The 144,179-nt window shown below is 41.7% G+C and overlaps 2 protein-coding genes across 4 annotated transcripts in view; both read right to left on the minus strand.

Moving 5' to 3' along the window:
* Positions 1–9,399: 9,399 nt before the first annotated feature.
* Positions 9,400–103,595, minus strand: LOC106566316 (uncharacterized). The gene is made up of 5 exons (XM_045692828.2): positions 102,630–103,595; positions 99,698–100,814; positions 85,344–85,370; positions 39,593–39,817; positions 9,400–12,104 (listed from the first exon to the last, which is right to left on the minus strand). The coding sequence occupies exons 2-5, from the start codon at positions 100,417–100,419 to the stop codon at positions 12,029–12,031; spliced, it is 1,050 nt and encodes a 349-aa protein (XP_045548784.1). The 5' UTR covers positions 100,420–100,814; positions 102,630–103,595; the 3' UTR covers positions 9,400–12,028.
* A 37,955-nt stretch (positions 103,596–141,550) lies between these two features.
* Positions 141,551–144,179, minus strand: part of LOC106566317 (membrane-associated guanylate kinase, WW and PDZ domain-containing protein 3) — a 242,739-nt gene continuing 240,110 nt past the window's right edge. For all 3 annotated transcript variants that reach the window (XM_082959784.1, XM_082959782.1, XM_082959783.1), the window contains exon 17: positions 141,551–144,179. This exon is cut by the window's right edge and continues 1,750 nt beyond it. The gene's annotated coding sequence lies outside the window, so the exon portion shown is untranslated.

Raw genomic sequence — 144,179 nt, forward strand, 5'->3', positions numbered from 1 at the left:
GGCCTGACAGGATCAGGTTGACGTTGAACACCTGGCCTGACAGGTACAGGTTGATGTTGAACACCTGGCCTGACAGGAACAGGTTGATGTTGAACACCTGGCCTGACGGGTACAGGTTGATGTTGAACACCTGGCCTGACAGGATCAGGTTGACGTTGAACACCTGGCCTGACAGGATCAGGTTGACGTTGAACACCTGGCCTGACAGGATCAGGTTGACGTTGAACACCTGGCCTGACAGGAACAGGTTGATGTTGAACACCTGGCCTGACAGGTACAGGTTGACGTTGAACACCAAACTGCCTGGCCCTCTGACAGAGCAGGGAAGTGAGGGTGCAGAGCTGCTAACGTTCTGATTCTCTCTCAGCTTCGACACAAAACATCCTACAGACGTTTGAAAAGACACTCTGGTACCTCCTGCTCCTAGCACAGTCTACCATCCAAAATGTGTGTAAAGAAACAAGACAGTTGTTGAAAAGATAGAAACGGAAATGAGTTCTAATTATTGTATGACGAAAGAACATGTTGCATCTCAAATGGCACCATGTATTTTGACCAGAACCCTACATTTAATTTTTTTTTTAATTTAACTAGGTAAGTAAGTTAAGAACAATGACAGCCTAGGAACAGTGGGTTAACTACCTTCTTCAGGGGTAGAACAACAGATTTTTACCTTGTCAGCTCAGGGGATTTGATCTAGCAACCTTCCAGTTACTAGTCCAACACTCTAACCACTAGGCTACGCTGCCACCAATGGCCATTTGGGACGCAATCTTGATAAGATTGAATCTCTTATAACAAGCGAATGAATTAAACAAGCGTGTTAAAAACATGCAGCAGACTGAGAGTATTGTATAGGCGTCGTTAACCACACCAGTGTGGGTCGTCAGCCTCTGAATGTCTTTCTTTAATGCAGCATGTTGACAGGACCTAGTTTTAATCCTATGACAGCACAGCCCCACTACAGCGCTTGATAGACAACGTCTCTCTCTCACGTCAACACAGCTTCACAATCATCAACCATTAGCAATAATTATCCACATTTTTCTTAAATTATGAAGAAGAAAAAAGAAAAGTATATATAATATATATATATATATATATATATATATATATATATATTTTATTTTTTATTTTTTTTAAATAATATTTGGCCTTACTGCTATTCTGAAGTCTCTGTCCTATATAAATTATGAGAAATATAAGAAAGATCAGGAAACTATTTAACATTTTTTATTTTGTTTACATGTATATGACCCCTTAATTTTTACACTAATCTATCTCTATATAAACTTCTATTATTTAGTCGATATGGTACTGGGGACCTTCAGACGAGTCTTGTGAGGCTTGTGTGTGTCCTAGAGCAAAATAACCAACACGTTCGGACGCTACAGACAGAAGATGTAAGATCAGCTGCACCGACTTCAGACGAGTCCCAAGACTCTTTTTGGGGGGGGGGGGGGGGGGGGCGTATAGCAAAACGGAGAACGCCATCGTGTTTGTGAGAATCTGATCATAATAGTTTGTAGGCCAAACCATTTGGCATTTTCGTGAGAAGACCGATTTTTCGGGACGTCTCATGGTCTGACAAACACCTCTGTCGCTCTGCCACCTTTCACCGCAGATGCAGAAGAAGTGTGACATTGGCGGATATTCGTCTAAATCCACCGCATCTGCGCTGATTTAAAAAATACTATATGCCCTTCACATCACATTCATCCCCTTGGTAACAGAGGAATGATGCAATGGTTACCATAACATACTTAAAGCAGGCAAGACTATATTTACGTTGTTCTCTAATTCTCGCAACAACAACAAAAATCAGTTGGACTACATATTTAATAATTGGCTGGTTCTCGTATCGATCGGGTTCCCGCCTATAAATATCTGGGCATTTGGATTGACAGACTCAATGTTTAAAAACATACAGATGAGCTAGTTAAAGAGCTCAGATTTAAAGTGGACTTCTTTAAAAAAATAAATCTTGCCTCAGGAAGCAGATTGTACAGTCAACTTTCCTGCCAGTTCTTGGCTATGGTGACACCATTTACCAGAATGCTTTAAACCTTTGGATGTTGTCTACCAATAGCGCCCTTCGCTTTATTACAGGTGACAGTTTTAATACTCACCACTGCATCCTGTATCAAAAGGTTGGCTGGTCCTCATTAAAGCCCAGGTGATCACTTCATTACTCCCCTTTGTTTACAAAGCTTTACTATACAAGCTTCTGACGTAACCTAAATTTGCTGATAAAATATATATTTTTAAACGTGATAGCAAACCCATTCGCAAGGTTTGCTTAACTTTTGAGGTTGTCTGGGGTCTCCATCGAACTAGGTAAATCCTTTTTTAGTTTTAAAGCACCTCGTTGCTGGAACCAACTACACAATAGTGCCTTGCGAAAGTATTCGGCCCCCTTGAACTTTTCGACCTTTTGCCACATTTCAGGCTTCAAACATAAAGATATAAAACTGTATTTTTTTGTGAAGAATCAACAACAAGTGGGACACAATTATGAAGTGGAACGAAATTTATTGGATATTTCAAACTTTTTTAACAAATAAAAAACTGAAAAATTGGCCGTGCAAAATTATTCAGCCCCCTTAAGTTAATACTTTGTAGCGCCACCGTTTGCTGCGATTACAGCTGTAAGTCGCTTGGGGTATATCTCTATCAGTTTTGCACATCGAGAGACTGACATTTTTGCCCATTCCTCCTTGCAAAACAGCTCGAGCTCAGTGAGGTTGGATGGAGAGCGTTAGTGAACAGCAGTTTTCAGTTCTTTCCACAGATTCTCGATTGGATTCAGGTCTGGACTTTGACTTGGCCATTCTAACACCTGGATATGTTTATTTGTGAACCATTCCATTGTAGATTTTGATTTATGTTTTTGATCATTGTCTTGTTGGAAGACAAATCTCCGTCCCAGTCTCAGGTCTTTTGCAGACTCCATCAGGTTTTCTTCCAGAATGGTCCTGGATTTGGCTCCATCCATCTTCCCATCAATTTTAACCATCTTCCCTGCCCCTGCTGAAGAAAAGCAGGCCCAAACCATGATGCTGCCACCACCATGTTTGACAGTGGGGATGGTGTGTTCAGGGTGATGGGCTGTGTTGCTTTTACGCCAAACATAACGTTTTGCATTGTTGCCAAAAAGTTCGATTTGGGTTTCATCTGACCAGAGCACCTTCTTCCACATGATTGGTGTGTCTCCCAGGTGGCTAGTGGCAAACTTTAAACGACACTTTTTATGGATATCTTTAAGAAATGGCTTTCTTCTTGCCACTCTTCCATAAAGGCCAGATTTGTGCAGTATACGACTGATTGTTGTCCTATGGACAGAGTCTCCCACCTCAGCTGTAGATCTCTGCAGTTCATCCAGAGTGATCATGGGCCTCTTGGCTGCATCTCTGATCAGTCTTCTCCTTGTATGAGCTGAAAGTTTAGAGGGACGGCCGGGTCTTCGTAGATTTGCAGTGGACTGATACTCCTTCCATTTCAATATTATCGCTTGCACAGTGCTCCTCGGGATGTTTAAAGCTTGGGAAATCTTTTTGTATCCAAATCCGGCTTTAAACTTCTCCACAACAGTATCTCGGACCTGCCTGGTGTGTTCCTTGTTCTTCATGATGCTCTCTGTGCTTTAAACGGACCTCTGAGACTATCACAGAGCAGGTGCATTTATACGGAGATTTGATTACACACAGGTGAATTCTATTTATCATCATTAGTCATTTAGGTCAACATTGGATCATTCAGAGATCCTCACTGAACTTCTGGAGAGAGTTTGCTGCACTGAAAGTAAAGGGGCTGAATAATTTTGCACGGACAATTTTTCAGTTTTTTATTTGTTAAAAAAGTTTGAAATATCCAATAAATTTCATTCCACTTCATTATTGTGTCCCACTTGTTGTTGATTCTTCACAAAAAAATACAGTTTTATATCTTTATGTTTGAAGCCTGAAATGTGGCAAAAGGTCGAAAAGTTCAAGGGGGCCGAATACTTTCGCAAGGAACTGTACATTACACTTGGATATTCTGGGACCTTCTTATTGAGGAATTTAATTGTATTTTCTTGAGAATTTGTGTTGTGCTGTATTTGAGTGGTTTTATATTGAATAATGTTTTTTTTTCATATCTTTGAAATTGTATATGCAGGACTTGTGAAAGAGACCATGTTGACTACCTACTTTTAAATAAAGGTACAATACAAGTCAAAAGAGTACACAGCACTCATCTTCCTCTGTAGCAGGAGCTCCAGTCCTCAGACCCTGATTGGTGACACGCTCCAGCCCCAGTTAACACACCTGACTGCAATAATCAACTAATCATGGGATTCAGTTTGGAATGCAATTAGTTTAATTCAGGTGTTCCGGGGAAAAAATGTGACACCAATGAGGCCTCTGAGGACGGGAGTGGTCCATACCTAATCTACATTCTCCTACAAGATCAGGTATAGGGGACCAGACAGACCAGGTATAGGGGACCAGTCAGACCAGGTATAGGGGACCAGCCAGACCAGGTATAGGGGACCAGCCAGACCAGGTATAGGGGACTAGTCAGACCAGGTATAGGGGACCAGCCAGACCAGGTATAGGGGACCAGATAGACCAGGTATAGGGGACCAGACAGACCAGGTATAGGGGACCAGTCAGACCAGGTATAGGGGACCAGACAGACCAGGTATAGGGGACCAGGTATAGGGGACCAGACAGACCAGGTATAGGGAACCAGTCAGACCTGGTATAGGGGACCAGTCAGACCAGGTATAGGGGACCAGACAGACCAGGTTTAGGAGACCAGGTATAGGGGACCAGACAGACCAGGTATAGGGGACCAGGTATAGGGGACCAGACAGACCAGGTATAGGGGACCAGCCAGACCAGGTATAGGGGACCAGCCAGACCAGGTATAGGGGACCAGTCAGACCAGGTATAGGGGACCAGGTATAGGGGACCAGTCAGACCAGGTATAGGGAACCAGTCAGACCAGGTATAGGGGACCAGACAGACCAGGTATAGGGGACCAGTCAGACCAGTTAAAGGGGACCAGACAGACCAGGTATAGGAGACCAGTCAGACCAGGTATAGGGGACCAGGCAGACCAGGTATAGGGGACCAGTCAGACCAGGTATAGGGGACCAGGTATAGGGGACCAGTCAGACCAGGTATAGGGAACCAGACAGACCAGGTAAAGGGGACCAGTCAGACCAGGTATAGGGGACCAGACAGACCAGGTATAGGGAACCAGACAGACCAGGTATAGGGGACCAGGTATAGGGGACCAGACAGACCAGGTATAGGGGACCAGACAGACCAGGTATAGGGAACCAGGCAGACCAGGTATAGGGGACCAGACAGACCAGGTATAGGGGACCAGGCAGACCAGGTATAGGGGACCAGATAGACCAGGTATAGGGGACCAGACAGACCAGGTATAGGGGACCAGACAGACCAGGTATAGGGGACCAGTCAGACCAGGTATAGAGGACCAGGCAGACCAGGTATAGGGGACCAGCCAGACCAGGTATAGGGGACCAGACAGACCAGGTTTAGGGGACCAGCCAGTTGCCAAGCTGCATGTGACTGTGACTACGCAAGATCTCCGTTCATAGCACTTGCAAGAGGTCCACATCCAGGGACTGATCATGACATGATGAGCAAACAAGACAACAAATTGACTATAGACTAACTACTAAAACATTTTACCAAGGAACTGAAGAACTGAACAGGAAGCTATAGATCCCCAAGTGTGCGTCCCAATTAACACCCTACCCCTTATAAACTGTTAGAAGTAAAAGGTGCATGGAAGAACCTTTTGGTTTGCCACACTGGTAGAATCTTTCCCATTGTAAAAAAAGGTTCCTTAAGGAATCCCTCTTAAAAGAGTTTTTGAGGAACCCCTTTTTGTGATGGGAGGGGTTCAATTTTGAATTTTCTGAGAATATCTTGTCAGTTTTATCAGATCGGAGGCTTGGCTTATTGTAGGCGTGGCTTTCAGATAATTAATTTTGGTCACCCCTTAGCGTAAATGTCATTCCTGTTCATCATGTTAAGTTTGTAAACTGCCTATTTGTTAAATCCCTTGAATAATTATGCTGATTACATACAGTAATAATAAATAAAACTACAACTTTGGGATTTGCATAGACTCTTGAGGAACTCATACACCTCTGTTAGCCTCATTAAAGCTAAAAATAAAAAACAATCTCCAGGGGTTCCTTGAGGATCTCTAGGGGTTCCTTGAGGATCTCCAAGGGTTCCTTGAGGATCTCCAGGAGTTCCTTAATGATCTCCAGGGGTTCCTTGAGGATCTCCAGGGGTTCCTTAATGATCTCCAGGGGTTCCTTGAGGATCTCCAGGGGTTCCTTGAGGATCGATCTCCAGGGGTTCCTTAATTGTCTCCAGGGGTTCCTTGAGGATCTCCAGGGGTTCCTTGAGGATCGATCTCCAGGGGTTCCTTGAGGATCGATCTCCAGGGGTTCCTTGAGGATCGATCTCCAGGGGTTCCTTGAGGATCTCCAGGGGTTCCTTAATGATCTCCAGGGGTTCCTTGAGGATCTCCAGGGGTTCCTTGAGGATCTCCAGGGGTTCCTTAATGATCTCCAGGGGTTTCTTGAGGATCTCCAGGGGTTCCTTAATGATCTCCAGGGGTTCGTTAATGATCTCCAGGGGTTCCTAAATGATCTCCAGGGGTTCCTTGAGGATCTCCAGGGGTTCCTTAATGATCTCCAGGGGTTCCTTGAGGATCTCCAGGGCCCCTTAATGATCTCCAGGGGTTCCTTGAGGATCTCCAGGGGTTCCTTGAGGATCTTCAGGGGTTCCTTAATGATCTCCAGGGGTCCCTTGAGGATCTCCAGGGGTTCCTTAATGATCTCCAGGGGTTCCTTGAGGATCTCCAGGGGTTTCTTGAGGATCTCCAGGGGTTCCTTGAGGATCTCCAGGGGTTCCTCGAGGATCTCCAGGGGTTTCTTGAGGATCTGCAGGGGTTCCTTGAGGATCTCCAGGGGTTCCTTAATGATCTCCAGGGGTTCCCTGAGGATCTCCAGGGGTTCCTTAATGATCTCTGGGGGTTCCTTGAGGATCTCCAGGGGTTCCTTAATGATCTCCAGGGGTTCCTTGAGGATCTCCAGGGCCCCTTAATGATCTCCAGGGGTTCCTTGAGGATCTCCAGGGGTTCCTTGGGGATCTCCAGGGGTTCCTTAATGATCTCCAGTGGTTCCTTGAGGATCTCCAAGGGTTCCTTAATGATCTCCAGGGGTTCCTTGAGGATCTCCAGGGCCCCTTAATGATCTCCAGGGGTTCCTTGAGGAGCTCCAGGGGTTCCTTAATGATTTCCAGGGGTTTCTTGAGGATCTCCAGGGGTTCCTTGAGGATCTCCAGGGGTTCCTTAATGATCTCTAGGGGTTCCTTGAGGATCTCCAGGGGTTCCTTAATGATCTCCGGGGGTTCCTTGAGGATTTCCAGGGGTTCCTTAATGATCTCCAGGGGTTCCTTGAGGATCTCCAGGGCCCCTTAATGATCTCCAGGGGTTCCTTGAGGATCTCCAGGGGTTCCTTGAGGAGCTCCAGGGGTTCCTTAATGATCTCCAGGGGTTTCTTGAGGATCTCCAGGGGTTCCTTGAGGATCTCCAGGGGTTCCTCGAGAATCTCCAGGGGTTTCTTGAGGATCTGCAGGGGTTCCTTGAGGATCTCCAGGGGTTCCTTAATGATCTCCAGGGGTTCCTTGAGGATCTGCAGGGGTTTCTTGAGGATCTCCAGGGGTTTCTTGAGGATCTGCAGGGGTTTCTCGAGGATCTCCAGGGGTTCCTTGAGGATCTCCAGGGGTTCCTTGAGGATCTCCAGGGGTTCCTCGAGGATCTCCAGGGGTTTCTTGAGGATCTGCAGGGGTTCCTCGAGGATCTCCAGGGGTTCCTCGAGGATCTCCAGGGGTTTCTTGAGGATCTGCAGGGGTTCCTTGAGGATCTCCAGGGGTTCCTTGAGGATCTCCAGAGGATTGCATGCGAAAATAAGCTGTTTACCACTATAAATTGTTATCTGGGACACTGCCACTGGCAGGCCGCACCCTCCACTGACAGGCCGCACCCTCCACAGGTTCCTCCGTAAAAAGGGTTCTACATGGAACCCAAGATAGTTCTACCTGGAACTAAAAATGGTTCTACATGGAACCCAAGAGAGTTCTACCTGGAACCAAAAAAGGGTTCTACATGGAACACAAGCGAGTTCTACCTGGAACCAGGGTTCTCCTACGGGGACGAACAGAGAACTCTTTTAGGCTCTAGATAGCACCTTTTTTCTAACAGTCTAGGCTACTTGTTCAAGAGCTAGATAGGAAGAGATAGGACAGAGGAGTGGACAGAGGAGTGGACAGAGGAGAATTGCGCATGAAGGGAACAGTGAAGAAGACAGAGATATGTTAAAGTTAGAAGTTAATTCATATATGAATGAACCATTCGTATAGCCTACATATTAAGGTATATATTACAGGCCTACTTAAGTGAATCTCGGCCTAGATCCCCTGTGCTATAGGCATCATTAAAAAACAGAGACCGTAAAAGACAGAGACCCTAAAAAACAGAGCCCCTAAAAAACAGAGACCCTAAAAGACAGAGAACCTTAAAGACAGAGACCCTAAAAGACAGAGACCCTAAAAAACAGAGACCCTAAAAAACAGAGACCCTTAAAGACAGAGACCCTTAAAGACAGAGACCCTAAAAAACAGAGACCATTAAAGACAGAGACCCTAAAAGACAGAGACCATTAAAAGACAGAGACCCTTAAAGACAGAGACCCTTAAAGACAGAGACCCTTAAAGACAGAGACCCTTAAAGACAGAGACCAGAGACCCTAAAAGACAGAGACCCTAAAAGACAGAGACCATTAAAAGACAGAGACCCTTATCAATAGATGGTTGAACATATTACAATAAAGCCCTCAAATTTAAATGTTGGCCTAGTGTCAACATAACCACCATCACTTAACTAAAATTGATCAACAGGGGGTGGCAGGTTAGCCTAGTGGTTAGAGCGTTGGGCCAGTAACCGAAAGGTTGCTAGATCGAATCCCTGAGCTGACAAGGTACAAATCTGTTGTTCTACCCCTGAACAAGGCAGTTAACCCACTGTTCCCCAGTAGGCTGTCATTGTAAAACAAGAATTTGTTCTTTAACTGACTTGCTTAGTTAAATAAAAACAGCTGTTCATTAGGCTATGGACAGCACCTGGCCGTGCTGCTGCTCCAGTTTCAACTGTTCTGCCTGCGGCTATGGAACCCTGACCTGTTCACCGGACGTGCTTGTTGCACCCTCGACAACTACTATGATTATTATTATTTGACCATGCTGGTCATTTATGAACATTTTAACATCTTGACCATGTTCTGTTATAATATCCACCCTGCACAGCCAGAAGAGGACTGGCCACCCCTCATAGCCTGGTTCCTCTCTAGGTTTCTTCCTAGGTTTTTGGCCTTTCTAGGGAGTTTTTCCTAGGGAGTTTTTCCTAGCCACCGTGCTTCTTTCACATGCATTGCTTGCTGTTTGGGGTTTTAGGCTGGGTTTCTGTACAGCACTTTGAGATATCAGCTGATGTACGAAGGGCTATATAAATAAATTTGATTTGTTTATCTGTATCTATTTTCTAATCGTTGTCAATGTCATCTTTATATAGCCTATATATATCACAGCTGTCTCTATATCTCCCCATTAAAACTTTCCTCATCAATTTACATGACATGGCTACGTTTTCATTTAGCATTATCTTATAACATAGACTCGTTTTTTTTTATTTCTCACAGAAAGGATTTGAAGCTAAAGCAAAGTTTTTAGTTTTTTTTAAATCCTTTTTTTTTTGAGATAGGAGAAAATGTGATTTGCTTATGTGTCCTGAGTGAAATACGCTGCAGGCAGCTTTGATTGATGGATCCTATTTAGGTGGGTGGGTGTGCTAATTAACCGTTTCGGTGTGCTAATTAACCATTTCCATACAGAAAGTTACAGTCTGGACTTCATCTCTTTAATCAGATATAAAGAAAACCCGTAGGCAGAAATTGAGGGTCAGCATATGTACGAGGAATCGCTTACAGGTGCCAGTTCTTCGTTTCCGCTCATTAAATGATGGTATGAATGAAGTTTAACCAAACTCCTTTCATGATTGATCCTATAAGGATGAAAAGTCTATCCTCGTATTTTCAGTAGCATATTATTTTTTTTACAATACTATATGATTTTTCTCTCATTAATTCATCCTCTCTAGCCACTTCGAACAACGTATTGCCACTGAGAATGACCGCAGCAGTGTGGGTGACGACGTTATGAGAATTTGGCAGAAAAGTGGAGGGGAAAAACACACATTAGTCTTGATGTCAATGGTTTAGTGTGTGAAAAAAGGTTTGGGGCAGACCTAATATATAACTGGGTTTGGGGAAGACCTAATATATAACTGGGTTTGGGGCAGACCTAATATATAACTGGGTTTGGGGCAGACCTAATATATAACTGGGTTTGGGGAAGACCTAATATATAACTGGGTTTGGGGCAGACCTAATATATAACTGGGTTTGGGGCAGACCTAATATATAACTGGGTTTGGGGGCAGACCTAATATATAACTGGGTTTGGGGCAGACCTAATATATAACTGGGTTTGGGGCAGACCTAATATATAACTGGGTTTGGGGCAGACCTAATATATAACTGGGTTTGGGGGCAGACCTAATATATAACTGGGTTTGGGGCAGACCTAATATATAACTGGGTTTGGGGCAGACCTAATATATAACTGGGTTTGGGGCAGACCTAATATATAACTGGGTTTGGGGCAAACCTAATATATAACTGGGTTTGGGGCAGACCTAATATATAACTGGGTTTGGGGCAGACCTAATATATAACTGGGTTTGGGGCAGACCTAATATATAAGTGGGTTTGGGGCAAACCTAATATATAACTGGGTTTGGGGCAGACCTAATATATAACTGGGTTTGGGGCAGACCTAATATATAACTGGGTTTGGGGCAGACCTAATATATAACTGGGTTTGGGGCAGACCTAATATATAACTGGGTTTGGGGCAAACCTAATATATAACTAATATATAAATATTTTAATGTGTCTATGCTGCAAACTAGTAGAGAACCATTGTATTTCCGTATTCTTAAAACATTTTTTTTTTAAATTGATAAAGGAACTCAAACTAAAATATGTTTTATTAACTTAAAAAAAATAAAAAAATATCTGTTTTCAGATATTTTGCTCATAAAGCAGAACTCTTCTGTTCCCAAAACATTCCAATATTTAAAGGTTTGAGGAGTTGGAAACTAAGAGCTTTTCTTATTAGGAAGATTTGCGGTAGTCCTTTTCTTCTCGCTATGGTTAAAATAGAGTTGTAAAATGTAATGGGGGCAAGCACCATGTGCTCTCTCACCGAACAAGAGAAGGAAAGAGGAAGGTTCACAAGCAGATAAAAGACAAGAAGGAGTGAGATTTAAAGGAGTAAAGAGAAACAGCATACAGACACTAGAGGACAGTATAAAGGACGTAGAGAGAGAAAAAAATCGGAAAGGTTAATTTTCGGGGGTTTTTTCCCTTCCTTCATCATCTCTTCATCATTAGTTGACCTGGCTGGTGGCTGTACGTGAATCCTCTTCGGACACTGTCCAGGCTAAAAGTTCAAAGGTCAGAGTCTGAGAATTCAACCAATCAGGACAGCCTTTTGTCATTCAGTTCAAAAGAGCAGGGCGAGCAGGGAGGGACAAGGTTGCGAGGGTGACATGCTAGTTAGTGCAAAGGACAGGGTAGGTAGTACAGTCAGATAGGTAGGGATATTGTCCAGACCAGGCCCCAAGTCCCAGACTACAGTTCAGTTTAGCTGAGATTAGCCAGGTTTGAGCATTGTAAGAGATTATTATTATTATTTTTTAAACCCCAACGAACGAGTTGTGTTCAGTTGTTTCCTTCAGCATCTTCCTCTGTCTCTGTGAGGTTATTTGGAGGTCAAGGGTTAATAATGGGGGGGGGGGGGTCATCTGCTTGTTACCTAGAGGACGGACTACTGCACTCGGAGGCGGGGCAACAGAACTGATGGGCGATGTCATCATCTTCATCATCTCTGGAGAGAGAGAGACAGGTCATGGTAACATGTAGAGAGAGAGACAGGTTATGGTAACATGTGTAGAGAGAGAGACAGGCCATGGTAACATGTGTAGACAGAGAGACAGGTCATGGTAACATGTGTAGAGAGAGAGACAGGTCATGGTAACATGTGTAGAGAGAGAGACAGGCCATGGTAACATGTGAAGAGAGAGAGACAGGCCATGGTAACATGTGAAGAGAGAGACAGGCCATGGTAACATGTGAAGAGAGAGAGACAGACCATGGTAACATGTGAAGAGAGAGAGACAGGCCATAGTAGCATGTGAAGAGAGAGAGACAGGCCATGGTAACACGTGTAAAGAGAGAGACAGGTCATGGTAACATGTGAAGAGAGAGAGACAGGCCATGGTAACATGTGAAGAGAGAGAGACAGGCCATGGTAACACGTGTAGAGAGAGAGACAGGTCATGGTAACATGTGAAGCGAGAGAGACAAGCCATGGTAACATGTGAAGAGAGAGAGACAGGCCATGGTAACATGTGAAGAGAGAGAGACAGGCCATGGTAACATGTGAAGAGAGAGACAGGCCATGGTAACATGTGATGAGAGAGACACAGACCATGGTAACATGTGAAGAGAGAGAGACAGGCCATAGTAGCATGTGAAGAGAGAGAGACAGGCCATGGTAACACGTGTAAAGAGAGAGACAGGTCATAGTAACATGTGAAGAGAGAGAGACAGGCCATGGTAACATGTGAAGAGAGAGAGACAGGCCATGGTAACACGTGTAGAGAGAGAGACAGGTCATGGTAACATGTGAAGCGAGAGAGACAAGCCATGGTAACATGTGAAGAGAGAGAGACAGGCCATGGTAACATGTGAAGAGAGAGAGACAGGCCATGGTAACATGTGAAGAGAGAGAGACAGGCCATGGTAACACGTGTAGAGAGAGAGACAGGTCATGGTAACATGTGAAGCGAGAGAGACAAGCCATGGTAACATGTGAAGAGAGAGTGACAGGCCATGGTAACATGTGAAGAGAGAGAGACAGGCCATGGTAACATGTGAAGAGAGAGACAGGCCATGGTAACATGTGATGAGAGAGACACAGACCATGGTAACATGTGAAGAGAGAGAGACAGGCCATAGTAGCATGTGAAGAGAGAGAGACAGGCCATGGTAACACGTGTAAAGAGAGAGACAGGTCATAGTAACATGTGAAGAGAGAGAGACAGGCCATGGTAACATGTGAAGAGAGAGAGACAGGCCATGGTAACACGTGTAGAGAGAGAGACAGGTCATGGTAACATGTGAAGCGAGAGAGACAAGCCATGGTAACATGTGAAGAGAGAGAGACAGGCCATGGTAACATGTGTAGAGAGAGAGAGAGGCCATGGTAACATGTGAAGAGAGAGAGACAGGCCATGGTAACATGTGAAGAGAGAGAGACAGGCCATGGAAACATGTGTAGAGAGAGAGACAGGCCATGGTATCATGTGTAGAGAGAGAGAGAGACAGGCCATGGTAGCATGTAAAGAGAGAGAGACAGGCCATGGTAACACGTGTAGAGAGAGAGACAGGTCATGGTAACATGTGAAGCGAGAGAGACAAGCCATGGTAACATGTGAAGAGAGAGAGACAGGCCATGGTAACATGTGAAGAGAGAGAGACAGGCCATGGTAACATGTGAAGAGAGAGAGACAGGCCATGGTAACATGTGAAGAGAGAGAGACAGGCCATGGTAACATGTGAAGAGAGAGACAGGCCATGGTAACATGTGAAGAGAGAGAGACAGACCATGGTAACATGTGAAGAGAGAGAGACAGGCCATAGTAGCATGTGAAGAGAGAGAGACAGGCCATGGTAACATGTGAAGAGAGAGAGACAGGCCATGGTAACACGTGTAGAGAGAGAGACAGGTCATGGTAACATGTGAAGCGAGAGAGACAAGCCATGGTAACATGTGAAGAGAGAGAGACAGGCCATGGTAACATGTGTAGAGAGAGAGAGAGGCCATGGTAACATGTGAAAAGAGAGAGACAGGCCATGGTAACATGTGAAGAGAGAGAGACAGGCCATGGTAACATGTGAAGAGAGAGACAGGCCATGGTAACATGTGAAGAGAGAGAGACAGGCCATGGAAACATGTGAAGAGAGAGAGACAGGCCATGGAAACATGTGTAGAGAGAGAGACAGGCCATGGTAGCATGTGTAGAGAGAGAGAGAGACAGGCCATGGTAGCATGTAAAGAGAGAGAGACAGGCCATTGTAACACGTGTAGAGAGAGAGACAGGTCATGGTAACATGTGAAGCGAGAGAGACAAGCCATGGTAACATGTGAAGAGAGAGAGACAGGCCATGGTAACATGTGTAGAGAGAGACAGGTCATGGTAACATGTGAAGAGAGAGAGACAGGCCATGGTAACATGTGAAGAGAGAGAGACAGGTCATGGTAACATGTGTAGAGAGAGAGACAGGCCATGGTAACATGTGAAGAGAGAGAGACAGGCCATGGTAACATGTGAAGAGAGAGAGACAGGCCATGGTAACATGTGAAGAGAGAGAGACAGGCCATGGTAACATGTGAAGAGAGAGAGAGACAGGCCATAGTAGCATGTGAAGAGAGAGAGACAGGCCATGGTAACACGTGTAGAGAGAGAGACAGGTCATGGTAACATGTGAAGAGAGAGAGACAGGCCATGGTAACATGTGAAGAGAGAGAGACAGGCCATGGTAACATGTGTAGAGAGAGAGAGACAGGCCATGGTAACATGTGTAGAGAGAGAGAGACAGGCCATGGTAGCATGTGAAGAGAGAGAGACAGGCCATGGTAACATGTGTAGAGAGAGAGAGACAGGTCATGGTAACATGTGAAGAGAGAGAGACAGGCCATGGTAACATGTGTAGACAGAGAGACAGGCCATGGTAACATGTGTAGAGAGAGAGACAGGCCATGGTAACATGTGAAGAGAGAGAGACAGGCCATGGTAACATGTGAAGAGAGAGAGAGAGAGGCCATGGTAACATGTGAAGAGAGAGAGACAGGTCATGGTAACATGTAAAGAGAGAGAGACAGGCCATGGTAACACGTAAAGAGAGAGAGACAGGCCATGGTAACACGTGTAGAGAGAGAGACAGGCCATGGTAACATGTGAAGAGAGAGAGACAGTCCATGGTAACATGTGTATAGAGAGAGACAGGCCATGGTAACATGTGTAGAGAGAGACAGGCCATGGTAACATGTGTAGAGAGAGAGACAGGCCATGGTAAAATGTGAAGAGAGACAGACAGGCCATGGTAACATGTGTAGAGAGAGACAGGCCATGGTAACATGTGTAGAGAGAGAGAGACAGGCCATGGTAACATGTGTAGAGAGAGACAGGCCATGGTAACGTGTGTAGAGAGAGAGAGACAGGCCATGGTAACATGTGTAGAGAGAGACAGGCCATGGTAACATGTGTAGAGAGAGAGACAGGACATGGTAAAATGTGAAGAGAGACAGACAGGCCATGGTAACATGTGTAGAGAGAGACAGGCCATGGTAACATGTGTAGAGAGAGAGACAGGCCATGGTAACATGTGTAGAGATAGAGACAGGCCATGGTAACATGTTTAGATAGAGACAGGCCATGGTAACGTGTGTAGAGAGAGAGAGAGACAGGCCATGGTAACACGTGTAGAGAGAGAGAGACAGGCCATGGTTACATGTGTAGAGAGAGAGACAGGTCATGGTAACATGTGTAGAGAGAGAGAGACAGGCCATGGTAACGTGTGTAGAGAGAGAGACAGACAGGCAGATGTTGAGACAGAAGCAAAGGGAACACAGACAAGCAGAGTGAGAGAAGGAAAGAGAAGAAATAAAATAACATCAAGTGTTATAACAGTAGTTGACCACTAGATGTCAGGCTTGCAGCATGGAGAACAGTCTACTACTACAGCTACAGTAATGTATAATACTACAGCTACAGTAACATGTATACTACTACAGCTACAGTAACATGTATAATACTACAGTAACATGTCTACTACTACAGCTACAGTAACATGTATAATACTACAGCTACAGTAACATGTATAATACTACAGCTACAGTAACATGTATACTACTACAGCTACAGTAACATGTATACTACTACAGCTACAGTAACATGTATAATACTACAGCTACAGTAACATGTATAATACTACAGTAACATGTCTACTACTACAGCTACAGCAACATGTCTACTACTACAGCTACAGTAACATGTCTACTACTACAGCTACAGTAACATGTATAATACTACAGCTACAGTAACATGTATAATACTACAGTAACATGTCTACTACTACAGCTACAGTAACATGTCTACTACTAAAGTTACAGTAACATGTATACTACTACAGTAACATGTCTGCTACTACAGCTACAGTAACATGTATACTACTACAGCTACAGTAACATGTATAATACTACAGCTACAGTAACATGTATAATACTACAGTAACATGTATAATACTACAGCTACAGTAACATGTATAATACTACAGCTACAGTAACATGTATAATACTACAGTAACATGTCTACTACTACAGCTACAGTAACATGTATAATACTACAGTAACATGTATAATACTACAGCTACAGTAACATGTATAATACTACAGTAACATGTCTACTACTACAGCTACAGTAACATGTATAATACGACAGCTACAGTAACATGTATAATACTACAGCTACAGTAACATGTATACTACTACAGCTACAGTAACATGTATAATACTAGAGCTACAGTAACATGTATAATACTACAGCTACAGTAATATGTATAATACTACAGTAACATGTATAATACTACAGCTACAGTAACATGTATAATACTACAGTAACATGTATAATACTACAGTAACATGTCTACTACTACAGCTACATGTATAATACTACAGTAACGTATAATACTACAGCTACAGTAACATGTATAATACTACAGTAACATGTCTACTACTACAGCTACAGTAACATGTCTACTACTACAGCTACAGTAACATGTATAATACTACAGCTACAGTAACATGTATAATACTACAGCTACAGTAACATGTATAATACTACAGCTACAGTAACATGTCTACTACTACAGCTACAGTAACATGTATAATACTACAGCTACAGTAACATGTATAATACTACAGTAACATGTCTACTACTACAGCTACCTACAGTAACATGTATACTACTACAGCTACAGTAACATGTATAATACTAGAGCTACAGTAACATGTATAATACTACAGCTACAGTAATATGTATAATACTACAGTAACATGTATAATACTACAGCTACAGTAACATGTATAATACTACAGTAACATGTATAATACTACAGTAACATGTCTACTACTACAGCTACATGTATAATACTACAGTAACGTATAATACTACAGCTACAGTAACATGTATAATACTACAGTAACATGTCTACTACTACAGCTACAGTAACATGTCTACTACTACAGCTACAGTAACATGTATAATACTACAGCTACAGTAACATGTATAATACTACAGCTACAGTAACATGTATAATACTACAGCTACAGTAACATGTCTACTACTACAGCTACAGTAACATGTATAATACTACAGCTACAGTAACATGTATAATACTACAGTAACATGTCTACTACTACAGCTACAGTAACATGTATAATACTACAGCTACAGTAACATGTATACTACTACAGCTACAGTAACATGTCTACTACTAAAGTTACAGTAACATGTATACTACTACAGTAACATGTCTGCTACTACAGCTACAGTAACTTGTATACTACTACAGCTACAGTAACATGTATAATACTACAGCTACAGTAACATGTATAATACTACAGTAACATGTATAATACTACAGCTACAGTAACATGTATAATACTACAGCTACAGTAACATGTATAATACTACAGTAACATGTCTACTACTACAGCTACAGTAACATGTATAATACTACAGTAACATGTATAATACTACAGCTACAGTAACATGTATAATACTACAGTAACATGTCTACTACTACAGCTACAGTAACATGTATAATACGACAGCTACAGTAACATGTATAATACTACAGCTACAGTAACATGTATACTACTACAGCTACAGTAACATGTATAATACTAGAGCTACAGTAACATGTATAATACTACAGCTACAGTAATATGTATAATACTACAGTAACATGTATAATACTACAGCTACAGTAACATGTATAATACTACAGTAACATGTATAATACTACAGTAACATGTCTACTACTACAGCTACATGTATAATACTACAGTAACGTATAATACTACAGCTACAGTAACATGTATAATACTACAGTAACATGTCTACTACTACAGCTACAGTAACATGTCTACTACTACAACTACAGTAACATGTATAATACTACAGCTACAGTAACATGTATAATACTACAGCTACAGTAACATGTATAATACTACAGCTACAGTAACATGTCTACTACTACAGCTACAGTAACATGTATAATACTACAGCTACAGTAACATGTATAATACTACAGTAACATGTCTACTACTACAGCTACAGTAACATGTATAATACTACAGCTACAGTAACATGTATACTACTACAGCTACAGTAACATGTATAATACTACAGCTACAGTAATATGTATAATACTACAGCTACAGTAACATGTCTACTACTACAGCTACAGTAACATGTATAATACTACAGCTACATGTATAATACTACAGCTACAGTAACATGTATAATACTACAGTAACATGTATAATACTACAGTAACATGTATAATACTACAGCTACAGTAACATGTATAATACTACAGCTACAGTAACATGTATAATACTACAGTAACATGTCTACTACTACAGCTACAGTAACATGTATAATACTACAGTAACATGTCTACTACTAAAGCTACAGTAACATGTCTACTACTAAAGTTACAGTAACATGTATAATACTACAGTAACATGTATAATACTACAGCTACAGTAACATGTATAATACTACAGCTACAGTAACATGTCTACTACTACAGCTACAGTAACATGTCTACTACTACAGCTACAGTAACATGTATAATACTACAGCTACAGTAACATATCTACTACTACAGCTACAGTAACATGTATAATACTACAGTACCATGTATAATACTACAGCTACAGTAACATGTATAATACTACAGTAACATGTATACTACTACAGCTACAGTAACATGTCTACTACTACAGCTACAGTAACATGTATAATACTACAGTAACATGTCTACTACTACAGCTACAGTAACATGTCTACTACTACAGCTACAGTAACATGTATAATACTACAGCTACAGTAACATGTATACTACTACAGCTACAGTAACATGTCTACTACTACAGCTACAGTAACATGTATAATACTACAGTAACATGTCTACTACTACAGCTACAGTAACATGTCTCCTACTACAGCTACAGTAACATGTATAATACTACAACTACAGTAACATGTATAATACTACAACTACAGTAACATGTCTACTACTACAGCTACAGTAACATGTATAATACTACAGTAACATGTATAATACTACAGCTACAGTAACATGTATAATACTACAGCTACAGTAACATGTATAATACTACAGTAACATGTATAATACTACAGTAACATGTATAATACTACAGCTACAGTAACATGTCTACTACTACAGCTACAGTAACATGTATAATACTACAGCTACAGTAACATGTATAATACTACAGTAACATGTCTACTACTAAAGTTACAGTAACATGTATACTACTACAGTAACATGTCTGCTACTACAGCTACAGTAACATGTATACTACTACAGCTACAGTAACATGTATAATACTACAGCTACAGTAACATGTATAATACTACAGTAACATGTATAATACTACAGCTACAGTAACATGTATAATACTACAGCTACAGTAACATGTATAATACTACAGTAACATGTCTACTACTACAGCTACAGTAACATGTATAATACTACAGTAACATGTATAATACTACAGCTACAGTAACATGTATAATACTACAGTAACATGTCTACTACTACAGCTACAGTAACATGTATAATACGACAGCTACAGTAACATGTATAATACTACAGCTACAGTAACATGTATACTACTACAGCTACAGTAACATGTATAATACTACAGCTACAGTAACATGTATAATACTACAGCTACAGTAATATGTATAATACTACAGTAACATGTATAATACTACAGCTACAGTAACATGTATAATACTACAGTAACATGTATAATACTACAGTAACATGTCTACTACTACAGCTACATGTATAATACTACAGTAACGTATAATACTACAGCTACAGTAACATGTATAATACTACAGTAACATGTCTACTACTACAGCTACAGTAACATGTCTACTACTACAGCTACAGTAACATGTATAATACTACAGCTACAGTAACATGTATAATACTACAGCTACAGTAACATGTATAATACTACAGCTACAGTAACATGTCTACTACTACAGCTACAGTAACATGTATAATACTACAGCTACAGTAACATGTATAATACTACAGTAACATGTCTACTACTACAGCTACAGTAACATGTCTACTACTACAGCTACAGTAACATGTATAATACTACAGCTACAGTAACATGTATACTACTACAGCTACAGTAACATGTATAATTCTACAGCTACAGTAATATGTATAATACTACAGCTACAGTAACATGTCTACTACTACAGCTACAGTAACATGTATAATACTACAGCTACATGTATAATACTACAGCTACAGTAACATGTATAATACTACAGTAACATGTATAATACTACAGCTACAGTAACATGTATAATACTACAGCTACAGTAACATGTATAATACTACAGTAACATGTCTACTACTACAGCTACAGTAACATGTATAATACTACAGTAACATGTCTACTACTAAAGCTACAGTAACATGTCTACTACTAAAGTTACAGTAACATGTATAATACTACAGTAACATGTATAATACTACAGCTACAGTAACATGTATAATACTACAGCTACAGTAACATGTATAATACTACAGTAACATGTCTACTACTACAGCTACAGTAACATGTCTACTACTACAGCTACAGTAACATGTATAATACTACAGCTACAGTAACATATCTACTACTACAGCTACAGTAACATGTATAATACTACAGTAACATGTATAATACTACAGCTACAGTAACATGTATAATACTACAGTAACATGTATACTACTACAGCTACAGCAACATGTCTACTACTACAGCTACAGTAACATGTATAATACTACAGTAACATGTCTACTACTACAGCTACAGTAACATGTCTACGACTACAGCTACAGTAACATGTATAATACTACAGCTACAGTAACATGTATACTACTACAGCTACAGTAACATGTCTACTACTACAGCTACAGTAACATGTATAATACTACAGTAACATGTCTACTACTACAGCTACAGTAACATGTCTACTACTACAGCTACAGTAACATGTATAATACTACAGCTACAGTAACATATCTACTACTACAGCTACAGTAACATGTATAATACTACAGTAACATGTATAATACTACAGCTACAGTAACATGTATAATACTACAGTAACATGTATACTACTACAGCTACAGCAACATGTCTACTACTACAGCTACAGTAACATGTATAATACTACAGTAACATGTATAATACTACAGCTACAGTAACATGTATAATACTACAGCTACAGTAACATGTATAATACTACAGTAACATGTCTACTACTACAGCTACAGTAACATGTATAATACTACAGCTACATGTATAATACTACAGCTACAGTAACATGTATAATACTACAGCTACAGTAACATGTATAATACTACAGTAACATGTATAATACTACAGTAACATGTATAATACTACAGCTACAGTAACATGTATAATACTACAGCTACAGTAACATGTATAATACTACAGTAACATGTCTACTACTACAGCTACAGTAACATGTATAATACTACAGTAACATGTCTACTACTACAGCTACAGTAACATGTCTACTACTACAGCTACAGTAACATGTATAATACTACAGCTACAGTAACATATCTACTACTACAGCTACAGTAACATGTATAATACTACAGTAACATGTCTACTACTAAAGTTACAGTAACATGTATACTACTACAGTAACATGTCTGCTACTACAGCTACAGTAACATGTATACTACTACAGCTACAGTAACATGTATAATACTACAGCTACAGTAACATGTATAATACTACAGTAACATGTATAATACTACAGCTACAGTAACATGTATAATACTACAGCTACAGTAACATGTATAATACTACAGTAACATGTCTACTACTACAGCTACAGTAACATGTATAATACTACAGTAACATGTATAATACTACAGCTACAGTAACATGTATAATACTACAGTAACATGTCTACTACTACAGCTACAGTAACATGTATAATACGACAGCTACAGTAACATGTATAATACTACAGCTACAGTAACATGTATACTACTACAGCTACAGTAACATGTATAATACTACAGCTACAGTAACATGTATAATACTACAGCTACAGTAATATGTATAATACTACAGTAACATGTATAATACTACAGCTACAGTAACATGTATAATACTACAGTAACATGTATAATACTACAGTAACATGTCTACTACTACAGCTACATGTATAATACTACAGTAACGTATAATACTACAGCTACAGTAACATGTATAATACTACAGTAACATGTCTACTACTACAGCTACAGTAACATGTCTACTACTACAGCTACAGTAACATGTATAATACTACAGCTACAGTAACATGTATAATACTACAGCTACAGTAACATGTATAATACTACAGCTACAGTAACATATCTACTACTACAGCTACAGTAACATGTATAATACTACAGCTACAGTAACATGTATAATACTACAGTAACATGTCTACTACTACAGCTACAGTAACATGTCTACTACTACAGCTACAGTAACATGTATAATACTACAGCTACAGTAACATGTATACTACTACAGCTACAGTAACATGTATAATACTACAGCTACAGTAATATGTATAATACTACAGCTACAGTAACATGTCTACTACTACAGCTACAGTAACATGTATAATACTACAGCTACATGTATAATACTACAGCTACAGTAACATGTATAATACTACAGTAACATGTATAATACTACAGCTACAGTAACATGTATAATACTACAGCTACAGTAACATGTATAATACTACAGTAACATGTCTACTACTACAGCTACAGTAACATGTATAATACTACAGTAACATGTCTACTACTAAAGCTACAGTAACATGTCTACTACTAAAGTTACAGTAACATGTATAATACTACAGTAACATGTATAATACTACAGCTACAGTAACATGTATAATACTACAGCTACAGTAACATGTATAATACTACAGTAACATGTCTACTACTACAGCTACAGTAACATGTCTACTACTACAGCTACAGTAACATGTATAATACTACAGCTACAGTAACATATCTACTACTACAGCTACAGTAACATGTATAATACTACAGTAACATGTATAATACTACAGCTACAGTAACATGTATAATACTACAGTAACATGTATACTACTACAGCTACAGCAACATGTCTACTACTACAGCTACAGTAACATGTATAATACTACAGTAACATGTCTACTACTACAGCTACAGTAACATGTCTACTACTACAGCTACAGTAACATGTATAATACTACAGCTACAGTAACATGTATACTACTACAGCTACAGTAACATGTATAATACTACAGTAACATGTCTACTACTACAGCTACAGTAACATATCTACTACTACAGCTACAGTAACATGTATAATACTACAGTAACATGTATAATACTACAGCTACAGTAACATGTATAATACTACAGTAACATGTATACTACTACAGCTACAGCAACATGTCTACTACTACAGCTACAGTAACATGTATAATACTACAGTAACATGTATAATACTACAGCTACAGTAACATGTATAATACTACAGCTACAGTAACATGTATAATACTACAGTAACATGTCTACTACTACAGCTACAGTAACATGTATAATACTACAGCTACATGTATAATACTACAGCTACAGTAACATGTATAATACTACAGCTACAGTAACATGTATAATACTACAGTAACATGTATAATACTACAGTAACATGTATAATACTACAGCTACAGTAACATGTATAATACTACAGCTACAGTAACATGTATAATACTACAGTAACATGTCTACTACTACAGCTACAGTAACATGTATAATACTACAGTAACATGTCTACTACTACAGCTACAGTAACATGTCTACTACTACAGCTACAGTAACATGTATAATACTACAGCTACAGTAACATATCTACTACTACAGCTACAGTAACATGTATAATACTACAGTAACATGTCTACTACTAAAGTTACAGTAACATGTATACTACTACAGTAACATGTCTGCTACTACAGCTACAGTAACATGTATACTACTACAGCTACAGTAACATGTATAATACTACAGCTACAGTAACATGTATAATACTACAGTAACATGTATAATACTACAGCTACAGTAACATGTATAATACTACAGCTACAGTAACATGTATAATACTACAGTAACATGTCTACTACTACAGCTACAGTAACATGTATAATACTACAGTAACATGTATAATACTACAGCTACAGTAACATGTATAATACTACAGTAACATGTCTACTACTACAGCTACAGTAACATGTATAATACGACAGCTACAGTAACATGTATAATACTACAGCTACAGTAACATGTATACTACTACAGCTACAGTAACATGTATAATACTACAGCTACAGTAACATGTATAATACTACAGCTACAGTAATATGTATAATACTACAGTAACATGTATAATACTACAGCTACAGTAACATGTATAATACTACAGTAACATGTATAATACTACAGTAACATGTCTACTACTACAGCTACATGTATAATACTACAGTAACGTATAATACTACAGCTACAGTAACATGTATAATACTACAGTAACATGTCTACTACTACAGCTACAGTAACATGTCTACTACTACAGCTACAGTAACATGTATAATACTACAGCTACAGTAACATGTATAATACTACAGCTACAGTAACATGTATAATACTACAGCTACAGTAACATATCTACTACTACAGCTACAGTAACATGTATAATACTACAGCTACAGTAACATGTATAATACTACAGTAACATGTCTACTACTACAGCTACAGTAACATGTCTACTACTACAGCTACAGTAACATGTATAATACTACAGCTACAGTAACATGTATACTACTACAGCTACAGTAACATGTATAATACTACAGCTACAGTAATATGTATAATACTACAGCTACAGTAACATGTCTACTACTACAGCTACAGTAACATGTATAATACTACAGCTACATGTATAATACTACAGCTACAGTAACATGTATAATACTACAGTAACATGTATAATACTACAGCTACAGTAACATGTATAATACTACAGCTACAGTAACATGTATAATACTACAGTAACATGTCTACTACTACAGCTACAGTAACATGTATAATACTACAGTAACATGTCTACTACTAAAGCTACAGTAACATGTCTACTACTAAAGTTACAGTAACATGTATAATACTACAGTAACATGTATAATACTACAGCTACAGTAACATGTATAATACTACAGCTACAGTAACATGTATAATACTACAGTAACATGTCTACTACTACAGCTACAGTAACATGTCTACTACTACAGCTACAGTAACATGTATAATACTACAGCTACAGTAACATATCTACTACTACAGCTACAGTAACATGTATAATACTACAGTAACATGTATAATACTACAGCTACAGTAACATGTATAATACTACAGTAACATGTATACTACTACAGCTACAGCAACATGTCTACTACTACAGCTACAGTAACATGTATAATACTACAGTAACATGTCTACTACTACAGCTACAGTAACATGTCTACTACTACAGCTACAGTAACATGTATAATACTACAGCTACAGTAACATGTATACTACTACAGCTACAGTAACATGTATAATACTACAGTAACATGTCTACTACTACAGCTACAGTAACATATCTACTACTACAGCTACAGTAACATGTATAATACTACAGTAACATGTATAATACTACAGCTACAGTAACATGTATAATACTACAGTAACATGTATACTACTACAGCTACAGCAACATGTCTACTACTACAGCTACAGTAACATGTATAATACTACAGTAACATGTATAATACTACAGCTACAGTAACATGTATAATACTACAGCTACAGTAACATGTATAATACTACAGTAACATGTCTACTACTACAGCTACAGTAACATGTATAATACTACAGCTACATGTATAATACTACAGCTACAGTAACATGTATAATACTACAGCTACAGTAACATGTATAATACTACAGTAACATGTATAATACTACAGTAACATGTATAATACTACAGCTACAGTAACATGTATAATACTACAGCTACAGTAACATGTATAATACTACAGTAACATGTCTACTACTACAGCTACAGTAACATGTATAATACTACAGTAACATGTCTACTACTACAGCTACAGTAACATGTCTACTACTACAGCTACAGTAACATGTATAATACTACAGCTACAGTAACATATCTACTACTACAGCTACAGTAACATGTATAATACTACAGTAACATGTATAATACTACAGCTACAGTAACATGTATAATACTACAGTAACATGTATACTACTACAGCTACAGCAACATGTCTACTACTACAGCTACAGTAACATGTATAATACTACAGTAACATGTCTACTACTACAGCTACAGTAACATGTCTACTACTACAGCTACAGTAACATGTATAATACTACAGCTACAGTAACATGTATACTACTACAGCTACAGTAACATGTCTACTACTACAGCTACAGTAACATGTATAATACTACAGTAACATGTCTACTACTACAGCTACAGTAACATGTCTACTACTACAGCTACAGTAACATGTATAATACTACAGCTACAGTAACATATCTACTACTACAGCTACAGTAACATGTATAATACTACAGTAACATGTATAATACTACAGCTACAGTAACATGTATAATACTACAGTAACATGTATACTACTACAGCTACAGCAACATGTCTACTACTACAGCTACAGTAACATGTATAATACTACAGTAACATGTATAATACTACAGCTACAGTAACATGTATAATACTACAGCTACAGTAACATGTATAATACTACAGTAACATGTATAATACTACAGCTACAGCAACATGTCTACTACTACAGCTACAGTAACATGTATAATACTACAGCTACAGTAACATGTATAATACTACAGTAACATGTCTACTACTACAGCTACAGTAACATGTCTACTACTACAGCTACAGTAACATGTATAATACTACAGCTACAGTAACATGTATACTACTACAGCTACAGTAACATGTATAATACTACAGCTACAGTAATATGTATAATACTACAGCTACAGTAACATGTCTACTACTACAGCTACAGTAACATGTATAATACTACAGCTACATGTATAATACTACAGCTACAGTAACATGTATAATACTACAGCTACAGTAACATGTATAATACTACAGTAACATGTATAATACTACAGCTACAGTAACATGTATAATACTACAGCTACAGTAACATGTATAATACTACAGTAACATGTCTACTACTACAGCTACAGTAACATGTCTACTACTACAGCTACAGTAACATGTATAATACTACAGTAACATGTCTACTACTACAGCTACAGTAACATGTATAATACTACAGCTACAGTAACATATCTACTACTACAGCTACAGTAACATGTATAATACTACAGTAACATGTATAATACTACAGCTACAGTAACATGTATAATACTACAGTAACATGTATACTACTACAGCTACAGTAACATGTCTACTACTACAGCTACAGTAACATGTATAATACTACAGTAACATGTCTACTACTACAGCTACAGTAACATGTCTACTACTACAGCTACAGTAACATGTATACTACTACAGCTACAGTAACATGTCTACTACTACAGCTACAGTAACATGTATAATACTACAGTAACATGTCTACTACTACAGCTACAGTAACATGTCTCCTACTACAGCTACAGTAACATGTATAATACTACAACTACAGTAACATGTATAATACTACAGCTACAGTAACATGTCTACTACTACAGCTACAGTAACATGTATAATACTACAGTAACATGTATAATACTACAGCTACAGTAACATGTATAATACTACAGCTACAGTAACATGTATAATACTACAGTAACATGTATAATACTACAGTAACATGTATAATACTACAGCTACAGTAACATGTATAATACTACAGCTACAGTAACATGTATAATACTACAGTAACATGTCTACTACCTACAGCTACAGTAACATGTCTACTACTACAGCTACAGTAACATATCTACTACTACAGCTACAGTAACATATCTACTACTACATGCCTACTTCTCCCAGAGGTCTCCCAGGATCTCCGGGATGTTTTCTCTTAGCCCTGCACCACCTGTCTCGCTCCTCATCGGCCCTGGGACTGTGCCATTGACCTGCTAACAGACTCTGCACAGCAGCATCTACCCCCTGTCGGTGGCTGAAACCAAGGCTATGGAGGAAAACATCCAGGAGGCTCTCCAACAGGGTTTCATCCGCACATTCAGCTCCCCTGCGTTGGCAGGTTTCCTCTTCGTGGCCAAGAAGGAGGTTGGCCTTCATCTACGTATTGACTACAGAGGTGCACCCTCCTGTTGGTGCCGGCCGCCATTGAACAGCTCCAAGGTGACCGTTCTTTTACCAAGCTTGACGTGCGGAGTGCCTACAATTTGATCCGCATCAGGGAGAGGGATGAATTTAAGACGGCCATCAGCACGATGTCTGGTCACTACGAGTGCTTGGTGATGCCTTATGGATTAGCCAATGGTACGTCGGTGTTCCAGGCATTCGTGAATGAGGTGTATTGACGACATCCTGATATACTCAGCCACCTTGGAGGAGCACGTCGCCCACGTCCGGATAATCCTGGAACGCCTCCTGGAGAACCATCTGTACGTTAAGGCAGAGAAGTGTCAGTTTCATCAAGTCGCCTTCTCCTTCTTGGGATATCGGATCAGCCAACAGTGAGTGGTTATGGAGGAGAGGAAGGTAGATGCAATCAGGTCATGGCCAGTCCTAACCACCATAAAGGGACAACAACAGTTTTTGGGGTTTGCCAACTTCTACCGCCACTTCATTAGGAAATTCAGCTCCATCACTGCTCCTCTCACCTCTCTCCTCAAAGGTGGTCCCCGTAAGTTGGGGTGGAATCCTGCAGTCGATGAGGCCTTCCACCTACTGAAGAGGCGTTTCACCTCCGCCCAGTCGCTGAAACACCAAAATCCTACGCTGCCCTTCGTGGTGGAGGTGGACGCCCCAGAAGTGGGCATAGGGGCTGTCCTGTCACAACGTCAAGGTAATCCACAAAAATTGTATTAATGTGCATACTACTCTAAAAAAAATGTCTCCTGCAGAAAGGAACTATGATGTCAGTGATCGGGAGCTCCTGGCGGTGAAGTTGGCATTAGAGGAGTGGAGACACTGGCTGGAGGGCACCACGGACCCGTTTCTCATCCTCACCGACCATCGGAACCTGGAGTACATATTGACAGCGAGGCAGCCGGACCCGCGCCAAGCAAGGTGTGCCATTTTCTTTACTAGATTAAATTTCAGTAACCTGTCATACCGTCCAGGTTCAAAGAACATCAAAGCCGATGCCCTGTCCCGTCTCCACGATTCGGGTGAGGTTCCGGTCCTTTGTGCGCCCATCATACCGCACTCCCGAATCGTTGCCCCCGTGTCGTAGGACATAGACGTGGACATCTGCCAGGGTCTGGAGAGGGAACCCACGCCTGCTACCTGTCCTCTGGGGTGTACCTATGTTCCCACGAGGTAAGGGATCGGCTACTGACCTGGGCGAACACATCCCTTGCCGCTGGACACCCAGGTATCACCCGCACCACTCAATCCATCCCTGTTAAGTACTGGTGACTCACCTTGGCGCAGGATGTCACCTGCTACATCAACTCCTGTTCCATATATGCTCAACCCAAGTCTCCTCTGCACTGTTCCAGCAGGTCTTCCGGAATTATGGCCTTCCGGAGGGCATCGTCTCCGACCGGGGTCCCCAATTCACGTGACGAGTATGGAGAGCCTTCATGGAGAAGCTGGGGGTCACGCTCAGCCTCACATCTGGGTACCGGCCTCAGTCCAACATCAGTCCAACATCAGGTGGAGAGGACCAACCAGGAGCTGGGGAGGTTCCTGAGGATTCACTGTCAGGACCGGCAGAGGGATTGTTCGCTGGGTGGAGTACACCCAGAACTCACTTCGTCACTGCTCCACCAGGTTTCCTCCCTTCCAATGTGTCCTGGGGTACCAGCCGGCACTGGCCCAAAAGCCAGACCCGAAGCCCCTGCGGTGGATGAGTGGTTCACCATCCTGGTGATCGCATCTGGCTCTCCACCAGGAACCTCCCGCTCCGCCCGTCCTGCCGGAAGCTGAGCTCCCGGTTTTGTGGGGCCATTCAAAGTCCTCCGGATGGTCAATGAGGTAACTTACCGACTACAGTTTCCCACTAACTACAGGATCTCACCCTCTTTTCATGTTTCCCTCCTCAGGCCGGTGGTTCCTGGTCCCCTGGCTGATGCCGTCCCCCACGACACACGCCCCGGCTCTCCTGGACATCTAGAGGGGTCCCGCCTATGGCGTCAGATCCCTCCTGGACTCCAGACGTTGTGGGAGTCGGCTTCAGTACCTGGTGGACTGAGAAGGGGTACGATCCGGAGGAGCGGTGTTGGGTTTCAGTGGACTACATTCTAGATCCCAACATAATCCAAGATTTTCACCTTCGCCGTCCGGACGGGCCTGATCCTCACCCTACTGGCCAGCCTCCTGGCCAGGAGGCCAGGAGGCTGTCACGTCTACTCCCGTCTACTCCCGCTCACCCGGTGTTCGACTTCACCAGTCTACTAAGCACCGGTCCTGGCAACCCATCATTACGCACACCTGGCAACCTTCATTACCCATACCTGCGCCTCATGATTAGGCACACCATCACTACCCTGATTACTCCCCCTTTAAATACCATGTCTCCTTGCCTTAACATATAGTTAATAATTTAAGCAATCCTATAATTGGAATGTCAAAGGTTTACAAACATTTGAATAGGACTAAGGGGGGGGGGGGGGGGGGGATGGATACAAAAGAGAACATGGAGGAGGAGGGAAAGAGAGGATTGGCGATATGAAGAAGGGTAGAAGAGTAGGGGTAGGGGGGTTAGGCGTGTTGGGGTGCCATAGGTAGACCTATATGCGTGAAAGAGACGGAGAGAGGGACTCTGGGCCTTACAATAGGGGTACGTTCCTTAGTAGTCTTCATTGCAGCAAATCACCAAAGTCTGAGGAGCTACAGGTAACTGCCAATATAATGGAAACACTCGAGTAAATGACGGATACAAAGTATATTGAAAGCAGGTGTATCCACACAGGTGTGGTTCCTGACTTCATTAAGCAGCTAACATCCCATCATGCTTAGAGGTCATGTGTAAAAATGCTGGGAAAGGCCATGATTTTGGTTACCATGACTATGACCCCATAGGATAACAATGCCCCCATATACAGGGCACGAGTGGTCGGTCACTGAATGGTTTAATGAGCATGAAAATATGTTTTTATTTTTTTTATTTCACCTTTATTTAACCAGGTAGGCTAGTTGAGAACAAGTTCTCATTTACAACTGCGACCTGGCCAAGATAAAGCAAAGCAGTGCGACACAAACAACAACACAGAGTTATACATGGAATAAACAAACATACAGTCAATAATACAGTAGAACAAAAGTCTATATACAGTGTGTGCAAATGAGGTGAGATAAGGGAGGTAAGGCAATAAATAGGCCATGGTGGCGAAATAATTACAATACAGCAATTAAAACACTGGAATGATAGATGTGCAGAAGATGAATGTGCAAGTAGAGATACTGGGGTGCAAAGGAGCAAAAAAATAAAAAAATAACAGTATGGGGATGAGGTAGTTGGATGGGCTATTTACAGATGGGCTATGTAAACCCAATACCATGGCCGTCTCAGTCACCAGATCTCAACACAATTGAACATTTATGGGAGATTCTGTAGCGGTGCCTGAGACAGCGTTTTCCCCCCACCACCATCAACAAAACACCAAATTATGGAATTTCTTGTGAAAGAATGGTGTCGTATCCCTCCAATAGAGTTCCAGACACACCTGTAGAATGTATGCCGAGGTGGATTGAACCTGTTTTGGCTGTTGGTGACCCATTATGTTGGTGTTTCCTTTATTCTGGCAGTTACCTGTACATTTATATGATAGAGAAATTCTTCTAAGACAGGGTTTTCCCTAACATCTCCTGGAGTGCCCCCCAGTCATTCCACTTCTCTGATGTTCTCCAGAACGAGCAGTCTGGTGTTTTGAGTAAGAGAGAGAGAGAGAGAGAGAGGAGAGAGAGAGAGAGAGAGAGAGAGAGAGAGAGAGAGAGAGAGAGAGAGAGAGAGAGAGAGAGAGAGAGAGAGAGAGAGAGAGACAGACAGACAGACAGACAGACAGACAGACAGACAGACAGACAGACAGACAGACAGACAGACAGACAGACAGACAGACAGACAGAGAGAGGTGGGGAAGTCAGTCAGGTGTTCTGTCAGAGAGAAAGAGAGAGAGCGAGCGAGAGAGACAGAGAGAGAGAGAGAGAGACAGAGAGAGAGAGACAGAGAGAGAGACAGAGAGAGAGACCGAGAGAGAGAGAGAGGTGGGGAAGTCAGTCAGGTGTTCTGTCAGAGAGAGAGAGAGAGAGAGAGACAGAGAGAGAGAGAGAGGTGGGGAAGTCAGTCAGGTGTTCTGTCAGAGAGAGAGAGAGCGAGAGAGAGAGAGAGCGAGCGAGCAAGAGAGAGAGACAGAGAGAGAGAGGTGGGGAAGTCAGTCAGGTGTTCTGTCTGAGAGAGAGAGAGAGAGAGAGAGAGAGAGACAGAGAGAGACAGAGAGAGAGAGAGAGAGAGAGAGGTGGGGAAGTCAGTCAGGTATTTTGTCAGAGAGAGAGAGACAGAAAGAGAGACAGAAAGAGAGAGAGAGAGCGAGAGAGACAGAGAGAGAGAGAGACAGAGAGAGAGAGACAGACAGAGAGAGAGAGAGAGAGACAGAGAGAGAGAGAGAGAGAGAGAGAGGTGGGGAAGTCAGTCAGGTGTTCTGTCAGAGAGAGAGAGAGAGACAGAGAGAGAGACAGAGAGGTGGGGAAGTCAGTCAGGTGTTCTGTCTGAGAGAGAGAGAGCGAGAGAGAGAGAGACAGAGAGAGAGAGACAGAGAGAGAGAGGTGGGGAAGTCAGTCAGGTGTTCTGTCTGAGAGAGAGAGAGAGCGAGAGAGAGAGAGAGAGAGAGAGAGAGAGAGAGACACAGAGAGAGACAGAGAGAGAGAGAGGTGGGGAAGTCAGTCAGGTTGTTCTGTCTGAGAGAGAGAGAGAGAGAGAGAGAGAGAGACAGAGAGAGAGAGAGAGAGAGAGGTGGGGAAGTCAGTCAGGTGTTTTGTTACAGAAGCTGCCCTTCCAGATGGCAATAGAGATGTGATTTACTGCAACGAGGTCAATGTTGTGATCACTAATTATATGCCGGGGGGATAATTATACTCCTAAGTAACATTGTTTACTAACAGGTCTTTAAGAGGGCTGAGGAGTGGAGTGGAGGAGAGGAGTGGAGGAGGAGGAGAGGGAGAGGAGAGGAGTGGAGGAGAGGAGTGGAGGAGAGGATGGAGGGGAGGAGAGGAGTGGAGGATAGGAGTGGAGGATAGGAGTGGAGGAGAGGAGTGGAGTGGAGGAGAGGAGTGGAGGATAGGAGTGGAGGAGAGGAGTGGAGGAGAGGAATGGAGGAGAGGAGAGGAGGAGAGGAGTGGAGTGGAGGAGTGGAGGAGAGGAATGGAGTGGAGGAGAGGAATGGAGTGGAATGGAGGAGAGGAGTGGAGGAGTGGAGTGGAGGAGTGGAGGAGAGGAGGTAAGGAGTGGAGGAGAGGAATGGAGTGGAGTGGAGGAGAGGAATGGAGTGGAAGAGAGGAGAGGAGTGGAGGAGTGGAGGAAAGGAGTGGAGTGGAGGAGAGGAGTGTAGGAGAGGAGTGGAGTGGAGGAGAGGAGTGGAGGACAGGAGGAAAGGAGTGGAGAGGAGTGGAGGAGAGGAATGGAGTGGAGGAGAGGAGTGGAGGAGTGGAGGAGAGGAGTGTAGGAGAGGAGTGGAGTGGAGGAGAGGAGTGGAGGACAGGAGGAAAGGAGTGGAGAGGAGTGGAGGAGAGGAATGGAGTGGAGGAGAGGAGTGGAGGAGAGGAGTGGAGGAGTAGAGGAAAGGAGTGGAGAGGAGTGGAGGAGTGGAGGAAAGGAGTGGAGAGGAGTGGAGGAGAGGAGTGGAGGAAAGGAGTGGAGGAGAGGAGAGGAGGAGAGGAGGAGAGGAGTGGAGGAGGAGGAGAGGAGTGGAGGAGTGGAGTGGAGTGGAGGAGAGGAGTGGAGGATAGGAGTGGAGGAGAGGAGTGGAGTGGAGGAGTGGAGGATAGGAGTGGAGGAGAGGAGTGGAGGAGTGGAGGAGAGGAATGGAGGAGAGGAGAGGAGGAGAGGAGTGGAGTGGAGGAGTGGAGGAGAGGAATGGAGTGGAGGAGAGGAATGGAGTGGAATGGAGGAGAGGAGTGGAGGAGAGGAGTGGAGGAGTGGAGTGGAGGAGTGGAGGAGAGGAGGAAAGGAGTGGAGGAGAGGTATGGAGTGGAGTGGAGGAGAGGAATGGAGTGGAGAGAGGAGAGGAGTGGAGGAGTGGAGGAAAGGAGTGGAGTGGAGGAGAGGAGTGTAGGAGAGGAGTGGAGTGGAGGAGAGGAGTGGAGGACAGGAGGAAAGGAGTGGAGAGGAGTGGAGGAGAGGAATGGAGTGGAGGAGAGGAGTGGAGGAGTGGAGGAGAGGAGTGTAGGAGAGGAGTGGAGGAGAGGAGTGGAGGACAGGAGGAAAGGAGTGGAGGAGAGGAGTGGAGGAGAGGAGTGGAGGAGTGGAGTGGAGGAGAGGAGAGGAAGAGTGGAGTGGAGGAGAGGAGGAGTGGAGTGGAGGAGAGGAGTGGAGGAGAGGAGTGGAGGAGAGGAGAAGAGTGGAGTGGAGGAGTGGAAAGGAGTGGAGTGGAGTTGAGGAGTGGAGGAGTTGAAAGGAGAGCAGGAGAGTAAATGAGTGGAGTCAGAGGAGAGGAGGAAAGGAGTGGAGGAGAAGAATGGAGGAAAGGAGTGGAGGAGAGGAGGAAAGGAGTGGAGGAGAGGAAAGGAGTGGAGGAGAGGAAAGGAGTGTAGGAGAGGAGTGGAGTGGAGGAGAGGAGTGGAGGACAGGAGGAAAGGAGTGGAGAGGAGTGGAGGAGAGGAATGGAGTGGAGGAGAGGAGTGGAGGAGTGGAGGAGAGGAGTGGAGGAGTAGAGGAAAGGAGTGGAGAGGAGTGGAGGAGTGGAGGAAAGGAGTGGAGAGGAGTGGAGGAGAGGAGTGGAGGAAAGGAGTGGAGGAGAGGAGAGGAGGAGTGGAGGAGTGGAGGAGTGGAGTGGAGGAGTGGAGTGGAGGAGGAGTGGAGTGGAGGAGTGGAGTGGAGGAGTGGAGTGGAGGAGTGGAGGGGAGGAGAGGTGTGTAGGAGTGGAGGAGGGGGAGTGGAGTGGAGGACGAGTGGAGTGGAGGAGTGGAGGAGTGGAGTGGAGGAGTGGAGTGGAGGAGAGGAGTGGAGGAGAGGAGTGGAGGAGTGGAGTGGAGGAGAGGAGAGGAAGAGTGGAGTGGAGGAGAGGAGTGGAGGAGAGGAGTGGAGGAGTGGAGTGGAGAGGAGAGGAGAAGAGTGGAGTGGAGGAGTGGAAAGGGAGTGGAGTGGAGTTGAGGAGTGGAGGAGAGGAAAGGAGTGGAGGAGAGGAGTGGAGGAAAGGAGTGGAGGGAAAGGAGTGGAGGAGAAGAATGGAGGAAAGGAGTGGAGGAGAGGAGGAAAGGAGTGGAGGAGAGGAAAGGAGTGGAGGAGAGGAAAGGAGTGGAGGAGAGGAGTGGAGGAGAGGAAAGGAGTGGAGGAGTGGAGGAGAGGAGTGGAGGAGAGGAGAGGAGGAGAGGAGGGTGGAGTGGAGGAGGGAGGAGTGGGAGGAGAGGAGTGGAGTGAGAGGGGAGGAGTGGAGTGAGAGGAGGAGTGGTGAGGAGAGGAGGGGAGTGGAGGAGAGGAGTGGAGGAGAGGAGAGGAGGAGTGGAGGAGAGGAGTGGAGGAGAGGAGTGGAGGAAAGGAGTGGGGTTGAGGAGAGGAGTGGAGGAGAAGAATGGAGGAGAGGAGAGGAGTGGAGGAGAGGAAAGGAGGAGAGGAGTGGAGGAGAGGAGTGGAGGAAAGGAGTGGAGGAGAGGAGTGGAGGAGAGTGAGGAGAGAGGAGAGGAGTGGAGGAGAGGAGTGGAGGAGAGAGGAGAGGAGTGTAGGGAGAGGAGCTGAGGAGAGGAGAGGAGGAGAGGAGGAGTGGAGGAGAGGGAGAGGAGGAGAGGAGTGGGAGGAGAGGAGTGGAGGAGAGGAATGGAGGAGTGGAGGAGAGGAGTGGAGGAGAGGAGGAGTGGAGGAGAGGAGGAGTGGAGGAGAGGAGTGGAGGGAGAGGAGGAGTGGAGGAGAGAAGTGGAGGAAAGGAGTGGAGTTGAGGAGAGGAGTGGAGGAGAGGAGAAGAATGGACGAGAGGAGAGGAGTGGAGGAGAGGAGAGGAGGAGTGGAGGAGAGGAGTGGAGGAGAGGAGTGGAGGAGTGGAGGAAAGGAGTGGAGGAGAGGAGTTGGAGGAGAGGAGGAGAGAGGAGAGGAGTGGAGGAGTGGAGGAGAGGAGGAGTGGGAGGAGAGGAGAGGAGGAGTGGAGGAGAGGAGTGGAGGAGAGGAGGAGAGAGGAGTGGTGGAGAGGAGTGGAGGAGAGGAGGAGTGGAGGAGAGGAGTGGAGGAGAGGAGAGGAGGAGAGGAGTGGAGGAGAGGAGTGGAGGAGAGGAATGGAGGGGAGGAGAGGATTGGAGGAGAGGAGTGGAGGAAAGGAGTGGAGGAGAGGAGTGGAGGAGAGGAGGAGAGAGGAGAGGAGTGGAGGAGAGGAGTGGAGGAGAGGAGTGGAGGAGAGGAGTGGAGGAGAGGAGGAGATGAGTGGAGGAGAGGAGTGGAGGAGAGGAAAGGAGAGGAGGAGAGGAGTGGAGTAGAGAAGAGGAGGAGTGGAGGAGAGGAGAGGAGGAGTGGAAGAAAGGAAAGGAGGGGAGGAGAGGAGGTGAGGAGAGTGGAGGAGGAGAGGAGTGGAGGAGAGGAGAGGAGTGAGAGGAGGAGAGGAGTGGAGGAGAGGAATGGAGGAGAGGAGTGGAGGAGAGGAGAGGAGGAGTAGATGAGGAGAGGCGAGGAGTGGAGGAGAGGAGAGGAGGAGTGGAGGAGAGGAGAGGAGAGGAGAGGAGGAGAGGCTAGGAGTGGAGGAGAGGAGAGGAGGAGAGGAGTGGAGGAAAGGAAAGGAGGGGAGGAGAGGAGTGGAGGAGAGGAGAAGAGGAGTGGAGGAGTGGAGGAGAGGAGGAGAGGAGGAGAGGAGTGTGGGCCTACTTTATAGTGGGTATACTCAGGCCTTACCTTGCCTGGTCGGAGTGCCTGGATGAAGAGAGGAGAGGAATGGAGGAGAGGAGTGGAGGAGAGGAGAGGAGGCGTGGAGGAGAGGAGTGGAGGAAAGGAGTGGAGTTGAGGAGAGGAGTGGAGGAGAAGAATGGAGGAGAGGAGAGGAGAGGAGTGGAGGAGAGGAGAGGAAAGGAGGAGAGGAGTGGAGGAAAGGAGAGGAGGAGAGGAGTGGAGGAGAGGAGGAGAGAGGAGAGGAGTGGAGGAGAGGAGTGGAGGAGTGGAGGAAAGGAGTGGAGGAGAGGAGTGGAGGAGAGAGGAGAGGAGTGTAGGAGAGGAGCTGAGGAGAGGAGAGGAGGAGAGGAGGAGTGGAGGAGAGGAGAGGAGGAGAGGAGTGGAGGAGAGGAATGGAGGAGAGGAGGAGAGAGGAGAGGAGTGGAGGAGAGGAGTGGAGGAGAGGAGGAGGAGTGGAGGAGAGGAGTGGAGGAGAGGAGGAGAGGAGTGGAGGAAAGGAGTAGAGTTGAGGAGAGGAGTGGAGGAGAGGAGAAGAATGGAGGAGAGGAGAGGAGTGGAGGAGAGGAGGAGTGGAGGAGAGGAGTGGAGGAGTGGAGGAAAGGAGTGGAGGAGAGGAGGAGAGAGGAGAGGAGTGGAGGAGAGGAGAAGAATGGAGGAGAGGAGAGGAGTGGAGGAGAGGAGGAGTGGAGGAGAGGAGTGGAGGAGTGGAGGAAAGGAGTGGAGGAGAGGAGGAGAGAGGAGAGGAGTGGAGGAGAGGAGTGGAGGAGAGGAGGAGTGGAGGAGAGGAGAGGAGAGGAGGAGAGGAGTGGAGGAGAGGAGGAGAGGAGTGGAGGAGAGGAATGCAGAAGAGGAGGAGAGAGGAGAGGAGAGGAGTGGAGGAGTGGAGGAGAGGAGAGGAGGAGAGGAGTGGAGGAGAGGAGTGGAGGAGAGGAATGGAGGGGAGGAGAGGAGTGGAGGAGAGGAGGAGAGAGGAGAGGAGTGGAGGAGAGGAGTGGAGGGGAGGAGAGGAGTGGAGGAGAGGAATGGAGGGGAGGAGTGGAGGAGAGGAAAGGAGAGGAGGAGAGGAGTGGAGTAGAGAGAGGAGGAGTGGAGGAGTGGAGGAGAGGAGAGGAGTGGAGGAGAGGAATGGAGGGGAGGAGAGGAGTGGAGGAGAGGAGTGGAGGAGAGGAGTGGAGGAGAGGAGTGGAGGAGAGGAATGGAGGGGAGGAGAGGAGTGGAGGAGAGGAAAGGAGAGGAGGAGAGGAGTGGAGTAGAGAAGAGGAGGAGTGGAGGAGAGGAGAGGAGTGGAGGAGAGGAATGGAGGAGAGGAGTGGAGGAGAGGAGAGGAGGAGAGGAGTAGAGGAGTGGAGGAGAGGAGAGGAGAGGAGGAGAGGCGAGGAGTGGAGGAGAGGAGAGGAGAGGAGGAGAGGAGTGGAGGAGAGGAGGAGAGGAGTGGAGGAAAGGAAAGGAGGGGAGGAGTGGAGGAGAGGAGAGGAGGAGAGGAGTGGAGGAGTGGAGGAGAGGAGGAGAGGAGTGTGGGCCTACTTTATAGTGGGTATACTCAGGCCCTTACCTTGCCTGGTCGGAGTGCCTGGATGAAGAGAGGGCGCAATGCGGCTTTGGCAGGAGCAGCCGGGCAGGGCAACAGTACTGGTGGAGGGTGGAGCTGGACTGACTGTTAGCTGTCAGGCTGCTGTGGAGAGAGGAGGTAGGACTAGGAACAGGAGTAGTGACGGAGGTGGTGGTAGGTGGATTGGAACGAGAAGAAGTAGCACAACAAGCGGAATAAGGTGGTGACCTGACAGAGAGAGAGAGAGAGAGAGAGAGAGAGAGAGAGAGAGAGAGAGAGAGGGGGGGGGGAGAAAGAGAGACAGACAGAGACAGAGCAAGAGAGAGGGAGAGAGAAAAAAATCAAGTCAAGAAAGCAACAGAAAAGAGCAGATGACAGACACAAAGGCACACAGTAACCAGTCATAAACCAGGACAGAAAGGCACACAGTAACCAGTCATAAACCAGGACAGAAAGGCACACAGTAACCAGTCATAAACCAGGACAGAAAGGCACACAGTATCCAGCCATAAACCAGGACAGAAAGGCACACAGTGCCCAGCCATAAACCAGGACAGAAAGGCACACAGTACCCAGCCATAAACCAGGACAGAAAGGCACACAGCAACCAGCCATAAACCAGGACAGAAAGGCACACAGTCCCCAGCCATAAACCAGGACAGAAAGGCACACAGTACCCAGCCATAAACCAGGACAAAAAGGCACACAGTACCCAGCCATAAACCAGGACAGAAAGGCACACAGTCCCCAGCCATAAACCAGGACAGAAAGGCACACAGTACCCAGCCATAAACCAGGACACAAAGGCACACAGTACCCAGCCATAAACCAGGACAGAAAGGCACACAGTCCCCAGCCATAAACCAGGACAGAAAGGCACACAGTACCCAGTCATAAACCAGGACAGAAAGGCACACAGTACCCAGCCATAAACCAGGACAGAGAGGCACACAGTACCCAGCCATAAACCAGGACACAAAGGCACACAGTACCCAGTCATAAACCAGGACTATTAAGGCACACAGTACCCAGTCCTAAACCAGGACAGAAAGGCAACAGTAAACAGCCATAAACCAGGACAGAAAGGCACACAGTACCCAGCCATAAACCAGGACAGAAAGGCACACAGTCCCCAGCCATAAACCAGGACAGAAAGGCACACAGTCCCCAGCCATAAACCAGGACAGAAAGGCACACAGTCCCCAGCCATAAACCAGGACAGAAAGGCACACAGTCCCCAGCCATAAACCAGGACAGAAAGGCACACAGTACCCAGCCATAAACCAGGACAGAAAGGCACACAGTCCCCAGCCATAAACCAGGACAGAAAGGCACACAGTCCCCAGCCATAAACCAGGACAGAAAGGCACACAGTAACCAGTCATAAACCAGGACAGAAGGCACACAGTACCCAGTCATAAACCAGGACAGAAAGGCACACAGTACCCAGCAATAAACCAGGACAGAAAGGCAAACAGTACCCAGCCATAAACCAGGACAGAAAGGCACACAGTCCCCAGCCATAAACCAGGACACAAAGGCACGCAGTACCCAGTCATAAACCAGGATATAAAGGCACAGAGTACCCAGTCATAAACCAGGATAGAAAGGCACACAGTACCCAGCCATAAACCAGGACAGAGTTAACAGCTGTAGCACACAGTCCCTAGCCATAAACCAGGACAGAAAGGCACACAGTAACCAGCCATAAACCAGGACAGAGTTAACAGCTGTAGCACACAGCAACCAGTCCTAAACCAGGACACAAAAGCACACAGCAACCAGTCCTAAACCAGGACAGGGTTAACAGCTGTAGCACACAGTGGTATATAAGCATAGCAAGAGCAGCTAGCTTTGAAACAGTTAGCAGAGTACAGTACACACAAAGAGCAGGTTAAGAGATGTATGAAGTACAGTGATGTACTATATGTCTATTGGATAGGTGATATGCTGATATACTTTATGTTTTTTATAAATTGCTCGGCTGGGCTAGACGAGAGAGTCGATTGTGGAGTCCACTGGAACAGAGTAAATAAGCATTCTGACATCATTGATTGGTGACTTGTGGATTAGACACTGGCTGGAATGTGGTTTTCACCAATCAGCATCCAGGATTAGACACACCCGTCGTATAAACTGATATAATGTCTATAGGATAGGTGATAAACTGATATAATATATATCTACAGGACAGATAGGTGATATACTGATATAATATATATATCTACAGGACAGATAGGTGATATACTGATATAATATATATCTACAGGACAGATAGGTGATATACTGATATAATATATATCTACAGGACAGATAGGTGATATACTGATATAATATATATATTTTGGTTCAGCTTCTTTGTCCATTTAAATAAAAAGAAGATGAGTGCACATTTCCCCGCTGCGTCTTGGTCCACTTTACCCTACGACAACCGTGACACTTTGTGATGGTCACTCCAATACCTTGACTTTGTTGTCCTTAAGCCATTGTGCCACAACTTTGGAAGTATGCTTGTGGTCATTGTCCATTTTGGAAGACCCATTTGCGACCAAGCTTTAACTTCCTGACTAATGTCTTGAGATGTTGCTTCAATATATCCACATAATTTTCCGCCCTCATGATGCCATCTATTTTGTGAAGTGCACCAGTCCCTCCTGCAGCAAAGCACCCCCACAACATGATGCTGCCACCCCCATGCTTCACGGTTGGGATGGTGTTCTTCGGCTTGCAAGCCTCCCCCTTTTTCCTCCAAACATAACATTGGTCATTATGGCCAAACAGTTCTATTTTTGTTTCACCAGACAAGAAGACATTTCTCCAAAAAGTACGATCTTTGTCCCCATGTGCAGTTGCAAACCGTAGTCTGGCTTTTTTATTCCGGTTTTGGAGCAGTGGCTTCTTCCTTGCTGAGTGGCCTTTCAGGTTATGTCGATATAGGACTCGTTTTACTGTCGATATAGATACTTTTGTACCTGTTTTCTCCAGCATCTTCACAAGGTCCTTTGCTGTTGTTCTGGGATTGATTTGCACTTTTTGCACCAAAGTACGTTCATCTCTAGGAGACAGAACGCATCTCCTTCCTGAGCGGTATGATGGCTATGTGGACCCATGGTGTTTATACTTGCGTACCATTGTTTGTACAGATGAACGTGGTACCTTCAGGCATTTGGAAATTGCTCCCAAGGATGAACCAGACTTGTGGAGGTCTACACTTTTCTTTCTGAGGTCTTGGCTGATTTCTTTTGATTTTCCCATGATGTCAAGCAAAGATGCACTGAGTTTGAAGGTAGGCCTTGAAATACATCCACAGGTACACCTCCAATTGACTCAAATTATGTAAATTATCCTATCAGAAGCTTCTAAAGCCATGACATCATTTTCTGGAATTTTCCAAGCTGTTTAAAGACACAGTCAACTTAGTGTATGTAAACTTCTGACCCACTGGAATTGTGATACAGTGAATTATAAGTGAAATACTCTGTCTGTAAACAATTGTTGGAAAAATGACTTGTGTCATGCACAAAGTAGATGTCCTAACTGACTTGCCAAAACTATAGATTGTCAACAAGAAATATGTGTATGTAAGCTTCCGACTTCAACTGTACCTGCAGCTATAGAAATATTTTATAGATATATACCTGCTACTGTCGAAATATATACTTGTTGCTTTAGAAATATGTTATAGAAATATATACCTGCTGCAGTAGAAATACGTTATAGAAATATATACCCGCTGCAGTAGAAATATATACCTGCTGCTGTAGAAATATATACCTGTTACTTTAGAAATATGTTATAGAAATGTATACCTGCTGCTGTATGAAAATATACTTATTGCTTTAGAAATATGTTATAGAAATATATACCTGCTGCAGTAGAAATATATACCTGCTTCTATAGAAATATGTTATAGAAATATATACCTGCTGCAGTAGAAATATATACCTGCTGCTATAGAAATATGTTATAGAAATATATACCTGCTGCAGTAGAAATATATACCTGCTGCTATAGAAATATGTTATAGAAATATATACCTGCTGCTATAGAAATATGTTATAGAAATATATGCTGCTATAGAAATATGTTATAGAAATATATACCTGCTGCTATAGAAATATGTTACAGAAATATATACCTGCTGCTATAGAAACATGTTATAGAAATATATACCTGCTGCTATAGAAATATGTTATAGAAATATATACCTGCTGCTGTAGAAATATGTTATAGAAATATATACCTGCTGCTGTAGAAATATGTTATAGAAATATATACCTGCTGCTGTAGAAATATGTTATAGAAATATATACCTGCTGCTGTAGAAATATGTTATAGCAATATATATCTGCTGCTGTAGAAATATATTATAGCAATATATATCTGCTGCTGTAGAAATATGTTATCAATATATACCTGCTGCTATAGAAATATGTTATCAATATATACCTGCAGCTATAGAAATATGTTATAGAAACATACAGTTGAAGTCAGAAGTTTACATACACCTTAGCCAAATACATTTAAACTCAGTTTTTCACAATTCACATCTAACCACTAGCTATGCTTCTGGAAGACATCTAACCACTAGCTATGCTTCTGGAACATATCTAACCACTAGCTATGCTTCTGGAACACATCTAACCACTAGCTATGCTTCTGGAACACATCTAACCACTAGCTATGCTTCTGGAACACATCTAACCACTAGCTATGCTTCTGGAACACATCTTACGTCACCACTAGCTATGCTTCTGGAACACATCTAACCACTAGCTATGCTTCTGGAACACATCTAACCACTAGCTATGCTTCTGGAACACATCTAAGCACTAGCTATGCTTCTGGAACACATCTAACCACTAGCTATGCTTCTGGAACACATCTAACAACTAGCTATGCTTCTGGAACACATCTAACCACTAGCTATGCTTCTGGAACACATCTAACCACTAGCTATGCTTCTGGAACACATCTAACCACTAGCTATGCTTCTGGAACACATCTAAACACTAGCTATGCTTCTGGAACACATCTAACAACTAGCTATGCTTCTGGAACACATCTAACCACTAGCTATGCTTCTGGAACACATCTAACCACTAGCTATGCTTCTGTAACACATCTAACCACTAGCTATGCTTCTGTAACACATCTAACCACTAGCTATGCTTCTGGAACACATCTAACCACTAGCTATGCTTCTGGAACACATCTAACCACTAGCTATGCTTCTGGAACACATCTAACCACTAGCTATGCTTCTGGAACACATCTTACGTAACCACTAGCTATGCTTCTGGAACACATCTTACGTAACCACTAGCTATGCTTCTGGAACACATCTAACCACTAGCTATGCTTCTGGAACACATCTAACCACTAGCTATGCTTCTGGAATACATCTAACAACTAGTTATGCTTCTGGAACACATCTAACCACTAGCTATGCTTCTGGAACACATCTAACCACTAGCTAAGCTTCTGGAACACATCTTACGTCACCACTAGCTATGCTTCTGGAACACATCTTACGTAACCACTAGCTATGCTTCTGGAACACATCTAACCACTAGCTATGCTTCTGGAACTCATCTAACCACTAGCTATGCTTCTGGAACACATCTAACCACTAGCTATGCTTCTGGAACACATCTAACCACTAGCTATGCTTCTGGAACACATTTAACCACTAGCTATGCTTCTGGAACACATCTAACCACTAGCTATGCTTCTGGAACACATCTAACCACTAGCTATGCTTCTGGAACACATCTAACAACTAGCTATGCTTCTGGAACACATCTAACCACTAGCTATGCTTCTGGAACACATCTAACCACTAGCTATGCTTCTGGAACACATCTAACCACTAGCTATGCTTCTGGAACACATCTAACAACTAGCTATGCTTCTGGAACACATCTAACCACTAGCTATGCTTCTGGAACACATCTAACCACTAGCTATGCTTCTGTAACACATCTAACCACTAGCTATGCTTCTGTAACACATCTAACCACTAGCTATGCTTCTGGAACACATCTAACCACTAGCTATGCTTCTGGAACACATCTAACCACTAGCTATGCTTCTGGAACACATCTAACCACTAGCTATGCTTCTGGAACACATCTTACGTAACCACTAGCTATGCTTCTGGAACACATCTTACGTAACCACTAGCTATGCTTCTGGAACACATCTAACCACTAGCTATGCTTCTGGAACACATCTAACCACTAGCTATGCTTCTGGAATACATCTAACAACTAGTTATGCTTCTGGAACACATCTAACCACTAGCTATGCTTCTGGAACACATCTAACCACTAGCTATGCTTCTGGAACACATCTTACGTAACCACTAGCTATGCTTCTGGAACACATCTTACGTAACCACTAGCTATGCTTCTGGAACACATCTAACCACTAGCTATGCTTCTGGAACACATCTAACCACTAGCTATGCTTCTGGAATACATCTAACAACTAGTTATGCTTCTGGAACACATCTAACCACTAGCTATGCTTCTGGAACACATCTAACCACTAGCTATGCTTCTGGAACACATCTTACGTAACCACTAGCTATGCTTCTGGAACACATCTAACCACTAGCTAAGCTTCTGGAACACATCTTACGTCACCACTAGCTATGCTTCTGGAACACATCTTACGTAACCACTAGCTATGCTTCTGGAACACATCTAACCACTAGCTATGCTTCTGGAACTCATCTAACCACTAGCTATGCTTCTGGAACACATCTAACCACTAGCTATGCTTCTGGAACACATCTAACCACTAGCTATGCTTCTGGAACACATCTAACCACTAGCTATGCTTCTGGAACACATCTAACAACTAGCTATGCTTCTGGAACACATCTAACCACTAGCTATGCTTCTGGAACACATCTAACCACTAGCTATGCTTCTGGAACACATCTAACCACTAGCTATGCTTCTGGAACACATCTAACAACTAGCTATGCTTCTGGAACACATCTAACCACTAGCTATGCTTCTGGAACACATCTAACCACTAGCTATGCTTCTGGAACACATCTAACCACTAGCTATGCTTCTGGAACACATCTAACCACTAGCTATGTTTCTGGAACACATCTAACCACTAGCTATGCTTCTGGAAAACATCTTACGTCACCACTAGCTAGATGTGAATAATCGTCCTCAAACTAGCACAGTCATTTCAGTCATCCTAGTGCGTGTGTGTGTGTGCGTGTTTGTGTATATGTGTGTGTGTTTGTGTGTATGTTTGTTTGTGAGTGCGTGCGTGCGTGCCTGTGTGTTTGTTTGCGTGCGTATGTGTGTGTGGTTGTGTGTGCGTACGTGCCAGTGTGTGCGTGTGTGTGTGTTTATGAATGTGTGTTTGTGTGTGTGTGTGTGCCTGCCTGCCTGTGTATAAAGCACAAAGCCATGATGTGCTTTTTTTCCAAATGTTAAAGGCCTTTATGTAAAGCTTGGGAGGATAGCAGAGACATGCAGATTAGCTGGGGGTGTAAATAGACTTGGGAGTATAGAGAAAGAGGCTCAGGGCACATTTACAGATCACAACACTAGCTGGGCTTCAAATGAACATCTCAACGATAACCTTAAATAGGATATCTCTCATCTTCATGGTTAAGTCAAGCAGAACAGCTAAACAGGGATCATGTTGCAGTAGAGAGAAGGAGGAAGCATTGTTTCACCATTATGTGCTAAAGTAGCGCATTTACATTGATGATATAATAATAATAAATATATAATATCACAATAATAATAATAATATATGACGTTTATCCAAAGCGACTTAGTCATTTTTTTTTTTATACATATGACATCCATTTGAGCTGCTCCCATCAGACATTACTGTGTCTCTCTCTCTCTTGTAGAAACTGCAGTTTGAAGGTGAAATAGCGACCTCTATTGCCGTTTCTATATATTATTACCTGTTTATTCCAAGAACAATTTAAGGCTGGGATAAAAGCAATGAAAGTCAAACTTTAAACAGACAAGGTTTAGAAAATAGTGAATTTGTTTAACAGCAACCTTTGGATAGACTACAGAGAAAATCTCTCAGCTACATCTAGTCCAGAGTGGATTAGAAACAACTAGGAGGCTAGAAGTGTTGAAGAGATACAGAACTATCCTCTTCAGACCTCCAGCCTCTCCCAGAAAAAACTAAAACATTTCCTGAAGTGAGCATCATTCAATAAAGTTATATTAAAATGCCAGTATGCACTTGTGGGTTTTACAGCGTTAATGTACACCACCTCTGTTATTAAACAATGATCAGAAAATCCCACTGGGGTTAACACACTTGTTATACAGACCTGAGATTGATGCTCAAAACAATAAAACCTAATCTAACCTGGCCATAGAGATGGTGTTCTCTCTCACATTAGACCATGTGTTCTGACTCGTGCCTCCATTTTGTATCATTAGTCCATGTGTTCTGTCTCGTGCCTCCTTTTTGACTCATTAGCCCATGTGTACTGTCTAGTGCCTCCATTTTGACTCATTAGTCTATGTGTTCTGTCTCGTGCCTCCATTTTGACTCATTAGTCCATGTGTACTGTCTCGTGCCTCCATTTTGACTCATTAGCCCATGTGTTCTGACTCGTGCCTCCATTTTGACTCATTAGTCCATGTGTACTGTCTCGTGCCTCCATTTTGACTCATTAGTCCATGTGTACTGTCTCGTGCCTCCATTTTGACTCCGCCAAATATCTTTTACAATAAGGTGTTTTTAAAAAAAGTCCTTGAGGCTGTATGAGGTTCTTTGGGATTTATATCTAAATCACTGTGTCACGTTCGTCGTACAGAGCGGACCAAGGCGCAGCGTGAGTTGATGTTCCACATCATTTTAATTCACAGTGAAACAACAAAACATCCAACGAACGTGAAGTACAGCGCACACATAGGCACTAACTGAAACAATATCCCACAACTCAGGTGGGAACAATGGAGAACTTAAGTATGATCCCCAATTAGAGACGACGAACATCAGCTGCCTCTAATTGGGAACCATACTAAGAGCACCAACATAGAAATGAAAAGACTAGAACACCCCCTAGTCACGCCCTGACCTACAACACCATAGAGAACCAAGGGCTTTCTATGGTCAGGCTCGTGACACACTGACTGTACAGTTAAAATCCCCAGCAAGAAATAATCATCCTCAGCATAACATTTCTCAATAGTATTTGATAATGTCTCTAAAAAACATACCCTCTCAACTACCTCTATACTGGGGAATATACATGTATTAAACACATAGTGATGTTTTCATATCTCTAACTTTAATAACCTCCTCTCAACTACCTCTTCAACCTCATATGACAAAGGCAAAAAACCTTTTGAGAACAGGATGGCCACACCCCCACTTTTTGATTATTTATCACTACGCACCACTGTCCCCCCCCACTCCTTTTGCCACATTATTTCCATTTTCCATATTACTATGCGTTTCTTGTCGAAAACTTATGTCCCTTCCCGTTATTAACTCATACACTACAACTCTTTCCCCCCCCCCCCCCGTCTCTCTCCCCATTTACGTTTAAAGAAGAAATCTTAAAACTGCTCATGGCTGAAGAAAAAAAAAATACAGTGGAAGAGACAGAAAACACATCTCTTTAAAGAGTTAAGACCGCGACTGAACTCTTTACTTTCCTTTAGAATTTACCTCACTCTCGTGACCACTTTCTTTAGTCTAGTGATTTCTGGGTTTGTCAAAACTCCACCCGTATTTTTTTACAATCAGAAACTTTGCTGATTCAATAAACAATTAATCATTTAAATCAATTTAAATCAATAAATTCACTTTCAGGAAAATAAATCCGTTACATTATAATCCTGCATATACTTCTTCACCTTTTGTCAAATTCAGAAATGGACGTTCTTTTTCAATCCCATTACTCCCTTCCACCCCATTTCTCTTGCTATTTTTGTTGTGATGCATCAGATGCCTCACTCTCGCTCTCATCCCCAGAGGAAAACTCCATCTCTACTTCCTGTTTATCCTCAACTGATTATCATCTCTACCTTCCTCTTAGAATTAGAACCTTCATCACTCCTTAAATTCTTCCTCTTCCTCCTGGGTACTTTGAAAACAGCTGCTTCATTTTCCATTGTTTCACTCTCCTCCTGAACCCCCGCTTTCATTCTCCAGCCCCCCCCCCCCCCCGACCTCAGTCGCAGTCTCACCTACCCCCCCCCCCCCCCCCCCCCGCTTTTCCCTGCTCTACCACAACTTCCCCCGTAGCCACATTGCTCCCTTTTTCTATTTCTCCCACCACATCTGCCCACCTTCTCCCTTCTCCTGAACCCTCAGCCTGTTCATCCCTTCTCAGTGGTGCTTTAGCTGCACCAGCGCTAGAGCTGCTAACCGGGCTCTGCGTGCTTGTTCTCTGGACAATTACGCACCAAATGCCCCTCTCTTCCACACCCAAAGCATTTCATTGATTCAGTAGACGCATAGAACACATAATAAAACCCATCAATCTTGAAACTGAACGCTAAATTCAGTTTGACAGTATCCTTTTAAATTTTTTATTTTTTTAAAATCATGTGCACTTATCTCCTATGAGATACAACATGTTTCAGGCAAAGAAGATTTGCATCCAAAAATAACCTTTTTTTTTTTTTTTATTGCAGATAAAAGTTGACTGTGATGAGATAACTCTCTTGCTCCAACACTTCATCTCTAACAAATGGTGGCACATTAGAAAATATAACTTTCTTCTTCGCCGGATTCATACGAGGGAATACTGACGTCTGTTTCTCCCCGCAACACAACACCAACTATCTCAACTATCATATTCACCTTTTCAATAGGATCTAAGAATATTACTACAGTGCTATTCATCCTTTAGGCTGATTTTATGCCGTCATACCCAATGATAGCGCCCACTGCTAAACTACATTCTTCCACCGAACAACCTGTCGCAGCGGGAATCTTCACTCCGTTCCCGCAAACTAAGTTTTTTCAAACTCCAAACCTCCACGAGTGGTCATTAAAACCAGCCCCTCCACGCTGGTTGCACCCTTGAGAGAGAACCAACCTCAATGATCCCACCACCCCTATTACGTGCTTAGTGATAGTGAGACAATATAACCTTAAAACAACTCTATATGCACACACAGAAACAATAGGGTGAAAATGATTTGTCACTCCCACAAATCGCTCCTGCTTCCCGACTCACTCCAACGAGAGAGAGAGAGAGAGAGAGAGAGAGAGAGAGATAGGTAGGTAGGTAGAGAGACAAATCAAAATTCCATATTGTAGCTCAAGGGTGTGGGGTTTCCACATCACCAAGTTTAATAACAAAACATGCACCAGTAGCACAACTAGAATGAGGAGTTTATTAGGGATTTTTGTACACAAGGAAAGAAGGGTGAATTCACCAATCACCAATCACAGTCCACAAGCCGTTCTCGTTGTCCGTTCTGTATTCCAGGGGTAATCCTCACACTCGGTTCCTCAGCCAATCATGTTCGATACACAAAGGAGGTAGTCCGACAGTCCAGGTCACAACGGGTAATCTCTCTCTCTCTCTCTCTCAGACAGAACACCTGACTGACTTCCCCATCTCTCTCTCTCTCTCTCTCTCTGACAGAACACCTGACTGACTTCCCCATCTCTCTCTCTCTCTCTCTCTCTCTCTCTCTCTCTCTCTTTCTTTTCATAACGCACTTGACTCTCTCCTCTCTCGCGCCTTTGTGCAGGTTGCTCCCACCTTTATCCCCAAGCACTCCCTGGCTTAACGACCCACAGCCTTGCCACGTTGGGGCTGGAAGTCCATAGAAGGCTCGGGGGTGGAACCACTCCCCTCGACCTGCCGTCTGCCACAATACCTAAAATCTTGATTTTCGACAAAATTACCTGAATGGACTATTACTACCAAGGACTATCAAGAAACAACTTCTCACAAACCAAAACCTGCAGAAGAAACACAGCAGAACCTGGAAATACCATCCAACACAAAACTGAGTGAGTCATTTTCAGTATGAAGCTACTTCTGAAGTCAAAAAGTAAAAGACAATAATCTGTAGGTAATGTTGTTATATAAAGCAGTAAAGTAAATAAGTTCACTAAGCTACCAAGCTGCTAGGACAGCACAGACCTGGCGGCACCTCAATTAGCACTGAAGTGTGAAGTCAGATGTGTGAAAACTCTTGAGCCCAACAATGGCAGGAGAGTTTCACAGCCCCCCCCCCCCCAGTCCCATCCACCAAACTACCAGGTGTGAAACAGGGAAGAGACTCAGGGGGTATGCTAATTTGGTATAGAGCAGACCTAACCCACTCTTTTAAATTAGTCAAAACAGGAACATTTTACATCTGGATAGAAATTAATAAGGAAATGATCTCAACAGATAATTTTTTTTCTCATGTGTGCTACCTATATCCCCCCAATTGAATCCCCATACTTTAACAATGACAGCTTCTCCATCCTAGAAGGGGAGATCAACAATTTCCAGGCTCAGGGACATTTACTAGTGCGTTATGACCTCCGCACACGTAGACACTCTGGCTTTCCTCAAAGTTAGTGGCATGTCATTAGTAAAGATTGAAAAAATAATGGGCCTAGACAGATGCCTTGAGGAATTCCTGATTCTACCTGGATTATGTTGGAGAGGCTTCCATTAAAGAACACACTCTGTGTTCTGTTAGACAGGTAACTCTTTATCCACAATATAGCAGGGGGTGTAAAGCCATAACACATAAGTTTTGCCAGCAGCAGACTATGATCGATAATGTCAAAGACCGCACTGAAGTCTAACAACACAGCCTCCACAATCTTTTAATCATCAATTTCTCTCAGCCAATCATCAGTCATTTGTGTAAGTGCTGTGCTTGTTGAATGTCCTTCTGTATAAGCATGCAGAAAGTTTGTTGTCAATTTGATTACTGTAAAATAGCATTGTATCTGGTCAAACAGTATTTTTTCTAAAAGTTTACTAAGGGTTGGTAACAAGCTGATTGGTCGGCTATTTGAGCCAGTAAAGCGGGCTTTATTATTCTTAGGTAGTGGAATGACTTTTTCTTCCCTCCAAGCCTGAGGGCACACACTCTCTAGTAGGCTTAAATTGAAGATGTGGCAAATAGGAGTGGCAATATCGTCTGCTATTATCCTCAGTAATTTTCCATCCATCCCGGTGGCTTGTCATTTTTGATAGACAGAAATAATTTTTTCACCTCTTCCACGCTAACCTTACGGAATTTAAAATGACAATGCTTGTCTTTCATAATTTGGTCCGATATACTTGGATGTGTAGTGTCAGCGTTTGTTGCTGGCATGTCATGCCTAAGTTTGCTAATCTTGCCAATTAAAAAATCCTTAAAGTAGTTGGCAATATCAGAGGGTTTTGTCATGAATGAGCCATCTGGTTCAATGAACGATGGAGCTGAGTTTGCCTTTTTTCCCAGAATTTTATATAAGGTGCTCCAAAGCTTTTTAATATAATTCTTTATTTAGGTCTCATATTGTAGTTTCTTCTTTTTATTCAGGTTAGTCACGTGATTTCTCAATTTGCAATAAGTTTGCCAATCGGTTGTGCAGCCAGACTTATTTGCCATATCTCATGATAAGCTGTAGACCACACTATCTACCTAGAGAGTTTTCATCTACATTATTCGTAGCCGTCTATTTACCACCACAAACCGATGCTGGTACTAAGACCGCACTCAACCAGCTGTATAAGGCCATAAGCAAACAGGAAAACGCTTAACCAGAGGCGGTGCTCCTAGTGGCCGGGGACTTTAATGCAGGTAAACTTAAATCCGTTTTACCTCATTTCTACCAACATGTTAAATGTGCAACCAGTGGGGAAAAAAACTCTAGACCACCTTTACTCCACACACAGAGAGGCGTACAAAGCCCTCCCTCCATTTGGCAAATCTGACTGTAATTCTATCCTCATGATTCCTGCTTACAAGCAAAAACTAAAGCAGGAAGCACCAGTGACTCGCTCAAAACGGAAGTGGTCAGATGACACAGATGCTACGCTACAGGACTGTTTTGCTTGCACAGACTGGAATATGTTCTTCATTAATAAGCGCATCGATTACGTCGTTGCCACAGTGACTGTACGTACATACTCCAACCAGAAGCCATGGATTACAGGAAACATCTGCACTGAGCTAAAGGGTAGAGCTGCCGCTTTCAAGGAGCGGGACTCTAACCTGGAAGCTTATAAGAAATCCCGCTATGCCCTCTCACCATCAAACCAGCAAAGTGTCAATAAAGGACTCAATCGTACTACACCGTACTACACCGACTCAATCGTACTACACCGGCTCCAACGGTCGTCGGATGTCGCAGGGCTTGCAAACTGTTACAGACTACAAAGGGAAGCACAGCCACGAGCTGCCCAGTGACACGAGCCTACCAGATGAGCTAAATCACTTCTGTGCTCGCTTCGAGGCAAGCGACAGTGAAGCATGCATGGGAGCATTAGCTGTTCTGAACGACTGTGTGATCACGATCTCCGTAGCCGATGTGAGTAAGACCTTTAAACAGGTCAACATACACAAGGCCGCAGGGCCAGACGGATTACCAGGACGTGTACTCCGAGCATGTGCTGACCAACTGGCAAGTGTCTTCACTGACATGTTCAACCTTTCCCTGATTGAGTCTGTAATACCAACATGTTTCAAGCAGATCACCATAGTCCCTGTGCCCAAGAACACTAAGGTAACCTGCCTAAATGACTACCGATCCGTAGCACTCATGTCTGTAGCCATGAAGCGCTTTGAAAGGCTGGTCATGGCTCACATCAACACCATTATCCCAGGAAAACCTAGACCCACTCCAATTTGAATATCGCCCTAACAGATCCACAGATGATGCAATCTCTATTGCACTTCACACTGCCTTTTCCCACCTGGAGAAAAGAACACCTATGTCAGAATGCTGTTCATTGACTACAGCTCAGCGTTCAACAACATAGTGCCCTCAAAGCTCATCACTAGGCTAAGGACCCTGGGACTAAACACCTCCCTCTGCAACTGGATCCTGGACTTCCTGACGGGCCGCCCCCAGGTTGTAAGGGTAGGGAACAACACATCTGCCATGCTGATCCTCAACATGTGGTCCCCTCAGGGATGCGTGATCAGTCCCATCCTGTACTCCTTGTTCACTCATGACTGCATGGCCAGGCACGACTCCAACACCATCATTAAGTTTGCCGATGACACAACAGTGGTAGGCCTGATCATCGACAACGATGAGACAGCCTATAGGGAGGAGGTCAGATACCTGACCATGTGGTGCCAGGATAACAACCTTTCCCTCAACATGATCAAGACAAAGGAGATGATTGTGGACTACAGGAAAAGGAGGACCGAGCATGCCCCCATTCTCATCGACAGTGCTGTAGTGGAGCAGGTTGAGAGCTTCAAATTCCTTGGTGTCCACATCACCATCAAACTACACCATCAAAGACAGTCGTGAAGAGGGCACAACAAAGCCTATTCCCCCTCAGGAGACTGAAAAGATATGGCATGGGTCCTCAGATCCTCAAAAAGTTATACAGCTGCACCATCGAGAGCATCCTGACTGGTTGCATCACTACCTGGTATGGCAACTACCTGGCCTCCAACTGCAAGGCACTACAGAGGCCCAGTACATCACTGGGGCCAAGCTTCCTGCCATCCAGGACCTCTATATTAGGTGGTGTCAGAGGAAGGCCCAAAATATTGTCAAAGATTGCAGTCATCCAAGACATAGACTGTTCTCTCTGCTCCCGCACGGCAAGTGTCACGTCCTGACCAGCAGATGAAGCTGTTGTAGTAGTTTTGGGGTCAGGACGTGGCAGTCTTGTGTGTGTGAATGTTCTGTGTTGGTCTTGTGACTCCTGATCAGGAACAGCTGGGGATCGTTGTTCCTGATTGGGAGTCATATATGTAGGAGTATGTTTGTCACTTGGTTTTGTGGGTAGTTGTTTTTGCACTGCGTTTGTGAGCCTGCAAAACTGTTCGTGTCGTGAGTACTGTCTATTATTTTGTTTTTCCTGTGGATGCCCTTTCGTTTTACCATTAAAAGCATGAGTATCCACAAACCTGCTGCGCCTTGGTCCTATTCTCTCCCATACGACATTTTCTGTGAGGAGTACGACATTTTTTGTGACAGCAAGTGGTACCGGAGCGCCAAGTCTAGGTCCAAAAGGCTCCTTAACAGCTTCTACCTCCAAGCCATAAGACTGCTGAACAATTAATCAAATGGCCACCGGAATATTACATTGCTGAACAATTACTATTTGCACTATTTGCATTGACAGCCATTCTCCTTTGTATTTTCACTGCTGCTACTCGCTGTTTATTACCTATGCATAGCATTTCACGGTAAGGTCTACACCTGTTGTATACAGCTCATGTGACAAACAGCATTTGATTTTGATTTGATTGTTATTTACCAATGAAAACCATGTTTATCAAAGGGGTTGTCAAACACTCCAGGTTCGTAATCATTAAAGCACACCGTAGTAAAAAGTTTTACAACAGAGAACAAAGAAAATTAGCATTTCTTATTTAATTAGCCCAGGTAGTCCTTCCCTGTTTCAGTCAGTTCTTTTTCCCTGTTTGGTGCTTAGTGAACATGACCCAGATATGAAAAGATGAAGGGATATGAAGGGATGCTGTTTGAAGTCTTTGGATAATACACCAGAGAATACACAGTCTTCTGCATTTTACAGAAAAACACCTTCAGACAGAGAACCTGCTGGCTAGAACTCCCAATGGACTCACAGACGTTTCCCAAGAGGGAGATGTTCCTACTGTATACAGACGTTCATTTCCTGAGACAGACGTTCTATATTGTTGGATCTGAGGAAACACAACAATTACCCTAATTAACCCTGGGAACAGCAGTGTCCTCAAGGTTATGACAGGAACAACACGTTTCCAAAACACATGTAAAAACCGGGACACTTGGAAAGACGACAGCTGTACCTTATAAATCTCGGTTCGGTTCAGTTCAGTTCTGTTCTGTTCTGTTCTGTTCAGTTCAGTTCTGTTCAGTTCTGTTCAGCTACAGCAGATAATCACCTTCACAGAGAAGTCCCAACGTACTCACAGAAGTTCCTAAGAGTCTAGACGTTCTATTTACGTTGAGGGAAACGTTATATCTACACGTTGTTGGATTTGGAGGGAAAGTTTAAGCACCAATTCCCTACAGAACAGCCTTCCACATTACATTGAAACCCCTTCTCAGTAACATTTTACAATAAGATTCCATTTGTAAAGGGGTTATAAAGGGTTAATCGTTATTAAATGCATTATAAACCATTATTAAATGGGTTATAACAAATTGGTCAAAACAGTGCGATAGCCAGTCAGTGCTTGCCGAATAGTGAGCCACTATTTACCTCCAGCTATTAATCATTTCTATATGCACGTACACATGGTATAATAATGAACCCTTACGTATCGTCATGCATCCTTATTTTCAATGGTCGCCCAGTTAAACAATAGTTATTTTCTCACTTTTGGGAGTGATGAATTGTTCCTCTGTCCCAGGAACAGAAATGGTTTTCAGACTAATGGAAAGGAAAAGGGGGAGGGGGGTCAACTCCCATGATACATCATGCCCCACGTTTTGAAACCCTGATGATGTATTGGTACGCTTGTTTTTTCCAGGAATTAAGGTCTCATCTGAAGAGCTCAAGCTATATTATTGGTGTGGTTTGCTTGTTTGTGAGAAATTCCCAGCCGACTTTGTGAGATCTGCCCATCTGTGAAAACGCATTTGAAATAAAGATTACCTGTAACCCGACCTGTAATTTTGTGTTGACTAGGCTGGACAATAGAACGAGTCAAAATTCACCCAACACAGGAGGTTGGTAGCAGCTTATTTCGGGAGGACAGGGCTCGTGGTAATGGCTGGAGCGGAATCAGTGGAATGGTATCAAACACATGGTTTGACGCCGTTCCATTTGCTCAGTCATTATTATGAGCCATCTTCCCCTCAGCAGCCTCCACTGTCACCCAAGGCTGAAAAAACGGCCAAAGAACGATGGCTGAGCTGAAACACTAGAACGAGGCCATAGCAAATGAATTGAAACTAACCTTCGCTGAGCCTCTTCTGACTGGAGTAATGTTTAGAATTCCATTTCCCCTAAACGTCACAAAAAAAATTCTCCTTTTTTATTTTACCACTACAATCTGTTCTTTAAGACGAAACTGATAAATAACAACTTGTGTAGAAAGTAAATATCTGCACCTCGATGGTAATAACGAGGAAGTAGGAAAGAAATGGCAACTTCTGACTATTTCTGGTCTAGCTATTGATAATGGTCTAGCTATTGATAACAGCAGAGTACGCTTCATTAGAATGTAGAGATTATCCTGATTAATAGCCCACCCAATCTACCTACCTCATCCCCATATTGTTTTTATTTACTTTTCTGCTCTTTTGCACAACAGTATCACTACTTGCACATCATCATCTGCTCATCTATCACTCCAGTGTTAATCTGCTAAATTGTAATTACTTCGCTACTATGGCCTATTTATTGCCTTACCTCCTCGTGCCTTTTGCACACACTGTATATAGACTTTCTTTTTTTCTCCTACTGTGTCACTGACTTGTTTGTTGTGTTATTGGCTTGTTTATTGTTTATTCCATGTTATTCCATGGGTAACTCTGTGTTGTTGTCTGTGTCACACTGCTTTCCTTTATCTTGGCCAGGTCGCAGTTGTAAATGAGAACTTGTTCTCAACTAGCCTACCTAGTTAAATAAAGGTGAAATAAAAAATTAAATAAAAATTAAAGTGGTGTCTGACATGAAAAAAATCGAAATATACACATTGTGAGATATTTGGCGAAATAGACAAACATGTCCGTGTACAATTTTATCATAGAGAAACAATGGGGCAGCCTCAGAATTCCAACAATAATATGTATTTTCTGACATTTTAAATGCTAACTTTTGATGACAACAGAGTACGCTGCCCAGATGTCATAGGCGTCGTAAGGATTGGACCAAGGCACAGCGGGTATAGTGCTCATCTTCTTCATTTATTTAAAGATATCACTTAAACAAAATAAACAAAACGACAAAACAGTTCCATAAGGCAACACAGGCTATACAGAAAATAACCACCCACAAAAACACAAGTGAAACAAGCACAACTAAATATGGCCTCCAATTAGAGACAACGACAACCAGCTGCCTCTAATTGGAGGTCATTGCCAAAAACCCAACATAGAAAGAGAAAACTAGATATAAACATAGAAATAGAGAACATAGAACCTAAACCCAAAAACACCGAAACACACAAAACAAACACCCCCTGCCACGCCCTGACCAAACTACAATGACAAATAACCCCTTTTACTGGTCAGGACGTGACACGAGACTTATATCATTACAAAGATTATGCTGATTAAAATGTCTAACTTCAAAAAATCTAAATTTAAAAATTTTGGGGGGATATTTTGTGAAATGAACAGACATACTCCTGTGTATACCTCTATAGGAAACAATGGGATGACCTCAGTTCCATGAGTACATTTTGTATTTTTTTAAAAGTTTGAACTAACAGCAATTGGTCACAGCTTAGTACTTTTCCCAAACTTACATCATTAGAAAGAATAGGTTATCCTGGTTTTAAAAGGGTGTAGAACTTCAAAACATAAAAATACATCCATTTTGTGATATATTTGGAGAAATGTTCCCTCTAAGCTGCAGTAGAACCTATATGCAAATAGACCATTGCCATATATGGATCTGTGCCATTTACTTTGAACTGGACTGTGTTTACAGCATGAGCTGTCAGGAATAGATGCGCTTGTTTTGAGATCAAAGTAAGAGCTACATGTACATTTTGTTCATATCCTTTGCTACTTAGTGAGTCATTAGTCCAGTGTTATAGATAATTTGTAGTCCGTAATAGGGGAGTGATTGCTTCCTACAAGAGCACAAAACGTGTACATTTCTAGACAGCTTTTAAAAGCAAGTCAGGTAAAGATATATATTTTTTTGTCTTAAAAGGGTCAGTGTTGTATTTTGAGACAGGCTGGAATAAGCTAAATAGCCAATAGGCAGAGGGTAGCATAATTTGTCTGAATCTCTGTAATAATGGTATGGGAATAATAACGCATTTTATTTTGTGAAGTGGTTTCTTGCATCAAACAACACAACAACATTTTCAGTCACCTCCTTGTCTGAAGGACACGGGGATAAACAGGTTAATGTCAAGTCCTGCATGTTTTTTTCAGAAGTCTCATGGAATGTAGGCCTACATTGAACACCACACATTGGCTGCTACTGTAGGCTGAATGATAGAACAGCTATTTCCATGTTAAAATGTTATGGGCTGCATTATCTCCATTGTTTTTGATGGTAGGCCTCTCTGGTAGTCCGACATTATGATCAAATAGCCACAGTAGCCTACTGGGCCACTGTTAAAACTAACTTAAAGCAGGTACAGCCTCAGTGTTCACAGTAAAACTGTAACTTAAAGCGGGTACAGCCTCAGTGTTCACAGTAAAACTGTAACTTAAAGCGGGTACAGCCTCAGTGTTCCCAGTAAAACTGTAACTTAAAGCGGGTACAGCCTCAGTGTTCACAGTAAAACTGTAACTTAAAGCGGGTACAGCCTCAGTGTTCACAGTAAAACTGTAACTTAAAGCGGGTACAGCCTCAGTGTTCCCAGTAAAACTGTAACTTAAAGCGGGTACAGCCTCAGTGTTCACAGTAAAACTGTAACTTAAAGCGGGTACAGCCTCAGTGTTCACAGTAAAACTGTAACTTAAAGCGGGTACAGCCTCAGTGTTCACAGTAAAACTGTAACTTAAAGCAGGTACAGCCTCAGTGTTCACAGTAAAACTGTAACTTAAAGCAGGTACAGCCTCAGTGTTCACAGTAAAACTGTAACTTAAAGCGGGTACAGCCTCAGTGTTCACAGTAAAACTGTAACTTAAAGCGGGTACAGCCTCAGTGTTCCCAGTAAAACTGTAACTTAAAGCGGGTACAGCCTCAGTGTTCACAGTAAAACTGTAACTTAAAGCAGGTACAGCCTCAGTGTTCACAGTAAAACTGTAACTTAAAGCAGGTACAGCCTCAGTGTTCACAGTAAAACTGTAACTTAAAGCGGGTACAGCCTCAGTGTTCACAGTAAACACGCACTGGAAGTTGCATAGAATTTTCACAATGTTAAAGTTTGCACTCAGCAGACCTGAAATTTGCTGAATGGTTAACAAAAATGAGAGCGAAAATTGGACATTCCCCCAAAAACAACAACGGTAGTCTGAAGGTTTTAAGAGCAGTCTTTTATTTAACCAGCTTACTATTTATCTTCAACCATTTGCCTTTTTGTGTTTAAAATGTTGTGGTGGTTTGAACTAGGCCTCTAGGTGAAAGCGTGGCAATAACTTATTAACTTTTCATTATTCACAGGTCTACTCTTCTGATGACAGTCACCACACTCCTGAAAACGACCTGCTCAGCAAAGCAAAGGCTATTTTGATAACTACGAGAGTGTCTGTGTTTTTTATGTTAAAGGCCAATCAGTAGTTTCTACATCAATGTTTGGATCCACATCCAATTTGTTACTCATAAATGAATGCTATATACCCATTGATTTTTATAAGAATATAAATTATAAATGCTTCATGAGCTTAGTTCAACTGTCATTCTCTATCAGAAACCAAAATACAAGCTTGTTTTATTCCAACGTTTGTAAACAAAGTGAATGTAAACAAACACTGTAAAGTCTTTTTAAAAAATGGTTAGAACTACATTTTTATACCATAGATGGTCAGTCTGTCACGTCCTGACCAGTAAAGAGGTTATTTGTTATTGTAGTTTGATCAGGACGTGGCAGGGGGTGTTTGTTTAATGTGTTTCGGGGTTTGTTGGGCAATGTTCTATGTTAGTCTATTTCTATGTCTGTGTCTAGTTTATCTATTTCTATGCTTAGTTTATTGGTTTGACCTTCAATTGGAGGCAGCTGTTTCTCATTGCCTCTAATTGAAGGTCCTATTTAGTTGGGGTGTTTTTTCATGTTTTTTTTTGTGGGTAGTTGTTCCATGTTTAGCGTTTAGCCTGACAGGACTGTCTTCGTCGTCATTGTTTGTTATTTTGTTTTGTGTTGTGTTCACGTTCCTTCTCGATAAAAGAAGATGAGTATACACATTCCCGCTGCATTTTGGTCCCATCCTTACGACGAGCGTAACACAGTCCTTGCATCCATAACTCTGTCTATCCATTTTAGTGGTTACATTTCTCCAGCCCCATCACAGCTTTTTACCAAAACAGTGGCGGGAGTCCACTTTGTTATTTTTTTCAACTGCAGATTGGCACTTTAAAGGGGGATGTTACTCTGTCAGATAATGTTACCCATCTTCAGAAAGTGTTTTTTTTGTTGATATACTTAAATGTATGGTGTTTTTTACGATCATGGACCGTCAGTTGCATTATTCATTGCTATGCTTGTAAAAGGTTATTTTATGGTTGTAAAGTGATAAAATGAACTAACAAATATTTTATATTTTGCAATTCTGAGTACTACTTCAGTAATGATCGCTATAAACTTTTTCAGTGAACTTGGCTATAGAAACGTGTTGATGGTCTGATCAACACATTGTTTAAGGCACTGAAAAAATATGTCCAATAGACGGAAGCATAAAACCACAAATTACTTTTCTGAACTCCCACACAGGACTGACAAAGTATTTTAACAGATTATTCCCGAATGAATTTAATGATGATTATTTTTTATTATGACCTGTTTTCATGTTTCATATATCAGTAATCTTGAACATTCATCCAGTCCTGTGGTAGAGGAAAAATCTATTTTCCTAGTACATTCATTGTCAAATTCATCAACCAGCAATGAGGCGCTCTGTCTTATTGCACAAGTAGTCAACTCAACAAGCCCTGCCAGAAGCTGCTACCGCCAGTGGCAGAGACTCACTCTGCCTTCTCGCGCAAGCCAGGGGTAATTTGTGACCAGTTTCAGGAAGCTAGGCATAGTCACTAAATCAGAGGAGAGGCATTTGAACATATCTTTTTTTTTTATCAAAATTGATATTTTTTGGGCAGAAATGCTAACATTCATGTGCATTAATAACAAAACTTGTATGCAATCTGTAAATACAAATAAAATTGTTAAATTACGAGCCAAGTTGGTTTAGCTATGGAAAAAGCCAGGAACCTTCCCGCTAGCCCATGATTGACTGAGATAATGAATGGGCTGGACATGCCAAGAGATGAGTTCTGATTGGTCTGCCATGTAGCGTGTTTCTGTCTATAACATGAGCTGCTCAGTATGTGTAGATAATCCTTGTTACCGCGGCTTTTTTTATTTTTTTAAATAAAACAGCAGGGAGATCTGAAAAAGTGTTGCTACTACTCTCAACAACTTCGCTGCCCTGAATCTAGAAGACATTATCAACAAAAGATCAGTGGGGGAAAAAGTTGATGGACCACTTTCTGCACACAGTGTGAACCGGAGTGATTTGACTCAACGGGCCAAATAAGCTGTAGCTACAAACAAAATGGAAACGACACATGCCATATTTTACTTAGTTATTGGGATTCCAGTCTACCGTGAACCGTTCATCCATGTTTACGGGCGAAGAGTCTAGTAACATTTTCAGATATTATACATTTCTAATTTTGTCAGAAAATCATTTTCATTTCAAGTTAAAGCGTACTGTTAGCTGTCTAGATAATAGAGACCCATCCACTTAGCTAGATGTGTCTGGGGGGTGATTACAGCCATCTATAGTATTACATCAACATGTCTAGATAATAGAGACCCATCCACTTAGCTAGATGGGGGTGATTACAGCCATCTATTGTATTACATCAACATGTCTAGATAATAGAGACCCATCCACTTAGCTAGATGTGATTACAGCCATCTATAGTATTACATCAACATGTCTAGATAATAGAGACCCATCCACTTAGCTAGATGTGGCTGGGGGGTGATTACAGCCATCTATAGTATTACATCAACATGTCTAGATAATAGTGACCCATCCACTTAGCTAGATGTGATTACAGCCATCTATTGTATTACATCAACATGTCTAGATAATAGACCCATCCACTTAGCTAGATGTGATTACAGCCATCTATAGTATTACATCAACATGTCTAGATAATAGTGACCCATCCACTTAGCTAGATGTGGCTGGGGGGTGATTACAGCCATCTATTGTATTACATCAACATGTCTAGATAATAGTGACCCATCCACTTAGCTAGATGTGGCTGGGGGGTGATTACAGCCATCTATAGTTTTACATCAACATGTCTAGATAATAGAGACCCATCCACTTAGCTAGATGTGATTACAGCCATCTATAGTATTACATCAACATGTCTAGATAATAGTGACCCATCCACTTAGCTAGATGTGATTACAGCCATCTATAGTATTACATCAACATGTCTAGATAATAGTGACCCATCCACTTAGCTAGATGTGATTACAGCCATCTATAGTATTACATCAACATGTCTAGATAATAGTGACCCATCCACTTAGCTAGATGTGATTACAGCCATCTATAGTATTACATCAACATGTGTAGATGATAGAGACCCATCCACTTAGCTAGATGTGATTACAGCCATCTATTGTATTACATCAACATGTCTAGATAATAGTGACCCATCCACTTAGCTAGATGTGATTACAGCCATCTATAGTATTACATCAACATGTCTAGATAATAGAGACCCATCCACTTAGCTAGATGTGGCTGGGGGGTGATTAGAGCCATCTATAGTATTACATCAACATGTCTAGATAATAGTGACCCATCCACTTAGTTAGATGTGATTACAGCCATCTATAGTATTACATGAACATGTCTAGATAATAGTGACCCATCCACTTAGCTAGATGTGATTACAGCCATCTATAGTTTTACATCAACATGTCTAGATAATAGAGACCCATCCACTTAGCTAGATGTGATTACAGCCATCTATAGTATTACATCAACATGTCTAGATAATAGTGACCCATCCACTTAGCTAGATGTGATTACAGCCATCTATAGTATTACATCAACATGTCTAGATAATAGTGACCCATCCACTTAGCTAGATGTGATTACAGCCATCTATAGTATTACATGAACAAGTCTAGATAATAGAGACCCATCCACTTAGCTAGATGTGATTACAGCCATCTATTGTATTACATCAACATGTCTAGATAATAGAGACCCATCCACTTAGCTAGATGTGATTACAGCCATCTATAGTATTACATCAACATGTCTAGATAATAGAGACCCATCCACTTAGCTAGATGTGGCTGGGGGGTGATTAGAGCCATCTATAGTATTACATCAACATGTCTAGATAATAGTGACCCATCCACTTAGTTAGATGTGATTACAGCCATCTATAGTATTACATGAACATGTCTAGATAATAGTGACCCATCCACTTAGCTAGATGTGATTACAGCCATCTATAGTTTTACATCAACATGTCTAGATAATAGAGACCCATCCACTTAGCTAGATGTGATTACAGCCATCTATAGTATTACATCAACATGTCTAGATAATAGTGACCCATCCACTTAGCTAGATGTGATTACAGCCATCTATAGTATTACATCAACATGTCTAGATAATAGTGACCCATCCACTTAGCTAGATGTGATTACAGCCATCTATAGTATTACATCAACATGTCTAGATAATAGAGACCCATCCACTTAGCTAGATGTGATTACAGCCATCTATAGTATTACATCAACATGTGTAGATGATAGAGACCCATCCACTTAGCTAGATGTGATTACAGCCATCTATTGTATTACATCAACATGTCTAGATAATAGAAACCCATCCACTTAGCTAGATGTGGCTGGGGGGTGATTACAGCCATCTATAGTATTACATCAACATGTCTAGATAATAGTGACCCATCCACTTAGCTAGATGTGATTACAGCCATCTATAGTATTACATGAACAAGTCTAGATAATAGAGACCCATCCACTTAGCTAGATGTGATTACAGCCATCTATTGTATTACATCAACATGTCTAGATAATAGAGACCCATCCACTTAGCTAGATGTGATTACAGCCATCTATAGTATTACATGAACAAGTCTAGATAATAGAGACCCATCCACTTAGCTAGATGTGGCTGGGGGGTGATTACAGCCATCTATAGTATTACATCAACATGTCTAGATAATAGTGACCCATCCACTTAGCTAGATGTGGCTGGGGGGTGATTACAGCCATCTATTGTATTACATCAACATGTCTAGATAATAGAGACCCATCCACTTAGTTAGATGTGATTACAGCCATCTATAGTATTACATGAACATGTCTAGATAATAGTGACCCATCCACTTAGCTAGATGTGATTACAGCCATCTATAGTATTACATCAACATGTCTAGATAATAGTGACCCATCCACTTAGTTAGATGTGATTACAGCCATCTATAGTATTACATGAACATGTCTAGATAATAGTGACCCATCCACTTAGCTAGATGTGATTACAGCCATCTATAGTATTACATCAACATGTCTAGATAATAGTGACCCATCCACTTAGCTAGATGTGGCTGGGGGGTGATTACAGCCATCTATTGTATTACATCAACATGTCTAGATAATAGTGACCCATCCACTTAGCTAGATGTGATCACAGCCATCTATAGTATTACATCAACATGTCTAGATAATAGTGACCCATCCACTTAGTTAGATGTGATTACAGCCATCTATAGTATTACATGAACATGTCTAGATAATAGTGACCCATTCACTTAGCTAGATGTGATTACAGCCATCTATAGTTTTACATCAACATGTCTAGATAATAGAGACCCATCCACTTAGCTAGATGGGGGGTGATTACAGCCATCTATAGTATTACATCAACATGTCTAGATAATAGTGACCCATCCACTTAGCTAGATGTGATTACAGCCATCTATAGTATTACATGAACATGTCTAGATGATAGTGACCCATCCACTTAGCTAGATGTGGCTGGGGGGTGATTACAGCCATCTATTGTATTACATCAACATGTCTAGATAATAGAGACCCATCCACTTAGCTAGATGGGGGGTGATTACAGCCATCTATAGTATTACATCAACATGTCTAGATAATAGTGACCCATCCACTTAGCTAGATGTGATTACAGCCATCTATAGTATTACATGAACATGTCTAGATGATAGAGACCCATCCACTTAGCTAGATGTGATTACAGCCATCTATAGTATTACATCAACATGTCTAGATAATAGAGACCCATCCACTTAGCTAGATGTGATTACAGCCATCTATAGTATTACATCAACATGTCTAGATGATAGAGACCCATCCACTTAGCTAGATGTGATTACAGCCATCTATTGTATTACATCAACATGTCTAGATAATAGTGACCCATCCACTTAGCTAGATGTGATTACAGCCATCTATTGTATTACATCAACATGTCTAGATAATAGTGACCCATCCACTTAGCTAGATGTGTCTTTAGGGGGGCAATCATCTTGTAATCATAACACATTTTTATCTGGATACTTTCTATTTTTGATATTGTTACTGTGCAAATATGCAAGTAACCATTTAATTGTACCGTTTACACCTTCTGTATCCTGTGCATGTGACAAATAAATGTTTATTTTATTTGATATAGTGTGTGTTTACCAGAGACGTTAATGTAAAGAACAACATGACCCGCACCAAAGGTCATAACCCGCACCAAAGATTAGGATTCTTATTGTAGGCTACTACTTTTACCACTTTTAGTCTTGTAATCTTTGGTTGTTTACTACACTACTCTACTCACTCCATTTAGCACATGGCCTCAAGTGTGAATCCTTAAAGAGATGGGTTGGGGTTAAGGTTTAAGAGGGTGTGATTTATACTGAATGAGTGTTAGAGCTGTCCACTAGGTGTACCAAAATATTCAAGGGCCATTTTCTAAAAAATAAAAAACAATATGGTTACAAGTTTATCAAGTTTCTACTTTTTTTAATCTAATGTAAAAAAAAAAAAAATTTAATTCAAATTTTGCAACATAAGACCGAATCGAGGTGGTCGGCCATATTTGGTAACCGCGAGGGTTATGATGTAATCTCTTCGCAGGATGTGGAAGATTCTCCAAGGCTGTTCAATCGCACTGTTACATAAGACATTTAGATGTTTCAAAATGCACTAAGGTTGAGGTTAGTGCATCAGACTAGTAATTCATTGGCCAGTAATGAATTAATTGGCCAGTAATTAATTAATTGGCCAGGGTTCAATACCTGCTATAGTTATTGTTGTTTTGCTCTCCCAAAAACAACACAGGCCTGACACTACCTGTCAAAAGTTTTAAAAACACCTACTCATTCAAGGGTTTTTCTTAATTTGACTATTTTCTACATTGTAGAATAATAGTGAAGACGTCAAAACTATGAAATAGCACATATGGAATCATGTAGTAACCAAAAAAGTGTTAAACAAATCAAAATATATTTTATATTTGAGATTCGTCAAATTGCCACCCTTGGCCTTGATGACAGCTTTGCATACTCTCTCTCTCTCCCTCCTTCATCCTTTCATTTCTCTCTCTCTCCTTCATCCTCTCATATCTCTCTCTCTCTCCCTCCTTCATCCGTTCATCTCTCTCCTTCACCCTCTCATCTCTCTCTCCTTCACCCACTCATATCTCTCTCTCTCCTTCACCCTCTCATCTCTCCATCTCTCTTTCTCTCTCCCCCTGTCACCCACTCATCTCTCTCTCATCTCTCTCTCTCCTTCACCCTCTCATATCTCTCTCCTTCACCCTCTCATCTCTCCATCTCTCCATCTCTCTCTCTCCTTCTCCCTCTCATAGCTCTCTCTCTCTCTCATCTCTCTCTGCCAGTCTTCCCAGAGAGAGTAGTGTAGTAGATAGCAGCTCAGTATGTGGGTTCAGATTAGTGGGATGTCTCTCTGCCAGTCTTCCCAGAGAGAGTAGTGTAGTAGATAGCAGCTCAGTATGTGGGTACAGATTAGTGGGATCTCTCTCTGCCAGTCTTCCCAGAGAGAGTAGTGTAGTAGATAGCAGCTCAGTATGTGGGTTCAGATTAGTGGGATGTCACTCTGCCAGTCTTCCCAGAGAGAGTAGTGTAGTAGATAGCAGCTCAGTATGTGGGTTCAGATTAGTGGGATGTCTCTCTGCCAGTCTTCCCAGAGAGAGTAGTGTAGTAGATAGCAGCTCAGTATGTGGGTACAAGAGAGAGTAGTGTAGTAGATAGCAGCTCAGTATGTGGGTACAGATTAGTGGGATGTCTCTCTGCCAGTCTTCCCAGAGAGAGTAGTGTAGTAGATAGCAGCTCAGTATGTGGGTTCAGATTAGTGGGATGTCTCTCTGCCAGTCTTCCCAGAGAGAGTAGTGTAGTAGATAGCAGCTCAGTATGTGGGTACAGATTAGTGGGATCTCTCTCTGCCAGTCTTCCCAGAGAGAGTAGTGTAGTAGATAGCAGCTCAGTATGTGGGTTCAGATTAGTGGGATGTCTCTCTGCCAGTCTTCCCAGAGAGAGTAGTGTAGTAGATAGCAGCTCAGTATGTGGGTACAGATTAGTGGGATGTCTCTCTGCCAGTCTTCCCAGAGAGAGTAGTGTAGTAGATAGCAGCTCAGTATGTGGGTACAGATTAGTGGGATGTCTCTCTGCCAGTCTTCCCAGAGAGAGTAGTGTAGTAGATAGCAGCTCAGTATGTGGGTTCAGATTAGTGGGATCATCATGTTGGGAGATATCTCATATTTCTCTCTCTCTGCAGCTTCAACGATTCTCACACATCACTCTCTCACTCTCTCTCTATCTCCCGTTCTCTCTCTCTCTCTCTCTCTTCCTGACGCTCTCGGTCTCTCTCTCTCTCTCTGTGTCTCTCTCTCTTTCCTCTCTCCTTCCTCTTTCCCCTCTCTCTCTCTCTCTCTCTCTCTCCTCTCTACCTCCTCTCTCTTCCCATCTCGCCCACACGGTTCTTCACGTAAGCACTTGTGATAACTCACCGTGTTCCCACAGCAACCATTCTTCTACTGAGCCCACAGAGAGAGAGAGAGAGGGGGAGGGAGAGAGAAAAAGACAGAGAGAGAGCGAAGGAGAGAGAGAGAGACAGATAGAGGGATGATATAAGTATGCTGTCTATTTCTGGGAGGCTTTCAGCCTGCTGCTTTCAGCCTGCCTGCTTTCAACCTGCCTGCTTTCAGCCTGCTGCTTTCAGCCTGCTGCTTTCAGCCTGCCTGCTTTCAGCCTGCTGCTTTCAGCCTGCTGCTTTCAGCCTGCCTGCTTTTAGCCTGCTGCTTTCAGCCGGCCGCTTTCAGCCGGCCGCTTTCAACCTGCCGCTTTCAGCCTGCCGCTTTCAGCCTGCCGCTTTCAGCCGGCCGCTTTCAACCTGCCGCTTTCAGCCTGCCTGCTTTCAGCCTGCCGCTTTCAACCTGCTGCTTTCAGCCTGCCAGCTTTCAGCCTGCCTGCTTTCAACCTGCTGCTTTCAAACTGCTGCTTTCAGCCTGCTGCTTTCAACCTACTGCTTTCAGCCTGCCTGCTTTCAACCTGCTGCTTTCAGCCTGCTGCTTTCAGCCTGCCGCTTTCAACCTGCCGCTTTCAGCCTGCCGCTTTCAGCCTGCCGCTTTCAACCTGCCGCTTTCAGCCTGCCGCTTTCAGCCTGCCGCTTTCAGCCTGCCGCTTTCAGCCGGCCGCTTTCAACCTGCCGCTTTCAGCCTGCCTGCTTTCAACCTACTGCTTTCAGCCTGCCTGCTTTCAGCCTGCTGCTTTCAGCCTGCTGCTTTTAGCCTGCTGCTTTCAGCCTGCCTGCTTTCAGCCTTTCAGCCTGCCGCTTTCAACCTGCCTGCTTTCAGCCTGCTGCTTTCAACCTACTGCTTTCAGCCTGCTGCTTTCAACCTGCCTGCTTTCAACCTGCCTGCTTTCAGCCTTCTGCTTTCAACCTGCCTGCTTTCAGCCTGCTGCTTTCAACCTGCCGCTTTCAACATACTGCTTTCAGCCTGCTGCTTTCAACCTGCCTGCTTTCAGCCTGCCGCTTTCAACCTGCCGCTTTCAACCTGCCGCTTTCAGCCTTGCCAAGCTATGGGTGGGAAATGCAAGGAGGATGGTCCATATTGCAATTCTTAGGGCAGAGTGTTAGCGCAGAGCTAGATCAAAAATGTGTGTCGTGGGGGGAGTTATCCTATCCAATTACAGGATAATCATGTTCAATAATATTGTTCATTTTAGAATATCCCTCTTAGCCCATTCCCGGCTAAACAAAACATCTTAAGTAACTTTCTCCATGAAGTCCCTAAAGCTGAAAAAGGAGTTACCTCTTGGTCTAAAGGTTGTTACCTCTTGGTCGAAAAGGAGTTTCCTGTTGGTCTAAAAGGACTTTCCTGTTGGTCTAAAAGGAGTTTCCTGTTGGTCTAAAAGGAGTTTCCTGTTGGTCTAAAAGGTTGTTTCCTCTTGGTCTAAAAGGTTGTTTCCTGTTGGTCTAAAAGGAGTTTCCTGTTGGTCTAAAAGGAGTTTCCTGTTGGTCTAAAAGGTTGTTTCCTCTTGGTCTAAAAGGTTGTTTCCTGTTGATCTAAAAGGAGTTTCCTGTTGGTCTAAAAGGAGTTTCCTGTTGGTCTAAAAGGAGTTTCCTGTTGGTCTAAAAGGAGTTTCCTGTTGGTCTAGAAGGTTATTTCCTCTTGGTCTAAAAAGAGTTTCCTGTTGGTCTAGAAGGTTGTTTCCTCTTGGTCTAAAAGGAGTTTCCTGTTGGTCTAAAAGGAGTTTCCTGTTGGTCTAAAAGGAGTTTCCTGTTGGTCTAAAAGGAGTTTCCTCTTGGTCTAAAAGGTTGTTTCCTCTTGGTCGAAAAGGTTGTTTCCTGTTGGTCTAAAAGGAGTTTCCTGTTGGTCTAGAAGGTTGTTTCCTCTTGGTCTAAAAGGAGTTTCCTGTTGGTCTAGAAGGTTGTTTCCTCTTGGTCTAAAAGGAGTTTCCTGTTGGTCTAAAAGGAGTTTCCTGTTGGTCGAAAAGGAGTTTCCTGTTGGTCGAAAAGGAGTTTCCTGTTGGTCGAAAAGGAGTTTCCTGTTGGTCAAAAAGGAGTTTCCTGTTGGTCTAAAAGGAGTTTCTTGTTGGTCTAAAAGGAGTTTCCTGTTGGTCTAAATGGTCTAAGATGTTTGTTTCTCCCGTGGGAAACCCAGGTTCACATCCTGCGTGTTACAATACTGCCCAATATGGGGAGGAGGTCAAAGGGGCGGACATGTAGCGGACATGAGTCGGTCATGGTCATGTGATGAGGTAACCCTCCCCTCGTGCTCCGTGGCTCATTGCGAGCTAAGTGACTCATTGCGAGCTAAAAGGGCTGTGGGCAGCTGAGGAAAAACTAAAGTTCTGGGGAACCTACCATCCTTTACTCTTCCTTCTCTTCCTCTGTATCCGCTGCGAAAGCCACTTTCTACCACTCTACATTTTCAAGCTTCTGCTTCTAACCCTCTTTTTCCACCCTCCTTAATCCCCCACCCTTTCCCCCCCTGCCTCTCTGCGGACGATATTGTCAACCACTTTGAGAAGAAGGTTGACGCCATCTGCTCCGCTCCTCATTCATTCAGCCTATTGAGTCCACTGGTCTCACTCACACAGAACTACCCTACGCCTTGACCTCTTTCTCCCCTCTCTCTCCAGATGAAATCCTGTGACTAGTGAGGTCTGGCCGCTTGACCCTATCCCCTCTTCCCCTCCTCCAGACCATCTCTGGAGACCTACCATTCCTGATGTCCCTCAACTCATCCCTGACCACTGGATCCCTCTGACTTCAAAATGGCCCGAGTCGCTCCCCTCCTCAAGAAACCAACACTCGACTCCGCTGACGTCAAAAACTACAGACCTGTATCCCTTCTTTATTATCTTTCCAAAACACTTCGGTCTCTCTGACCAACTCTCTGACCAATTCTCTGGCTATCTCTCTCAGAACCATCTTCTGGACCCTTAACCAGTCAGGCTTCAAGGAGGGTCACTCAACCGAGACTGTTCTTGTCTGTGTCACGGATGCTCGCCGAACTGCCAAAGCTGACTCTCTCTTCTCTGTGTCACGGATGCTCGCCAAACTGCCAAAGCTGACTCTCTCTCTCTCTCTCTCTCCTCAGGTCTCATCCTCCTAGATCTATCCACTGCATTCGACACCTTGAACGATCAGATCCTCCTCTCCTGGCTCTCAGGGCCGGGATGGCTAAGGCTATGCACACTCTTGGATTGCATCCCACCTGGCAACCTACCTGGCAGGTCGCATCTATCAGGTGTCGTGGAGAGGATCTGTGTCTGCACCACGTACTCACACTACTGGTGTCCCCCAGTGCTCGGTTCTAGGCCCTCTCCTATTCTCGCTATACACCAAGTCACTCAGCTTCGTCCTATCCTCACATGGTCTCTCCTACTCAACTACTTTTCTCCTTTCCCCCTTCTGACATCCAGGTAGCAAAACAAGCATCTCTGCGTGCCTGGCAGATATCTCAGCTTGTTTGTCGGCCAACCACCTCAAGCTCAACCTCGAGCTGTTCTGCCTACCGGGGAAGGCTTACCCTCTCCAAGACCTCTCCATGAAGGTTGATAACTCCACGGTGTCCCCCTTCCAGAGCACAAAGAACCTTGGCGTGACCCTGGACAACACCCTGTCGTTCTCTGCAAACATTGAAGCAGTGACTCGCTCCTACAGGGTTCATGCTCTATAACACCCATTAGTACATTAGAGTACGACCCTATCCTCACACAGGAAGCAGCACAGGTTCTAATCCAGGCACTTGTCATCTCCCTACCTTCAGGCTCTGCTCAAACCCTACACCCCAACCCGAGTACTATGTCTCTTGTCACTCCAACTCTTATCGGAGGGAAACTCCCGCCACTCAGCCCAGTCGAAGATCCTCTGTGTCCTGGCACTCCAATTGTGGAACTATCTAACTCCCTGAAGCTAGAACAGCAGAGTCCCTGCCCATCTTCCGAGAACATCTGAAACCCAACCTCTTCAAAGAGTATCTTAAATAATCCCACACCACTTTTTTTTTTACCAGAAAATTATAATGATCCATTGGGTAATTTTTCATTTTCAATTACTAGTAATGTTTTGAGCTAGTCTGTATTAAAAATAGATTTATCAATTTTATATATTACATACAAATTTACAGATTGCATTTTGCACCCATCCCCTTTGCCTTAACATGAATGGTTTTGACCACTCTAAAATGTTGCTTCCCTCCTCCCGTCCCCTCTAGATGAATGGTTTTGACCACTCTAAAATGTTGCTCCCCTCCCCCCGTCGCCTCTAGATTAATGGTTTTCTTCAGTAAGGCTATTCTACTGCCAATGTTTGTCATGGGAGATTGCATGGTTGTGTGCTCGATTTTATATACCAGTCAGCAACGGATGTCGCTGAAATAGCAGAATCCACTCATTTGAAGGGGTGTCTACATACAGTGCCTTGGGAAAATATTCAGACGCCTTATATTTTCCCACATTTTATTACGTTACAGCCTTATTCTAAAATGGATTGATTAAAAATATTTCCTCATCAATCTACACACAATACCCCATAATGACAACCCAATACCCCATCATGACAAAGCGAAAACAGGTTTTTAGAAAATGTACACATTTATAAAAAATAAAATGCATAAATGCCTTATTTAAATAAGTATTCAGACTCTTTGCTAAGGGACTAGAAATTGAGCTCAGGTGCATCCTGTTTCCATTGATCATCCTTGAGATGTTTCTACAACTTGATTGGAGTCCACCTGTGGTAAATTCAATTGATTGGACATGATTTGGAAAGACACACACCTGTCTATATAAGGTCCCACAGTTGACAGTGCACGTCAGAGCAAAAACCAAGCCATGTAATACTCTATTACAGTACCCATAATGCTCTGCAACAGTACCCATAATGCTCTGTTACAGTACCCATAATACTCTGTAACAGTACCCATAATGCTCTGTAACAGTACCCATAATGCTCTGTAACAGTACCCATAATGCTCTGTTACAGTACCCATAATACTCTGTAACAGTACCCATAATGCTCTGTAACAGTACCCATAATGCTCTGTAACAGTACCCATAATACTATGTTACAGTACCCATAATGCTCTGTTACAGTACCCATAATGCTCTGTTACAGTACCCATAATGCTCTGTTACCGTACCCATAATGCTCTGTAACAGTACCCATAATGCTCTGTTACAGTACCCATAATGCTCTGTTACAGTACCCATAATGCTCTGTAACAGTACCCATAATGCTCTGTTACAGTACCCATAATGCTCTGTAACAGTACCCATAATACTCTGAACAGTACCCATAATACTCTGAACAGTACCTATAATACTCTGTAACAGTACCCATAATGCTCTGTAACAGTACCCATAATGCTCTGTAACAGTACCCATAATGCTCTGTAACTTTAATCCTCTTTATCTTACTAACACCATCGTGTCCAGTTTATTAACATAAAACCGATTGTCCTCAAAGTAAATGTGGTTACAAATAGTCTTGATTCCGACTGATGACCAATAAACAAATTATAGTCTTTTCACGAACGCAGTAATTTCTGTAACTAAGGTGAATTCACGATGCATGAGCTAAACGGAGCAAACGCTAGCAAACGAAGAAAGTAGTTAGTTGCCACAGTAACAGAGGCATGGGGTGTTTAGCTGGCATGTGTTGGGTTTTAAATAGATCTAGCATGGAGCTCAGCACACACACACACGTAGCTGATGTCAGGCGGAAGCAATACTGTTGCACACAAACAGTTGCTCACAGCTGATTGAATGTTCTTTTTCACCATGCTGGTCCTTACACACCTTTACACTCATGCTTGTACTTTCTCTCTCTCTCTCTCTCTCTGCCACACACACACACACACACACACACACACACACACACACACACACACACACACACACACACACACACACACACACACACACACACACACACACACACACACACACACACCAGTAGTGTGGACCCAGTGGTTGTGAAAGCAGCCTACTCCACCCAGGGAGGTAATTTATCATACTACTATTAATATCACATAAGACACACACACACTGAAGAGACAGGACACTATATCACTGTTATCCTACTGTATGTCCTGCAGCTACGGTATGGTACAGTAGGGAGGAAGAGACAGGACACTATATCACTGTTATCCTACTGTACGTCCTGCAGCTACGGTATGGTACAGTAGGGAGGAAGAGACAGGACACTATATCACTGTTATCCTACTGTACGTCCTGCAGCTACGGTATGGTACAGTAGGGAGGAAGAGACAGGACACTATATCACTGTTATCCTACTGTACGTCCTGCAGCTACGGTATGGTACAGTAGGGAGGAAGAGACAGGACACTATATCACTGTTATCCTACTGTACGTCCTGCAGCTACGGTATGGTACAGTAGGGAGGAGACAGGACACTATATCACTGTTATCCTACTGTATGTCCTGCAGCTACGGTATGGTACAGTAGGGAGGAAGAGACAGGACACTATATCACTGTTATCCTACTGTACGTCCTGCAGCTACAGTATGGTACAGTAGGGAGGAACAGACAGGACACTATATCACTGCTATCCTACTGTAAGTCCTGCAGCTACGGTATGGTACAGTAGGGAGGAAGAGACAGGACACTATATCACTGTTATCCTACTGTAAGTCCTGCAGCTACGGTATGGTACAGTAGGGAGGAACAGACAGGACACGATATCACTGCTATCCTACTGTATGTCCTGCAGCTACGGTATGGTACAGTAGGGAGGAGACAGGACACTATATCACTGCTATCCTACTGTACGTCCTGCAGCTACGGTATGGTACAGTAGGGAGGAAGAGACAGGACACTATATCACTGCTATCCTACTGTAAGTCCTGCAGCTACGGTATGGTACAGTAGGGAGGAGACAGGACACTATATCACTGCTATCCTACTGTATGTCCTGCAGCTACGGTATGGTACAGTAGGGAGGAGACAGGACACTATATCACTGCTATCCTACTGTATGTCCTGCAGCTACGGTATGGTACAATAGGGAGGAGACAGGACACTATATCACTGCTATCCTACTGTAAGTCCTGCAGCTACGGTATGGTACAGTAGGGAGGAACAGACAGGACACGATATCACTGCTATCCTACTGTATGTCCTGCAGCTACGGTATGGTACAATAGGGAGGAGACAGGACACTATATCACTGCTATCCTACTGTACGTCCTGCAGCTACGGTATAGTACAGTAGGGAGGAACAGACAGGACACTATATCACTGCTATCCTACTGTACGTCCTGCAGCTACGGTATTGTACAGTAGGGAGGAAGAGACAGGACACTATATCACTGCTATCCTACTGTACGTCCTGCAGCTACGGTATGGTAAAGTAGGGTGGAAGAGACAGGACACTATATCACTGCTATCCTACTGTACGTCCTGCAGCTACGGTATAGTACAGTAGGGAGGAACAGACAGGACACTATATCACTGCTATCCTACTGTACGTCCTGCAGCTACGGTATAGTACAGTAGGGAGGAACAGACAGGACACTATATCACTGCTATCCTACTGTACGTCCTGCAGCTACGGTATTGTACAGTAGGGTGGAAGAGACAGGACACTATATCACTGCTATCCTACTGTATGTCCTGCAGCTACGGTATGGTACAGTAGGGAGGAGACAGGACACTATATCACTGTTATCCTACTGTAAGTCCTGCAGCTACGGTATGGTACAGTAGGGATGAAGAAACAGGACACTATATCACTGTTATCCTACTGTACGTCCTGCAGCTACGGTATGGTACAGTAGGGAGGAAGAGACAGGACACTATTTCACTGCTATCCTACTGTAAGTCCTGCAGCTACGGTATGGTACAGTAGGGAGGAGACAGGACACTATATCACTGCTATCCTACTTTACGTCCTGCAGCTACGGTATGGTACAGTAGGGAGGAAGAGACATGAGACGAAAGTGGGTTGTCTTTCTCCCTTTACACTGCAGCATCAAATGAAATAAATAAAAATTGGTCGCGAACACAGTTTAGCATATGTTATAGTGGGTGCAGGGAAATTATTACGTTACCAGGTCCTAACAATGCAGTAAAATGTCAATCAAGAAATGTCGGAACGAAATCCAATTAACAACCCAAATAGAACTGTAACAGTAATCCAATTAACAACCCAAATAGAACTGTAACAGTAATCCAATTAACAACCCAAATAGAACTGTAACAGTAATCTAATTAACAACCCCAAATAGAACTGTAACAGTAATCCAATTAACAATCCAAAAATAACATATACTAAGAATGATATGTAAAGCGGTAGATATATTAGAATAATATGTACAGCAGTATATATATTATATTGATATGTACAGCAGTATATATACTAGAATGATACGTACAGCAGTAGATATATTAGAATGATATGTACAGCAGTATATATATTAGAATGATATGTACAGCAGTATATATACTAGAATGATATGTACAGCAGTATATATACTAGAATGATATGTACAGCTGTAGATATATTAGAATGATATGTACAGCAGTAGATATATTAGAAAGATATGTAAAGCAGTATATATACTAGAATGATATGTACAGCTGTAGATATATTAGAATGATATATACAACTGTATATATATTACAATGAGGGGTTATGTCAGTAGTCTAGTGTGAGGTGTTATGTCAGTAGTCTAGTGTGAGGGGTTATGTCAGTAGTCTAGTGTGAGGGGTTATAACAGTAGTCTAGTGTGAGGGGTTATGTCAGTAGTCTAGTGTGAGGGGTTATGTCAGTAGTCTAGTGTGAGGGGTTATGTCAGTAGTCTAGTGTGAGGGGTTATGTCAGCAGTCTAGTGTGAGGGGTTATAACAGTAGTCTAGTGTGAGGGGTTATGTCAGCAGTCTAATGTGAGGGGTTATAACAGTAGTCTGGTGTGAGGGGTTATGTCAGTAGTCTAGTGTGAGGTGTTACGGCAGTAGTCTAGTGTGAGGGGTTATAACAGTAGTCTAGTGTGAGGGGTTATGTCAGTAGTCTAGTGTGAGGGGTTATATCAGTAGTCTAGTGTGAGGGGTTATAACAGTAGTCTAGTGTGAGGGGTTATGTCAGTAGTCTAGTGTGAGGGGTTATAACAGTAGTCTAGTGTGAGGGGTTATATCAGTAGTCTAGTGTGAGGGGTTATGTCAGTAGACTAGTGTGAGGGGTTATGTCAGTAGTCTAGTGTGAGGGGTTATATCAGTAGTCTAGTGTGAGGGGTTATAACAGTAGTCTAGTGTGAGGGGTTATGTCAGTAGTCTAGTGTGAGGGGTTATAACAGTAGTCTAGTGTGAGGGGTTATATCAGTAGTCTAGTGTGAGGGGTTATGTCAGTAGTCTAGTGTGAGGGGTTATGTCAATAGTCTAGTGTGAGGGGTTATAACAGTAGTCTAGTGTGAGGGGTTATGTCAGTAGTCTAGTGTGAGGGGTTATATCAGTAGTCTAGTGTGAGGGGTTATAACAGTAGTCTAGTGTGAGCGGTTATGTCAGTAGTCTAGTGTGAGGGGTTATGTCAGTAGTCTAGTGTGAAGGGTTATAACAGTAGTCTAGTGTGAGGGGTTATGGCAGTAGCCTAGTGTGAGGGGTTATGACAGTTATAACAGTAGTCTAGTGTGAGGGGTTATGTCAGTAGTCTAGTGTGAGGGGTTATGACAGTAGTCTAGTGTGAGGGGTTATGGCAGTAGCCTAGTGTGAGGGGTTATGTCAGTAGTCTAGTGAGAGGGGTTATAACAGTAGTTGTAGTGAGAGGGGTTATAACAGTAGTCTAGTGTGAGGGGTTATGACAGTAGTCTAGTGTGAGGGGTTATGTCAGTAGTCTAGTGTGAGGCGTTATAACAAGGGAAACAGTAGAGCAGTAGTCTAGTGTGAGGGGTTATAACAGGGGAAACAGTAGAGCAGTAGTCTAGTGTGAGGGGTTATAACAGTAGTCTAGTGTGAGGGGTTATAACAGTAGCCTAGTGTGAGGGGTTATGTCAGTAGTCTAGTGTGAGGGGTTATGTAAGTAGTCTGGTGTGAGGGGTTATGTCAGTAGTCTGGTGTGAGGGGTTATGGCAGTAGTCTAGTGTGAGGGGTTATGACAGTAGTCTAGTGTGAGGGGTTATAACAGTAGTCTAGTGTGAGGGGTTATGTCAGTAGTCTAGTGTGAGGGGTTATGTCAGTAGTCTAGTGTGAGGGGTTATAAGAGTAGTCTAGTGTGAGGGGTTATGGCAGTAGTCTAGTGTGAGGGGTTATAACAGTAGTCTAGTGTGAGGGGTTATGACAGTAGTCTAGTGTGAGGCGTTATAACAAGGGAAACAGTAGAGCAGTAGTCTAGTGTGAGGGGTTATAACAGTAGTCTAGTGTGAGGGGTTATAACAGTAGCCTAGTGTGAGGGGTTATGACAGTAGTCTAGTGTGAGGGTTTATGTCAGTAGTCTAGTGTGAGGGGTTATAACAGTAGTCTAGTGTCAGGGGTTATGACAGTAGTCTAGTGTGAGGGGTTATGTCAGTAGTCTAGTGTGAGGGGTTATGTCAGTAGTCTAGTGTGAGGGGTTATAACAGTAGTCTAGTGTGAGGTGTTATGTCAGTAGTCTAGTGTGAGGTGTTATGTCAGTAGTCTAGTGTGAGGGGTTATGTCAGTAGTCTAGTGTGAGGGGTTATGTCAGTAGTCTAGTGTGAGGGGTTATAACAGTAGTCTAGCGTGAGGGGTTATAACAGTAGTCTAGTGTGAGGGGTTATGACAGTAGTCTAGTGTGAGGGGTTATGTCAGTAGTCTAGTGTGAGGCGTTATAACAAGGTAAACAGTAGAGCAGTAGTCTAGTGTGAGGGGTTATAACAGGGGAAACAGTAGAGCAGTAGTCTAGTGTGAGGGGTTATAACAGTAGTCTAGTGTGAGGGGTTATAACAGTAGCCTAGTGTGAGGGGTTATGTCAGTAGTCTAGTGTGAGGGGTTATGTAAGTAGTCTGGTGTGAGGGGTTATGTCAGTAGTCTGGTGTGAGGGGTTATGTCAGTAGTCTGATGTGAGGGGTTATGGCAGTAGTCTAGTGTGAGGGGTTATGACAGTAGTCTAGTGTGAGGGGTTATAACAGTAGTCTAGTGTGAGGGGTTATGTCAGTAGTCTAGTGTGAGGGGTTATGTCAGTAGTCTAGTGTGAGGGGTTATAACAGTAGTCTAGTGTGAGGGGTTATGGCAGTAGTCTAGTGTGAGGGGTTATAACAGTAGTCTAGTGTGAGGGGTTATAACAGTAGTCTAGTGTGAGGGGTTATGTCAGTAGTCTAGTGTGAGGCGTTATAACAAGGGAAACAGTAGAGCAGTAGTCTAGTGTGAGGGGTTATAACAGAGGAAACAGTAGAGCAGTAGTCTAGTGTGAGGGGTTATGTCAGTAGTCTAGTGTGAGGGGTTATGTCAGTAGTCTAGTGTGAGGGGTTATGGCAGTAGTCTAGTGTGAGGGCTTATGGCAGTAGTCTAGTGTGAGGGGTTATAACAGTAGTCTGGTGTGAGGGTTTATAACAGGGGAAACAGTAGAGCAGTAGTCTAGTGTGAGGGGTTATAACAGTAGTCTAGTGTGAGGGGTTATAACAGGGGAAACAGTAGAGCAGTAGTCTAGTGTGAGGGGTTATAACAGGGGAAACAGTAGAGCAGTAGTCTAGTGTGAGGGGTTATAACAGTAGTCCAGTGTGAGGGGTTATAACAGGGGAAACAGTAGAGCAGTAGTCTAGTGTGTGGTGCTGGAATAATGACAAGCGAACCTGGGGAGCTTTATGTTCACATTGCCTTAAAAAAGGAAACCAGATGATAGAATTCAATCGAACCAAACCATTCATAACCCTATCCCAAACATTAACCATTCATAACCCTATCCCAAACCTTAACCATTCATAACCCTATCCCAAACCTTAACCCAGACCTTAACCATTCATAACCTGCCTGTTTGGCCCTGTCCGGGGGTATCATCGGATGGGGCCACAGTGTCTTCTGATCCCTCCTGTCTCAGCCTCCAGTATTTATGCTGCAGTAGTTTATGTGTCGGGGGGCTAGGGTCAGTCTGTTACATCTGGAGTATTTCTCTTGTCTTATCCGGTGTCCTGTGTGAATTTAAATATGCTCTCTCTAATTCTCTCTTTCTGTCTTTCTCTCTTTCTGTCTTTCTCTCGGAGGACCTGAGCCCTAGGACCATGCCTCAGGACTACCTGGTATGATGACTCCTTGCTGTCCCCAGTCCACCTGGCCGTGCTGCTGCTCCAGTTTCAACTGTTCTGCCTGCGGCTATGGAACCCTGACCTGTTCACCGGACGTGCTTGTTGCACCCTCGACAACTACTATGATTATTATTATTTGACCATGCTGGTCATTTATGAACATTTTAACATCTTGACCATGTTCTGTTATAATATCCACCCTGCACAGCCAGAAGAGGACTGGCCACCCCTCATGGCCTGGTTCCTCTCTAGGTTTCTTCCTAGGTTTTTGGCCTTTCTAGGGAGTTTTTCATATGGAGTTTTTCCTAGCCACCGTGCTTCTTTCACATGCTTTGCTTGCTGTTTGGGGTTTTAGGCTGGGTTTCTGTACAGCACTTTGAGATATCAGCTGATGTACGAAGGGCTATATAAATAAATTTGATTTGATTTGATAACCCTATCCCAGACCTTAACCCTTACCTTAACCATTGATAACCCTTACCTTAACCATTCATAACCCTATCCCAAACCTTAACTCAGACCTTAACCATTCATAACCCTATCCCAGACCTTAACCCTTACCTTAACCATTCATAAACCTATCCCAGACCTTAACCCTTACCTTAACCATTCATAACCCTATCCCAAACCTTAACCCAGACCTTAACCATTCATAACCCTATCCCAGACCTTAACCCTTACCTTAACCATTGATAACCCTTACCTTAACCATTCATAACCCTATCCCAAACCTTAACCCTTACCTTAACCATTCATAACCCTATCCCAGACCTTAACCCTTACCTTAACCATTCATAACCCTATCCCAGACCTTAACCCTTACCTTAACCATTCATATCCCTATCCCAAACCTTAACCCTTACCTTAACCATTCATAACCCTTACCTTAACCATTCATAACCCTATCCCAAACCTTAACCCTTACCTAACCATTCATAACCCTATCCCAAACCTTAACCCTTACCTTAACCATTCATATCCCTATCCCAAACCTTAACCCTTACCTTAACCATTCATAACCCTTACCTTAACCATTCATAACCCTATCCCAAACCTTAACCCTTACCTAACCATTCATAACCCTATCCCAAACCTTAACCCTTACCTTAACCATTCATAACCCTATCCCAGACCTTAACCCTTACCTTAACCCTTACCTTAACCATTCATAACCTTATCCCAGACCTTAACCATTCATAACCCTATCCCAAACTTTAACCATTCATAACCCTATCCCAAACCTTAACCCTTACCCTAACCATTCATAACCCTATCCCAGAGCTTAACCATTCATAACCCTATCCCAGACCTTAACCATTCATAAACCTATCTCAGACCTTAACCCTTACCTTAACCATTCATAACCCTATCCCAGACCTTAACTCTTACCTTAACCATTCATAACCCTATCCCAGACCTTAACCCTTACCTTAACCATTCATAACCCTACACCAAACCTTAACCCTTACCTTAACCATTCATATCCCTATCCTAAACCTTAACCCTTACCTTAAGCATTAGGAATGTATGCTTAAACTTAACCTTCGAAATTGGACATTTATGGACAAACGTTGGAGACTTGTTGGGTACACTGCAGGTACATCAAATGCATTAGTTCAATAACCTTCATTGAATATCTAAAAAATGTGGGCCTGTGGATTCCATCAGTATAGTCAACCACTGAACCCATAGCAACATGTGGATTCCATCAGTATAGTCAACCAGTGAACCCATAACAACATGTGGATTCCATCAGTATATTCAACCACTGAACCCATAACAACATGTGGATTCCATCAGTATAGTCAACCAGTAAACCCATAACAACATGTGGATTCCATCAGTATAGTCAACCACTGAACCCATAGCAACATGTGGATTCCATCAGTATAGTCAACCACTGAACCCATAGCAACATGTGGATTCCATCAGTATAGTCAACCACTGAACCCATAACATGAATAGAGAAACATATCCCAGTTTCTACAGACTGAGGTGTAACAAGTCTTGTGGCAGCAGGTACCGTGAACTATTAGCTGTTTTCAGAGGCGATTCACTTCATCCGAGGCGTTTCCACGACAACACAGCATTTATCCTCTCTGACCCCGTCTCATTTTCATGTTGTTGCCAAAAATAAAGAGGCTCCATGCAGAGAAAAGCTAACGCAGAGACAAGCTAACGCAGAGACAAGCTAACGCAGAGACAAGCTAAAACAGAGACAAGCTAACACAGAGACAAGCTAACTCAGAGACAAGCTAACGCAGAGACAAGCTAAAGCAGAGACAAGCTAACGCAGAGACAAGCTAAAACAGAGACAAGCTAACAGAGACAAGCTAAAACAGAGACAAGCTAAAGCAGAGACAAGCTAACACAGAGACAAGCTAACGCAGAGACAAACTAAAACAGAGACAAGCTAACGCAGAGACAAGCTAAAGCAAAGAAAAGCTAATGCAGAGACAAGCTAAAACAGAGACAAGCTAAAACAGAGACAAGCTAACGCAGAGACAAGCTAACGCAGAGACAAGCTTATGCAGAGACAAGCTAACGCAGAGACAAGCTAAAACAGAGACAAGCTAAAACAGAGACAAGCTAACGCAGAGAAAAGCTAACACAGAGACAAAGCTAACGCAGAGACAAGCTAACGCAGAGACAAGCTAACGCAGAGACAAGCTAACGCAGAGACAAGCTAAAACAGAGACAAGCTAAAACAGAGACAAGCTATAACAGAGACAAGCTAACGCAGAGTAAAGCTAACGCAGAGAAAAGCCAAAACAGAGACAAGCTAAAACAGAGACAAGCTAACGCAGAGAAAAGCTAAAACAGAGACAAGCTAACGCAGAGACAAGCTAAAACAGAGACAAGCTAAAACAGAGACAAGCTAATGCAGAGACAAGCTAATGCAGAGACAAGCTAAAACAGAGACAAGCTAATGCAGAGACAAGCTAATGCAGAGACAAGCTAAAACAGAGACAAGCTAACGCAGAGACAAGCTAACGCAGAGACAAGCTAAAACAGAGACAAGCTAAAGCAGAGACAAGCTAATGCAGAGACAAGCTAAAACAGAGACAAGCTAAAACAGAGACAAGCTAAAGCAGAGACAAGCTAACGCAGAGACAAGCTAAAACAGAGACAAGCTAAAGCAGAGACAAGCTAAAACAGAGACAAGCTAAAGCAGAGACAAGCTAATGCAGAGACAAGCTAACGCAGAGACAAGCTAACGCAGAGACAAGCTAAAGCAGACACAAGCTAACGCAGAGACAAGCTAACGCAGAGACAAGCTAAAACAGAGACAAGCTAGCTAGCCAACTAGCCCAGATATTCACCTGCAGACTCAATTAGGCTACATTAAAGTTTTACGTTTCAGAGATTCCCAGGTGATCCACAGGTATGTCTCAGTGATGAAGGTAGCCCTTCCTATTGTGTTGCCTTGTCTCACTGGACTATGACAATGCTTCATGACAATGGGGAGGGGATAAAGAGGTTTCTGAAAAACCCAAACATTTGTGAAACATGAAACGTTACCGACCTGTCTTTGTTGAAGTTTCCGTCTGACCTAAAGAGCGAGAGAGAGTGACAGAGAGAGAGAGAGACAGAGAGAGAGAGACATACAGGGAGAGACAGAGAGAGAGACAGAGAGAGAGAGAGACAGAGAGAGAGAGAGACAGAGAGAGAGAGACAGAGAGAGAGAGACAGAGAGAGAGAGAGACAGAGATAGGGACAGAGAGAGACAGAGAGAGAGACAGAGAGAGAGAGAGAGAGAGACATACAGGGAGAGACAGAGAAAGAGAGACAGAGAGAGAGATAGGGACAGAGACAGACAGAGGGACAGAGAGAGAGAGAGAGAGAGACAGAGATAGACAAAGAGAGACAGAGGGACAGAGAGAGAGAGAGACAGAGATAGACAAAGAGAGACAGAGAGAAAGAGACAGAGAGAGAGACAGAGACAGAGGGACAGAGAGAGAGACAGAGAGAGAGAGAGAGAGACATACAGGGAGAGACAGAGAGAGAGAGACAGAGAGGGAGATCGAGAGAGAGACAGAGAGAGTGAAAGAGATAGAGAGAGAAAAAGAGAATGTGAGACACAGACAGACAGAAAAGAAAGACAGAGACCGTGTGTCAGTAACACTTAACAATGTATTTCATATATAATTACATATAGACACACATATCCATACATGAGTGAGGATGATGAAGTAACCATGTTCAGAAACTGCATCCGTAGTCACTCGTTCTATTGAAGCACCACAAGCATCAATTCACTGTCACTGATATGTTCAGTACTTTACTGTACATCCATTTGTAGATATATCCCGCTTTACTGTAGTATTGTAACATTTTACATTTTAGTCATTTAGCAGACGCTCTTATCCAGAGCGACTTACAGTAGTGAATGCATACATTTCATACATTTTTTTCTCCGTACTGGTCCCCCGTGGGAATCGAACCCACAACCCTGGCGTTGCAAACACCATGCTCTACCAACTGAGCCACACGAGTAACAAAAAGGTTGATGTCCCAAAACAGCACACTATTATCCTATATAAGTGCACTACTTTTGACCAGAGTCCTATGGGGAAAAGGCTGTTATGTGGATGCACCCCAACTCTACAGTCTCGATTAGAAGCCTCTAGGGTTGGTTGTTGTCCAGATTATCATACCGTTCCTGTACCAACCCGGGGTATACAGTATTACCGGCAGTGCACACAAGGGCCGCTATTTTTTTTTCTCTCCAAACTTTAGAAAATGTTTTACGCAACAAAATTAATTTTGGCAGTAGGGATCTTGATCCAGAAAGGGGATTGAATATCTCTGCTGTAACCAAGAAGCTTGATGTTGACATCTAGTCACTTAGCTAGTAAGTTAGCAAACCAAATGTACAGCTGGAGCCCTGAGCGATTAAATTGAGATTTGATGTCATTGATTTACTCACAATACCCCATAATGTCAAAGTGAAATTATGTTTTTAGAAATGTTTACAAATTAATTAAAAGGCTGAAATGTCTTGAGTCAATAAGTATTCAACCCATTTGTTAACGCAAACCTAAAAAGTTGCTGAAGAAGTCACATAATAAGTTGCATGGACTCACTCTGTGAGCAATAATAGTGTTTAACATGATTTTTAAATTGCTACCCCATCTCTGTACCCCACACATTTATTTGTAAGGTCCTTTGGTTCAGCAGTGAGCAGACCAGGGAGGTTTTCCAATGGTTTTCAAAGAAGGGCACCTATTGGTAGATGGGTAAAAAAAAAAAGCTGACAATATATATCCCTTTGAGAATGGTGAAGTTATTAATTAGGCTTTGGATACTGTATCTATACACCCAGTCACTACAAAGATACAGGCGTCCTTCCTAACTCAGTTGCCGAAGAGGAAGGAAACCGCTCAGGGATTTCACTATGAGGCCAATGGTGATTTTAACACAGTTTAATGGCTGTGATAGGAGAAAACTTAGGAAGGATCAACAACATTGTAATTACTCCACAATACTAACCTAAATGACAGAGTGAAAAAAAGAAATACAAATATTCTGTACAGAATAAAAAATATTCCAAAACATGCATCCTGATTGCAATTAGGCGCTAAAGTAGTACTGCAAAGAATGTGGCAAAGAAATGAAATTTATGTCCTGAATACAAAGTGTTATGTTTGGGTCAAGACCAAAACAACACATCACTGAGTACCACTCTTCATATTTTAAAGCATGCTGATGGCTGCATCATGTTATGGGTATGCTTGTCATCGGCAAGGACTAGGGAGTTTTTTAGGATAAAAAGAAACGGAATAGAGCTAAGAACAGGCAAAATCCTAGAGGAAAACCTGTTTCAGTCTGCTTTCCAACAGACACTAGGAGACTAATTCACCTTTCAGCAGGGAAATAACCTAAAACACAAGGCCAAATCCACACTGGAGTTGCTTACCAAGATGACACTGAATATTCCTGAGTGGCCTAGTAAAAATGTTGACTTAAATTGTCTTGAAAATCTATAGCAAGACTTGAAAACGGCAGGTAGCCTAGTGGTTAGAGCGTTGAGCTTGGAACATTTCCAGAGTTTATACTTGGTGGAAGCACCTTTGGCAGCCATTATGGCTGTGAATTATTTTGAATAAGATTCTACCAAACTTTGCACAACTGTTAGGGCAACATACTGTATATCCATTGTTTTGTGTAGATCCATAGGATAAAATAATAATAACGTAATCCCTTTTCAGATGTAATGTTGGGGCAGTAAAATGTAAACACTGTGCAAAGGCCTGTGTAGACTTTCACTAGCAACTGGCAACTTTCTAGAGAGTTTTTCCTAGCCGCTGTGCTTCTACACCTGCATTGCTTACTGTTTTGGGGTTTTAGGCTGGGTTTCTGTACAGCACTTTGAGATATCAGCTGATGTAAGAAGGGCTTTATAAATAAAATTTGATTTGTATATTATTATTATTATTATTATCATCATATTTTGAGACCTGGCTGAGGAGACCCCCTGCAGTACATCTGTAAATCACACTTTGAGACCCCCTGCAGTACATCTGTAAATCACACTTTGAGACCCCATGTAAATACCCTACTAGGTATTTACATAGTAATACACTGTTTTTTTTACTTACTTGTACTTCTCTATATAATTACATTTTGTGACTTTTTACTGATTAAGTATGTAGTACTTGCTTGGTTCCTAGGAAATATGTGTGTCTGTGTGTGTGTGTGTGTGTGTGTGCGTGGTGCGTGTGCGTGTGCGTGTGTGTGTGTGTGTGTGTGTGTGTGTGTGTGTGTGTGTGTGTGTGTGTGTGTGTGTCTGTCTGTCTGTCTGTCTGTCTGTCTGTCTGTCTGTCTGTCTGTCTGTGTCTGTCTGTCTGTCTGTGTCTGTCTGTCTGTCTGTGTGTGTCTGTGTGTCTGTGTGTGCGCACTGCAGTGGAGGAAAAGTATGGCAGCTACTAGCTAGCCTCAGTAGGTTTACACAGCTGGATCAATATGACCCAGACCTGTTTAAGGGTTAACCTAACACTCTACAGCTGGATCAATATCACCCAGACCTGTTTAAGGGTTAACCTAACACTCTACAGCTGGATCAATATCACCCAGACCTGTTAAGGGTTAACCTAACACTCTACAGCCGGATCAATATCACCCAGACCTGTTTAAGGGTTAACCTAACACTCTACAGCCGGATCAATATCACCCAGACCTGTTTAAGGGTTAACCTAACACTCTACAGCTGGATCAATATCACCCAGACCTATTTAAGGGTTAACCTAACACTCTACAGCTGGATCAATATCACCCAGACCTGTTTAAGGGTTAACCTAACACTCTACAGCTGGATCAATATCACCCAGATCTGTTTATAGGCTAACCTAACACTCTACAGCTGGATCAATATCACCCAGATCTGTTTAAGGGTTAACCTAACACTCTACAGCTGGATCAATATCACCCAGACCTGTTTAAGGGTTAACCTACATCTAAATCTAAATTGTGCCTAAACTGTAATAATACATTATGGCCATTCTCTTGCATTTCAAAGATGATGAAAAAAATCTAAATAATCATGTCTCGGTAACTAGTGTTGGATTCTAGTTTGAAATATACTTATTCATGTTACCATACTAGAACGTATTGATGACTTTACGTGTATAATGAATGTATGTGTTGCGGTCAATGGAGGGTGGATAACAACTAGGTGTATGGAAAGTTACTGAGTGAGACAAGGGGGAAGGCAGAAAGTTTACATTCTGTTAAAACATGGTATTGTTAAATCTCATGGCTCCTAAGGAGGAGGGGGGGGTCAAAGGGCAAACAAGTCTAGTTTCAGTCACTGATAAGATAGAACAGGATTAGGGAGGAGTGAAGAATTCGGCCCGAGGTCAGGACACATGAAGTGAGAAGGAACAGTTCTATCCCACACACATATACTTCCACGCCCACAAAGGTTCTATCATCAAGCAGGGCCATGCCTACACTAGAGAGAGGAACCAATTAACTTCCTGCCTAGCAACAGAGATGTATTGGCTGTCTAGATGTGTAAGGAGATGACTCTGCCTAGTAGGTCTATAAATATATGTGCTTGTGTAATCATGTCTTTGTCTCTGCAGTTGTTTGACCCAGTGGGTGAATAAACTTGGTTTGAGCTTTTTTTCTAGTTGTCCGTGAGTTTTTAACTCGGTTTGTTCAGAACACTAGCAAACATGGGTGTTACTGGTACAGATAAAATTCACTCGAGAAAGGCACCCTGGGAAATAAATATGCAAACAAGGCTTTACACACTATCAGCTCTAATAAAGTGTTAATTTAAGTCGGATTTTGCAACAATCAAGAGACAGACAGACAGACAGACAGACAGACAGACAGACAGACAGACAGACAGACAGACAGACAGACAGACAGACAGACAGACAGAGAGGGGGGAGAGAGAGAGAGGGGAGAAAGAGAGAGACAGAGACAGAAACAGAGAAAGCAATGTTTCCCCTATATTAATTAAGCAGCGGTGGCCCATGTTTGTTTGTTTACAATGTGAAATGCGTGATTGGCCAGTCTTGAAATCTGTATGACAGGTCTCATATTCCTATTAACTTTCCAGAGTAGTGAGAACGACTTCATCGCCATGCTACATCACCATGCTACATCACCATGCTACATCACCAGCTACATCACCATGCTACATCTCACCATGCTACATCTCACCATGCTACGTCACCATGCTACGTCACCATGCTACATCACCATGCTACATCTCACCATGCTACATCTCACCATGCTACGTCACCATGCTACGTCACCATGCTACATCACCATGCTACATCTCACCATGCTACATCTCACCATGCTACGTCACCATGCTACATCACCAGCTACATCACCATGCTACATCACCATGCTACATCACCAGCTACATCACCATGCTACATCACCATGCTACATCTCACCATGCTACATCACCAGCTACATCACCATGCTACATCACCATGCTACATCTCACCATGCTACGTCACCATGCTACATCACCATGCTACATCACCATGCTACATCACCTGCTACATCTCACCATGCTACATATCACCATGCTACATCTCACCATGCTACGTCACCATGCTACGTCACCATGCTACATCACCATGCTACATCACCAGCTACATCACCATGCTACATCTCACCATGCTACATCTCACCATGCTACGTCACCATGCTATGTCACCATGCTACATCACCATGCTACATCACCAGGCTACATCACCATGCTACATCACCAGCTACATCACCATGCTACATCTCACCATGCTACATCTCACCATGCTACGTCACCATGCTACGTCACCATGCTACATCACCATGCTACATCACCAGCTACATCACCATGCTACATCTCACCATGCTACGTCACCATGCTACGTCACCATGCTACGTCATCATGCTACATCACCATGCTACATCACCATGCTACATCACCAGCTACATCACCATGCTACATCACCATGCTACATCTCACCATGCTACATCACCATGCTACATCACCATGCTACATCATACCGGCTGTGTTTCAGCCTGCGTGAACGGCAAGAGCACGTGATACACGAACATGAAATGACCCCTGGGAATCGATAGAACATCACTCCAACCCCACCCCCCCCCCCGCCCCCCCACCCGATGCTCTCCCCTTATGAATGCTTCTGGGAAGAAAAAAACGACCATTCTAGAATATATTGGTTACACCAAAGACAACGATTGGGATGGTTTAACAAGCAGTATACCAGACCACTGTGGGACATGTGCTCAGAAGTAATGCACTACATATGGAATAGGTTACCATTTCATATACAGCCTAAATATATCCTGTTATCATCATCACCCAATCAGCTGGTGTGTCAGGCCACAATAACAAGGCCAGTGTCCGCTATACAGAACCAGGACGAGAGCAGGGTCAGAGCCCCAGCAGTTGGAGGATTTTACCACGCTTTATGGAAGACAGAGACTCCCAGCAGAGGAAGGGCGCACTCCTTCTATCCGAGCAAAACAAAAGATATTTATTTACAGAGGGTTTCTCTCATTCAAGAAGTGGAGAGTGTGTTTCAATTGCAGGTATGCAGGGCCTCTCCTCATCCTACCTTCTACCTTCTACCCCCCCCCCCCCCCCCCCCCCACGCACCAACAGCAGCACCCAACCTCCACCAGTATATGAATCACATACATCTCTCTCCTACACAAATAGAACAACTAGCCTACTGTCTCACCCACAACAGACAGACAGCATCTCTCTCCTACATGCTACCAAACTGTCTCACCCACAACAGACAGACAGCATCTCTCTCCTACACAAATAGAACAACTAGCCTACTGTCTCACCCACAACAGACAGACAGCATCTCTCTCCTACACAAATAGAACAACTAGCCTACTGTCTCACCCACAACAGACAGACAGCATCTCTCTCCTACACAAATAGAACAACTAGCCTACTGTCTCCCCAACGTACAGACAGACAGCATCTCTCTCCTACATGCTACCAAACTGTCTCACCCACAACAGACAGACAGCATCTCTCTCCTACACAAATAGAACAACTAGCCTACTGTCTCACCCAACGTACAGACAGACAGCATCTCTCTCCTACATGCTAGCCAACTGTCTCACCCACAACAGACAGACAGCATCTCTCTACTACATGCTACCAAACTGTCTCACCCACAACAGACAGACAGCATCTCTCTCCTACACAAATAGAACAACTAGCCTACTGTCTCACCCAACGTACAGACAGACAGCATCTCTCTCCTACATGCTAGCCAACTGTCTCACCCACAACAGACAGACAGCATCTCTCTCCTACATGCTACCAAACTGTCTCACCCACAACAGACAGACAGCATCTCTCTCCTACACAAATAGAACAACTAGCCTACTGTCTCACCCACAACAGACAGACAGCATCTCTCTCCTACATGCTAGCAAACAGTCTCACCCAACGTACAGACAGACAGCATCTCTCTCCTACATGCTAGGCTACTGTCTCACCCAACGTACAGACAGACAGAATCTCTCTCCTACATGCTAGCAAACTGTCTCCCCCACAACAGACAGACAGCATCTCTCTCCTACATGCTAGCCTACTGTCTCACCCAACGTACAGACAGACAGCATCTCTCTCCTACACGCTAGCCAATGGTCTCCCCCACAACAGACAGACAGCATCTCTCTCCTACATGCTAGCCAACGGTCTCCCCCACAACAGACAGACAGCATCTCTCTCCTACATGCTAGCAAACTGTCTCACCCACAACAGACAGACAGCATCTCTCTCCTACATGCTAGCAAACGGTCTCCCCCACAACAGACAGACAGCATCTCTCTCCTACATGCTAGCCAACGGTCTCCCCCACAACAGACAGACAGCATCTCTCTCCTACATGCTAGCAAACTGTCTCACCCACAACAGACAGACGGCATCTTTTGGTTCCAGACTTTCTATCATGTATTATTGGTTAGTTTGAGCACCATATTTTGAGAGCCCTTTTTCAGCATTAGGTGGTCTTTGTAGCCCAAAGGAAAGGTACTACCTTGTCCACTAACAGGCAATCATAATCATGTATACAGTACTTTTAAACCTTAACATATGTGTTGGTTTGTTTGTCCTGTAGATTTAACACCATGTGTGTTTCTCAATATGCATACTACCATGCGGCCCAGTACATCACTGGGGCTAAACTTCCTGCCAACCAGGACCTCTAAACCAGGCGGTGTCAAGAGGAAGGCCCGAAAAAATTGTCAAAGACTCCAGCCACCCTAGTCATAGACTGTTCTCTCTGCTACCGCACAGCAAGCGGTACCGGAGCGCCAAGTCTAGGTCCAAAAGGCTTCTAACAGTTTACACCCAAGCCATAAGACTCATGAACAGCTTATCAAATGGCTACCCGGACTATTTGCATTGCCCTCCCTCTTTTACGCTGCTGCTACTCTCTGTTATTATCTATGCATAGTCACTTGAATACCTATATGTACATATTACCTCAATTACCTCGACTAACCTTTGCCCCCGCACATTGACTCTGTACTGGTACCCCCTGTATATAGCCTCCACATTGACTCTGTACCGGTACCCCCTGTATATAGCCTCCACATTGACTCTGTCCCGGTACCCCCTGTATATAGCCTCCACATTGACTCTGTACCGGTACCCCCTGTATATAGCCTCCACATTGACTCTGTACCGGTACCCCCTGTATATAGCCTCCACATTGACTCTGTACCGGTACCCCCTGTATATAGCCTCCACATTGACTCTGTACCGGTACCCCCCTGTATATAGCCTCCACATTGTACCCCCTGTATATAGCCTCCACATTGACTCTGTCCCGGTACCCCCCTGTATATAGTCTCACTATTGTCATTTTATTGCTGCTCTTTAATTACTTGTTACTTTTATTTCTTACTTTTTTAGGTATTTTATTAAAACTGCATTGTTGGTTAAGGGCTTGTATTCAGCATTTCACTGTAAAGTCTACTACACCTGTTGTATTCAGCATTTCACTGTGAGGTCTACTACACCTGTTGTATTCAGCATTTCACTGAAAGGTCTACTACACCTGTTGTATTCAGCATTTCACTGTAAGGTCTACTACACCTGTTGTATTCAGCATTTCACTGTGAGGTCTACTACACCTGTTGTATTCAGCATTTCACTGTGAGGTCTACTACACCTGTTGTATTCAGCATTTCACTGTAAGGTCTACTACACCTGTTGTATTCAGCATTTCACTGTGAGGTCTACTACACCTGTTGTATTCAGCATTTCACTGTAAGGTCTACTAGACCTGTTGTATTCGGCGCATGTGACAAATAAACTTTGATTTGAAATAGGAGGACGCATAAGTCGGAGTATGATTACAAATCAAAGTATGCGAAACAGAGCTCGGAGGTGAGGGCCCTGGTGGAGTGGTGCTAGGAAAACAACCTCTCACTCAACGTCAACAAAACAAAGGAGATGATCGTGGACTTCAGGAAACAGCAGAGGGAGCAGCCCCCTATCCACATCGACGGGACAGCAGTGGAGAGGGTGGAGAGTTTTAAGTTCCTCGGCGTACACATCACGGACAAACTGAAATGGTCCACTCACAAAGCCAGTATGGTGAAGGTTCAACAGCGCCTCTTCAACCTCAGGAGGCTGAAGAAATTCAGCTTGGCCCCTAAAAGCCTCACAAACTTTTGCAGATGCACAATCGAGAGCATCCTGTCGGGCTGTATCACCGCCTGGTATTGCAACTGCACCGCCCGCAACAGCAGGGCTCTCCAGAGGGTGGTGCGGTCTGCCCAATGCATCACCGGGGGCAAACTACCTGCCCTCCAGGACACCTACAGCACCCGATGTCACAGGAAGGCCAACAAGATCATCAAGGACAACAACCACCCGAGCCACTGCCTGTTCACCCCGCTATCATCCAGAAGGCGAGGTCAGTACAGGTGCATCAAAGCTGGGACAGAGAGACTGAAAAACAGCTTCTATCTCAAGGCTATCAGACTGTTAAATAGCCATCACGCGTACATTAGAGGCTGCTGCCTATAGGCATAGACTTTAAAATCACTGACGAATTTAATAATGGAACACTAGTCAGTTTAATAATGTTCACATATTTTGCGTTACTCATCTTATATGTATACACTACTGTTCAAAAGTTTTAGAACACCTAATCGTTCCAGGGTTTTTATTTATTTTTACTATTTTCTACATTGTAGAATAATAGTGAAGACATCAAAACTATTAAATAACACATGGAATAATGTAGTAATGAAAAGAAAGTGTTAAACAAATCAAAATATATTTTATATTTGAGATTCTTCAAATATCCACCTTTTGCCTTGATGACAGCTTGATGACAGCTTTGCACTCTTGGCATTCTTGGGCTCCCGAGTGGCGCAGCGGTCTAAAGCACTGGATCTTAATGCTAGAGGCGTCACTACAGACCCTGGTTCAATTCCAGGCTGTATCACAACTGGCCGTGATTGGGAGTCCCATAGGGCGGCGCACAATTGTCTCAGTGTCGTCCGGGTTAGGCCGTCATTGTAAATAAGAATTTGTTCTTAACTGGCTTGCCAAGTTAAATAAAGGTTACATTCTGTCAACCAGCTTCACCTGAAATGCATTTCCAACAGTCTTGAAGGTTAACATGTATATACTGTATTCGATTTTACTTTATCTTAGTCTATACCGGTCTGACATTGCTCATCCAAATATTTATATATTCTTAATTCCTTCCTTCCCTTACTTAGATTCGTGTGCATTGTTGTGAAATTGTTAGATATTACTGCACTGTTGAACCTAGAAACACAAGCATTTAACTACACCCACAATAACATCTGCTAAACACGTGTATGTGACCAATACAGTTTGATATGACTTCTCGGATGTGTAGTCACTCAGATTGTACACATTTCGAAGGATGCATTGATGCAAGTGTAACAGTGTAGGTTCCGTCCCTCTCTTCGCCCCAACCTGGGCTTGAACCAGGGACCCTTGCACACATCAACAACTGACACCCCACGAGGCATCGTTACCCATCGCGCCACAAGAGCCACCGCCCTTGGAACGCAAGGGGCAACCCTACTTCAAGTCTCAGAGCGAGTGACGTCACCGATTGAAACGGTATTAGCGCGCACCACCGCTAACTAACTATCCATTTCACATCGGTTACACAAGCTTCAAAGAAAGATATATGGACAGAAATATGATGCAACCATTTTTTTTTTAAAACAACAAAAACATTTTTTTTTAAATCGATGGCGGACATTATTTGTGATGCAGCGAGAGAAAATAAACTGTCTTCGGGAATGAAATGTTGCCCATTCACATCGCATATGTTACCTGAATACAATGGTTTATCTTGATACGTTAATAAATACATTCTGTGTTAATTTTGTCATGGTTACCTGCCTACAATACCCACCGTAGTGTGTTTAGGTCGCAATCCCATAAATCAATAGAGCTGACTGGCTACCTAGCCACAATGAATTGGTAGGTTTAGTTAGCTAGTCATCTACCTTGCATACATTAGTTTTAGGTTGTTTTTGACTGTTAAACTATCTGGCTAGCTAGATTACTACGATTCCATATAGCTAGCTGATAATGAAATGTTTGTTTATGTAGTTATCTTGTATCGTTTGTACTGCCATTCGCTTGGCTGGCTGGCTGGCTGCAGATTGAGGCAGTAACGTTTACATTTTTACATTTACATTTTAGTCATTTAGCAGACACTCTTATCCAGAGCGACTTACAGTAGTGAATACATACATTTCATACATTTTTCTCCGTACTGGGCATAGGTTACAGGGCATAGTTGTGTTAAGGTGACTGAGGCATGCAAATCACCCGACTCCAGCCCTCTCACTTCAAAAATGTAAATCTGACAAAGAGGATCAAGTGCTGACTGCGTGACAATATCAGAAAACCACAATCGATCACTTATAGTCATTGTGAAGACCCACTGCCACCTCTCATTGCTTCCTCCGGCTGTCTAGCTGCCCTCCTCCGGATGGATATCCTCCTAGCTTTCGCGTCTCTTGTATCGTCCGGATATTTATTTGTAGCGTAGCTAGAATCAGATTATATTGGCATGTTTCCCCAGGGTTGACAGAGTCCTTGCAGGCTGTGTAGTAGCCCATGTAGCTATGGATTATGAGTAATGATATCTTAGCTAGCCATTTAACTTGGGGCAGCTTGCTAAATAACCATGTAATGGGTCCGTGTTGGTGGCAGGGAAGTCAGGCACAGGAGAACGAACTTGGTATAAACCGAGTCGTTTAAATAAGTGTTCACAAAACTAAAAAATATATATATATAATAAAAGTGGGTACAAAACCCGTTGCGCACCAGAACATAACTTGCACATCACATACAAACAAACAATCACTGATGAGGGGAAACAGAGGGTTAAATACACAACATGTAATTGATGAGATTGGAACCAGGTGTGATGGAAGACAAGACAAAACAAATGGAAAATGAAAAATGGATCAGTGATGGCTAGAAGGTCGGTGACGTCGACCGCCGAGCACCGCCCCGAACAAGGAGAGGGACCGACTTCGGCGGAAGTCGTGACAAACCATGGATCATGATGAGGGATTACCTAGAACTACTGCACTGGTCATTATCTATGCTAGTAATGTTCTATGTTAACATTATGTTAAATATGTTGCTAATGCATATAATGTAAACACGAGTTGTCTCTTGCTAAAGTTAACTGGCATAGCTACTACTAGAGTTAACTAGCATAACTACTACTAAAGTTAGCTAGGTTAGACACTACTAAAGTTAACTAGTTTAGCTACTACTAAAGTTAACTAGCTTAGCTACTACTAAAGTTAGTTGGGCTACTTTTGTTAACCAAATTTCAATGTAGCAAAATAATACAAAACACAAACGGATTAACAGTCTTAATTGCTTTACTGACAATAATGCAGTATTAAACTAAATCAGATGGTCCGATCTACAAATGTTTGACATATAGCTAACAATAGTTACAGAGGGTAGTCGTGATCCAGCAAAGTCCAGCATAGATGAGCAGCCGACATGTTGATGATACAATTTACTCTAAAAAGGTCAAAAGTAATGTAGTTGCATTGGAGTGTGCAGTTCTTTTTAAATGTAAAATGTATGCGTTCTCCACACTCTCGTCCTAATAAGAGCGTACTCAAGAGAATGCCTCAGTCTGTGAATGGGTCAGTCTGTTATATCTGGAGTATTTCTCCTGTCTTATCCGGTGCCCTGTGTGAATTTAAGTATTCTCTCTCTCTCTCTCTTTCTCTCTTTCTTTCTTTCTCTTTCTCGGAGGACCTGAGCCCTAGGACCATGCCTCAGGACTACCTGGCCTGATGACTCCTTGCTGTCCCCAGTCCACCTGGCCGTGCTGCTGCTCCAGTTTCAACTGTTCTGCCTGCGGCTATGGAACCCTGACCTGTTCACCGGACGTGCTACCTGTCCCAGACCTGCTGTTTTCAACTCTGGTGTTCAACCTTCCCAAGTTCTCTCACGTCACCCCGCTCCTCCGCTCTCTCCACTGGCTTCCAGTTGAAGCTCGCATCCGCTACAAGACCATGGTGATTGCCTACGGAGCTGTGAAGGGAACGGCACCTCCATACCTTCAGGCTCTGATCAGGCCCTACACTCAAACAAGGGCACTGCGTTCATCCACCACTGGCCTGCTGGCCCCCCTACCTCTGAGGAAGCACAGTTCCCGCTCAGCCCAGTCAAAACTGTTCTCTGCTCTGGCACCCCAATGGTGGAACAAGCTCCCTCACGACGCCAGGACAGCGGAGTCAATCACCACCTTCCGGAGACACCTGAAACCCCACCTCTTTAAGGAATACCTAGGATAGGATAAAGTAATCCTTCTAACCCCCCCCCCCCCTTAAAAGATTTAGATGCACTATTGTAAAGTGGTTGTTCCACTGGATATCATAAGGTGAATGCACCATTTTGTAAGTCGCTCTGGATAAGAGCGTCTGCTAAATGACTTAAATGTAAATGTAAATGTAACTCTCTAGAGACAGCAGGAGTGGTAGAGATACTCTGAATAATCAGCTATGAAAAGACAACTGACATTTACTCCTGAGGTGCTGACCTGTTGCACCCTCGACAACCACTGTGATTATTATTATTTGACCCTGCTGGTCATCTATGAACATTTGAACATAGGCTGTGTTTCTGTACAGCACTTTGTGACAACAGCTGATGTAAGAAAGGCTTTGTAAATAAATTTGATTGAATGCCCTCGAAGAACGCACTCGGAGTATGAGAGTGTGAAGTATGGTAGTATGCGTAGAGAGACGCCTCATGCTAACTGTTCAGCAGTGGAGTTTGTAGTCTAACATCCACACACACTAAAAGGTAAGGTAATGACTTACTGTCTGTGGCTGTGGTGATGGTGGTGGCTGGTGGGATTTCCCAAGGTGGAGCTGTGAAGTCTCTCTGTCCTCTCTTCCTCCATCCTCTCCAGTCTCTCTTTCTCCATCTCCACGAAGCTGGTGCCTGTTCCGGTCGAGATGGTTCGCGTCAGCCGTGTGTGGGGGGTCCGTTTGGGGGTCTGTGGGGTGCGGGGGGTCTGGGTGGTGACTGGAGTACGTTTGGGGGTCTGCGGAGTGCGGGGGGTCTGGGTGGTGACCGGAGTACGTTTGGGGGTTTGGGGCGTGTGGGGCGTACGGCGTGGGGTCTTGGGGGTTTGAGGTTTGCGTTGATCCCGTGCAGGCACCGGGGGTGGGGGTGGAAGGGCTGCGGGGTTGGGGGTCAGTATGGCTGTAGTGTTGGTACTGGTACGATTATAAGACTGGGCCTGAACAGGGCGGACTGGTACAGAGGGTATGGCTGTGTTGGTTTTGGTGGCAGGCGGTGGCGGGGGGCAGGGTGGCGGTGGGGGTTCAGAGGGTAAAGGTCGCTGGCGGTCGAGGCGTAGGTCTTTATTCTCCTGGGCCAGTCGGTCTAATTGAACCTCCAGCTCATCGATACGGTTTTTCTGGGTCTCCAGGAGCTTCTGTTGGCTCTCTATAATGTTGTTGAGCTCCAGGAGATATTCCACAGCCCGGTTAGTGCTCTCTGGGCTGCCCTGGCCGTGACCCTGACTAGGCTCCATGCTGCCGGTCTGGTCCTGGTCTCAGTAACCTCACAGGTGATAGGCTAACTGGCTAGTGAAGGGACCAGTCCTGAGCTGTGATAGGCTTTGGTTAATGAAGAACCAGTCCTGAGCTGTGATAGGCTAACCGGCTAACAAAGAGACCAGTCTTGAGCTGTGATAGGCTAACTGGCTAATGAATTGACCAAATCCCGAGCTGTGATAGGCTCACTGCAATGCCCTCCCCCCCACCGGAAGGACGTGGGGGGGAGAGGGGCGACTTTAAAAAGGTCCTTCTAGAGGATCAAGACGTTATAGTTCCTGGTTTTGCCCTGCCAGAGACGTCGGTTGGCGCCTTGAACATCCGGTTGGTCCAATCAGGTCAGGTGATCTTGAAGGGGTCAGAGTCCCATCTTCTGAAATCATATGAGACAATGTCACCAAGTCAGATTGTCTACAAATTACTGAGTTATATCCAAAGAAGCAGAAGAGTTGAGATTAACTGATGGGAGAGGCTGACAGATGAGGCCCTGATCAAAGTGGATAGACATCTTTCTATCTCAGGTTGTATAGTTTAACGGACAGGAAGGATGCATGAGGTCATGGAAGAGGTCTGAACTCTTTCACGTTATACTTCCTGGTCCGTTTAGAACACTTCCTGAATAGGATCAACTTTGAATCTACATCTATTCAAAATAAGAAGGAAAAGAGCTTGACAGTTTTGTCTTTTTCTGTCACCGCTCGGGTAGATAAATGACGATTTTCTCTGTCTAGCTTTATATTCCTGAGTACGTGTTATATATTATATGACAGTTTATCTCACAAATTGTAGAAGGTCAACAACGTCCTCTGCAATCCTCTGTTGGAAAAGAGCTCTTCTTTCTCTGTGTCATCCATTCCAAGAAAAAGGCAAAAAAAAAAAAAAAAAAGGAGGAAGAGGAGGGGTTGTATCCCGAAAGGACAAATAAAGATCAGTAAAAACACTCACACTGCGGTAGCCGAGTAGGCTTAGCAGGTAGGAGTGTCTACTCTGGGTGAATGTGTAGGAGCTCTAATAGCAGGTAGGAGTGTCTACTCTGGGTGAATGTGTAGGAGCTCTAATAGCAGGTAGGAGTGTCTACTCTGGGTGAATGTGTAGGAGCTCTAATAGCAGGTAGGAGTGTCTACTCTGGGTGAATGTGTAGGAGCTCTAATAGCAGGTAGGAGTGTCTACTCTGGGTGAATGTGTAGGGGCTCTAATAGCAGGTAGGAGTGTCTACTCTGGGTGAATGTGTAGGAGCTCTAATAGCAGGTAGGAGTGTCTACTCTGGGTGAATATGTAGGAGCTCTAATAGCAGGTAGGAGTGTCTACTCTGGGTGAATGTGTAGGGGCTCTAATAGCAGGTAGGAGTGTCTACTCTGGGTGAATGTGTAGGAGCTCTAATAGCAGGTAGGAGTGTCTACTCTGGGTGAATATGTAGGAGCTCTAATAGCAGGTAGGAGTGTCTACTCTGGGTGAATATGTAGGAGCTCTAATAGCAGGTAGGAGTGTCTACTCTGGGTGAATGTGTAGGGGCTCTAATAGCAGGTAGGAGTGTCTACTCTGGGTGAATGTGTAGGAGCTCTAATAGCAGGTAGGAGTGTCTACTCTGGGTGAATGTGTAGGGGCTCTAATAGCAGGTAGGAGTGTCTACTCTGGGTGAATGTGTAGGGGCTCTAATAGCAGGTAGGAGTGTCTACTCTGGGTGAATATGTAGGAGCTCTAATAGCAGGTAGGAGTGTCTACTCTGGGTGAATGTGTAGGAGCTCTAATAGCAGGTAGGAGTGTCTACTCTGGGTGAATATGTAGGGGCTCTAATAGCAGGTAGGAGTGTCTACTCTGGGTGAATGTGTAGGGGCTCTAATAGCAGGTAGGAGTGTCTACTCTGGGTGAATGTGTGGAGCTCTGAATTCTGTTCTCATTCTGTCTCTCTCTCTCCTTCTGTATCTCTCTCCCAATGTCTCTCTCACCCTCTGTCTCTGAGGCTGAAAACGCTGCACTGTAAACTCTCCTCGTGGGGTTTCAGCTCACCCCATAAATACTGGGAAGCTTCATGTGAAGTCTTTAGAGCAGGAGAAATCACTACTGATCTTCATCTAGCTGCTCCACACTACCTAACCAGCAGCCTCCACTCTGCCCTCTTATTAAGACTGTCCGGATGCCTTCTCCTTCCTGTCTTAATGCTTGATATATTGTTTTTGTAGTGTCATACCCAGTCAGTAGATTGCAGCATTCTCTGCCTCCATACTTCTTCTTGCCTGTCTTGTGCTGCAGGGTTGAAGGAGGATATGAAGAAGCCTTGAGGAAATAATCATTGATCCTCTCTCTCCATATGCTCGAATAATCCCAATTTTTTTTTGTCGATTTGATAAGATGACGTATTTTATATAGTGAGGGAATCCGCCTCTATGTTCCTTTTCTTCAGACGGTTGAGTGCAAGGCTGGCCTGTTCTGTCTGGTGCACCGCGGCAACACCGATCCAGTCAGTCCCCAGTCCGGTACAGTGTCCCGTTATCACGTTATTGTTTTAGCTTTGAGGCACGCAGGCTGCCGTAGTGTTGAAAGATGGTATGGAAAACGATCGGGGGTTCTGAACACACACCGTCACGCAGCGGCGACAAAAACCACCAATAAAAACATCCTGGGATTTGCTCACTAATGTCTCCACAGCCCAACGCATTCACACGCTAATATGTAAAAAATAAGACGCATAGCTGATTTGGTTAAAGGGTCGTTTTTACGCATTTCAATGATGGCAGACTACCGACGTGTGTCGCCTCACTCGCAGCAAATATGACAAGCACACTATGGAACACGAGTCTTCAAGACAGATTCAACAATTTCATAAATTAGCCTAAAAAGGTAAGGTGTTCCATATATGTCCCCTTATATCTCCATCTCGTAGTGGTGAAGTTTATTGCGGTCTAATATTTCCTGAAGATAGAATTCTAAGTCCAAATCTGTCTGGCTGTGGTCCTGATGCTGACAGAATGAGCGGCGGGGTTGATTAGTCGGTCCATCCCCCGCGGTCCCCGTTCAGCATCGCGTATCAACTGCACCTGTCGCCCCCCTCCGCCATTCTGAAGCACCGCAGAGTGGCCAATACACACTGCAGCTCCTGTCAGAGCCTCTCACAAAGAGGAGGATGTGGAGGAGGGGGTAGGAGGCGCCGGGTGCATGTGGTGCCTCGCGGTTTATGCAAGTGAGTCAGACGAGATATATTGCCACGTTCAAATCAACTGGGAAATTGGAAATCTCTGACTTCCGTGCATCCAAGACAACTGGGAACTCGATTTTTAAAAAAAATAAAAAATTAAACGAGCTCCAATGAAGGAAGAAAATATTTTGAACGATAATCCAACTCATAATTCCAAGTCGAAAAATCGGGCATCTTTCTAGGCACTCCAACTTTCAGACCTGAAGAGCCCTGATATAATTTGACCTTGTTTTTGTCCGAGTTTCCAGTTATGTTTACATGGTAGTCGGAAGTAGGAAAACGCTGACATTTCCGATTTGCTTACTGGTTGTAGTTTTACACATTCCGTTTAACCAGTTAGCAAGTCAGAGAATCCGAGTTCCGACTATTTCTTGAACGTGGCATTAGTTGTTGCTTTCTCTCCAAACTCTGTGACGTTAGAGCTTACATGTAGTGATGACAGTGGCGAGTAAACTGAACTCCTTGAGTCGACCATTTTGGACACCGAGGAGAAGCATGTTCTGACAAGAGAGAGTTTCTGCAATAAGAGCGGAAAAGTAATACATATGGCCTTATAAATTAAAGAATGTGACATCAATTTAAAAAAAAATATGATCATATATTTAAAACTCATATAATGGTGACATACACGTTAATATATGTTAATAACATACAGTATATAAATCTCATACCCCCCCATACAAAAAATTATATGTTTTCATCATGAAAAATGTACTTTTTTTCCAATGCATTTATTGCTTTGAAATGTATTCCAGAAACAAAACGTGTTTTTTTTTTATTTATTTTTTTACATGGCATATTTTAAACAAATCATAAATCTCACATGTAGGGATTAATTATTGTCTAATTGCATTTAGAGTTAGGCAAATGTATGACTACTTTGTCATATCTTTCTATCTACTGTAGATGTTGCCTTCTCATTTTGAGATTGAGATGGTGTAAACTATTGTAAATTTATAATTTCTGGTGTACACATTTTGAAAACGTACAGAAACCTATCTAGGTATGAATGTTTATTATTGTACACTATAGTTGTGGCTGCGCATAAAGTTATGGAATCACATTGTATTTGTAAAACATGGTTTAGATATTGTTGTAATCAATGACTGTATATGTTTGTAACCCACTATTAGTTTGGGCAATGGATTTCCATTGGGAATTGTTTATGCCTGTTGCCACCAGTAGGGGGCGAGGGAGAACAGCCGTTAGCGTCTCCCCTCTCTCCTTAACAACACTCAAAGAAGACACCTGTAAGAACTCTATCGCTTCTCCTAATGTATTTTTTCTTTTGTTCTCTTAAACAGGTACACAACATGACCAAAAATGTGGACACCTGCTCGTCCAACATCTCATTCCAAAATCATGGGCATTAATATGGAGTTGGTCCCCCCCTTCGCTGCTATAAAAGCCTCCACTCATCTGGGCAGGATTTCCACTAGATGTTGGAACATTGCTGCAGGGACTTGCTTCCATTCAACCACAAGAGTATTAGTGAGGTCGGGCACTGGATGTTGGGCGATTAGGCCTGGCTCGCAGTCGGCGTTCCAATTCATCCCAAAGGTGTTCGATGGGGTTGAGGTCAGGGCTCTGTACAGGCTTTACACCACTCCAGCCGACGCTTGGCATTGTACATGGTGAGCTTAGGCTTGTGTACGGCTGCTCGGCCATGGAAAAACATTTCATTAAGTTCCCGACGAACAGTTCTTGTGCTGAGTTTGCTTCCAGAGGCAGTGTGGAATTCGGTAGTGATTGTTGCAACCGAGGACAGACGATTTTTACGAGCTACTCGCTTCAGTACTCGGCCTTCCCGTTCTGTGAGCTTGTGTGGCCTACCACTTCAATGCCGAGCTGTTGTTGCTCCTAGACGTTTCCCCTTTACAATAACAGCACTTACAGTTGACCTGGGCAGCTCTTGCAGGGCAGAAATTTGACGATCTCGATTTTATACACCTGTCAGCAATGGGTATGGCTGAAATAGACGAATCCACATTGTGTCCAAAATGGTGTCCACAATTTTGTATGTATTTTTTTAGTTTTATTTAACCTTTATTTAACTTGGCAAGTCAGTTAAGAACAAATTCTTATTTACAAATTCTTATTTACAATGACGGCCTACCAAAAGGCAAAAGGCCTCTTACGGGGGCCTGGGATTAAAATAAATAAATAAAATATAGGACAAAACACACATCATAACAAGAGACAACACAACATTACATAAAGTGAGACCTAAGACAACAACATAGCAAGGCAGCAACACATGACAACACAGCATGGTAGCAACACAACATGACAACACAGCATGGTAGCAGCACAACATAACAACAACATGGTAGCAACACAACATGGTAGCAGCACAAAACATTGTACAAACATTATTGGGCACAGTCAACAGCACAAAGGGCAAGAAGGTAGAGGCAACAACACATCACACAAAGCAGCCACAACTGTCAGTAAGAGTTTCCATGATTGAGTCTTTGAATGAAGAGATGGAGATAAAACTGTCCAGTTTGAGTGTTTGTTGCAGCTCGTTCCAGTCGCTAGCTGCAGCAAACTGAAAAGAGATGCGACCCAGGGATGTGTGTGCTTTGGGGAACTTTAACAGAATGTGACTGACAGAACAGGTGTTGTATGTGGAGAATGAGGGCTACAGTAGATATCTCAGATAGGGGGAGTGAGGCCTAAGAGGGTTTTATAAATAAGCATCAACCAGTGGGTCTTGCGATGGGTATACAGAGATGACCAGTTTACAGAGGAGTATAGAGTGCAGTGATGTGTCCTATAAGGAGCATTGGTGGCAAATCTGATGGCCGAATGGTAAAGAACATTTAGCCGCTCGAGAGCACCCTGACCTGCCGATCTATAAATGATGTCTCTGTAATCTAGCATGGGTAGGATGGTCATCTGAATCAGGGTTAGTTTGGCAGCTGGGGTGAAAGAGGAGCGATTACGATAGAGGAAACCAAGTCTAGATTTAACTTTAGCCTGCAGCTTTTATATGTGCTGAGAGAAGGACAGTGTACCGTTTAGCCATACTCCCAAGTACTTGTATGAGGTGACAACCTCAAGCTCTAAACCCTCAGAGGTAGTAATCACACCTGTGGGGAGAGGGGCATTCTTTTTACCAAACCACATAACCTTTGTTTTGGAGAAGTTCAGAACAAGGTTAAGCGCAGAGAAAGCTTGTTGGACACTAAGAAAGCTTTGTTGTAGAGCGTTTAACACAAAATCCGGGGAGGGGCCAGCTGAGTATGACTGTATCATCTGCATATAAATGGATGAGAGAGCTTCCTACTGCCTGAGCTATGTTGTTGATGTAAATTGAGAAGAGTGTGGGGCCTAGGATCAAGCCTTGGGGTACTTCCTTGGTGACAGGCAGTGGCTGAGACAGCAGATTTTCTGACTATAAACACTGCACTTTTTGAGAGAGGTAGTTAGCAAACCAGGCCAAAGACCCCTCAGAGACACCAATACTCCTTAGCCGGCCAACAAGAATGGAACGGTCTACCGTATCAAAAGCTTTGGCCAAGTCAATAAAAACAGCAGCACAATATTGCTTAGAATCAAGGGCAATGGTGACATCATTGAGGACCTTTAAGGTTGCAGTGACACATCCATAACCTGAGCAGAATCCAGATTGCATACCCGAAAGAATACTATAGACATCAATAAAGCCAGTCAGTTGATTTATTGACAAGTTTTTCCAACACTTTTGATAAACAGCGCAAATAAGAAATAGGCCTATAACAGTTAGGATCAGCTTGAAATAAGCTTTAAATAAAGGACGAACTGTGGCTGCCTTCCAAGCAATGGGAACCTCCCCAGAAAGGAGAGACGGGTTAAAAAGGTCAGAGATAGGCATGGTGATGATAGGAGCAGTAACCTTAAAGAAGAAAGGGTCTAAACCATCTGACCCAGATGTTTTTTTGGGGTCAAGTTTAAGGAGCTCCTTTAGCAACTCGGACTCAGTGACCGCCTGCAGGGAGAAACTTTGTAGCGGGGCAGGGGGAAAAGAGGGAGAAGCATCAGGACTAGTCGCATTAGAAGGTGTGGGAGATGAGGAAATGTTGGATGGACCAGGAGGCATGGCTGAGTCAAATAGGAATCCTGACTTAATGAAGTGGTGATTTAAAGAGCTCAGCCATGTGCTTCTTGTCAGTAACAACCACATCATCAACATTAAGGGACATGGGCAGCTGTGAGGAGGAGGGTTAATTCTCCAGGTCTTTAACTGTTTTCCAGAACTTCTTGGGGTTAGACCCACAGAGAGAGAACTGCTCCTTAAAGTAACTAACTTTGGCCTTCCCGGATAGCCTGAGTGCACTTACTTGCCTGAACAATAGCTAGTCAGCCTAAGTATGCGTGTGCAGAGCCTTTCGCCAAATGCAATTATTGAGATGGAGTAACTCTGCAAGATCACGGTCGAACCAGGGGCTGAACCTGTTTTTAATTCTCATTTTCTTTATGGGGGTGTGTTTGTTAACAATACCACTGAAAATATAAAAAAACAAGGTTCAAGCGTCTTCGACAGAGGGGTTCAAGCTGATTCTATACCATTTTACAGAGGCCAGTTCATGAAGGAAGACTTACTCATTAGTGTTTTTTTAGCAAGTATCTATGACAAATCAGGACAGGTCGTTTCACTGAGCAGCCATTACGAACACAGGATAACATCAAGGAGAGTAAGTAGCCTTTTCTGGGTGTTTGGAGTCAAACCTTGTGGGATTGGTAATAATCTGATAAAGATTTAGGGAGTCCCATTGCTTTAGGACTTGGTCAGGTGTTTTAAGCATGTCCCAGTTTAGGTCACCTAGCAGGACAAATTCAGACTTAGTGTGAGGGGCCAGGAGAGAGCTTATGGAGGACGATAGCACCCAGCAACAGTCAACAAAGAGCTATTTGAAAGTTTAATGCTTAAAACCAGCAAAATGTTGGGAGACAGATAATATTCTGTGTTGAACGTATTGATTTATAGCTTCTCTGAGGTAATAGTGTGGTTTCTTTTCTACTCCATTTATATGGTCTAGGCCTTGGCATCTCCTCACCCAAATGTTATATATTACAGAGTTGTATTTTTGGTGTTTTAACTGTATACGCTAATGGTAAGCTAACTGCGCTAATGCTAGCCTGTCAAGCCTATAGAGGTTGCTATTAGCTTAACGACTACCGTTAGCAGGCTCAGTATTGAGATGGTTGTACTGGTTTATGGTTAATTTAGCTATTTAAATTTAAAAAAATATTTAAACATAGTACATGAGATTAAGATGAATACGGAGAAGGTATATTTTTTTAAATACAAGTCAATATATTAGCTAGTATGACTTTTAAATAGAGAGGATATTTTATGTTTCTGTACTTACAGTATGTTATAGTCTTTTACAACATCTGACTGAATTACTCATGTTTTGCAGAGGGAAATTCACCCTGGCTGGAACGTTATAGAACATCTTGAGGGCAGTCAAACAACCAGGCCAACACTGCAATGGCAAGAGCGCTTTTGGGTGCTTCAGATCAGGGTTTCCCAAACCCGGTCCTGGGGCCATGTTTTGGTTTTTGCCATATGACTACACAATTGATTCAAAATAATCAAAGCTTGATGATGAGTTGCTTATTTGAATCATCTGTCTTGTGCAAAGGGGCAAAATCCAAAACGTGAACCCAGGGGGGGAGGGGGGCCCAGGACCGAGTTTGGGAAACCCTGCTTTAGATGTTGACATGTTGCTGAAAAAGCAGCCTGAGAGGTATGTACTGAGATTGTATAGATCATAGAATTAGAATTAATAAAGGGGAATAGGCTCTTAGATCATGGCTAGGAGGAGCTTTCTCAGGCTCAATAGTTTGAAGAAGATCCAATCACATTGGATATTTTTTTTTTGGGGGGGGGGGGGGGGGGGGTCTCCTACCTTCGCCCCAGTCTGAGGTCCTGAGCATTCTGGAGCAGATTTTCATCAAGGATCTCGCTGTACTTTCGCTGTTCATCTTTCCCTCAATACTGACTAGTCTCCCAGTCCCTGCCACTGAAAAACATCCCCACAGCATGATGCTGCCACCCCCATGCTTCACCGTAGGGATGGTGCCAGGTTTCCTCAAGACGTGATGCTTAGCGGTGGCTTCCATCTGGCCACTCTACCATAAAGGCCTGATTGAAAGGAAGAAGTTTGGAACCACCAAGACTCTTTCTAGAGCTGGCCGCCTGGCCAAACTGAGCAATCGGGGGAGAAGGGCCTTGGTCAGCACTCCACCAATCAGGAATTTATGGAAGAGTGGCCAGACGAAAGCCAGTCCTCAGTAAAAAGGCACATGACAGCCCACTTGGAGTTTGCCAAAAGGCACCTAATGGACTCTCAGACCATGAGAAACAAGATTCTCTGTCCTGATGATACCAATATTGATCTCTTTGGCCTGAATGCCAAGCGTCATATCTTGAGGAAACCTGGCACCTATCAAAACTCAGGATAAGACCTAGATGCAGACAGTTCGAATCACATAAGTTTATTTACAAAAAGAGGGGGCAGGTAAACGACAGGTCAAGGGCAGGCAGAGGTCAGTAATACAGGGAAGAGTCCATAAGGTACAGAGCAGCAGGAAGGCTCAGGGTCATGGCAGGCAGAAATGGTCCAAACCGGGAGAACTAGAAAACAGGGACTAGAGAGAACAGGAGTATGGGAAAAAACACGCTGATAGGCTTGACGAGAAAAGACAAACTGGTAACACACAAACAGAAAACACAGGCACAGTATAAATGCACAGGGGATAATGGGGAACACCCGGAGGGGGTGGAGACAAGCACAAGACAGGTGAAACAGATCAGGGTGTGACAGCACCATCCCTACGGTGAAGCATGGTGGTGGCAGCATCATGTTGTGGGGATGTTTTCCAGCAGCAGGGACTGAGAGACTAGTCAGGATCGAGGGAAAGATAAACAGAGCAAAGTACAGAGATCCTTGATGACTCATTACATCTGTCTTTGTCTATCTATTTGACTCATTAAATCTGTCTTCATGTCTGTCTATCTATTTGATTCATTAAATCTGTCTTCATGTCTGTCTATCTATTTGACTCATTATAAAATTATTTATATTTAACCAGGTAAGTTGACTGAGAACACATTCTCATTTACAGCAACAACCTGGGGAATAGTTACAGGGGAGAGGAGGATGAATGAGCCAACTGGAAGCAGGGGATGCTTAGGTGACTGTGATGGTATGAGGGCCAGATTGGGAATTTAGCCAGGACACCAGGGTTAACACCCCTACTCTTACAATAAGTGCCATGGGATCTTTAGTGACCACAGAGAGTCAGAACACTATCTTTTCTATGGTACAGTAGGTCAGGGCGTGAGAGGGGGGGTTTCTAGTTTAGTTTTTCTATGTTGTTATGTTCTAGTTTTGTATTTCTATGTTGGGTTTTGTTTGGGATGATCTCCAATTAGAGGCAGCTGGTCCTTGTTGTCTCTAATTGGAGATCATACTTAAGTTGGTGTTTGTCCCACCTGGGTTTGTGGGAGATTGTTTTTGAGTTAGTGTATGTTTCAACTCTGCGTCACGGTTTGTTGTTTTTGTTCGTTCAGTTTATTGTGTATGTATTGCATAGTTTCACAGTGAAAATAAAATGTGGAACGATACACACACTGCACTTTGGTCCGCTCCTTCCTACGACAGCCGTGACAGACACCCATTTAACATCCCATCCAAAAGATGACACCTTACACAGGACAATGTCCCCAATCACTGCCCTGGGGTATTGGATTCTTTTTTTTAGACCTGAGGAAAGGGTGCCTCCTACTGGCCCTCCAACACAACTTCCAGCAGCATCTGGTCTCCCATCCAGGGACTGACTAGGACCAACCCTGCTTAGCGTCAGAATCAAGCCAGCAGTGGGATGCAGGGTAGTGTGCTGCTGGTTTTTATTGATTTGATTCATTATATAGGTCTGTGTGGTAGGGAGGTAAACCTTTCTCTCCAGCCCTGCAGCAGGTTGTATTGTGTGGTAGGGAGGTAAACCTTTTTTTGTGGGTGTATCAACTGAGGAGACATGGGCTATATTAAAGCAACACGAGAGGTAACCCGTTGTTGTGCTAAACAGCATTTTTAGCACGGCTGTGCTGCAGTCATAGGTACGAGGCAAAGCAGAGTACCATAGGTCAGCACAGTCGTGCAAATTTGTTTCGATTTGCACAACAACTGGTTACCAATTTAATAAAAAAAATTCAAAAAATGTTATTTTGATAAATGTATTCATAGGCTACCATTTCCTCCCTCAACGAAAATATAGGCCTAGTCCCGACGCATCTGTGTTCTATTGGTTCGGTTACCAGAGACGGGACCCGGGTCGAGAAGTGTTTTTACTGAACGACCCAGTCGAGAAGTGTTTTTACTGAACGACCCAGTCGAGATGTCTTTTTACTGAACGACCCAGTCGAGAAGTCTTTTTACTGAACGACCCAGTATTTTTGTTCTCGAACTATGGACGTGACCCAATCGTTCGTTTCTAAATGTTTGGCAACGCTCTTATCTTGCTAGATAGCCAACTACGGCTAACACAGTCACGTCAAACTGTGTAGCTAGAATAACAGCAAAATAGCTGCACTTGATTTTGTTTGATCTGTTTCTCTATTGACATTTCTTTGTACAGTACAGGGGAACTGTAACTGGTTCATTAAATCATTTATGTCAGCAGCATGCAGTAAATACACTGAAAACATCTTGATCAACTTGATTCTGTGGCAGTTTCATATCTCAGACTGGCAGCTTCATTAAATAGTACCCGCAAAACACCAGTCTCAACGTCAACAGTGAAGAGGTGACTCCGGGATGCTGGCCTTCTTGGCATTTTTCCTATTTTGTTGCCTTACAACCTGGAATTAAAATTGATTTTTGGGGGGTTTGTATCATTTGATTGACACAACATGCCTACCACTTTGAAGATGATAAATATTTTTTATTGTGAAACAAACAAGAAATAAGACAAAAAAAATGAAAACTTGAGCGTGCATAACTATTCACCCCCCCAAAGTCAATACTTTGTAGAGCCAACTTTTGCAGCAATTACAGCTGCAAGTCTCTTGGGGTATGTCTCTATAAGATTGGCACATCTAGCCACTGGGATGTTTGCCCATTCTTCAAGGCAAAACTGATCCACCTCCTTCAAGTTGGATGGGTTCCGCTGGTGTACAGCAATCTTTAAGTCATACCACAGATTGTCAATTGGATTGAGGTCTGGGCTTTGACTAGGCCATTCCAAGACATTTAAATGTTTCCTCTTAAACCACTCGAGTGTTGCTTTATCAGTATGCTTAGAGTCATTGTCCTGCTGGACGGTGAACCTCTGTCCCAGTCTCAAATCTCTTTTATTGACTGAAACAGGTTTCCCTCAAGAATTTCCCTGTATTTAGCGCCATACATCATTCCTTCAATTATGACCAGTTTCCCAGTCCCTGTCAATGAAAAAACATACCCACAGCATGAGGCTGCCACCCCCATGCTTCACTGTGGGGATGGTGTTCTCGGGGTGATGACAGGTATTGGGTTTGCGCCAGACATAGCGTTTTCCTTGATGGCCAAAAAGCTACATTTTAGTCTCATCTAACCAGAGTACCTTCTTCCATATGTTTGGGGAGTCTCCCACATGCCTTTTAGCAAACACCAAACGTGTTTGCTTATTTTTTCATTTAAGCAATGGCTTTTTCCATGGCCACTCTTCTGTAAAACCCAGCACTGTGGAGTGTACGGCTTAAAGTAGTCCTATGGACAGATACTCCAATCTCCGCTGTGGAGCTTTGCAGCTCCATCAGGGCTATCTTTGGTCTCTTTGTTGCCTCTCTGATTAATGCCCTCCTTGCCTGGTCCGTGAGGTTTGGTGGGAGGCCCTCTCTTGGCAGGTTTGTTGTGGTGCCATATTCTTTCCATTTTTTTATAATGGATTTAATGGTGCTCCGTGGGATGTTCAAAGTTTCGGATATTGTTTTTGGTGGTGCCCCTTGCTTAGTGGTGCCCCTTGCTTAGTGGTGTTGCAGACTGGGGCCTTTAAGAACAGGTGTATATATACTGAGATCATGTGACAGATCATGTGACACTTAAATAAAGTCCACTTGTGTGTAAAGTAACTCTGTGACTTCTGAAGGTAATTGGTTGCACCAGATCTTATTTAGGTGCTTCATAGCAAAGAGGGTGAATATATATGAACACACCACTTTTCCGTTTTTATTTATTTTTTGAAACAAGTCATTTTTTTTATTTCACCAATCTGGACTATTTTGTGTTTGTCCATTACATGAAATCCAAATAAAAATCAATTTAAACTACAGGTTGTAATGCAACAAAATAGGAAAAATGCCAAGGGGGGTGAATACTATTGCAAGGAACTGTATTTTCTCACATGTAGGCTGTGTCCCAAATGGCATGCAATTCCCTACATAGTGCATTATCTTTGACAAGGGAACCACAGAAGTAGTGCACTACATAGGGAATGGTGGGTGCCATTTGGGAGGTAGTCCTAGTCTCTCCACACAGCCTCTGTATGTCGGGCAAGCCGGACTATAGCTCAGATGATGAAATCAGAAACAATTTACCCCAAACATATTTTATTTATCACATTATTTCATTTCAAGTTTAGTAACTACATGTCATTTTTTCATTTTTCAAAACTCCCTGTTGATGCATTCATTAACCAAACCATACAATATTATTAACCATAACAAGAGAGACTAGATAACAACCTGGATATATGTAATAGTGTTAGTATTACATAGGTTTCTATACACTGAGCAGGCGCTGGGCCATAGACATGGGCTACATACAGCCCAAATGGCATCCTGATATATTCCCTGTATAGTCAGAAGGAGTGGACTATGTAGGGAATAGGGACTGTGGAGGGAATAGGGACTGTGGAGGGAATAAGGACTGTGTAGGGAATAGGGACTGTGTAGGGAATAGGGACTATGTAGGGAATAGAGACTGTGTAGGGAATAGGGACTGTGTAGGGACTGTGTAGGGAATAGGGACTGTGTAGGGAATAGGGACGGTGGAGGGAATAGGGACTGTGTAGGGAATAGGGACTGTATAGGGACTGTGTAGGGAATAGGGACTGTGTAGGGAATAGGGACTGTGAAGGGAATAGGGACTATGTAGGGAATAGGGACTGTGTAGGGAATAGGGACTGTGTAGGGAATAGGGACTGTGTAGGGAATAGGGACTGTGTAGGGAACAGGGACTGTGTATGGAATAGGGACTGTGTAGGGAATAGGGACTGTGTAGGGAATAGGGACTGTGTAGGGAACAGGGACAGTGTAGGGAATAAGGACTGTGTAGGGAATAGGGACTGTGTAGGGAATAGGGTGCCATGTGGGACGCAGTTATAGTAGACTTCACTGTTACATCATAAAGCTTAGAAACAACAGCTCACATTTGGGCTTAGAGTCCTGGAGTTGGCTTGTTGGGGGTACTGGAGGACTGGAGTTGGCTTGTTGGGGATACTGGAGGACTGGAGTTGGGCTGTGGGGGTACTGGAGGACTGGAGTTGGGCTGTTGGGGTACTGGAGGACTGGAGTTGGGCTGTTGGGGGTACTGGAGGACTGGAGTTGGGCTGTTGGGGTACTGGAGGACTGGAGTTGGGCTGTTGGGGGTACTGGAGGACTGGAGTTGGGCTGTTGGGGGTACTGGAGGACTGGAGTTGGGCTGTGGGGGTACTGGAGGACTGGAGTTGGGCTGTTGGGGGTACTGGAGGACTGGAGTTGGGCTGTTGGGGGTACTGGAGGACCAGGGAAACACTGCACTAGAGCTTACATTAACATAAAACACTGGCTAACCACTGGTGTGGGGGTAAGACTCAGTGGAAATGCATCACCATAGTACTAGACTAGTACTCATAATAAGTCAGTACTGCTGCAGTACTCGTATACAGTACAGTTTAAGTCAGTACTGCTGTAGTACTCTTATATAGTACAGTTTCAGTCAGTACTGCTGTAGTACTCTTATACAGTACAGTTTAAGTCAGTACTGCTGTAGTACTCTTATACAGTACAGTTTCAGTCAGTACCGCTGTAGTACTCTTATACAGTACAGTTTCAGTCAGTACCGCTGTAGTACTCGTATACAGTACAGTTTCAGTCAGTACTGCTGTAGTACTCTTATACAGTACAGTTTCAGTCAGTACTGCTGTAGTACTCTTATACAGTACAGTTTCAGTCAGTACTGCTGTAGTACTCGTATACAGTACAGTTTCAGTCAGTACTGCTGTAGTACTCGTATACAGTACAGTTTCAGTCAGTACTGCTGTAGTACTCGTATACAGTACAGTTTCAGTCAGTACTGCTGTAGTACTCGTATACAGTACAGTTTCAGTCAGTACTGCTGTAGTACTCGTATACAGTACAGTTTCAGTCAGTACTGCTGTAGTACTCATATACAGTACAGTTTCAGTCAGTACTGCTGTAGTACTCGTATACAGTACAGTTTAAGTCAGTACTGCTGTAGTACTCTTATACAGTACAGTTTCAGTCAGTACTGCTGTAGTACTCGTATACAGTACAATTTAAGTCAGTACTGCTGTAGTACTCTTATACAGTACAGTTTCAGTCAGTACTGCTGTAGTACTCATATACAGTACAGTTTAAGTCAGTACTGCTGTAGTACTCTTATACAGTGCAGTTTCAGTCAGTACTGCTGTAGTACTCATATACAGTACAGTTTCAGTCAGTACTGCTGTAGTACTCGTACACAATACAGTTTAAGTCAGTACTGCTGTAGTACTCGTATACAGTACAGTTTCAGTCAGTACTGCTGTAGTACTCGTATACAGTACAGTTTCAGTCAGTACTGCTGTAGTACTCGTATACAGTACAGTTTCAGTCAATACTGCTGTAGTACTCGTATACAGTACAATTTAAGTCAGTACTGCTGTAGTACTCGTATACAGTACAGTTTCAGTCAGTACTGCTGTAGTACTCTTATACAGTACAATTTAAGTCAGTGCTGCTGTAGTACTCTTATACAGTACAGTTTTACTATGCAATTAGCTGTAGCCCCTAACATGGCGATCAATCATCAATAATATCATGAAGTTGGATAAAAATATTGATCATATTTATAATTCGCATTGACATTGATAAATGGTGCTGGACTGTAATTAAGGTTATGAGGTACACTAGTGACTTTACATTGAGCCCTGGTAATGGGAGCCTGGTACCAGAGTTATCGGGTACACTGGTGACTCAGCTAGTCTGTTGAACTCTACAGGGGGGAAACAATGAGCTCTGTAAGGGTTACACTGCAGGGGGAAACAATGGGCTCTGTAAGGGTTACACTGCAGGGGGAAACAATGAGCTCTGTAAGGGTTACACTGCAGGGGGAAACAATGAGCTCTGTAAGGGTTACACTGCAGGGGAAAACAATGAGCTCTGTAAGGGTTACACTGCAGGGGGAAACAATGAGCTCTGTAAGGGTTACACTGCAGGGGGAAACAATGAGCTCTGTCAGGGTTACACTGCAGGTGGAAACAATGAGCTCTGTAAGGGTTACACTGCAGGGGGAAACAATAGGCTCTGTAAGGGTTACACTGCAGGGGGAAACAATGAGCTCTGTCAGGGTTACACTGCAGGGGGAAACAATGAGCTCTGTAAGAGTTACACTGCAGGGGGAAACAATGAGCTCTGTAAGGGTTACACTGCAGGGGGAAACAATGAGCTCTGTAAGGGTTACACTGCAGGGGGAAACAATGAGCTCTGTCAGAGTTACACTGCAGGGGGAAACAATGAGCTCTGTAAGGGTTACACTGCAGGGGGAAACAATGAGCTCTGTCAGAGTTACACTGCAGGGGGAAACAATGAGCTCTGTAAGGGTTACACTGCAGGGGGAAACAATGAGCTCTGTAAGGGTTACACTGCAGGGGGAAACAATGAGCTCTGTAAGGGTTACACTGCAGGGGGAAACAATGAGCTCTGTCAGAGTTACACTGCAGGTGATTTTCACTAACATCTACCATGCTTTCATCACCATGTTAGATTTTGTTTTTGTTCTTGAATTATCTGGTGCCAGGAGAGAAAGATAAGAGTACAGATGTAGGATCTTAATTTGAGCCAGTTTGCTGCAGCAGGAAAATAATCCTGCAGCAACAGGAAATGTCAATAGTTTTTTGTGGATTATAATTCATATACTTTTTTGTAGTGGTTGATAGGTTTTTCGTTATGGTAAATCAAGTTTGACATTTTTAAGGGGAAATTACAAACTTTATATGCCTTTTAAAACCTTGAATTACCATACAATTTTGCATTTCCTGCTGTGCAAGAAATTCCTGCAGCAGGATGATCAAATTATGATATGGCATCTGTAGTCGACTGACAATTCAGGTGGTTGACTTTAAGTGCAAAATCAATGCACTGTATGTTGAAACAGTAAGGTGTGATCTGAATATGACTTCGCTGTATATAGGCTAATCCCTCTGCAGTTTTGGGGTGTGGTGTTCTGTATGCAAAAATGTGCCTCTGAATATGCCTGTTTGGTTCATTCAGCACGTCTGTAGTTTACAGTACGGTGTTGTACTTATTTAATGTAGTACTACATACTGAGTATGTAGTTTACAGTACGGTTTTGTTCCTATTTAATGTAGTACTACATACTAAGTCTGTAGTTTACAGTACGGTGTTGTACTTATTTAATGTAGTGGTACATACTGAGTCTGTAGTTTAACGTATGGTGTTGTTCCTATTTAATGTAGTGCTACATACTGAGTCTGTAGTTTACAGTACAGTGTTGTTCCTATTTAATGTAGTGCTGGTACATACTGAGTCTGTAGTTTACAGTATGGTGTTGTAATTATTTAATGTAGTGCTGGTACATACTGAGTCTGTAGTTTACAGTACGGTGTTGTTCCTATTTAATGTAGTACTACATACCGAGTCTGTAGTTTACAGTACGGTGTTGTACTTATTTAATGTAGTACTACATACTGAGTCTAGTTTACAGTATGGTGTTGTTCCTATTTAATGTAGTGCTACATACTGAGTCTGTAGTTTACAGTACGGTGTTGTTCCTATTTAATGTAGTACTATATACTGAGTCTGTAGTTTACAGTACTGTGTTGTACTTATTTAATGTAGTGGTAGATACTGAGTCTGTAGTTTACAGTACGGTGTTGTACTTATTTAATGTAGTACTACATACTGAGTCTGTAGTTTACAGTATGGTGTTGTACTTATTTAATGTAGTGCTGGTACATACTGAGTCTGTAGTTTACAGTACGGTGTTGTACTTATTTAATGTAGTACTACATACTGAGTCTGTAGTTTACAGTACAGTGTTGTTCCTATTTAATGTAGTGCTGGTACATACTGAGTCTGTAGTTTACAGTATGGTGTTGTACTTATTTAATGTAGTGCTGGTACATACTGAGTCTGTAGTTTACAGTACGGTGTTGTTCCTATTTAATGTAGTACTACATACCGAGTCTGTAGTTTACAGTACGGTGTTGTACTTATTTAATGTAGTACTACATACTGAGTCTAGTTTACAGTATGGTGTTGTTCCTATTTAATGTAGTGCTACATACTGAGTCTGTAGTTTACAGTACGGTGTTGTTCCTATTTAATGTAGTACTATATACTGAGTCTGTAGTTTACAGTACGGTGTTGTACTTATTTAATGTAGTGGTAGATACTGAGTCTGTAGTTTACAGTACGGTGTTGTACTTATTTAATGTAGTACTACATACTGAGTCTGTAGTTTACAGTATGATGTTGTACTTATTTAATGTAGTGCTGGTACATACTGAGTCTGTAGTTTACAGTACGGTGTTGTTCCTATTTAATGTAGTACTACATACTGAGTCTGTAGTTTACAGTACGGTGTTGTACTTATTTAATGTAGTACTACATACTGAGTCTGTTGTTTACAGTACGGTGTTGTACTTATTTAATGTAGTGCTGGTACATACTGAGTCTGTAGTTTACAGTACGGTGTTGTACTTATTTAATGTAGTGCTGGTACATACTGAGTCTGTAGTTTACAGTATGGTGTTGTTCCTATTTAATGTAGTACTATATACTGAGTCTGTAGTTTACAGTACGGTGTTGTTCCTATTTAATGTAGTACTACATACTGAGTCTGTAGTTTACAGTACGGTGTTGTACTTATTTAATGTAGTACTACATACTGAGTCTGTAGTGTACAGTACGGTGTTGTTCCTATTTAATGTAGTGCTACATACTGAGTCTGTAGTTTACAGTACGGTGTTGTACTTATTTAATGTAGTACTACATACTGATTCTGTAGTTTACAGTATGGTGTTGTTCCTATTTAATGTAGTGCTACATACTGAGTCTGTAGTTTACAGTACGGTGTTGTACTTATTTCATGTAGTACTACATACTGAGTCTGTAGTTTACAGTATGGTGTTGTTCCTATTTAATGTAGTACTAAATACTGAGTCTGTAGTTTACAGGATGGTGTTGTTCCTATTTAGTACTACATACTGAGTCTGTAGTTTACAGTACGGTGTTGTACTTATTTAATGTAGTACTACATACTGAGCCTGTAGTTTACATTATGGTGTTGTTCCTATTTAATGTAGTACTACATACTGAGTCTGTAGTTTACAGTACGGTGTTGTACTTATACATACTGAGTCTGTAGTTTACAGTACGGTGTTGTACTTATTTAATATAGTGCTGGTACATACTGAGTCTGTAGTTTACAGTACGGTGTTGTTCCTATTTAATGTAGTACTACATACTGAGTCTGTAGTTTACAGTACGGTGTTGTACTTATTTAATGTAGTGGTACATACTGAGTCTGTAGTTTACAGTACGGTGTTGTACTTATTTAATGTAGTACTACATACTGAGTCTGTAGTTTACAGTACGGTGTTGTACTTATTTAATGTAGTGGTGGTACATACTGAGTCTGTAGTTTACAGTACGGTGTTGTACTTATTTAATGTAGTACTACATACTGAGTCTGTAGTTTACAGTACGGTGTTGTACTTATTTAATGTAGTGCTGGTACATACTGAGTCTGTAGTTTACAGTACGGTGTTGTTCCGATTTAATGTAGTACTACATACTGAGTCTGTAGTTTACAGTACGGTGTTGTACTTATTTAATGTAGTACTACATACTGAGTCTGTAGTTTACAGTACGGTGTTGTACTTATTTAATGTAGTGCTGGTACATACTGAGTCTGTAGTTTACAGTACGGTGTTGTTCCGATTTAATGTAGTACTACATACTGAGTCTGTAGTTTACAGTACGGTGTTGTACTTATTTAATGTAGTACTACATACTGAGTCTGTAGTTTACAGTACGGTGTTGTACTTATTTAATGTAGTGGTGGTACATACTGAGTCTGTAGTTTACAGTACGGTGTTGTACTTATTTAATGTAGTACTACATACTGAGTCTGTAGTTTACAGTACGGTGTTGTACTTATTTAATTTAGTGCTGGTACATACTGAGTCTGTAGTTTACAGTACGGTGTTGTTCCGATTTAATGTAGTACTACATACTGAGTCTGTAGTTTACAGTACGGTGTTGTACTTATTTAATGTAGTACTACATACTGTTTCTGTAGTTTACAGTACGGTGTTGTACTTATTTAATGTAGTGGTGGTACATACTGAGTCTGTAGTTTACAGTACGGTGTTGTACTTATTTAATGTAGTACTACATACTGAGTCTGTAGTTTACAGTACGGTGTTGTACTTATTTAATGTAGTGCTGGTACATACTGAGTCTGTAGTTTACAGTACGGTGTTGTTCCGATTTAATGTAGTACTACATACTGAGTCTGTAGTTTACCGTATGGTGTTGTTCCTATTTAATGTAGTGCTACATACTGAGTCTGTAATTTACAGTACAGTCTTGTTCCTATTTAATGTAGTGCTGGTACATACTGAGTCTGTAGTTTACAGTATGGTGTTGTACTTATTTAATATAGTGCTGGTACATACTGAGTCTGTAGTTTACAGTACGGTGTTGTACCTATTTAATGTAGTACTACATACTGAGTGTAGTTTACAGTATGATGTTGTACTTATTTAATGTAGTGCTGGTACATACTGAGTCTGTAGTTTACAGTACGGTGTTGTTCCTATTTAATGTAGTACTACATACTGAGTCTGTAGTTTACAGTACGGTGTTGTACTTATTTAATGTAGTACTACATACTGAGTCTGTTGTTTACAGTACGGTGTTGTACTTATTTAATGTAGTGCTGGTACATACTGAGTCTGTAGTTTACAGTACGGTGTTGTTCCTATTTAATGTAGTACTATATACTGAGTCTGTAGTTTACAGTACGGTGTTGTTCCTATTTAATGTAGTACTACATACTGAGTCTGTTGTTTACAGTACGGTGTTGTACTTATTTAATGTAGTACTACATACTGAGTCTGTAGTGTACAGTACGGTGTTGTTCCTATTTAATGTAGTGCTACATACTGAGTCTGTAGTTTACAGTACGGTGTTGTACTTGTTTAATGTAGTACTACATACTGATTCTGTAGTTTACAGTATGGTGTTGTTCCTATTTAATGTAGTGCTACATACTGAGTCTGTAGTTTACAGTACGGTGTTGTACTTATTTCATGTAGTACTACATACTGAGTCTGTAGTTTACAGTATGGTGTTGTTCCTATTTAATGTAGTACTAAATACTGAGTCTGTAGTTTACAGTATGGTGTTGTTCCTATTTAGTACTACATACTGAGTCTGTAGTTTACAGTACGGTGTTGTACTTATTTAATGTAGTACTACATACTGAGTCTGTAGTTTACAGTATGGTGTTGTTCCTATTTAATGTAGTACTACATACTGAGTCTGTAGTTTACAGTACGGTGTTGTACTTATACATACTGAGTCTGTAGTTTACAGTACGGTGTTGTACTTATTTAATGTAGTGCTGGTACATACTGAGTCTGTAGTTTACCGTATGGTGTTGTTCCTATTTAATGTAGTGCTACATACTGAGTCTGTAATTTACAGTACAGTGTTGTTCCTATTTAATGTAGTGCTGGTACATACTGAGTCTGTAGTTTACAGTATGGTGTTGTACTTATTTAATATAGTGCTGGTACATACTGAGTCTGTAGTTTACAGTACGGTGTTGTTCCTATTTAATGTAGTACTACATACTGAGTCTGTAGTTTACAGTACGGTGTTGTACTTATTTAATGTAGTACTACATACTGAGTCTGTAGTTTACAGTATGGTGTTGTTCCTATTTAATGTAGTACTATATACTGAGTCTGTAGTTTACAGTACGGTGTTGTACTTATTTAATGTAGTGGTACATACTGAGTCTGTAGTTTACAGTACGGTGTTGTACTTATTTAATGTAGTACTACATACTGAGTCTGTAGTTTACAGTACGGTGTTGTACTTATTTAATGTAGTGGTGGTACATACTGAGTCTGTAGTTTACAGTACGGTGTTGTACTTATTTAATGTACTACTACATACTGAGTCTGTAGTTTACAGTACGGTGTTGTACTTATTTAATGTAGTGCTGGTACATACTGAGTCTGTAGTTTACAGTACGGTGTTGTTCCGATTTAATGTAGTACTACATACTGAGTCTGTAGTTTACAGTACGGTGTTGTACTTATTTAATGTAGTACTACATACTGAGTCTGTAGTTTACAGTACGGTGTTGTACTTATTTAATGTAGTGCTGGTACATACTGAGTCTGTAGTTTACAGTACGGTGTTGTTCCGATTTAATGTAGTACTACATACTGAGTCTGTAGTTTACCGTATGGTGTTGTTCCTATTTAATGTAGTGCTACATACTGAGTCTGTAATTTACAGTACAGTCTTGTTCCTATTTAATGTAGTGCTGGTACATACTGAGTCTGTAGTTTACAGTATGGTGTTGTACTTATTTAATATAGTGCTGGTACATACTGAGTCTGTAGTTTACAGTACGGTGTTGTACTTATTTAATGTAGTACTACATACTGAGTCTGTAGTTTACAGTATGATGTTGTACTTATTTAATGTAGTGCTGGTACATACTGAGTCTGTAGTTTACAGTACGGTGTTGTTCCTATTTAATGTAGTACTACATACTGAGTCTGTAGTTTACAGTACGGTGTTGTACTTATTTAATGTAGTACTACATACTGAGTCTGTTGTTTACAGTACGGTGTTGTACTTATTTAATGTAGTGCTGGTACATACTGAGTCTGTAGTTTACAGTACGGTGTTGTACTTATTTAATGTAGTGCTGGTACATACTGAGTCTGTAGTTTACAGTATGGTGTTGTTCCTATTTAATGTAGTACTATATACTGAGTCTGTAGTTTACAGTACGGTGTTGTTCCTATTTAATGTAGTACTACATACTGAGTCTGTAGTTTACAGTACGGTGTTGTACTTATTTAATGTAGTACTACATACTCAGTCTGTAGTGTACAGTACGGTGTTGTTCCTATTTAATGTAGTGCTACATACTGAGTCTGTAGTTTACAGTACGGTGTTGTACTTATTTAATGTAGTGGTGGTACATACTGAGTCTGTAGTTTACAGTACGGTGTTGTTCCGATTTAATGTAGTACTACATACTGAGTCTGTAGTTTACAGTACGGTGTTGTACTTATTTAATGTAGTACTACATACTGTTTCTGTAGTTTACAGTACGGTGTTGTACTTATTTAATGTAGTGGTGGTACATACTGAGTCTGTAGTTTACAGTACGGTGTTGTACTTATTTAATGTAGTACTACATACTGAGTCTGTAGTTTACAGTACGGTGTTGTACTTATTTAATGTAGTGCTGGTACATACTGAGTCTGTAGTTTACAGTACGGTGTTGTTCCGATTTAATGTAGTACTACATACTGAGTCTGTAGTTTACCGTATGGTGTTGTTCCTATTTAATGTAGTGCTACATACTGAGTCTGTAATTTACAGTACAGTCTTGTTCCTATTTAATGTAGTGCTGGTACATACTGAGTCTGTAGTTTACAGTATGGTGTTGTACTTATTTAATATAGTGCTGGTACATACTGAGTCTGTAGTTTACAGTACGGTGTTGTACCTATTTAATGTAGTACTACATACTGAGTGTAGTTTACAGTATGATGTTGTACTTATTTAATGTAGTGCTGGTACATACTGAGTCTGTAGTTTACAGTACGGTGTTGTTCCTATTTAATGTAGTACTACATACTGAGTCTGTAGTTTACAGTACGGTGTTGTACTTATTTAATGTAGTACTACATACTGAGTCTGTTGTTTACAGTACGGTGTTGTACTTATTTAATGTAGTGCTGGTACATACTGAGTCTGTAGTTTACAGTACGGTGTTGTACTTATTTAATGTAGTGCTGGTACATACTGAGTCTGTAGTGTACAGTACGGTGTTGTTCCTATTTAATGTAGTGCTACATACTGAGTCTGTAGTTTACAGTACGGTGTTGTACTTGTTTAATGTAGTACTACATACTGATTCTGTAGTTTACAGTATGGTGTTGTTCCTATTTAATGTAGTGCTACATACTGAGTCTGTAGTTTACAGTACGGTGTTGTACTTATTTCATGTAGTACTACATACTGAGTCTGTAGTTTACAGTATGGTGTTGTTCCTATTTAATGTAGTACTAAATACTGAGTCTGTAGTTTACAGTATGGTGTTGTTCCTATTTAGTACTACATACTGAGTCTGTAGTTTACAGTACGGTGTTGTACTTATTTAATGTAGTACTACATACTGAGTCTGTAGTTTACAGTATGGTGTTGTTCCTATTTAATGTAGTACTACATACTGAGTCTGTAGTTTACAGTACGGTGTTGTACTTATACATACTGAGTCTGTAGTTTACAGTACGGTGTTGTACTTATTTAATGTAGTGCTGGTACATACTGAGTCTGTAGTTTACCGTATGGTGTTGTTCCTATTTAATGTAGTGCTACATACTGAGTCTGTAATTTACAGTACAGTGTTGTTCCTATTTAATGTAGTGCTGGTACATACTGAGTCTGTAGTTTACAGTATGGTGTTGTACTTATTTAATATAGTGCTGGTACATACTGAGTCTGTAGTTTACAGTACGGTGTTGTTCCTATTTAATGTAGTACTACATACTGAGTCTGTAGTTTACAGTACGGTGTTGTACTTATTTAATGTAGTACTACATACTGAGTCTGTTGTTTACAGTACGGTGTTGTACTTATTTAATGTAGTGCTGGTACATACTGAGTCTGTAGTTTACAGTACGGTGTTGTACTTATTTAATGTAGTGCTGGTACATACTGAGTCTGTAGTTTACAGTATGGTGTTGTTCCTATTTAATGTAGTACTATATACTGAGTCTGTAGTTTATAGTACGGTGTTGTTCCTATTTAATGTAGTACTACATACTGAGTCTGTAGTTTACAGTACGGTGTTGTACTTATTTAATGTAGTACTACATACTGAGTCTGTAGTGTACAGTACGGTGTTGTTCCTATTTAATGTAGTGCTACATACTGAGTCTGTAGTTTACAGTACGGTGTTGTACTTGTTTAATGTAGTACTACATACTGATTCTGTAGTTTACAGTATGGTGTTGTTCCTATTTAATGTAGTGCTACATACTGAGTCTGTAGTTTACAGTACGGTGTTGTACTTATTTCATGTAGTACTACATACTGAGTCTGTAGTTTACAGTATGGTGTTGTTCCTATTTAATGTAGTACTAAATACTGAGTCTGTAGTTTACAGTATGGTGTTGTTCCTATTTAGTACTACATACTGAGTCTGTAGTTTACAGTACGGTGTTGTACTTATTTAATGTAGTACTACATACTGAGTCTGTAGTTTACAGTATGGTGTTGTTCCTATTTAATGTAATACTACATACTGAGTCTGTAGTTTACAGTACGGTGTTGTACTTATACATACTGAGTCTGTAGTTTACAGTACGGTGTTGTACTTATTTAATGTAGTGCTGGTACATACTGAGTCTGTAGTTTACCGTATGGTGTTGTTCCTATTTAATGTAGTGCTACATACTGAGTCTGTAATTTACAGTACAGTGTTGTTCCTATTTAATGTAGTGCTGGTACATACTGAGTCTGTAGTTTACAGTATGGTGTTGTACTTATTTAATATAGTGCTGGTACATACTGAGTCTGTAGTTTACAGTACGGTGTTGTTCCTATTTAATGTAGTACTACATACTGAGTCTGTAGTTTACAGTACGGTGTTGTACTTATTTAATGTAGTACTACATACTGAGTCTGTAGTTTACAGTATGGTGTTGTTCCTATTTAATGTAGTACTATATACTGAGTCTGTAGTTTACAGTACGGTGTTGTACTTATTTAATGTAGTGGTACATACTGAGTCTGTAGTTTACAGTACGGTGTTGTACTTATTTAATGTAGTACTACATACTGAGTCTGTAGTTTACAGTACGGTGTTGTACTTATTTAATGTAGTGGTGGTACATACTGAGTCTGTAGTTTACAGTACGGTGTTGTACTTATTTAATGTAGTACTACATACTGAGTCTGTAGTTTACAGTACGGTGTTGTACTTATTTAATGTAGTGCTGGTACATACTGAGTCTGTAGTTTACAGTACGGTGTTGTTCCGATTTAATGTAGTACTACATACTGAGTCTGTAGTTTACAGTACGGTGTTGTACTTATTTAATGTAGTACTACATACTGAGTCTGTAGTTTACAGTACGGTGTTGTACTTATTTAATGTAGTGCTGGTACATACTGAGTCTGTAGTTTACAGTACGGTGTTGTTCCGATTTAATGTAGTACTACATACTGAGTCTGTAGTTTACCGTATGGTGTTGTTCCTATTTAATGTAGTGCTACATACTGAGTCTGTAATTTACAGTACAGTCTTGTTCCTATTTAATGTAGTGCTGGTACATACTGAGTCTGTAGTTTACAGTATGGTGTTGTACTTATTTAATATAGTGCTGGTACATACTGAGTCTGTAGTTTACAGTACGGTGTTGTACTTATTTAATGTAGTACTACATACTGAGTCTGTAGTTTACAGTATGATGTTGTACTTATTTAATGTAGTGCTGGTACATACTGAGTCTGTAGTTTACAGTACGGTGTTGTTCCTATTTAATGTAGTACTACATACTGAGTCTGTAGTTTACAGTACGGTGTTGTACTTATTTAATGTAGTACTACATACTGAGTCTGTTGTTTACAGTACGGTGTTGTACTTATTTAATGTAGTGCTGGTACATACTGAGTCTGTAGTTTACAGTACGGTGTTGTACTTATTTAATGTAGTGCTGGTACATACTGAGTCTGTAGTTTACAGTATGGTGTTGTTCCTATTTAATGTAGTACTATATACTGAGTCTGTAGTTTACAGTACGGTGTTGTTCCTATTTAATGTAGTACTACATACTGAGTCTGTAGTTTACAGTACGGTGTTGTACTTATTTAATGTAGTACTACATACTCAGTCTGTAGTGTACAGTACGGTGTTGTTCCTATTTAATGTAGTGCTACATACTGAGTCTGTAGTTTACAGTACGGTGTTGTACTTATTTCATGTAGTACTACATACTGAGTCTGTAGTTTACAGTATGGTGTTGTTCCTATTTAATGTAGTACTAAATACTGAGTCTGTAGTTTACAGTATGGTGTTGTTCCTATTTAGTACTACATACTGAGTCTGTAGTTTACAGTACGGTGTTGTACTTATTTAATGTAGTACTACATACTGAGTCTGTAGTTTACAGTATGGTGTTGTTCCTATTTAATGTAGTACTACATACTGAGTCTGTAGTTTAGAGTACGGTGTTGTACTTATACATACTGAGTCTGTAGTTTACAGTACGGTGTTGTACTTATTTAATGTAGTACTACATACTGAGTCTGTTGTTTACAGTACGGTGTTGTACTTATTTAATGTAGTGCTGGTACATACTGAGTCTGTAGTTTACAGTACGGTGTTGTACTTATTTAATGTAGTGCTGGTACATACTGAGTCTGTAGTGTACAGTACGGTGTTGTTCCTATTTAATGTAGTGCTACATACTGAGTCTGTAGTTTACAGTACGGTGTTGTACTTATTTAATGTAGTGGTGGTACATACTGAGTCTGTAGTTTACAGTACGGTGTTGTACTTATTTAATGTAGTACTACATACTGAGTCTGTAGTTTACAGTACGGTGTTGTACTTATTTAATTTAGTGCTGGTACATACTGAGTCTGTAGTTTACAGTACGGTGTTGTTCCGATTTAATGTAGTACTACATACTGAGTCTGTAGTTTACAGTACGGTGTTGTACTTATTTAATGTAGTACTACATACTGTTTCTGTAGTTTACAGTACGGTGTTGTACTTATTTAATGTAGTGGTGGTACATACTGAGTCTGTAGTTTACAGTACGGTGTTGTACTTATTTAATGTAGTACTACATACTGAGTCTGTAGTTTACAGTACGGTGTTGTACTTATTTAATGTAGTGCTGGTACATACTGAGTCTGTAGTTTACAGTACGGTGTTGTTCCGATTTAATGTAGTACTACATACTGAGTCTGTAGTTTACCGTATGGTGTTGTTCCTATTTAATGTAGTGCTACATACTGAGTCTGTAATTTACAGTACAGTCTTGTTCCTATTTAATGTAGTGCTGGTACATACTGAGTCTGTAGTTTACAGTATGGTGTTGTACTTATTTAATATAGTGCTGGTACATACTGAGTCTGTAGTTTACAGTACGGTGTTGTACCTATTTAATGTAGTACTACATACTGAGTGTAGTTTACAGTATGATGTTGTACTTATTTAATGTAGTGCTGGTACATACTGAGTCTGTAGTTTACAGTACGGTGTTGTTCCTATTTAATGTAGTACTACATACTGAGTCTGTAGTTTACAGTACGGTGTTGTACTTATTTAATGTAGTACTACATACTGAGTCTGTTGTTTACAGTACGGTGTTGTACTTATTTAATGTAGTGCTGGTACATACTGAGTCTGTAGTTTACAGTACGGTGTTGTACTTATTTAATGTAGTGCTGGTACATACTGAGTCTGTAGTGTACAGTACGGTGTTGTTCCTATTTAATGTAGTGCTACATACTGAGTCTGTAGTTTACAGTACGGTGTTGTACTTGTTTAATGTAGTACTACATACTGATTCTGTAGTTTACAGTATGGTGTTGTTCCTATTTAATGTAGTGCTACATACTGAGTCTGTAGTTTACAGTACGGTGTTGTACTTATTTCATGTAGTACTACATACTGAGTCTGTAGTTTACAGTATGGTGTTGTTCCTATTTAATGTAGTACTAAATACTGAGTCTGTAGTTTACAGTATGGTGTTGTTCCTATTTAGTACTACATACTGAGTCTGTAGTTTACAGTACGGTGTTGTACTTATTTAATGTAGTACTACATACTGAGTCTGTAGTTTACAGTATGGTGTTGTTCCTATTTAATGTAGTACTACATACTGAGTCTGTAGTTTACAGTACGGTGTTGTACTTATACATACTGAGTCTGTAGTTTACAGTACGGTGTTGTACTTATTTAATGTAGTGCTGGTACATACTGAGTCTGTAGTTTACCGTATGGTGTTGTTCCTATTTAATGTAGTGCTACATACTGAGTCTGTAATTTACAGTACAGTGTTGTTCCTATTTAATGTAGTGCTGGTACATACTGAGTCTGTAGTTTACAGTATGGTGTTGTACTTATTTAATATAGTGCTGGTACATACTGAGTCTGTAGTTTACAGTACGGTGTTGTTCCTATTTAATGTAGTACTACATACTGAGTCTGTAGTTTACAGTACGGTGTTGTACTTATTTAATGTAGTACTACATACTGAGTCTGTAGTTTACAGTATGGTGTTGTTCCTATTTAATGTAGTACTATATACTGAGTCTGTAGTTTACAGTACGGTGTTGTACTTATTTAATGTAGTGGTACATACTGAGTCTGTAGTTTACAGTACGGTGTTGTACTTATTTAATGTAGTACTACATACTGAGTCTGTAGTTTACAGTACGGTGTTGTACTTATTTAATGTAGTGGTGGTACATACTGAGTCTGTAGTTTACAGTACGGTGTTGTACTTATTTAATGTAGTACTACATACTGAGTCTGTAGTTTACAGTACGGTGTTGTACTTATTTAATGTAGTGCTGGTACATACTGAGTCTGTAGTTTACAGTACGGTGTTGTTCCGATTTAATGTAGTACTACATACTGAGTCTGTAGTTTACAGTACGGTGTTGTACTTATTTAATGTAGTACTACATACTGAGTCTGTAGTTTACAGTACGGTGTTGTACTTATTTAATGTAGTGCTGGTACATACTGAGTCTGTAGTTTACAGTACGGTGTTGTTCCGATTTAATGTAGTACTACATACTGAGTCTGTAGTTTACCGTATGGTGTTGTTCCTATTTAATGTAGTGCTACATACTGAGTCTGTAATTTACAGTACAGTCTTGTTCCTATTTAATGTAGTGCTGGTACATACTGAGTCTGTAGTTTACAGTATGGTGTTGTACTTATTTAATATAGTGCTGGTACATACTGAGTCTGTAGTTTACAGTACGGTGTTGTACTTATTTAATGTAGTACTACATACTGAGTCTGTAGTTTACAGTATGATGTTGTACTTATTTAATGTAGTGCTGGTACATACTGAGTCTGTAGTTTACAGTACGGTGTTGTTCCTATTTAATGTAGTACTACATACTGAGTCTGTAGTTTACAGTACGGTGTTGTACTTATTTAATGTAGTACTACATACTGAGTCTGTTGTTTACAGTACGGTGTTGTACTTATTTAATGTAGTGCTGGTACATACTGAGTCTGTAGTTTACAGTACGGTGTTGTACTTATTTAATGTAGTGCTGGTACATACTGAGTCTGTAGTTTACAGTATGGTGTTGTTCCTATTTAATGTAGTACTATATACTGAGTCTGTAGTTTACAGTACGGTGTTGTTCCTATTTAATGTAGTACTACATACTGAGTCTGTAGTTTACAGTACGGTGTTGTACTTATTTAATGTAGTACTACATACTCAGTCTGTAGTGTACAGTACGGTGTTGTTCCTATTTAATGTAGTGCTACATACTGAGTCTGTAGTTTACAGTACGGTGTTGTACTTATTTAATGTAGTACTACATACTGATTCTGTAGTTTACAGTATGGTGTTGTTCCTATTTATGTAGTGCTACATACTGAGTCTGTAGTTTACAGTACGGTGTTGTACTTATTTCATGTAGTACTACATACTGAGTCTGTAGTTTACAGTATGGTGTTGTTCCTATTTAATGTAGTACTAAATACTGAGTCTGTAGTTTACAGTATGGTGTTGTTCCTATTTAGTACTACATACTGAGTCTGTAGTTTACAGTACGGTGTTGTACTTATTTAATGTAGTACTACATACTGAGTCTGTAGTTTACAGTATGGTGTTGTTCCTATTTAATGTAGTACTACATACTGAGTCTGTAGTTTAGAGTACGGTGTTGTACTTATACATACTGAGTCTGTAGTTTACAGTACGGTGTTGTACTTATTTAATGTAGTGCTGGTACATACTGAGTCTGTAGTTTACCGTATGGTGTTGTTCCTATTTAATGTAGTGCTACATACTGAGTCTGTAATTTACAGTACAGTGTTGTTCCTATTTAATGTAGTGCTGGTACATACTGAGTCTGTAGTTTACAGTATGGTGTTGTACTTATTTAATATAGTGCTGGTACATACTGAGTCTGTAGTTTACAGTACGGTGTTGTACTTATTTAATGTAGTACTACATACTGAGTCTGTAGTTTACAGTACGGTGTTGTTCCTATTTAATGTAGTACTATATACTGAGTCTGTAGTTTACAGTACGGTGTTGTTCCGATTTAATGTAGTACTACATACTGAGTCTGTAGTTTACAGTACAGTGTTGTACTTATTTAATGTAGTACTACATACTGTTTCTGTAGTTTACAGTACGGTGTTGTACTTATTTAATGTAGTGGTGGTACATACTGAGTCTGTAGTTTACAGTACGGTGTTGTACTTATTTAATGTAGTACTACATACTGAGTCTGTAGTTTACAGTACGGTGTTGTACTTATTTAATGTAGTGCTGGTACATACTGAGTCTGTAGTTTACAGTACGGTGTTGTTCCGATTTAATGTAGTACTACATACTGAGTCTGTAGTTTACCGTATGGTGTTGTTCCTATTTAATGTAGTGCTACATACTGAGTCTGTAATTTACAGTACAGTCTTGTTCCTATTTAATGTAGTGCTGGTACATACTGAGTCTGTAGTTTACAGTATGGTGTTGTACTTATTTAATATAGTGCTGGTACATACTGAGTCTGTAGTTTACAGTACGGTGTTGTACCTATTTAATGTAGTACTACATACTGAGTCTGTAGTTTACAGTATGATGTTGTACTTATTTAATGTAGTGCTGGTACATACTGAGTCTGTAGTTTACAGTACGGTGTTGTTCCTATTTAATGTAGTACTACATACTGAGTCTGTAGTTTACAGTATGGTGTTGTACTTATTTAATGTAGTACTACATACTGAGTCTGTTGTTTACAGTACGGTGTTGTACTTATTTAATGTAGTGCTGGTACATACTGAGTCTGTAGTTTACAGTACGGTGTTGTACTTATTTAATGTAGTGCTGGTACATACTGAGTCTGTAGTTTACAGTATGGTGTTGTTCCTATTTAATGTAGTACTATATACTGAGTCTGTAGTTTACAGTACGGTGTTGTTCCTATTTAATGTAGTACTACATACTGAGTCTGTAGTTTACAGTACGGTGTTGTACTTATTTAATGTAGTACTACATACTGAGTCTGTAGTGTACAGTACGGTGTTGTTCCTATTTAATGTAGTGCTACATACTGAGTCTGTAGTTTACAGTACGGTGTTGTACTTGTTTAATGTAGTACTACATACTGATTCTGTAGTTTACAGTATGGTGTTGTTCCTATTTAATGTAGTGCTACATACTGAGTCTGTAGTTTACAGTACGGTGTTGTACTTATTTCATGTAGTACTACATACTGAGTCTGTAGTTTACAGTATGGTGTTGTTCCTATTTAATGTAGTACTAAATACTGAGTCTGTAGTTTACAGTATGGTGTTGTTCCTATTTAGTACTACATACTGAGTCTGTAGTTTACAGTACGGTGTTGTACTTATTTAATGTAGTACTACATACTGAGTCTGTAGTTTACAGTATGGTGTTGTTCCTATTTAATGTAGTACTACATACTGAGTCTGTAGTTTACAGTACGGTGTTGTACTTATACATACTGAGTCTGTAGTTTACAGTACGGTGTTGTACTTATTTAATGTAGTGCTGGTACATACTGAGTCTGTAGTTTACCGTATGGTGTTGTTCCTATTTAATGTAGTGCTACATACTGAGTCTGTAATTTACAGTACAGTGTTGTTCCTATTTAATGTAGTGCTGGTACATACTGAGTCTGTAGTTTACAGTATGGTGTTGTACTTATTTAATATAGTGCTGGTACATACTGAGTCTGTAGTTTACAGTACGGTGTTGTTCCTATTTAATGTAGTACTACATACTGAGTCTGTAGTTTACAGTACGGTGTTGTACTTATTTAATGTAGTACTACATACTGAGTCTGTAGTTTACAGTATGGTGTTGTTCCTATTTAATGTAGTACTATATACTGAGTCTGTAGTTTACAGTACGGTGTTGTACTTATTTAATGTAGTGGTACATACTGAGTCTGTAGTTTACAGTACGGTGTTGTACTTATTTAATGTAGTACTACATACTGAGTCTGTAGTTTACAGTACGGTGTTGTACTTATTTAATGTAGTGGTGGTACATACTGAGTCTGTAGTTTACAGTACGGTGTTGTACTTATTTAATGTAGTACTACATACTGAGTCTGTAGTTTACAGTACGGTGTTGTACTTATTTAATGTAGTGCTGGTACATACTGAGTCTGTAGTTTACAGTACGGTGTTGTTCCGATTTAATGTAGTACTACATACTGAGTCTGTAGTTTACAGTACGGTGTTGTACTTATTTAATGTAGTACTACATACTGAGTCTGTAGTTTACAGTACGGTGTTGTACTTATTTAATGTAGTGCTGGTACATACTGAGTCTGTAGTTTACAGTACGGTGTTGTTCCGATTTAATGTAGTACTACATACTGAGTCTGTAGTTTACCGTATGGTGTTGTTCCTATTTAATGTAGTGCTACATACTGAGTCTGTAATTTACAGTACAGTCTTGTTCCTATTTAATGTAGTGCTGGTACATACTGAGTCTGTAGTTTACAGTATGGTGTTGTACTTATTTAATATAGTGCTGGTACATACTGAGTCTGTAGTTTACAGTACGGTGTTGTACTTATTTAATGTAGTACTACATACTGAGTCTGTAGTTTACAGTATGATGTTGTACTTATTTAATGTAGTGCTGGTACATACTGAGTCTGTAGTTTACAGTACGGTGTTGTTCCTATTTAATGTAGTACTACATACTGAGTCTGTAGTTTACAGTACGGTGTTGTACTTATTTAATGTAGTACTACATACTGAGTCTGTTGTTTACAGTACGGTGTTGTACTTATTTAATGTAGTGCTGGTACATACTGAGTCTGTAGTTTACAGTACGGTGTTGTACTTATTTAATGTAGTGCTGGTACATACTGAGTCTGTAGTTTACAGTATGGTGTTGTTCCTATTTAATGTAGTACTATATACTGAGTCTGTAGTTTACAGTACGGTGTTGTTCCTATTTAATGTAGTACTACATACTGAGTCTGTAGTTTACAGTACGGTGTTGTACTTATTTAATGTAGTACTACATACTCAGTCTGTAGTGTACAGTACGGTGTTGTTCCTATTTAATGTAGTGCTACATACTGAGTCTGTAGTTTACAGTACGGTGTTGTACTTATTTAATGTAGTACTACATACTGATTCTGTAGTTTACAGTATGGTGTTGTTCCTATTTATGTAGTGCTACATACTGAGTCTGTAGTTTACAGTACGGTGTTGTACTTATTTCATGTAGTACTACATACTGAGTCTGTAGTTTACAGTATGGTGTTGTTCCTATTTAATGTAGTACTAAATACTGAGTCTGTAGTTTACAGTATGGTGTTGTTCCTATTTAGTACTACATACTGAGTCTGTAGTTTACAGTACGGTGTTGTACTTATTTAATGTAGTACTACATACTGAGTCTGTAGTTTACAGTATGGTGTTGTTCCTATTTAATGTAGTACTACATACTGAGTCTGTAGTTTAGAGTACGGTGTTGTACTTATACATACTGAGTCTGTAGTTTACAGTACGGTGTTGTACTTATTTAATGTAGTGCTGGTACATACTGAGTCTGTAGTTTACCGTATGGTGTTGTTCCTATTTAATGTAGTGCTACATACTGAGTCTGTAATTTACAGTACAGTGTTGTTCCTATTTAATGTAGTGCTGGTACATACTGAGTCTGTAGTTTACAGTATGGTGTTGTACTTATTTAATATAGTGCTGGTACATACTGAGTCTGTAGTTTACAGTACGGTGTTGTACTTATTTAATGTAGTACTACATACTGAGTCTGTAGTTTACAGTACGGTGTTGTTCCTATTTAATGTAGTACTATATACTGAGTCTGTAGTTTACAGTACGGTGTTGTTCCGATTTAATGTAGTACTACATACTGAGTCTGTAGTTTACAGTACAGTGTTGTACTTATTTAATGTAGTACTACATACTGTTTCTGTAGTTTACAGTACGGTGTTGTACTTATTTAATGTAGTGGTGGTACATACTGAGTCTGTAGTTTACAGTACGGTGTTGTACTTATTTAATGTAGTACTACATACTGAGTCTGTAGTTTACAGTACGGTGTTGTACTTATTTAATGTAGTGCTGGTACATACTGAGTCTGTAGTTTACAGTACGGTGTTGTTCCGATTTAATGTAGTACTACATACTGAGTCTGTAGTTTACCGTATGGTGTTGTTCCTATTTAATGTAGTGCTACATACTGAGTCTGTAATTTACAGTACAGTCTTGTTCCTATTTAATGTAGTGCTGGTACATACTGAGTCTGTAGTTTACAGTATGGTGTTGTACTTATTTAATATAGTGCTGGTACATACTGAGTCTGTAGTTTACAGTACGGTGTTGTACCTATTTAATGTAGTACTACATACTGAGTCTGTAGTTTACAGTATGATGTTGTACTTATTTAATGTAGTGCTGGTACATACTGAGTCTGTAGTTTACAGTACGGTGTTGTTCCTATTTAATGTAGTACTACATACTGAGTCTGTAGTTTACAGTACGGTGTTGTACTTATTTAATGTAGTACTACATACTGAGTCTGTTGTTTACAGTACGGTGTTGTACTTATTTAATGTAGTGCTGGTACATACTGAGTCTGTAGTTTACAGTACGGTGTTGTACTTATTTAATGTAGTGCTGGTACATACTGAGTCTGTAGTTTACAGTATGGTGTTGTTCCTATTTAATGTAGTACTATATACTGAGTCTGTAGTTTATAGTACGGTGTTGTTCCTATTTAATGTAGTACTACATACTGAGTCTGTAGTTTACAGTACGGTGTTGTACTTATTTAATGTAGTACTACATACTGAGTCTGTAGTGTACAGTACGGTGTTGTTCCTATTTAATGTAGTGCTACATACTGAGTCTGTAGTTTACAGTACGGTGTTGTACTTGTTTAATGTAGTACTACATACTGATTCTGTAGTTTACAGTATGGTGTTGTTCCTATTTAATGTAGTGCTACATACTGAGTCTGTAGTTTACAGTACGGTGTTGTACTTATTTCATGTAGTACTACATACTGAGTCTGTAGTTTACAGTATGGTGTTGTTCCTATTTAATGTAGTACTAAATACTGAGTCTGTAGTTTACAGTATGGTGTTGTTCCTATTTAGTACTACATACTGAGTCTGTAGTTTACAGTACGGTGTTGTACTTATTTAATGTAGTACTACATACTGAGTCTGTAGTTTACAGTATGGTGTTGTTCCTATTTAATGTAGTACTACATACTGAGTCTGTAGTTTACAGTACGGTGTTGTACTTATACATACTGAGTCTGTAGTTTACAGTACGGTGTTGTACTTATTTAATGTAGTGCTGGTACATACTGAGTCTGTAGTTTACCGTATGGTGTTGTTCCTATTTAATGTAGTGCTACATACTGAGTCTGTAATTTACAGTACAGTGTTGTTCCTATTTAATGTAGTGCTGGTACATACTGAGTCTGTAGTTTACAGTATGGTGTTGTACTTATTTAATATAGTGCTGGTACATACTGAGTCTGTAGTTTACAGTACGGTGTTGTTCCTATTTAATGTAGTACTACATACTGAGTCTGTAGTTTACAGTACGGTGTTGTACTTATTTAATGTAGTACTACATACTGAGTCTGTAGTTTACAGTATGGTGTTGTTCCTATTTAATGTAGTACTATATACTGAGTCTGTAGTTTACAGTACGGTGTTGTACTTATTTAATGTAGTGGTACATACTGAGTCTGTAGTTTACAGTACGGTGTTGTACTTATTTAATGTAGTACTACATACTGAGTCTGTAGTTTACAGTACGGTGTTGTACTTATTTAATGTAGTGGTGGTACATACTGAGTCTGTAGTTTACAGTACGGTGTTGTACTTATTTAATGTAGTACTACATACTGAGTCTGTAGTTTACAGTACGGTGTTGTACTTATTTAATGTAGTGCTGGTACATACTGAGTCTGTAGTTTACAGTACGGTGTTGTTCCGATTTAATGTAGTACTACATACTGAGTCTGTAGTTTACAGTACGGTGTTGTACTTATTTAATGTAGTACTACATACTGAGTCTGTAGTTTACAGTACGGTGTTGTACTTATTTAATGTAGTGCTGGTACATACTGAGTCTGTAGTTTACAGTACGGTGTTGTTCCGATTTAATGTAGTACTACATACTGAGTCTGTAGTTTACCGTATGGTGTTGTTCCTATTTAATGTAGTGCTACATACTGAGTCTGTAATTTACAGTACAGTCTTGTTCCTATTTAATGTAGTGCTGGTACATACTGAGTCTGTAGTTTACAGTATGGTGTTGTACTTATTTAATATAGTGCTGGTACATACTGAGTCTGTAGTTTACAGTACGGTGTTGTACTTATTTAATGTAGTACTACATACTGAGTCTGTAGTTTACAGTATGATGTTGTACTTATTTAATGTAGTGCTGGTACATACTGAGTCTGTAGTTTACAGTACGGTGTTGTTCCTATTTAATGTAGTACTACATACTGAGTCTGTAGTTTACAGTACGGTGTTGTACTTATTTAATGTAGTACTACATACTGAGTCTGTTGTTTACAGTACGGTGTTGTACTTATTTAATGTAGTGCTGGTACATACTGAGTCTGTAGTTTACAGTACGGTGTTGTACTTATTTAATGTAGTGCTGGTACATACTGAGTCTGTAGTTTACAGTATGGTGTTGTTCCTATTTAATGTAGTACTATATACTGAGTCTGTAGTTTACAGTACGGTGTTGTTCCTATTTAATGTAGTACTACATACTGAGTCTGTAGTTTACAGTACGGTGTTGTACTTATTTAATGTAGTACTACATACTCAGTCTGTAGTGTACAGTACGGTGTTGTTCCTATTTAATGTAGTGCTACATACTGAGTCTGTAGTTTACAGTACGGTGTTGTACTTATTTCATGTAGTACTACATACTGAGTCTGTAGTTTACAGTATGGTGTTGTTCCTATTTAATGTAGTACTAAATACTGAGTCTGTAGTTTACAGTATGGTGTTGTTCCTATTTAGTACTACATACTGAGTCTGTAGTTTACAGTACGGTGTTGTACTTATTTAATGTAGTACTACATACTGAGTCTGTAGTTTACAGTATGGTGTTGTTCCTATTTAATGTAGTACTACATACTGAGTCTGTAGTTTAGAGTACGGTGTTGTACTTATACATACTGAGTCTGTAGTTTACAGTACGGTGTTGTACTTATTTAATGTAGTGCTGGTACATACTGAGTCTGTAGTTTACCGTATGGTGTTGTTCCTATTTAATGTAGTGCTACATACTGAGTCTGTAATTTACAGTACAGTGTTGTTCCTATTTAATGTAGTGCTGGTACATACTGAGTCTGTAGTTTACAGTATGGTGTTGTACTTATTTAATATAGTGCTGGTACATACTGAGTCTGTAGTTTACAGTACGGTGTTGTACTTATTTAATGTAGTACTACATACTGAGTCTGTAGTTTACAGTACGGTGTTGTTCCTATTTAATGTAGTACTATATACTGAGTCTGTAGTTTACAGTACGGTGTTGTACTTATTTAATGTAGTGGTACATACTGAGTCTGTAGTTTACAGTACGGTGTTGTACTTATTTAATGTAGTACTACATACTGAGTCTGTAGTTTACAGTACGGTGTTGTACTTATTTAATGTAGTGGTGGTACATACTGAGTCTGTAGTTTACAGTACGGTGTTGTACTTATTTAATGTAGTACTACATACTGAGTCTGTAGTTTACAGTACGGTGTTGTACTTATTTAATGTAGTGCTGGTACATACTGAGTCTGTAGTTTACAGTACGGTGTTGTTCCGATTTAATGTAGTACTACATACTGAGTCTGTAGTTTACAGTACGGTGTTGTACTTATTTAATGTAGTACTACATACTGAGTCTGTAGTTTACAGTACGGTGTTGTACTTATTTAATGTAGTGCTGGTACATACTGAGTCTGTAGTTTACAGTACGGTGTTGTTCCGATTTAATGTAGTACTACATACTGAGTCTGTAGTTTACAGTACGGTGTTGTACTTATTTAATGTAGTACTACATACTGTTTCTGTAGTTTACAGTACGGTGTTGTACTTATTTAATGTAGTGGTGGTACATACTGAGTCTGTAGTTTACAGTACGGTGTTGTACTTATTTAATGTAGTACTACATACTGAGTCTGTAGTTTACAGTACGGTGTTGTACTTATTTAATGTAGTGCTGGTACATACTGAGTCTGTAGTTTACAGTACGGTGTTGTTCCGATTTAATGTAGTACTACATACTGAGTCTGTAGTTTACCGTATGGTGTTGTTCCTATTTAATGTAGTGCTACATACTGAGTCTGTAATTTACAGTACAGTCTTGTTCCTATTTAATGTAGTGCTGGTACATACTGAGTCTGTAGTTTACAGTATGGTGTTGTACTTATTTAATATAGTGCTGGTACATACTGAGTCTGTAGTTTACAGTACGGTGTTGTTCCTATTTAATGTAGTACTACATACTGAGTCTGTAGTTTACAGTACGGTGTTGTACTTATTTAATGTAGTACTACATACTGAGTCTGTAGTTTACAGTACGGTGTTGTTCCTATTTAATGTAGTACTATATACTGAGTCTGTAGTTTACAGTACGGTGTTGTACTTATTTAATGTAGTGGTACATACTGAGTCTGTAGTTTACAGTACGGTGTTGTACTTATTTAATGTAGTACTACATACTGAGTCTGTAGTTTACAGTACGGTGTTGTACTTATTTAATGTAGTGGTGGTACATACTGAGTCTGTAGTTTACAGTACGGTGTTGTACTTATTTAATGTAGTACTACATACTGAGTCTGTAGTTTACAGTACGGTGTTGTACTTATTTAATGTAGTGCTGGTACATACTGAGTCTGTAGTTTACAGTACGGTGTTGTTCCGATTTAATGTAGTACTACATACTGAGTCTGTAGTTTACAGTACGGTGTTGTACTTATTTAATGTAGTACTACATACTGAGTCTGTAGTTTACAGTACGGTGTTGTACTTATTTAATGTAGTGCTGGTACATACTGAGTCTGTAGTTTACAGTATGGTGTTGTTCCTATTTAATGTAGTGCTGGTACATAAACCATTCAATTTCCAGGGATTTATTCAAGTGGATTAGCTACTAATCTATGTAAAAAGGGCTTTATAAATACATTTCATTGATTGATCGATTGATTAGCTGCATTGCTTCAAAGCTTCCAGTGACAACATGGTGAGCAAAGAACCGTTAAGCTCATAGAGGTGAAATGTCTCTTCATTCCCGTCAACAAAGGCAAACATATTAAAATAGTCATTCTATAAAAACACTTAATGAAATAGAGTTTAATACCTTTATCAACTACAGTAGTTCATTCATTGCCCTTTTATTTATTTAGTCAAAGGCTGGTTTAACGATTCCTCCCGCCCTGATACAACATATACCTCAATCCATGCTGTACCTTCTAGCAGGGTCACGTTCATTAGGGCACGCAACGTTTTAATAAAACTGTTTTGCAACAGAAAATGTAAAATTACTGTTACATATTGGACGAGTCCAGGTAGTCCCTTCATGTTTCAGACCGTTTTCTTCCGTTTTGGTGCCTAATGAACACAACCCAGGTTTTTATTTTTTTTAATCCTCATTGAGCTCATGTGAAACTACATGTTGCATAACTTTAGCAGACGTGAGAAGAAAAAAAAAGCCTTTTTTTATTGCTCAGGAGAGGACGAGGTAATTATTGGATGCATAAGTGTGTATGTACCGATGTCCGGCACACATGGATGTGTTTAAACTGTACATTTACCAAAACTCTTGTTATTCTATCAACTAGTCAGAATAATAGTAGAGAGAATGATTTATTTCAGCTTTTATTTCTTTCATCACATTCCCAGTGGGTCAGAATTTTACATACACTCAATTAGTATTTGGTAGCATTGCCTTTAAATTGTTTAACTTGGGTCAAACGTTTCTGGTAGCCTTCCACAAGCTTCCCACAATAAGTTGGGTGAATTTTGGCCCATTCCTCCTGACAGAGCCGGTGTAACTGAGTCAGGTTTTTAGGCCTCCTTGCTCGCACACGCCTTTTCAGTTCTACCCACAAATTTTCTATAGGATTGAGGTCAGGGCTTTGTGATGGCCACTCCAATACCTTGACCTTGTTGTCCTTAAGCCATTGCGCCACAACTTTGGAAGTATGCTTGGGGTCATTGTCCATTTGGAAGACCCATTTGCGACCAAGCTTTAACTTCCTGACTGATGTCTTGAGATGTTGCTTCAATATATCCACATCATTTTCCTCCCTCATGATGCCATCTATTTTGTGAAGTGCACCAGTCCCTCCTGCAGCAAAGCACCCCCACAACATGATGCTGCCACCCCCGTGCTTCACGGTTGGGATGGTGTTCTTCAGCTTGCAAGCATCCCCCTTTTTCCTCCAAACATAACGATGGTCATTATGGCCAAACAGTTCTATTTTTGTTTCATCAGACCAGGGGACATTTCTCCAAAAAGTACAATCTTTGTCCCCATGTGCAGTTGCAAACCGTAGTCTGGCTTTTTTATTCCGGTTTTGGAGCAGTGGCTTCTTCCTTGCTGAGTGGCCTTTCAGGTTATGTCGATATAGGACTTGTTTTACTGTGGATATAGATACTTTTGTACCTGTTTCCTCCAGCACCTTCATAAGGTCCTTTGCTGTTGTTCTGGGATTGATTTGCATTTTTCGCACCAAAGTACGTTCATCTCTAGGAGACAGAACGCGTCTCCTTCCTGAGCGGTATGATGGCTGTGTGGTCCCATGGTGTTTATACTTGTGTACTATTGTTTGTACAGATGAACGTGGTACCTTCAGGCATTTGGAAATTGCTCCCAAGGATGAACCAGACTTGTGGAGGTCTACAATGTTTTTTCTGAGGTCTTGGCTGATTTCTTTTGATATTCCTATGATGTCAAGCAAAGAGACACTGAGTTTGAAGGTAGGCCTTGAAATACATCCACAGGTACACCTCCAATTGACTCAAATTATGTCAATTAGCCTATCAGAAGCTTCTAAAGCCATGACATCGTTTTCTGGATTTTTCCAAGCTGTTTAAAGGCACAGTCAACTTAGTGTATATAAACTTCTGACCCACTGGAATTGTGATACAGTGAATTATAAATGAAATAATCTTTCTGTAAACAATTGTTGGAAAAATGACTTGTGTCATGCACAAAGTAGATGTCCTAACCGACTTGCCAAAACTATAGTTTGTTAACAAGAAATGTGTGGAGTGGTTGAAAAACAAGTTTTAATGACTCCAACCTAAATGTATGTAAACTTCCGACTTCAACTGTATAACAGTAACTTTCCCAAAATGTGCAGGTTTTCCAGAAGTCCTGGTTGGAGGAACTATATATATATGACAACATAATTACTATCCCCCTGACATCTGTAGCATCACATCGTAAGACTACATAGGAAAGACGTAAAGGAGAGAATAAGTTACAATCCAGGCTAAGCAAGCAGGAGGCAAATCATTTCTCTTAATGATTTATCTAAATCTCCGTAATATATATATTTTTTACAAATAAAATTAAATGAATCATCTACATAAAATATAATTCAAACATGATATGATATAAAAAAAAAGTGGAGTATTATAATGTGAGCATAGTGGTGGCTCCTCATATTGTAATACATCACTATAGCCTCTAGGTGGTGCTAACAATCCATTTTTGGTTTGTAGAGAGGGTTGATGTT

Source organism: Salmo salar, chromosome 13 (assembly GCF_965601325.2).
Source record: "Salmo salar chromosome 13, fSalSal1, whole genome shotgun sequence".
Taxonomy (NCBI): Eukaryota; Metazoa; Chordata; class Actinopteri; order Salmoniformes; family Salmonidae; genus Salmo; species Salmo salar.

Bases quoted from the DNA above. Each gene is read 5' to 3' on its own strand.
- LOC106566316 (XM_045692828.2), bottom strand. From the start codon at position 100,419: ATGGAGCCTAGTCAGGGTCACGGCCAGGGCAGCCCAGAGAGCACTAAC. The intron at 85,371-99,697 runs GTAAGTCATTAC...CTCGCTCTTTAG, and splicing joins CATCACCACAGCCACAGACA to GTCAGACGGAAACTTCAACA. The intron at 12,105-39,592 runs GTAAGGGCCTGA...CTCTCTCTCCAG, and splicing joins AGGCACTCCGACCAGGCAAG to AGATGATGAAGATGATGACA.